The 144179-nt window shown below is 36.5% G+C and overlaps 7 protein-coding genes, 3 long non-coding RNA genes, 1 other non-coding gene and 2 pseudogenes across 16 annotated transcripts; 4 read left to right on the forward strand and 9 right to left on the reverse strand.

The window, feature by feature from the left end:
- Nucleotides 1-11260: 11260 nt before the first annotated feature.
- On the forward strand, nt 11261-11450 carry LOC147486355 (small nucleolar RNA U3; annotated as a pseudogene).
- Nucleotides 11451-12821: 1371 nt separating this feature from the next.
- LOC147486356 (Glycosyl hydrolase superfamily protein) lies at nt 12822-14239 on the reverse strand. Its single transcript, XM_086573338.1, has one exon. It carries the CDS (start codon nt 14083-14085, stop codon nt 12913-12915), a length of 1173 nt encoding a protein of 390 aa, XP_086429464.1. The 5' UTR covers nt 14086-14239; the 3' UTR covers nt 12822-12912.
- Nucleotides 14240-14384: 145 nt separating this feature from the next.
- On the reverse strand, nt 14385-19697 carry LOC147486357 (uncharacterized). Its single transcript, XM_086571674.1, has 4 exons — nt 19489-19697; nt 18860-18948; nt 18112-18225; nt 14385-14997 (listed from the first exon to the last, which is right to left on the reverse strand). Exons 1-4 carry the CDS (start codon nt 19652-19654, stop codon nt 14779-14781), a joined length of 588 nt encoding a protein of 195 aa, XP_086427800.1. The 5' UTR covers nt 19655-19697; the 3' UTR covers nt 14385-14778.
- A 92-nt stretch (nt 19698-19789) lies between these two features.
- LOC147486358 (Reticulon family protein) lies at nt 19790-24116 on the forward strand. Its single transcript, XM_086572291.1, has 4 exons — nt 19790-19937; nt 20008-20188; nt 23112-23323; nt 23597-24116. The coding sequence occupies exons 1-4, from the start codon at nt 19883-19885 to the stop codon at nt 23761-23763; spliced, it is 615 nt and encodes a 204-aa protein (XP_086428417.1). The 5' UTR covers nt 19790-19882; the 3' UTR covers nt 23764-24116.
- A 436-nt stretch (nt 24117-24552) lies between these two features.
- Nucleotides 24553-24766, reverse strand: LOC147486359 (small nucleolar RNA U3). Its single transcript, XR_015203326.1, has one exon. It is a non-coding gene; the product is annotated as a small nucleolar RNA U3 (small nucleolar RNA).
- Nucleotides 24767-26033: 1267 nt separating this feature from the next.
- LOC147486360 (ARM repeat superfamily protein) lies at nt 26034-31610 on the reverse strand. Its single transcript, XM_086571133.1, has 8 exons — nt 31097-31610; nt 30922-31008; nt 30644-30834; nt 29055-29250; nt 27803-27867; nt 26967-27068; nt 26739-26838; nt 26034-26401 (listed from the first exon to the last, which is right to left on the reverse strand). The coding sequence occupies exons 1-8, from the start codon at nt 31592-31594 to the stop codon at nt 26390-26392; spliced, it is 1251 nt and encodes a 416-aa protein (XP_086427259.1). The 5' UTR covers nt 31595-31610; the 3' UTR covers nt 26034-26389.
- Nucleotides 31611-32027: 417 nt separating this feature from the next.
- On the forward strand, nt 32028-34625 carry LOC147486361 (pentatricopeptide repeat-containing protein At2g33680-like). Its single transcript, XM_086573715.1, has one exon. The coding sequence runs from the start codon at nt 32028-32030 to the stop codon at nt 34623-34625; it is 2598 nt and encodes an 865-aa protein (XP_086429841.1).
- Nucleotides 34626-35648: 1023 nt separating this feature from the next.
- LOC147486362 (E3 ubiquitin-protein ligase HAKAI homolog) lies at nt 35649-41060 on the reverse strand. The gene is made up of 3 exons (XM_086572529.1): nt 40624-41060; nt 37689-37747; nt 35649-37131 (listed from the first exon to the last, which is right to left on the reverse strand). The coding sequence occupies exons 1-3, from the start codon at nt 40972-40974 to the stop codon at nt 35880-35882; spliced, it is 1662 nt and encodes a 553-aa protein (XP_086428655.1). The 5' UTR covers nt 40975-41060; the 3' UTR covers nt 35649-35879.
- An 11335-nt stretch (nt 41061-52395) lies between these two features.
- LOC147486363 (uncharacterized) lies at nt 52396-53028 on the reverse strand. Its single transcript, XR_015203212.1, has 3 exons — nt 52882-53028; nt 52587-52685; nt 52396-52505 (listed from the first exon to the last, which is right to left on the reverse strand). It is a non-coding gene; the product is annotated as an uncharacterized LOC147486363 (long non-coding RNA).
- Nucleotides 53029-64180: 11152 nt separating this feature from the next.
- On the forward strand, nt 64181-65853 carry LOC147486364 (cell division cycle 20.2, cofactor of APC complex-like; annotated as a pseudogene).
- Nucleotides 65854-69216: 3363 nt separating this feature from the next.
- On the reverse strand, nt 69217-72331 carry LOC147486365 (uncharacterized). The gene is made up of 6 exons (XR_015202067.1): nt 72274-72331; nt 71703-71800; nt 71461-71552; nt 69766-69846; nt 69555-69679; nt 69217-69465 (listed from the first exon to the last, which is right to left on the reverse strand). It is a non-coding gene; the product is annotated as an uncharacterized LOC147486365 (long non-coding RNA).
- A 1006-nt stretch (nt 72332-73337) lies between these two features.
- On the reverse strand, nt 73338-74855 carry LOC147486366 (uncharacterized). Its single transcript, XR_015203271.1, has 3 exons — nt 74708-74855; nt 73883-73986; nt 73338-73801 (listed from the first exon to the last, which is right to left on the reverse strand). It is a non-coding gene; the product is annotated as an uncharacterized LOC147486366 (long non-coding RNA).
- Nucleotides 74856-80072: 5217 nt separating this feature from the next.
- Nucleotides 80073-104150, reverse strand: LOC147486367 (uncharacterized). Of its 6 annotated transcripts, none has more exons than XM_086572260.1 (7): nt 103973-104111; nt 103808-103901; nt 103411-103524; nt 101433-101471; nt 101186-101349; nt 100989-101091; nt 80073-80205 (listed from the first exon to the last, which is right to left on the reverse strand). In XM_086572260.1, the coding sequence occupies exons 1-7, from the start codon at nt 104014-104016 to the stop codon at nt 80173-80175; spliced, it is 591 nt and encodes a 196-aa protein (XP_086428386.1). In that variant the 5' UTR covers nt 104017-104111; the 3' UTR covers nt 80073-80172. The 6 variants fall into 6 exon arrangements, with proteins under 6 accessions (XP_086428386.1, XP_086428389.1, XP_086428388.1 ...); XM_086572262.1 differs by lacking the exon at nt 80073-80205 and adding an exon at nt 98245-98550 and having other exon boundaries at nt 103973-104122; XM_086572261.1 differs by lacking the exon at nt 80073-80205 and adding an exon at nt 99721-99863.
- Nucleotides 104151-144179: the final 40029 nt, after the last annotated feature.

Below are 144179 nucleotides of genomic sequence, written 5' to 3' on the forward strand. Positions count from 1 at the left end.
CAGAAACTGGATGCAAATGCGTTGAACTGACCTTAAAGAACAATTAATAGGAAATTGGAAATTGGATGCAAATGTATTGAACTAATCGAAAAGAATAATTAACAAAAAATCAGAAACTGGTGCAACTGCATTGAACTGATCTCAAAAAATAAATAACGGAAATTGAAAATTCGATGCAATTGCATTGAACTAACCTCAAAATATAAATAACGGAAAATCAGAAATTGGATGCAAATGCATTGAACTAACCTCAAAACATAGTTGGGTTATATGTTGTGGGAATGTCTCGATAAGTATAGTTTTGCATTTAAAATGACGTTTATCTTATCTCTTTCCGTATGATTGGGAACTCCTTGTCATTTAAGTAGCTTTAATAAATATGAACTTCACTTTATTAGGCAATCTCATAAAACTTCAATCAAACTTCTATTATTAAACAACAAAATGAAGTTGAAGGGTTTTATCAAAAGTGATTTTTTTTTAATGGAGAGTGAGGTTTTCACGTTATAAGAAATTTGGTTGAGTGATCAATATAATATTAATATATAATAGTTCTGCATATTTGCAAATATTTTTCAGAATAATTAATATAACAACACCCATTCGTAGATAATATTTGAAGATTTCACATAGTGAGTTATGCATAATTTAAAGAATAATTAATAGGAAATCGGAAATCGGAAACTGGATAATCTTCGATGATCCCACATAGTAAATCAAACATAATTTACTTTTTATGTCATGTTTGCAATGGCACTACAGATAGATTAGTAGAAGTTGGTATTACACACTACATTGGATAATTAAAAGGAAATCGGAAACTGGATTCAAATACATAACTGAGCTCAAAGAGTAATTAACAGGAAATCAGAAACTTTATGCAAATGCAATAAACTAAGCTCAAAAAGTAATTAACTAGAATTCGGAAACTAGGTGCAATTGCATTAAACTATCGTCAGATAATAACTAACGGCAAATTAGAAATTAGATGCAAATCCTTGAAAAATATTTAACGGAAAATCGGAAACGGTATGCAAATACATCAAACAAATCTCAGATAATAATTAATGGGAAACTGGATGTAAATGCATTGAACTAAACTCAAAAAATAATTAACAGAAAATCAAAAACTGAATGCAACTGCATTGAACTAACCTCATAGAATAATTGGTAGGAAATCGGAAACTAAATGAAAATGCATTGAAATAATCTCAAAGAATAATTAACGGGAAATCAGAAACCAGATATAATTGCATCGAACTAACCTCAAAGCATAAATAATCAGAAACTATATGCAGATGTATTGAACTAACCTTAAAGAGTTATTAACGGGAAATCGAAAATTGGATCCAAATGCAATGAACTAATCTCAAAGACTAATTAACGAAACTTTGAAAAATGGATGAAACTGCATTGAACTAATCTAAATGAATAATTAACGGGAAATTATAAATTTGATGTAACTGTATTGAACTAACCTCAAAAAATAATTAACGGGAAATCGAAAACTTGATGTAAATGCATTGAACTAACCTCAAAGAACAATTAACATAAAATTGGAAATTGGATGCAACTGCATTGAACTAACCTCAAATAATAATTAACAGAAAATCAAAAACTGGATGCAACTGCATTAAACTAAAATCAAATATTGACTAACGGGAAATTAGAAATTGGATGCAAATGCATTGAAATAACCTAAAAAAATAGTTAACTGGAAATCGGTCGGATGGGATAACCGCATCATGACCTTGACCTCAAAGCATAAATGTCTGTTTTTTTAGCCTTCTCACATGAGTAATTACGAGTAATTAAGAACAAAAAATGAAAGTGAGTTTATAAAAATAGACTCTTACATGTATGCAAACTGTATAGAAATTGTAAACTATCGAACTAACCTAGAAAAACAATTAACGGGAAATCAGAAACTGGATGCAGATGTATTGAACTAACCTGAAAGAGTAATTAACGAGAGATTGGAACCTAGATGCAAATGCAATGAACTAATCTCAAAACTAATTAACGAAACATTGAAAATTAGATGCAACTGTATTGAATTAACCTTAATGAATAACTAACGGGAAATCATAAAATGGATGCAATTGCATAGAACTAACTTCAAATAATAATTAATTTGAAATCGGAAACTTGATGTAACTGCATTGAACTAACCTCAAAGAATAATTAATGAAAATTTGGAAACTGGATGTAACGTACTACATTAAACTAATCTCAAATAATAATTAATGGAAAATCAGAAACTTGATGCAAATGCATTGAACTAATAACCCTAAAATATATTTGTATTATATGTAGGGGGAATAAATGTCTTAAAAAATATAGTTTTGCATTTTAAGTATTGTTTATCATAATACTTTTATTGTGATTGAGAATGACTTGCTATTCAAGTAGCTTCAATATTATCTTCACCACATTGGGCATTCTTACAAATCTTCAATCAAACTTCTATTGTTAAACCTAACAATAAAAAGAAGTTGATGAGTTTTATCAAGGTTTGATGCTTCCTTTTTATAAAGAGTGGGCAAGAAATTTAAATGAGTAATTAATATAATTTTCATATCTTATAGCTATGCATAATTGATAATATTTTTTAGAATAATTTAATATAACGACACTCGTTCGTAGGACACGTTCATGTGATAAATCTTTTCAAGTGGGAGTAGTGTATATATTATTTGAGGATATGGAAACAATCGATCTGTTTTAGTAATTTGTACACATTAGTACGTAGGCTGAGCGGTGATGATTTACTGCTAAATCACCATAAATCTAATAAAACTATTATACAAGCTAGATCGAGTTTAAGATAATTCCATTTGAAAATTATTGATTAATATCCTAAACCACAAAGTGAAGAGGCTATCTCAATTTGATCCCTTACTTTTCAAGTACTTATGCACCATAATCGCTGAGCATTAACGTATTTCGGTTTATTTTCAATAAAAATATATTCTGATTCAAAAATTTGCAGCTAAATCACCATAAATCTAAAAAGACTATTATACAAGCTAGATTGAGTTTAAAATAATTCTATTTGAAAATTACAGATTAATATCCTAAACCACAAAGTGAAGAGGCTATCTCAATTTGATCCCTTAGTTTCTAAGTATTTATGCACCATAATCGCTGCTCATTAATGTATTTCGGTTTATTTTCAATAAAAATATATTCTGATTCGAAAATTTACCGCTAAATCACCATAAATCTAAGACAACTATTATACAAGTTATATCGAGTTTAAGATAATTCCATTTGAAAATTATGGATTAATATCCTAAACCACAAAGTGAAGAGACTATCTCAATTTGATCCCTTAGTTTCCAAGTACTTTTGCACCATAATCGCTGCTCATTAACGTATTTCGATTTATTTTCAATGAAAATATATTATGATTTGAAAATTTGTGTGAGATATTTTGTAAAGCCTTTTCAGCACATAAAATATTTAATAGATCCCGGGCGTATGCTCGGGTCCAAAATCTAGTATGAACTACATCTGACTTGATTCCAGTTCATCAGAGAACTGGATACGTAGGCAGCTCACAACAGATACCTGAGTTCAGTCAAATATCTTATACAAACCCAATTTTCCAAGATTGTAAGGTCGTGACTAAAATGCACCTTTACGGTGCCCATGTCAATCCTATTGCGAATCCCACAGTACTTCCTCATTGGGTGCACAGAGGTGTTCACATTCATTGGTCAAAATGAGTTCTTCTATCAGGAAGCACCTGATGCGGAGTTTCTGTTCTGCTCTCAATGGCTCAACCTCACAACTGTTGCCTTTGGGGAAATATCTCGGTAGCTTTACTTGTCACCATCGACACAAATATCGGCACTAAGAGCGGTCGGCTTGGATTCTTGGATGGATACGATAATTTGAGCAGAGGCCACATTGATTACTTCTACTTGGGTCTTTGGTGCGCTAAAGCGTTGTTAACTTTATAGGGTACCTCTTCATCTCCAAAACATACACTTACAAAAGGCAAGAGGCAATCATTAGCGATATTTTGTTACGTCTCCAACATCCGGGCGGTTCTTTGTGAAGAGACGACCGTGTGTGTGGGTGTTAATGCAGTTCTACGATGGTTTTTACTTCTCATTTTCAGATTAGTTGTTCAACTTGGATATTAGTTCCTTGTAAATTTGTTGTGGAGACGCAAATGTTAAGTCTTCTTTCGCAAAATTAGATTCTTTTTTATGCGGGCCAGTATGTGAGGTAGTGTTTATTTTCAAGTTTTTAACAATGTTTATTATGAAGAATTACATTATATCCAAATTTTACTAAGGAACACAAGCATGACAATGTTGCGACTTTGAGTAACTTAAATAATTAAATTCCTGCTCATTTCTAATCATGATCTCTACTGCAAAAGATTAATTCTTTTCCTTGTTCTGATTTGCAAGTAACGACATTGTGTCCTCCCTCCAAGTGGTGTTTGTTGGAATCTATTGAATGGGGACAATGTTTGACAGTCATACAACGGTACAAAGCTCGGCCAAGGCATCAATTATGCTGTCTCCTGATGGCTTGTATATGCTATCTTTGATGCTAACACACTAGCTGTCATAGAGCAATTGCGTTTTGCCCTGCTTCATTTGTTACTGATGGGCAACGTTGAACTCATTTTTTTTTTTTGCTAAAGGGTAATTGTATTAGATAGCAAAGAAAAAACAGTATACATTTGTGAGGGCCTTGGGTAGACCACTCCAACATACATTTCCTAAATTTTTAAGAAATAAATCTGAAATAGGTAGAGTGTTGGTTCTCTAACCTATAAACAAAATTAGGTCTATGCTCCCACCATTGCTTCTGGCCTTTTGCTAGGGTCGCTCCTTTCTTTGCACACAAGTCTGCTCCGAAATTTGCCTCCCTCCATGTGCTTGTTAGAACTATATTTGCCTTCCCTTTAGTCCTTTCCCAATCTGCTCTAACTTTCCCGATTGACCGAGTTGGTTTGGAATGCTTTGATTCTTGCCGTGGAGTCGACTCCACCCATATTTTCGTGAACCCCATCTCAATCGCCCGTAATACCTTCAACAATAGCTCTTGATTCAGCCACATAGTTTGTATCGAGCCTATTCCCCAATGTAAACTCCAACAACTTCGCTGTGTACTTCTGAATAGTGTTCCCCAACCTCTTTGGACCGGGATTGCCTCGAGCCTGACCATCTGCATTGATTTTTAAGTAGTCGGGTGATGGAGCAGTCCAATAACACTCAAGAATCCTTGGTGCTCGTCTCAGTTTATTCCTCAGTCCCAAGGCATGAAGTGCTTCCAATTCTAGGGGGTGTTGTCCATGGTGCCACCAGAGAGCTCATGTGCTCTTAGAATAGCCCCTTTTGATATGTATTCGACTGCCCTTCTTCAACATTCCCACCATCATAAAGAACTCGGTTTCTTGTCTTCCAAATATGTACAAGGCAAGCAATGGCTGCGGCAGACCATTGCTTGAATGATTCCTTTAGATAGTTCCATTGCTTGAAGGACAGAATTGAGAACATCTGTCCTCGAGTAGATGCCGGACTGCAACTTGAATGATTCCTTTAGATAGTTCCATTGTTCTTGTGCGAAAGTGCATCTGAAGAGAATGTGTTCCTGTGTCTCTTCATGCTGCAAGCACATGCAACACCTAGATGCAATTTTAAAATTCCTCTTCTTAAGCATGTCATCAGTGTGCATAATCCCCTGGAAAATTTTCTAGCCAATGGCTTGAGTACTTGGGTGCAACTTGGCCTTCCAAATGAATGTATGCCACTCACCTTTTTCGCCTTCTTTCGATTGCTTTCGTAATGCGGTAGAGACCGAGAATTTGCCATTGGTAGATGGCATCCAGATCCTAGCATCATCTTGTGTGGAATTTGGGGCTTGTAGGTCATTAACATTGACACCAGCGGCATCCAGAATCTGAATCATTTCAGCAGGGAAACTCCATTGTCCATTGCGTATGCATTCACTAAGTCTTGAGCTGCAATGCCCCCAAAAATCATCTGTCATCTGAAATATATAAGTGAAAGTTCCGGCTCCTGTCCAGTTTTCCTTCCATGTGTTTATGGCTTCTCCTCGATCTGCCGATGACCCAGTGTCGTATGCACTTTTGATTCCTTGAGAGCCCATTTGATGCCTGGCCATATAGTAGAAGTCTTGTATTTTGTCCACTCATCACTTCTTGCACCATATTTCCCCTTCATATACATTGCCCAGTCATTATTATCATTTTCTAAGCTCCAAGACAACTTCATCGGCATAGCTAGATTAATGTCTTTGAGTCTCCTCGACCAAGTCCACCCTCTTCCCGTGGCTTACATGTTTTTTCTCGGTTCGAGTCATGAATTTCTTTTCTGCGGGGATTTCGGACCAAATGAAGTTTCTAATAATTTTTCACACTCCTTAATGGTAGGCGGGCCATTTGTAAATAGCCAAGTTGTGGACGGGTATGCTATTGAGAACATGCCTTGCAAGAACAACTCTTCCTTGAAATGAAAGCATCTTGCCATTGACTAGTTGCTTTCTTCCTTATCTTGTCGACCGGAAGGGCTAGGTTTGCTTTAGTTAACCTTCCCGTGATGATTGGCACACCAAGATACTTATCTCCGGAAGGCCACCCTCTTTTATGCCCGAAAAGACCACAATAGATTCCATACGCATGTGGTCATGGGGCTTAGAAAGATTTTGCACTTGTCTTTGTTGATGTCTTGACCCGGTGAGCATTGATACCTGTCTAACAAATCTAGAAGAGACTTTAGACATCTTTTATCAAACATTCTGAGAACATAAAAATATCATCGGCAAACATGAGGTGAGAGGGGCTACAATAGTTTGTATGTGTTACCATTCTTTTGACTTTCTTTTGGGAGACTAGGTACTCTATTCCCCTGGCGGAGGCGGTCTTACGCAAAGGCAAAGAGGAGAGGTGATAGTGGATCTCCTTGTCGTAGTCCCCCGCTTCGTGAAATAGCCTCTTGGCCTCCATTGATCATGACCGATATGCAATTGTTTGTGATAGCTCCTTGAAGCCAATGAAGCCGGATGTCGGAGAAGCCAAATCTTTTCCACGGACCGGAGAAATTTCCAATCGAGAGTGTATCAAATGCTTGAGAGATGTCAAGTTTGATATTTGCATTGCCTCCATGTCTCTTGACTTTGAGTTCATTAATCATTTCTGAAAAGCAAGCCCAATGGAATGATGTGAGTTTCGATTGGAGATGAAACCATATTGAGCCTTTGAGATGATTTTTGAAGCTATTGGAGCCCGACCTAGAAGCCAAGATCTTTGTAATAATCTTGTAAGCAAAGTTTGAGAGGCATATTGGTGCGACCGATTAAGTTTGGTTTGCATTCCTCTCTTTTGGTATCATCACAATAAAATTTGCATTGTAGCTTTTTGGTAGTCTGCTTTTCAAAAAGAAGTATCTCACTGCTCTATAAACATCCCCACCAACTATGTTCCAGAAAACTTGATAGAAGTGTCCATTAAATCCGTCGCCCTGGTGCACTATCTGGACAAAGACCAAAGACAGCTCTTTTGATCTCACCGAATGTAGGTATAGACGAGAGCTCTTTATTTTCGTCTTTTGTGACTAGCTTTGGTATCAAGTTCAAAAGGTTCACATCTGATTCTAGCTCCACCTCTTTGAACTTTTCTGTATAGTGGCTGACTATGAATCTGCTGATATCTTCTTGATCTTTCAAAGTGACACCATGTGCATCTTGTATTTCTCTTATCATTGCTTTTGACTTCCTCATGTTTACTAAGCTGTGAAAATACTTGGTGCTTCTATCCACTTCTTTATCCCATCTAGTTCTGGATCTTTGTTTCCAGTAGTCAGCTTCTTGTTGTAGGAGATTTTCAACTTGTAGTTCCTGTTCTGCAATTTCCATAGCTAGCATCTCATTTTCATCTTGCTCAAACTGATGTTGAAGCGCCTCAAGATTGTGAGTTGCCTCTGTGATCTTTGTGCCCAGGTTACCAAAGACATATTTGTTCCAATGCTTCAGCTTTTGTTTAAGTCTTTTGAGTTTCCGTGATAGAATGAAGAGGAGTGTCCCTCAATAGGCACCTTCAATTTTCTTTAACCACTTCCAAAAATCAGGTGAGAAGTCCACATGTTAAAAAGAATCGAATAGAGCATTTGTAGGTTTTGGAATTACGTCATACCACCCTACCGTAGGAGGAGAGTGATCCGAGCAAAGCCTGAAAGTACTTTGTAGTTCCATCCGGGATACCTATCACACCGGTGAGAGTTGAAAAAACTCTATCAATCTTGCCCCCGACCTTACGTGAGCCTTCGATTATTAGTCCAAGTGAGCATATAACCAAGACTTGGAGCTTCAAAAGTTGATTCATATTCACTATGTCTCGGAAGTCCTCCATAGATGCAGAGGTGGGCCTCAAGCCACCTTTCTTCTCAGATGGGCTTAAATATGCATTAAAGTCTCCCATGATCAGCCAAGGAGTGTTTAAAGGGTTAAGATGCGCCAGTTCCTGTCATAAAGATCTTCGTTGCACATATAGAGTACTAGCGTGTACCATAGTAACAATAGAGCCATTACATTCAATAGTCAGCTGCTGATTAGAGCGATGAATGAGATTAGGAGCAGAAAACCCTTCCTTCCATAGCAGCCAGATGTTTGGCAGTTGCTAATTATTACTATTGCAAAAAAAAAGTAACACATAGCCCCAAGGACTGAATGTAGCTCTTAGAGATGGCATTGGAGTCTATTTTGGGTTCAGCAATGCCCAATAAGTCCGGATCCCACTCCTTAATAAGCTTGGAGAGCCTATTTTGTGTTTTGGCATTTGCAATGCCTCTTAGATTCCAAAAAAAGCACTTCATTTTGTAACAAAAGAAGTTTTTATTTGTGAAAGGGTGATAAGTCACCTTTTGCTCCTTTTCTTCTTAGACATGGCTGTCTTAGAAGAAGTTATGTTCTCAGATCGATGAGAGCTCGTAAGTAGAGCAAATTTTCCCGCATGTGAAGTTTCGTATCATCTTCTTGAATATCGCCCACCTCTCCTTGGCCTTGTCGGTGGTCTAGGTGGTGTTTGATCAACTTTGTCTTTGGGTGATCAATAGCACGAATGACCGGTTGCCTCATTGATAAGTTGTTGTAGTCGACTAGGAGTACACCTAACAACCGATGCCGAACTTGCACATGAAAGCGGTGTTTGTGGAGCATCATCTCTTTGTTTAGGGGATTCACTATTGACTTGTCTCTCCATGTTTTCCACGGTATTATTCAATCGGTTTGGACATTTAGAGCATCGAAAATTCTTCTTCAAACTCGGCTCGAGAGTAGTCCTCCTCGATTATCTGTTGAATCTATTGAATCGGATAACCGTCCCTCGATGTTGCCTCGTTTGTTTTGATCATCGAATCGGCTATTACCACTTTGCTTCCAAGTTAATTTCCTCATCCCCCGGGGAGCTAGTGAACCTCTTGTGGAGTGGTGATATGTTCGTCGGCGACCACAATCCTGACATTTTGTTCCCCATCTTTGTTTCCGCCCCTCGTCCTCTTGTAATTCCGCTAGTGCACTGAACTGATTTGTATTGTTAATATGATGGTTCACAGAGGGTGCTTTCTGGACCCAGGTTTGTGGTGGCCCTCCTTTCCTATTCCTTTTCTTTTTTCCATCTTTTGTCACATTTGAAGGACCTGCAGCTGGTGTAGTATCGACTACCACCTCTTTGTTTTTGTCTTGCTGCATCACTCCCTTTAGTCGCTTGCATTCTGTCACTAAGTGACCTACACACTTGCAGTGATTGCATAGTTTAGGTAGCTTGCTTACTTCCACAGTTTGCCAAAACTCAAAAGCTTTGGTCTTGACATAGATTTGATCAGGAATGGGCTTAGAGAGATCCACATCAACAAGCACCTTTGCGAAGTACCCATAATCCCTTTTCAGAGTCTTCTCATCAATTTGCATAGGGTTGCCCACACCTCTGGCAATGGACATGAGTGCCTCTGGATCCCAGTATTCTTGACTAAGGCGTGTGATTGTCTTTGAGCTTCTGGATTGAAATTTGGATTCCAAGTGTTTAGTCTCAGAGGGCAGCCATCAAAAACCCATGAGCCTTTAGACCAAACCCTGTTAAGATCTTCAACATTGTCAAATCTTATGAATAAGAATCCCTTGCCTATTGCCCTATTGGTGTAATAAGCAAGTCTCTTGTGGGTGACCATTTCTCCTTGGCTAGTTGCCTAACCTTGTCAATCGGTACTTTAACCAGATCAATCCTGCCAATTAAGCAGAACTTGCAATACCTTAAGCCACGCTCCACCGCTGCTTCAGGGATTGTTATTGCGGGGTACTCTCCCATCTTCTCAGGCTGAGGAAGATTTTGAAACTCAAATTGAGAAGGTGCGGTTTGTTTAGCCGCCTCTGCATAGGAAACTGCTGCTCTGTTTCCATTAGCCGCCGCTGGTTGAGCCTCAGTACGTGTTGTTACCTCATTGCTCACAAATGGCCTCTCAAACTCTGATAAATCCATTTTTCTGAAGGAAAGATGATCAAAACCTAAGTTTTCGATCAAAACCCCCCCATAAGGGGAAGTTTTCTATCGTATTTTCAATTCAAGTACAGTTTGAGTAGATGAGATTTTTCTATTCTGAGAAAGAAATGATGTTTGTTTACACTATTGCCCTTGATGGTGTGCGGATAAGTGAATCGCACTTACAATCGCAACCCCATGCCCTTTTGCTTCCCATAAGAATCAGAACTTAATAATAATAACCTGATCATTTGGGAATGCAATATCTTGTGCCATTGGGACAACCCAAAACAGTTTCAAGCAAACAAATCTCTGCAAGGAAGAAAAGGGTTCTGGTTTTGAAGATAAGTGTGGTGGAACTGATAACGTTGAACTCATGAACAATTGTAAATAAGAAACATTAGATTCAAACTGCCAATGTGAGAGGGTCTCCAGCAGCAAATCCAATATGAAAGTGTAGGATGGTTACTACTTTTCTTGATTATATCTGCATAAAAGATCGAAGATGATAAAAATATCTAGGTCCCAATATGGTTTGTTCTATCTCGTCTATAACGTATGAAATGGACTAAAGAGGTATGTATGTTCCCATTAATTTGGATATTTCAAGCCGTTGTCCACACAATTTCTTACTTACCAGTTACCATACTGGATAAAATTGATATCAGAAAGAAGTTAGGACAAGTTCAATCCTTAACATGTCAATTCAATAATTAAGATGTTCAAGATAAAAGGTCAAGAGCCAGTATTCAGTAACCTACAAGTTAAACCCGGCTTTATTGTATGATACATTAAGCTTGGTAGATGAAACAGGACCGGGCGACCAGAGCGTGATTAATGGCTGGTTATCCTGATGGGCTGAACTCTGCTATAGAGGATCGTTCTCAGCAGCCTTCTGGCTTCTGGGGTGGTCGTGCGGTTTGTCTGACAAGCCTCAAAATCCTTTTTGCTTTGTACATTTGAAAGCAGCGTCCACCTAATTTTTTTTTTTTTTTTTTTTCTGAACCAGCCGCATCTGTTGCATTATGAATCTCTTTCTACATGGTTTTTCTAACAAAATGGCACCATAACTCATGCCAGAGGATATTGTCAACTCCTGATATAAATCATCCTCCACAAATGATGTCAGGGATGCCAATTGTGAACAAATTTGCATAGTTGTTAGTTTACAGGTGAACAGTTTTCTTCTTTAGTTTCAAAAGGATCTAGAGCTCATTATACAGAGGCTGACTGCGGGCATTAAACATGTTTGAAACGTTGACACTCCAGTTAATGTTATTTGAATTACCACTGACCTTCAGTTTGTTTTTGCTGAGTAACCTAAGAACCATAAGATGCACCAACAAATTTTAATTACTCGGTTGATGGCAACAATTGTAAGAATCATTTATGCTGCAGTTCTTATGAAAGCAATCTGAGTAATAGTTTGTTGGGCAGATTAGAAGTTTCAATCAAGTTTGAGGGTTTTGACTCTGCTTTTTAGCTGGTTGCAGTGCCAAATTTGCTCAGAATGAGTGTGGCAATTCGATCAAAAGTTTGTTATAAATTGTATTTTGAGTTACTTTTGAGTTGAAACATTACAAGAACCTCCTATATTTAGTTTGCACAGAGATACCATTTAGTGGAAACCATATACCATACATGTAATTAAATTGTTTGAAAGCAGCAGTAATTGCGCTGCTACAGCTACATTTGAGTTTAACTTGGTCTGAAAGCAAGCAATACTTGCTACCAGCACAGTGTCATCAAAACTGCTTCTGACTTAAGTATATTAGATAGAGCTTCCTAGTTGTTAAAAATGTGTTCCAAGGGCTTCCTAGGAGTTCGAGTTTTCCAAATATACGCCTGAGAGCATCCATACTTGGTTGAGAGTAAGTACTATAAGAACCATTTAATGTTCTAGTTCTTATAAGAGCAAATTTAGTAAAGGTTTGATGGGGCAAACTTGAAGTTAAAATAGCACCTTCTTAATTAAGTGATTCCACTTCCACATCTACACTCAAAATCGCAACGACTTCAACCAAAACATCGCTGTAAACTTATCGAGTTAGTTCAAACATCATAAGAAACTCGAATAAGTATTCTACATACAGATGCAATTTAGTGGAAACCATAGAGTCATTTGAATTACAATGTATGGAACATTCAGACAAAAATTAACTTGGTCTCAAAGCAGCATCAATACTTCGTATCAAAAGATGCTGCAAATTCAATCAGAACTTCGTTATAACAACAATTTTCACGTTTTGAGTTTCTTCAAACATCATCACAGTCAGACTCATATATCTTTTACAAAATTTGCTATTCACTTAAGACCACAGACTACATGTGAGTTACCATACATCATACGTAACAACAAACCTAACAAAATTCAAAGACAATAGAATTCAATCTAATTACTGCACCATCAAAACCATCAGAACAACCCAGCACACAATCAACATCGACCACAATCCAGTAAACTCACCACGCCGAACAGCACTTGAGAAATTAATATGAAACTTCAGTGTGGTATTAGTGTACATAATCCCCCATTGCATCAACAGCTTTGAATCCGAAACCTCCTTCGGGTCTTCATCAAACAACTCAAAAATATAAGTCCCAACAATCCCATCCCTCTTCAATGGTGTTCCAAGACCAGACCTCAAATGCTTAACCAACCCCTTAACATACATCTCAGCATAAACCGGATTCGCGTCAACTTCTTTACTCTCATCAAAACTAGGCCACCCAGTTTCAGTAACAACTAATGGCACATCTTCATGACCAAGTAAAGCCATAGAAGTAATAACAGAATCAACCATCATATCGAAAAGATTACGATACCTCACCCCACTCAACAAATCATCTCTAAAATTAAACGGGCCTTGTTCAAATACCGCGTAACCAATCGGAATCTCGGAATCCATACGATACAAATTATACGGGTACAAATTAATCAAGAAAGGAGACTTACTCTCAGCCAAGAAATCCAACAATGGTTTCATCAAAGATTCAGCTACACTCTCTTGAAACTTAGCTGATGAAGGTGGGAAAGCAGTAGTAATGACATTAGCAAAAGAAAACGTGGTGGAAACTGATATTTTATCGATACCAAGTTCATGGAGAGCACGATTTACGTTGTTTATAGCTGGGAGAAGAAAATGTGAATGATTAGAAGGTGGAGTTGATGAATCAAGAACATCATTGTTACCAACAGAGATAGTAGTAATGTGTACTCTTGGGTAAAATGGTGTGACGTGATGGTTAAGCCAACGAAGAGCTTTGGATTGGTTTGAAGCGAGTTCAGGGATTAGTGTATTTGGTATGGAAAGGAGTAGAGAGATTCCTGAGAATGAAAAGCTACGGATTATGTCTGGGTCTGCTTGTGGAAGACGGACTGATGTTATTTTTAGTGATTGGAGTATGGGGATTAATAAGCTTTGGTGGGGAAGATGAGTGCCTCGAGATGTGTATGTTATACCAATGGATGGTTGAGATGGTGTTGGTGGTGGTGAAGAGAGTGTTGGAGAAATGAGGATGAAGATGAAGATGAAGATGAAGAGAGAGAGGGAGATCATTTTTGACATGGCTGGTTTTCTTGTTTTCTTGAATGCGTATGTTAAGGGGACTGAGAATCTGAGTTTGTTAGAGTTGTGGTGGCTTGGCGGTTACTTTTGGCGGGAGAGTGAATTGATAGAGTGCTCTTGGTGCTAGTAACTTTGTACAACACACCACCTATAGCACCTTGTGTCACTATGAATAAGAATTTAACTTTCAATGACAAACAAAACAACCTACACACTGTTTTCTTGTATCCCTCCCATTTTCTACTGCTATGCACTCCTATTTGAAATTTTGGTTCAAATTCTATATACCTGCAGTGGAATTCTGACGGATTGGACAATATCCAAAATCCAGTAACATTACTGTTCTTTTGATAACACATCATATAATAATAATGAGTTAATGACCAGAGAACATACTGAACAACAAATTACAAAATACATACCCAGTTACCAACAAATGATAACCTAATATTACGTCAGCGCTACAACCTTCTTTGTAGCAACTAGCAGCTACTGCTTGAATTGAAAGTTGAGCCCTTAAAAACGGTGACATAACTCAAAAGTCTTGATTGATGGTGTTAAAATTAAATACGAAAACTGCCTACAAAGTTATCATATCTCATTTCATATCACTCATAAAATAGTTGTAGCTAGGGTCCTAACTCACCTTACCTTAAATTTTGTAGAAACCAAAAATACTGACAGGCTTTCAACTTAACGCCTTTTACCTTTGTTTCTCCTGGATGAGACCACAGACCATTCATCATCAGTTTCAATTGTTCCCTGCTGCTTCCTGTCATCCACTACCATGGTTTCTCGTTTTGAATCTAACATTGATTTTGGTTCGTCAACTTTCATGAAAGTTTCCTCATCACTTGGGGCTTCATCTTCACCTGAACTTTCATCGTCATCTTCATTCATCACAGGCACCACCTGCCACATGAGCAATACAAGTTGAATTTTTTTTATAGGTAGCAAGATGTATTGTTATTGACTTGTGTATGTAGGGGCAATTTAAGTTATTTGGGAATCTGTAGAAACCACTGGAATCAATGAAGAAACATCATACTGCCATATGCGAGATGAACAATGTACCTCCTGAGGTTTTAAGTAAAGGACTTGATGATCAAATAGATAATAGGAAACATGAGATCATAGAACCTGCTCATCTGATGGAATGTGCGTTGTTCTTTTATGTTTGACAAGATTATTTTATTCAACAACGAAAGAGCTTTCTCCCGGACCTTATTCAACAACTTATTGATAGTCTGAACATTGGAATTAACTCGGTACAAAAATGCAGCTCTCAGTTTGAGGATTACCTTATATGGTCTCCAGATCTTAAGGGAGAGTTTTCTACTAAGTCGGCACATGAGGAGATCAGATTGAAGAAGCATGTTGTTGGGTGGAGTAAATTCATTTGGAATAGCCACATACACCCACGACCAGCAGCTCTAGCTTGGAAAATTATACAGAAAGGGATTGCCACTGATGACAGAGTACAGAAGGCTGGGATTCACCTGGTGTCTTGTTGTAGGATGTGTAACAAAAATGCAGAGACCCAGCAACATCTCATATGGGAATGCTCTTTCGCGCAAAAAGTCTGGCAATGGATTCTGCAGACTTTTAATATCAGTCAGCCTATCTTAACTCTCACTGATGCTTTGAAGGTTAATAACAGTTGGAGTGCACGAGTACAACATCTATGGAACTCATGCATTGTAGCTGGAATGGTTGCTATTTGGAAACAGAGGAACCGAGTACATTTCGACGACAAGAAGGCGAATGTTTGGGAATGTAAACTCTATGTCAGAACTCAAGTGAGGATCACTGGTAATCTTTCGAAGGGGCACAGTTACAACTCACCTCAAGAAAGCAGTATTCTGAAGTTTTGGAATGTGAATCCTAGACCCAAAAATGCACCTAAGATCAAAGAATGTTTTTGGATTCCTCCAGAACCTAATATTATCAAACTTAATACTGATGGTGCTTCCCTGGGCAATCCAGGTCCATCTGGTATTGGTGTGAGTTATAGGGGACCTATGGGGGACTTTAAGATGACCTTGGCTAAGAATATCGGCACTGGAACCAATTATCGAGCTGAATGTATGGCGATCCTTGAAGGCATTGAGCGAGCAGTGGCGAAGGGATGGGTAAACTTGTGGGTTGAAACTGACTTGGAAGCGGCAGCAACAACTTTCAGAAGTGGCAATCTCCCTTGGCAGCTACAAGCAAGATGGCAGAACTGTTTGAATAAGATTCATGATTGGAAGATAACCTCTATCTGGAGAGAGTGCAATATCACTGCAGATGTGCTGTCCAAAAAAGGAGCTGCTCTGCCAATCAATGAAGCAATCATTACTGATGGAAAACCTAGGCTACACAGATATGAAGTACCTTTTCAGAGGTTCTTTAGGTTTGTGTGATTGTCGCTACACCATGTTTATGAATGGTAGTAGTTAGGATTATCTAGCTTGAATCTTAGTGGGGCGCAGGCTGTTGCTCCTACTAATCTTTTTGTACTGTTCTTTTTTCTCTTTTTTAATCAAATTTTAATCTTACCGAGCAAAAAAAAAAGAGCTTTCTCCTAAAAGCCAGGAAAATATTAACCTATGTAAATGTTTTTCTCAAATAGCAATATAAAGAAGATTTGGTCAAATTTTTCTCTGTTTCTCGTTCGAACTAATAGTTTCAGGATCTTACTCTATGAACCTAAAACCAGAACACAAGACCTTTTTCTACTTCCAAAATTATATTTTTGAAAAGGCACAAGGGAATTTGTTGTATTAAACTTAAAATCTGAATACTCCTACACACAAGAACAATAAACAAACTCTGAAACTCTCTCTTACTTCACAATGACTAGATTACATGACTTACATAGCAACTCAGAAAACCTAGATACATGCATAGTATTTAGTACTTGACTCTTAGGATACCTACACGTTTATACTTTTAACTAGATACAAGAACTCTAGAAACATCTTGGTTTAATTTCCAACAATACTCATCTAAAGTTGTACATGGACCAACAATGAAAAAGTTGGGATTCAGTACAACACCTCAAACAATCAAGATGGGAAGTCAACGCTTCCCTACATAGGTTCTCGAGTGATTACCACATCAATTTGAGACCTTCCTAAGATTCAGTCGTTCAGATTAGAAAATACACAATCTAAGCCAATCATGTTGTTAGTTTGGTGAGACAACAGATGTGCATGGAATCATGGATGAAGCTGATTGCTAATGAGACCAGCTTCCAGGTGGGTAATTGTTCTAGGCTCCTCTTTCGGGGGGAGAAATGGTTCTTAGACAGATATCTAAACATGGCTTATAAAGAACTCTGCGACATCTCTTTAAAAAAGCCTAGCAATGTGCAGAAGCACGTTGTCTGAGGAGAATGGTAGGCAATCTTGTAATCTCCAGTTTTGAAGGGGTTCCTCTAAAAGAGAGATGTAACAGGTAAGCAAATTGCAGTGCCAGTGATGAGGAAGGCTGCAGAAGGCAGCTAGGCTTAACATCCTATCTGTTCCAAGGTCAATGTTCAAGCTACCAGAAACAAGAAGTTCAGCAACTTTGCAACCTCGGTGTTCCATATAAAAAGATATGGGATGCCAAGGTCCGTTCTAAGGTCGATTGTTTTCTTCATCTAAGCATCAATATGGGGCAGAACCTTGATTACGGATAATAGAAACTGGCAAATCATGGCAAACAAGTGCTACTAATTTTTCTCGAACACTTTGAGTTCTTTTTAGTTATTAATTTATCCTTTGCGTATGAAAAGATATCCTTTTCACATCAATTCAAAACACGCATTTCAACCCTGCTTACTTGTATTAGTAACTAATCGATGCAATACATTTTAGAAGTCTTCTGTTGTTTCACCAAATCCTTCAAATTAACCATGATTTCCAGACAAAACTATATTCTTTTCAGACGAATGCCATAAAAATTAAAACATAAGTTTGGGATAGGTGTAGCAGATAACTAATGTCATATATATGGAGTGAAAAACTTCTAAATCCCAACAGTTGTAACTACATTTACCTTTTGGCTTCTAGAGACAACTTCGGATGCAGAGGTAAATTTCCTTAGTCTTTCAATTGACTTCAAATCGCCACGTAACAATTCCTCGTGTATAATAATCAAGTGTTGTGCAACCTGATTGTAATCACAAAAGAATGAGTATTAAGCATAAAAAGGCACCCAACAACAGATACATTGTACAGCTGTGAAAAAAACTAGAGTAAATTCAACTCTGTTGTGTCCTCGTAACAATTATCATGATTCATCTCATAGTCATATATCCATATGGTAGTTAGTCAAGTGAGCGGAGCGAACATTTTTGGGAGAAGTGGGGGTACGTGGGACAAAAGGTAGTTCGGTAGGTTTCTGTCTGTCTGTGCTCACCTATCGCTCTTCCTCTCTCTCCTTTCTTCCCTCTCCCTCTCAACCAAACCCTAACTCTCTCTCTCTCCCTACCCACAAACCCATCTCTCCCTCTCTCTTCTCTACCCTCTGCTCACGCCCCCACTGCTTAGCAGTTATCTAGTATATATTAGCCTATTATAGCAAGACTTTCTTGTGATCCCAAACTAGCTACATTTTGATGCATACCAGCTTAAGTTGTCTAAGGGGCACAGCCAAGCTCTAGGGTACCAATTGGGCCTACGTGCGTCTTTGACAATGACTTGAAACAATTTTCACTATATATTGGGGTAAAAAGCTCCTAAGCGAGAATGGTGCCTTTGACACATACATAGCAAGTACACATATAATAAAGATTCAGGAATACCTGTTTAGGGCTTTTATCTTTAAAAGCCATACCGTGGTCTTTTATAAAATTTTTAAGTAGAACTTTCAAATCATCAGCATAGAAGGGCCCTAGAAAAAAAAAAAACATAAAAGATGTGATATGAGAAGAACAAAACAAATTTCAACTATGCATCAGTTTGTGACTTATCAGACTCTATCAGACTCAAGAAGTGGTTCAGGAGGGGTCATTAGAGACCATAATGGTGATGTGGTACTTGCCTATTCTGGGTCAGGTGGCATGAGATCCGTTTTGTTCCAGGAACTCAAGGCTATTCTTCAAGGATTAAATGGTTGTTTGAGCTGTCAGATCACAAGAATAAGTGTGGCTTCAGATTCTCTACGGGCTATAATGATTCTCATTGGGAGGGAGGAAGCACCATGGTACTGCTCCAACCTAGTGGAAGAGATTAAATGCACATCTTTAAGCTTTACTTATATTAATTTTAACCATGTGTATAGGGAAAGCCAAAAACTTATTTGAAAAGTGAACGATGTATCCCTTGAACTTGGCTTGCTAATGCTATTGTTAGGTAAGGGTCTGCCTAACCCAAAAACTTATTCAAAAAAAAAGTAAATAAAAAAATAAGAAGTTTACTCGAGCAATTGTACCTTTGGATTGAGTGAAGAATGAAAGAATATGAAAAGCTAGTTTAGGACGAAACAATTCTCCGGCCACTTCGTTTTGCGTTGCCAGTACCAGAGCAGTCCATCTAACATTCAAAATAATATATATTGCTTCTGACAATAGTGGTACGTACTCTGCTTTCAGTTCCATCTAAAAAATATAGGCAGAAACTGTAGAAGAAACTTGAAAAGTTTTATAACTAACTGTGGGCTCCACTTATAAACCCACAATGGCCCACTTCTGAGCCCAGGTGAAAGACGAAAATACCCTTACCAGCGAAGCAAAGCAAACAGTGCAAATAAATTAAGCTGGACTAGTCTAAAAAGTAGTAAAAACTATATATTTAAAACCAGCAGCGAGCTAATATTCATTTATTACATGGATCATCAGCGTTTGTTTAATAGACTTGATCAAATCCTTGGTGAATCTTTAAGTAAGTAAAAAGAAGTTGTTTTGTTTTCATTTACAGTTTAGATGATCAAATTTGTGTTTGGTTGAAACAGTTGCTGATGTGATGTTGTGGAGGAGAAGAGAAGTAACAGTTGGAATACTGTTGGTAACGGTTTCTACGTGGCTGGTTTTTGAGAAATCTGGATATACTTTGCTGTCCTTAGTTTCTAATGTTTTTCTGCTGTTATTTACCATTCTTTTTCTTTGGGCCAAATCTGCACAGATTCTCAACAGGTAATCCTCTGTCCTATCATTTATAGTGTGAATTTTTTATTTGTTGTGTTAGTGAGTTTTCTTTGTTTGTATTTAGGCCTTAAACAAACTTAGACAGAATTTGTAGATAGCTAAACTTTAGTAATTGAATCCAAAATCTTATAAATGCATTAGGAACAAGCACTTGTTTAGTTAAGAATGCCTTGGGAACAAGCTTAATGTACTTCAAGTATCATGTGGGCTGGCTAACTCTACATGAGTCATCCAAAGCAAATGGAAATTTTATTAGCTCCTTTGCATATGATAGATGTGCTGACCGTTCAAAATGATGAATAAGGAATAATGTAGGTTGCACTCATAAAGCAGAAAAATGCACAGCAAAGTTTGACAAATTATGTAATAAGATTAGGCTCTGATGGGTAAGGGGTGTTGTCATGTCCTTTTATAATCTCACTTCTAATGGCAATGAAGACAAATAGGACCAAAGTGAAGTTTAGAAAGTGAGAGTTAGTTCATGAGCAGAAGTCCAGAAGTATCCGTGCTTGAAGTAAAATTCTGATGTGGTATTGTGGTCACCAGTTGTAACCGTTTCCACTGTGGAGAAAGTAATAATACCAAGTTTGTTGTGTCCCATTTTCTCTTGTTTACGGTATAATTCCTCATATTTTGTATTCTAAGTTTCAGGAAAATTAAGGAGTGACTTAATTTGTTTTTTATGCTTGTGGAAAGAACTGACAATTGAAGTAGTAGAGAAACATATCCTCCTAATCACATGTCTATGACTATCAACCATGTTGTTTATTTGGACTATAAGCACCTAATCTCCTACTAAGAGGTATGTAGTAAGGAACCTAACAATTAATAGGTAGGTTGGTCTTTCACATTCACTGTGCAGACTTCATATATGACTTTACATTTTAGAACAATATAACTTTTTCTTGTCATTAAGTTTCTCCTATTGCATCGTTTGAATTTACAGCATTAGGAGAATTTCCTGTGCATGGAATATGATAGGGCCTGGCACACAGCCTGACCTTGGGCCTTCATGTCCATGGGATAACTAGTGCCGATATTGTCCCCCACTTAACCACCCATTGGGCTTGGGCCTCATCTAGGCCATAGGTGTGGGGTTTTATCCGAAAAGGCCTCGGTACTAGTTAGTGAGCTTCCCACTTTATCAACCCATGATGAACTCATTTCTTCTCCCATGTGGGACTATAAGATTTCAGGTTCACAATACCCAACAATCTCCACCTTGAACCGAAATCCAAGGATTTTCATTTGTTTATCACCATTGCACGATATCATGCCAGACTTTGTAGGTATTAAGAGGACAAGCTCCACCTCGAAGATCACTCCATGTCGTTGGATTCCACTCGGGGTACACTCTCTCGAGCATCCACGACTTCCAAGAAGCACCATAGTGTACGGAGAAGCAACTCTATCTGAGTTGTCCCAACCGAACAATCTCCACCTTGAACCGAAATCCAAGGATCTTCATTTGTTCATCACCATTGCACGATATCATGCCAGACTTTGTAGGTGTTGAGAGGACAAGCTCCACCTCGAAGATCACTTCATGTCGTTGGATTCCACTCGGGGTACACCCTCTCGAGCATCCACGACTTCCAAGAGCGCCATAGTGTACGGAGAAGCAACTCCATCTGAGTTGTCGCTGAGCCGAACCTGGCTCTGATACCATTTGATAGGGCCTAGCACACAGTCTGACCTTGGGCCTTCATGCTCATGGGATAATTAGTACCGATATTGTCCCCCACTTAACTACCCATTAGGCTTGGGCCTCATCTAGGCCATAGGTGTGGGGTTTTATCCAAAAAGGCCTCGGTACTAGTTAGTGAGCTTCCCACTTTATCAACCCATGATGAATTCATTTCTTCTCCCATATGGGACTATAAGATTTCAGGTTCACAATACCCAACAGAATACCTTTTATTACAATCCTCAGTTCTCTCACAGTATGCAGATGGCTTGGGGGTGTATTTGAAGTGAGAGTTATACTGAGAAATTGAAAATACGTGTTGAGAGATCTAACAAAGATAAGAATTTTGGAGCTCTTTCCACTTCGTGCTTGTGTTTTGTTTGCATATCAGTCAACTCCAAAGGCTTGTAGCTATACCATTCTAATTATGACATATAGTTAACGAAAGTGAAATGAATGCTTCCAAGTTTTCCCCTTGCCAATGATATATTGTCCTGTTTTAATTGGTGTAGTCAGCATGCTTAGCTGAGAATATGTGTAGGCAGTGGTATATCTTTGTAGCTATTCATGCTTGTAGAGTAGAAGTCCTCTGTTCAGTAGAGATGGCATGACATCCATATACATATCTTTAATCTTCCAGTCCTTCCATGTAAAGCTTTTACATACTTGTGTCTGGGTGTTTACACCAAGTAATCTCTTCTTTCACTAAATATCAAGCAGTTGAGACTTTGGACAATTTGAGTTTACACTTTACAGTGGTAGTCTGTATACAAGGATCTGGTGAAAATAAATTGTAGGATTCGATATAGAATAGACATAAGGCTCGAAACTCAGAATAACAATGGAAAGTCATGAAAAATACCTTTAACCGTGTTTTAGTATGTTGTAAATGATTTAGTTGTTTGTTGTTTTTTTGGTACCCTACTGGGACTTTCTGCATCTTGGTATCCATAATTATTGTGAGCTTGTCAATTAAGAAAGATGTAAAGCACATTTTTGTACAATGTCCAAACCTGTTTTTTTAAATGACAAACTAATCTATTAGACCATAAATTTCTGATTCACTACTAAATACACATGGGAATCATCCATATTCACTTAATGTAGTGGTTTGGAATATTATTATGCTGATTTGTGGAAACAAGTACCATGCCATTACAGGTGTCTGTGTCTTTAGTGATATGTAAACCAATATCTTACAAGATAAATTGATCTTGAATACAGACCAGCCCCTCCTCTACCAGATTTACAGCTGTCAGAAGACGTGATAAATGAAGCCGCAGCTTTCATTCGTGCTCAGGTGAATACATTGCTTGCAGTTTCCAGGGATGTTACCCTAGGCAAGGACTCAAAATTGTTTTTCAAAGTAGCTGCGTGCATGTGGCTTATCTCAGTTGTTGGCGGTTGGACTGATTTGCTTACTTTGGGTTACACAAGTAAGTTTTCAAAACCTCACTTCATTTAAAGCTTGCTTGTTCCATAACAACTGGGTACGAAAAATACTAATAATAATAATAAAAAAGAGTTGAGGCAGTATGCAGAAAGTATTCAAGGATGAAATTCTTGAGATTTACATGGGGTCCATAACGACATATCAGAGATATTAGTGGATGCTACCAGATTGATTTGTTTTCCTTGAGACTCTGATGCTTCTGAGTTTATTATACTGTATTCTATTATCTGGATTTTAAGCCGTTGCTTATTAGCAGGTGTGGTTGTTCTTCTTACTGTTCCTGCACTGTACCAGAAGTATGAAGATCAGATCGACAAATATGTGATAATGGCATATAAAGAGTTGCAGAGATTCTATGTAAAGTTAGATGCAGGTCTCAGTAAAATCAGAACTTTGATATTGGAGAAGAGGAAACTATGCTAATTCCTTCCTTTCCTTTAGTTTGTTTTTACTTGAAAGAGAGCTTTTTCTAAACGCTTTTGCGACTGTGCGGTGGTGGGGGAGTGCATTTTTTCTGTTCTCTCACCTTTTCCTTTTTTTCCGTCGTTTTTACTTCAATTTGTCATGCCTCAGCTGGAAGGTTGTCTGTTGGGCTTGTGGCAAAAGAGTGTGTTTTCTACCAATGAACCTTTGGATTTAAGGGTATGTGTTGGTTGGTGTTGGTATGTAGATAATTTGGGAAACTTTTGTTGTTAGAACTGTCACAAAAGTAGTACTATAAACGCTATCGATGAAGGATGAATTAGTACTATAATACACTTAATCAGTTGGCTTTATCACCATGACACCATTACTTCTTTTTTGTATATGAGTGGAAACATGTGTATCTGAAGAATACTTCAAACAGTTCAAAGTATACCCAGTTCAAAAATATGCATTGGGATAATTTTTTTTTCATAACATATATCAGTGTACTTTTTATTCACTAACCTTTACAGAAGGTTGTTCAAATTTGAATCTGATGATTGCTCATGGTCAGCACTACTGTGCCTGATAACACACACACACATAATACTGACTCTTTGAGCCTGTCGCACAATTAGAAAACCACCTCAATAACCTGAAGTAAATAGTCTCCTCTCATCTGTACGTGCTGGTATTTTGTGTAAAACCTACAGTGTATTTCAGCAACACTGAAACTCAGCTAAAACACGTCGTATTTTAGTGACGGGTAGAAGAATATTTATGGAATAAAAAGCAAAAAGATTTTGAAGCTTGTCAGACAACCGCACGACCACCCCAGTAGCCCAAAGGCTGCTGAGAACGATCCTCTATAGCAAAGTGAGCCCATCTGGATCACCAGCCATTAATCACGCTCTGGTCGCCCGGTCCTGTTTCATCTACCAAGCTTTGGTTACCGTCTCTTGATTACTCAAGGAAACAGAGGTACTTCCCTATAGAACAGATCCTGTTCAAGTAAGGTCGTGACTATCACTTCCACAGAAGACTTTAAATACTTAACTATACAACATTATCTTAACGATATGGGACTAAAAGCTAACATTTTGGCTGTTACTAAAATTTAGGAACTAAGAGATATTTTTAAAAGTATACCTCTGACTCAAGGTAAGCTCGGTTAAATTTGTTGCTTACTAGACAAAAGCATGGACTTGCTATACCAAATCAGACATTAGGAAGCAATGAAATGGAGACGTTGAACACTTCAACTGAAACTATTGACTCACTTTCAACCACAAGATCACATTGAAAAAGACAATATGAAAATGCATTAAGAGAATGTTGGCACGAATTATGACGTGATTTCTAGCCAGTGAGAAGCATTAACAACCTGAAAATCGTGCCGTCTTTCTTTATTTTAGAGCTTCATATACATACTCAATCATGTGGGTTGATAATCATAGCTGAAAAGGTTGTCCTGGACGCCTGTGTGATTTCTTATTTTAACACGACACAAACACGACTAAACATCTTTTTTTTTTGGATAAGTTGATTTTATTGGAAAGGAGTGCAAAAACGCACAAGTACAGGAGTGAGTGAGTACCTCACTTGTGATGGCGTGAATTACAGAGAAGAAAAACAAGAAAAAGTGATTAACTCCCTATTACAAGAGTTCCCCCTCGGGTCCCCTAAGCACATTTGTCCAGTCTAACACCAGTTCTCTGAAGTGGAAGTTACATACTTACGTCCATCCTCCATATCCTCCATGTTAGATAGCCAAAACCAACATAAACCCATAAGCTCCAGCACAGTGAGTTATGAATCGAAAGCTCCGTGCTCCGAAAGATATGATGGTTCCTTGCCTTCCATATTGCCCATATTCCTGCACGGTAGAATGCTCCATAGGCACTACACGGCTAAACATCTTTAGACCCTATACACCAGTTAACAAATAGACACTGGCTTTCTTCGTTTCATTGTAGAAAATAAGCATTCTCTTTACAGCAATGATCCTTTAACATTTCACACCAAAAGGATATTGAGCTGTTCCATACCGTCTAATCGTAACTGGTGATTTCACTATATTTACAAGAAAGTGTTTTCACATTTTCTCAAGAAACAAAAAAGACAGCGTCAATTTTCTTTTAACAGGAGATCTCATCCCATTTGCTACAGTGGATTGTGGTTTTCCCATTGCAAGTGTATATTTCAAATTGTTAACCATTTGCAACAAATGAAATTGGAGCACTTTAGCTTCTCTCAACCCAGTAGAATAGAGATGGTCTTCACAGAGATTAACAGGAAAATGATACTCAAATTTACAAGATATTTGCTTTTAAAAGATCAGTATGTACATTGTGGTACTGAGTACTGACTGCCTCAGAATATCCAATTTCAACTAATTTACAAATGACCTTTGATCCGAGGTCCAAGAAAAGAAAATGCTTAAGAGATGAGATTACAGGAAGAGCAAAAAATGAGAACATCAATCCGAAAACATCAACAGCTGTATTGGTACAAAGATTGGCATTTTGCATTTATAAACCAACAGCCCGGCCTTTTGGTTGTAGATATTTACATCAACCCTGATTCTTGTGGAGCTCTGGCTCATGCTTGAGTATAGATCCTCTGATTTCCCCAAATATTCATATCACTCAGCAACCTGCATTGGAAATGAGTAACAATTATTATGAAGAAAAAGGTGAATTTTCTTTCACAAGGTTAAACGATCAATCTATCTGAGTTACTAACAGTAACAAACATTCTGAACACATACAAAGGGTTGGATCCACCATTCAGTGCCATTAAATATAACCGAATGTGGTCATTGGCACAAGCCCACTAACGAAGCAAAGTATGGGTTTGGAAACTTATTAGGTGACAACCATTGAATAGTAAATCATGGATACATGAGTCTGTACACGTGGCACTCTGCCATTTGCGAACACTCAGTATGTAGTAGCTTGGTCTTATAATAAAAGAGATACAAAAGCCTTTACCATAGCCATTTTCTCACTACATAGGGATGGAGCAATTGCAGACAAATTTGGATCATCCTTGTACTTGTTCCAAGTTGCTTCAAACTGCAGTCCCTTGCATCTGTGAAACAAAAAAAGAAAAATAAGATAAAAAGACCAGTCTGTCAAATAATTCCCATCTACAGATCAACTTCACATTCTAGTATGTGTCTAGCTTTGTGTGTGTGCAAGCTATGTAAGAAAACTTACTTATGGAGCAAGATCAGTATCTGAAGGACATCTTTACGGATTTCCTCGCGAGCCCTTCTCATTGCAGCTTCCTTGTACGTAATGATAAGCTCATCTACCAATCTGAAGGTGCAAGTAAAAAGTCCAGCATTGATAAAAATGATACTAGCAAAAGGGACTCAAGTTTTGGGAACTTCCAACTCAACCAAAATATGATTGAAATGTCAAACAAACTTGATTATCCTTTCACCAAAAAGATTGCAATTACAACGTGATTGAGAATTGTCTGCAAACGAACTACAGAGGATAATCAGCATTCCGAGGGGAATATGAGGCCTCCAAACAACCCAATTTTCTAGTGCCAATTTAACATAACTAACTTTCTTTGTTTCCAAATGAGAAGGTAAGGAGATGACCGGGAACAAAAATTCGATGATGACAGTCGACTATCACTCCATACATACTCTCTTTTCTAACTCCTGCTTGTTAGCCCCATACAACCACATTCATCAATCCAACCGTAGATTACACCATGTTGAGAAGATAACCCTCACAAAAACTTTAATCAATCAGAAACTCGTACCTCTATTACAAACATCTAATCAAGATAACAGCTAATTTCAGCGCTCCTGAATATTCATTTTTGCGCAAAATTTTCTATATGAGTACCTGATTGGACTAATTTTTTGTGAGGATGTTCCGTCATCACATGGACAGCTTATTGTACAGCCAGATTGTATGGTGCGTACTTTATATGGATCCCACAATAAGGATTAAGAATACGGAGTAAATTTAGACAAATCCATATTTGAAGCTTTTGAACATTCAATGTAAAAGAAAATGATTGTGAAGTTGACCTTTCAATGTAAGGTGAATTCCTGATCCATGTCAACTTTGTGATCGTAAGGATTCTCTGAAGAACCTGAAAAGCCATAGAAATTCATTCAATTCGTCACACTTAATATTTTGTATGCTCCACCAAGCGTGAACCTGCATTTTCTTTTATAAAAAAGCGTTTTGGGATTCTCAATACGGTAAATTTAAGGCACTCAAATGAGAACCATAATCTAGCAAAGGCGTACAGGCGATACAGCCATCATAAAATAAACGCTTCATTATATAATCATGCATCACTAAATATATCAGTAGGCCACAAAGTTGGCTCTCTTCACAAACATGCATGCCAGAAGGTTATAGAATTAGCATTCTGCAAACAAAAGTGTCCGCATGTACGCAAAGGCTAACCAACAATGTGCAAACTGCAAAATGCTACCAGCTGTTACTATTATGGTTTTCCTATATGTCACCACTGACCCTGCCCATGTAAGAAAGGAAAAACAATAGCAGATGCTTCCAGACTCATGCATGATGTTCAATATCTTCCCAATGCATCAAGATCAAAATGAAGGCATTCTTGCATAAGGGAGGAAAAGAAAATTAGAAGCACAACCAGGCATTATTGCTTAATTCGTTAGTATTTTCTCTTTTCTTCTTTTTAGGTCGACGGGAGGACCCTGGGCCACAGTTTCCATTGTAGCAGACATACTGGTACGGCGAAGATCTCCTCAGTTAGCAAATATGTAAATCATTCTTTTCTTAGATCTCCTCAGTTAGCAAATATGTAAATCATTCTTTTCTTAGATCTCCTCAGTTAGCAAATATGTAAATCATTCTTTTCTTACCATTAGCTTTACCTACTTTATGATTTACATCGGAAACAAATGGTATGACATTACAACTAAATATAATAATGTTACATCTACTTCATAAGTATTTACTTATCAGCATCAGAAGCTCATGCAGTAAACTTTAAAGGCAAATATAAAGAAGGTACAAGTGTAACAACAGCCAACATATTACAAAGGTTACAGCATACAATATATTAATCTAGTCAAGAAGGTCGATAACCACTATAAAGACATTTTATGCTAAGTCTCAACTTCTAAAGTTGCTAAGAACCATGTGATTATATATTTATAGGAACATTTTGCATGGAATTATTGTGGCATGACCGTATGTGGCCTTCCAAAAAACAGAATTCACTCTACAACCTGTAACTTAAAAAATTGTTTATCATTTCATATACCTGAAACTATAAGGAATTCTTACCAGCAGAATAGTTTTATCATCATCTTTGTGCATCCATTGAAAGAGAAGCGGGAAAATACGCCTGAAATGAGCTAGCAAGACAAGACCCATTGCACTAAAAACTGGCTCAATGAGTTCAAGCCATATTATATAGCGTTCTTTGTCCCTTGGTTGGCGCTCCAAGTGACTTAACATCTCATTCATTATTTTCTCAAACCTAAACCAAAAGCAAAGATGCATAAGAAATTTTTGAAGACATGAGACCAACAGAATTACAAATATTAAGAATAACATAACAAATATGTTGGATGCTATGTTACATGGACACACCATATTTTGAAAATAATCCATGTCGGATACGTATCCATGTGACCGTGCCAAACACATATTGCACATGATATACATATTGCCATGTCAAACACTTTGTATCCGTGTCGATGTAACTTAGGCTGGATTTATTCGTTTTAGAAAGAAGACCGAGTTTCACACAAACAAACAAATGCTGACAAAAGTAACATAGATTGGTTGTATTTAATATGCTAAAAGTAGATCAAACTGGCCACTTAAGCCCATGGTTACTTTAATGGTCTCGCTTTGAACTAAAGAGCGATATCCGAATCAAATATACTAGTTAGACTTACAAAATCTCATGACCCTCTTTCAAGAGAAGGCAGATGTCAAAGGGAGAATGAGTCGCTTGAATGGATGGATAAAGAAGAGTAGAACTTTCTATCAGAGCGTATAGAGAGACTTAATATAAGCACTTATCTGCTTGACAGCAATAGCAATGGAACACATTCCGTTTGCAGATGACATACACTGAATACTTAACGACCCAAGGGTACCTTCCAGACTTTTAAGTTTTAACAATAGCATGTACAGTTTGACTTATCACCCATACTTCTTTAGTTCTTTTCATCCCTTCCTCCATTAGAAACAGCAGAAGTTAAAGGAACCTATAGAATCTTTAACATCTTCTAGGCCAAAGCTTCAGCCAACTGGATAATAACCTTGTAATTTTTTTTTTTTTTTTTGGGATAATGATAACCTTGTAATTCTCAAAGAGCAACTAGCTTGACAAAATACCACTTCAGGTAGAAGCCAATGTAAAGATGATGTTAAAACCAACTTAGAACTCATTACAGGTTGCAAGCTGAAAATTATACTTGTTCTGGATGGTATTTGGAAAATCTTGGTAAACCGGAACACAAAATATCATAAATAAATAGGAAAATTACACTAAAACAAAATATATCAAGTTAAGAAACACTATATCCTAACGTCTTGTTTCCATCTCGCCAGCTCCGTGAAATATTTCAATTCTAACTCAAGGGCTAAAACGACTCTCAAACTTCTAAGCATACTGTGTTAATGTGCTTGTTTTTCGTTTCCTGTACTGTAAGCGAACCCATTCAGTATCCCCGATTCCCCATCATTTTTACATCTACATCATTTATATAGTAATTGTTTCAATTTCCACTCTGATCAATATATTTATAGAAATATATTCATTTCTACGCTAACTGACACTGATTACAAAACCAAATGTTAACTCCTACAATATCTTAATCTAAAATACACTGACATCTCTGGACATGAATGATACATACCACGAGCTCCTAGGATTCTTTTGCTGGGTAGAAGTCAATACAAGTACAGACATCTCAACCACATGGTGCCATAACATATCATCACAAGCAATATTCCGACAGCATATATCAAGAATTACATCTTCATACCACCCGAGTTCAGCAGCATTCACATTCTTCGCGAGATGTATGAAACTAATCATACCTTGACCCTGAAACAAAACAATGTACATCACTAACATTCTATTACAAACTACTGAAACTAAGCCCAAAAATGTGGTGTTGTCATGTTGACTTACTTTAACTGCAGGAGACCAGTGATCAAGAGTAGTCAATGCACAAGGAATCACCAATGAGCACAACTTCCCCAACTCAGGAAAACCAACCTAGAAAAAACAAACAAAACATCAAAACATACTAAAACCTTCCAAAACTCAATAACCCCATCAACATATACACTTCACTTCACCAAACCTGAGTAACAAACCATCTGAACTGATGAGCAGCTACAATAGCATAACCAACTGGAGTCCTAGCAGAAGCAGCTGATATCTCATTATCCTCATCTTTACTATCAATTGAACTCTCTTTAATCCTCTCCTTGAACAGTTTCACAACTTGAGGCAATAACTCCACCACCAATGACTCCTTTTCTTCTTCTAAAACTCTAGACAAGTCTTCAAAAGCATGTTTTCCAACAACTGAAAGCTGTTTTGGTACCCATGATAGTAAAGTTTCATTCTTTTCATCTAAAACTGATGCCAATGCAGCACAACATAAACTAAAATCTACTATTTCAGTCTTAATCTCTTTTTCTACATTCTCATTTGGTAATAATGATTCTACCATTGTTTTAACTGAAACATTCGTTCCTTCCGGTATTTTATATTTCGTTTTCGATATTAGTTCTCGTACCGGTTCCGATATTCTTACCAGTTCGCCACGTAGACTAGTAGAAATAAATTTCACCATTATTTTATGTTTTTTTTTTCTTCTTCTTCTTCTTCTTCCTCAAACTTAAGAGGTATCAAATGGGCCAGGCCTTAAAACAAGGCCACAATCATTATTATAACAAAAGTTAAATTTACAATATTGCCCTTATCACTCTTGGGTAATGTTTTCATTTTTCATTTTGAGGTCACTGCTACGTAGAAGTTATTGTACATTATTATCAGAAAATTATATAAAAAGAGAGCTTTCATTGCTTTCGATAAACGGCCGACTCGACGAAGCAGTACGTCTGCTTCGTCGAGTCGAGTTTAATAAGTTAAATGCTGAATCATACTTACCCTTAATACGTGCTTGTATTAAACATAAAACATTTGGGAAAGGTAGAGAGATACATAAGCATTTAGTTGAAAGTGGGGTGGAAGGAAATGTAGTTTTATGGAATAATATAATGATCATGTATTCAAAGTGTGGTGATGTGGAGCTAACTAGGAAAGTGTTTGATGAAATGAGTGTGAGGAATTTGTTTTCTTGGACTGCTGTTATTGGGGCCTATTCTAATAGTAATAGTGAGGATTATGTTAAGGGGTTTAGGTTTTATAGGAAAATGGTTTTGAGTGGGATTAAAGCGGATAATTTTCTTTATCCTTTAGTTTTCAAGGCTTGTGGTGGGATGAAAGGTTTAAGAAGAGGGAGAAGAGTTCATGGTGATGTTATATGTAGTGGATTTGAATGGGATTTGGTTCTGATGAATTCAGTTATAGATATGTATGCTAAGTGTGAGAGTTTGGAGGATGCTGAGAGAGTTTTTAATGAAGTTTGTGTTAGAGATATTTTTACGTGGACAACGATGCTTACAGGGTATGTGCAAATGGGTTATGGACGAGACGCATTGGAATTTTTCAAAGTAATGATGTGTTCTGATGTTAGACCTCAATCTGCTACTTTTGTAGGTATAATTCCTGTATTTTCTGATATAGGTTGTTTTGAAATGGCGAAACAGATTCATGGATTGGCTATTGTAAACGGGTGTAATTGTGATAAGTTTTTTGGTACTGTACTTATTGATATGTATGCGAATTGTGGGGGATTGGGCTATGGTAGGCTCATCTTTGAGAGAGTGAAAGGAAAGGATGTTGTGTGTTGGAATACAATGATCAAGGGGTATGTTCAGGGTGAGCTTTTTAATGAGGCTGTTGAATTGTTCAGAAGAATGGTATTAGGTGGCATAAAGCCTAACAAAACAACTTTCGATTGCATTATGCCACTATATCTTCAGGGCGGAAAAGGTGTTCTTGAACTGATTCACCTGTTGGAACGCATGAATTTAAAACTGAGTGCAGTATCTAATACACTACTAAATCAGATCTATGAACATATTGACGATGTCAAACAGGTGAAGGAACTCCACCGGTACTTATGTAGAGATGGATGTATATCTGACAATTCTGTGGCAGCTTCCCTTATACAGTTGTATTCAAAATTTGCTGTTATTGAAGCTGCAGAAGAAATTTTTAGCTCCATCACTGTGAAAGAATTGGATTGTTGGAATGCTTTAATTGCATGCTATGCTTATAACAAATATACCAGCAAAGCATTGGACCTGTTTAATTCGATGAGGAAGGCTGGGATTCAACCCAACTTACTCAGCTGGAACATAGTGATTGCTGGATTTGTTAATGGTGGTGACTATGACTCTGCTCTGCAGCTGTTTACTGATATGATATGGACAAACCAGAATCCAGATCTTAGGAGTTTTGATATCATCCTTCCACTAATTCGATCCAATACCTGTTCAATGATAGGGAAGGAGCTGCATTGTATGTATCTCAGGAATGAATTTGAGATGTGCAAATTTGTCAGCACAGCCTTCATAAATATGTATGGCAACTGTGGTGATGTAGCTTATGCTGTTAATCTCTTTGAATCAATGGAAAGTAAGGACTTGGTCTCATGGAACGCAATCATTTCAGGTCTTGCAAAGAATAGATGTCTTGATGAGGCTTCAAAAACATTCCATGAAATGAGAAGGGCAGGGGTAACAGGCAACATAATTACGTGGACTACTATGATTTCAGGCTATGCACAGAATGGACTTGTGGACGAATGTCTAAAGCATTTCCGCGAACTTCAACTGGAAGGATTGAAACCCAACTCTATCACTATTGTCAGCATCCTACCAGCCTGTGCACAGTCAGCTACCTTATCCCATGGGAGATCCATCCATGGTTACATCATCAGAAGTGCGCTTGATGATGAAGACCTAATCGTCTCCAATGCCCTCATGGACATGTTTGCTAAATGTGGATGCTTGCAGTATGCTGAGCGGGTGTTTAGGAGACTGTCTCAACGAGATGTTGTCTCATGGAACACAATGATTCATGGCTTTGCTATTTATGGAAATGCCGAAGCTGCACTTGCCTTGTTTGATCAGATGGTAGCTGAAGGAGCGGTACCTAATAGCATTACTTTCATAGGTGTTCTCAATGCTTGCAGTCATGCTGGATTGGTCAATGAAGGATGGAAACAATTTAATAGCATGGGGTCAAAGTATGGGATTACTCCTAGTGGAAAACACTATGCTTGCATAGTTGATATCCTTGGCCGTAGAGGCCATTTCGAGGATGTCAGGGATTTCATAGTTCAGATGCCACTGCAACCAACAGCAAGTCTCTGGGGCGCTCTTCTTTCTGCCTGCAAGACTCATGGGAATGCGGAGATGGCGGAGTATGCAGCAAACAATCTCATAGAACTACAGCCTGAAAACCCAGGAAATTATGTGGTGCTATCGAATATATATGCCAAGGCAGGGAGATGGAATGACGTTGATAGAGTGAGGAAAATGATGTTTGATCGCAGACTGAAGAAATCTCCTGGTGGAAGTTGGGTAGAAATTGGGAACAAAGTTCATGGATTTGCAGTTGAGAATAATCTGGCAAAACAGGACATGGAGGAAATATATAAAACTGTACTAGATTTGGTTGCTGTAATGATTGAAGAAGGTTATGTCCCTGACGTTAACACTGTCTGTTTTGAAGACATGGCAGAAACCTAATAATCTACATAAAACCAAAGGCTTTGCAGATAAACAGTTGCAAAAAGTGGGACTAAACACAAGCCGGAGTGATCCTACACTGGGAGTCGCTAACAGTTTTAGAGATAGAATTACTAAAATACATTGTATTCAACAAAATCGTGTATTATCACACTTCTCTTTTGAAATAATTATAAAGAAAAATTCATCCAGCTTTCAGTTGGCATATATGCTATAATGATGCAAATGATGCAATCCCATATGTAGCATTTATCACAAAGATAAATGGCAAAACCTATACCAAAAGCAAACACGGGGCAATTTTCTAGGACGCATGTCGGTATTGAAACGAGGCCTGCCTACATATTGTTACCCTAGAACGACTCTAAAAAGATAGGGACATAATAATATTAACAATAAAAACCTGTGTCCCTATCCAATATGAATTTGTGAGCAAAAGGTTTCTATTATGTCCCTATTTACTATTGTCAGTGCTCTGTGAAAACTATGAATCATAGGTATTGAAACAGTATGAATTGACACTCAATCAATCGAAAGTTCGAAACAGAGTATTATCCAAAAAAAAAATCGAAACAGAGTAACCAACGAAGAATATTTAGGTAGAGTTACAACAACAAATTAGAAACTGAGGGGTTTTCTGACCTAGTGTTGTTGTTTTGTTGTTGTTAAGTGGCCTGGATATTCTGGTCTGCTAAATCTATATGTATTTGGCATCCAAACGGGCACTTTCACGATTTTCCAAAGTGGCACTTTAACGGGCAAACTTCTACTCCCTGCCATAGTAGCAATGTTTAGCGTTCAGGTCAAGGTATGTGGCCTTTAAGATGGCCAAACGTCATTACCATCACTACAATGTGATTTGAATTGTGAATCAGCCTTTTGTTGTCTGGGTTTGCGAAGGCAAATGCTAATTGTTCTGGGGCATCCGGCAAAGATTTCCTTGGGAGGCCAAATAGTTATTCCGTTCCATCCAAATGCAATGAAAAACAAAAGACAACAAAACAACAGGCAAAAACAACAAAATAATGGGCAAAACTTGTACACTAACATTGCAATCTCAGTGCCCAATATCCCAACCATGAACGACCAGATAAATTAGGAAAGTAATACAGACCAAGTCCATGGTATTTTTCAACATTAGAATATTCACTTGCCATTTTTCAACTACACAAGCTCAGCACAAAGCTTAAAAGAGAGACGAAGAATGCAGAAGCAAGAAAACCAGTCCAAGTAACAAAGAGTCTTGCAGTCTCTCTAGTCCTGGCTACCCCCATACCTGTCATGCTTTTCATGTTGCCACCCATAGCTCAGTCCTTCCTGACTGGCAGCATCTCCAGGATGTGGGAAGTTGCCTCGTGTGAACTGTGAAAGGTGACGAGGTGGTGGTGGAGGTGGTGGTGGCCTTGGTTGTGGTGCTAACACTCCCTTGCCGTCCCTGTTATCTGAAGAACTGCTGCCTTGCAAAGGTTCTGATCCCATATTACCCATTGGAGGAGTTGGAGGAATAACTCCTGGCACTTGTCCATAATCACCTTGGAAAAGAGTAGCTCTACCTTGAGCATCTAATTGGTTTGCATAACTTTCTGACATTCCTTGACCAGCTGGCATTTGTTCAAAAGGCATAACTGCACCCATATTCCAAGGTCGAGGATAACTGTCCGAGGAAGTAACGTCCCCAGCTGGAGCTGGTGAGAAACCCAACAATGAACCCTGTTCACGGCCACTCTCCGATGGCATATCTGGTCGCATAGCCTCATAACGAGTATTGTAGAACATGTGAGCTCCCTCAGCAGGAAAAGGTGAAAAATTATATGCAGGAGCGAGACGTTGATTTGTATTAACAGGCACCACAAAATTAGGCTGTTGAAGGGGATGTTGAAGGTACTCTGAGGATGGCAATTCAGATATAATCCCTTGTTGCTTGTCTGGATTTTGGTCAGAATCTCTGCGCTGGTGTGGTCCGGCTTGCATGTCCAAATTTTGTTGGTTATGGAAGCGATTATAAGGCCCTGCCCTATCAAAAACAGGGGATGGTTTGTTTTCTGACTGTAAGTCCGGTGGATAATTTGGGGGTCGAGCATAAAAAGGGGGTTGCTTTGGTTGTATAATTGGTGACTTCTGAGGTGGCTGATCTCTGGGTTGGCTGCGGCGAGTTCTATCATCAAGATCATGGGGTTGAGAATTTGAATTTGGTGAGAAAGCAGTCCTTGCTGGAGTGCGGGCAGTGGAAGAATCTGCAGCAATAGACTGTTTAGCATGTGCATCGATAGATGAGGCCCTTGACATAGTAAAATCCATGGATGAAGGCCTTGGCATGTTAAAAGTGTCCAACTCGTTGCCATCTTCTTTCTCTATATTACTTTGAAGAAGGTCAGCGTGTGTCTCATGAATATGAGTTTCAAATTCTGACTTCTTCAGAAAGGACTTGAGACAATGTGGGGCTGCACAGATGAATATCCCTTCCATCATTTTGATAGTCTGAATCTTTTGAATGCGCTCATCACATCTGTATCATGATATAACAGAAGAAAAGCTCCAGCTAATTAACCAGTCTAATGCACACACTAGCAGATATAAATAACTAGGCAAAAGTTCCCCAATACTACAATCCACGAAAGTGGATTGAATGAAACCCAGACATCTTGAGAGTCAGGAAAAACTTATTCTGTTTTAATATAATATGAAAAAGACAATTTGATTCAAGTTTTAACAGCAATAAATTCAGAAACAACAAGCTTACGTACAATATGTTCATTGTCCAAAACATTTTCCAATATTCACAAGGCGTTGAAGAATACCATGTAACAAAAAAAAGTACACGTATATTTTTACTCTCTGTCTAACATATAATCCATAGATAACCAACGCAGATTGCAACCAATTTCCCTAGAAATACCACAAACTACATGCAACACCTAAGTTTTAAATTATCTCTGCCTAACATAAAAGGCATATATAACCACTACAATTATAACTAAAACCATATAGATACTCCAATCCAAAGGCACATTGTTTTTATGTTAGAACAAAAATAGTTACGAGTGAGTAAGTTAAAACACTTACAGATAGCAGCTAGAATCACTCCTAGCACAGTCTAGACAAAATGCATGCTCGCAAGGGCTCTGCAAGTGCATTAAACTGTCAAATTACGAATTAACTAGTGATAATAATAAATTCAAGTATATGTATTAAAGTGAGAATGGATCTTGTGAATTCTGATTATAAAATTTGGAGCTTCTGACCTACTAGGATGAACGATATAGTATGTAAAAAGATATCACCAATCGCAGATAAAGAAACTAGTATTTTATATGAACTTCAGACTAAAGTTTCATGTATATTATGTATAGAAATACTTGATTGGTAAGCATGTACAGTGAGATATCTGAGGATGTTTTTTCTTCTTTTTTCTTTCATTTGTTGTACTCACAGGATTTCTCAACCTACTATTTTTTGATAAATAATTCACTTTACAGATAAGGAAAAAAAATTAAGTTTAAGTAAACTATCACCAGATCTATACATACAAGATATGCAGAAAAACCAAAATGATATAATGACTGGCCAGAGTACCACATAAAAGGAGAAAGATCAGATATTCTATGTAATTTTTTTAGTTCGGGTCTGGGTGTCATAACCTCATTCTTAGAGGATTCACGATGACTTGTTGGAGATGTATTACCTTGCGATCTTGATAATTTATTGTCCTCTATGAATCTGTAATATTCCACTTGGAAAGAAACGCACACGCACACGCACACGCACAATATTTTCCCTCCCCAACAATAGCTCCGCGTGCTTAACCAAGACTTTAGACAGAACTCCTCACACCTCTGCAGTCCACTTAAACAACAGCCTAAACTAAAGAACGAGCCAACGGCCACTGACTAGAGAGAATAGTTTTGGCCGACCAAAGATGAGCTCCACTAACTTCTTCACATCACCAGTTAAATAACTACACAGGAACAAGAGCAACATAATTGATCATTTCCATCGGTACCGGAAACAATAGCATCCCAAAATTCATGATTATGGATTCTTTGTCCCTGAAAATCCTTGCATTCCATTACCTCAAGTTGCATCAACCTATCAACTGTGTTTAAACTCCACATGAAAAAACGACTGCGGAACAATATCAAAGCAGTGAAAAAATGGAAGAATCGTCTCTGTTTTTTTCTGGTTAAATGGAATAATGAGAACCAAACTTTTTTACAAATGTAATAGTGGACGAAGAAGATGATACACCACATCTACAACCAAATTACAAAAGAAAACATCAATCGTGAACTAGTGACTATTACATCAATCGTGAACTAGTGACTAGAATAAAGGAGGTTGACGTAAGTAATTTATCAACAACTGAATTTCACACGACAAGAAGATTTGGTATGGACCAGGCGTGATAGAAGGAAAAGCTCAAGCTAACCCGTCAATATGGGACCCCACTCGGAATTTTCCTTGGGATAAAGAAACACTTGCTTAGAACATCCAAAGTGGTAATTTCAAAAGAGGTAAACTTGAAAACAAATATATTTTGGGTTTACTGTGACTGATCCCAAAGTGTTTGTCATTTATTCATGGACTTTTTTTACTTAACCCCCTAAAGTTTGTACTCCCTTTTGTGAAAACCCCCCATTTTCAAAATTATTAGTGATTGCCCCCACTCCGTCAATTTTTTGTTACCCAAACGTCGATATTTTTTATATTACCAATTTTACCCCTATAAATTTAACAAGGGTATTTATCTTTTACTTTTAATTTATTCAATTAATAAGGGGCTACAAATGGTGTTATCTTAGCCACCCACTTACACCCAATCTAGCGACTACTGCTCTTCCAAGAGCCATACCCGGCAAGTGAAATATCAGGAAAATCAAGCTGACTAGCAAGTTCAAACATCCAAATTAATACAAGTTTTGGGTAGGTAATGGACAATGCCTTAAAATCTTTACGCCATTGGAAGTTTTTTTGTCTCAGTTGTCCTCATCAAGAGTCCTTACGTGAGAAGACACCATTAACAAAATGATGGAAACGACTTGTATCTCTGAGAACTATTTCCCTCCCAACAAACTTGGAGACATGTCCATTTGGCATGATCGAAGGAATCAATAAGCTTAATTCCAAAGACCTGCTGCAGCATATATACTAGATAAGATTATATAATTTGCGACATTCTTGGATTCTAATTCAACAAACTTGCTGAAGACTGTTTTAGCTAGCTTGGCTTCAGAATAAACATGACAAGCACCAAACAGAGCTCTCCAGACAGATGCATCTGGTTCAATTGGCATTGAATCAATAAACTTTGCAGCTTTATCTAAAAGTCCCCTACGTCCAAGTAAATCAACCATACAAGCATAGTGAACAACTTCTGGGGTTGTATCATAATTGTGTATCATAGAATCGAAATGCTTCCAGCCGTCTTCTATTAGACAAGCATGGTGCAAGCAGATAACACGGTATTGATTGATATCGGCACTGGTGGCTTCTAATGTGCCGTTTGACGTCGCAATATCTGCGATTGCACTCGCGTAACTTCCAGCAGCTATTGTGACAATTGTTGCGCCTAATGCGCCACCTCCACGTCCGCGGCATTAGCAGGTTTTGGCATATCTCTCAAATAATCTTACCAAAATTAAGCTGGAACAATTTTGACTAACTGTATCACAGATGATGTCACAATCATATTGGTTTTCCCAAAAACAACGGTGTACAATTCCGTGGTGACTTCAAATTATTCTCTGTAAGGTTTTTATTAATGGTAAGGGTCTCGTTTAGTCTTGATAATAGATATACACAATTCCGCATTCACAATCAGAAGGATTTAAGTGAACTAATATAGGGTCTAGGAGGTGTGCCAACAAATAGGGCATGTCTCATACATTTTCATTAGACTAATTATGAACCTAAACATTCGACATTACAAAAATAATAACAAAACAAGTATCAATTCATATACACAGAATGTAAAAGTAATAAATAAGTAACAATTACTTACCAAGCGGCCATAAATAGCTATAGGAAAATCACAACGAACGCAGAAATGAACACGTTCACCAAGATGTCTACGAGATCTTCTCCCCACAATTTTAACAGTAGAAGCAACAGTAGTAGTAGTAATACTAGTACTTAAATTAATATTGCCAATAGATTTAGCAACAGGTAAATCAGCAAGAATAAGATGGTCTGGACATGCTACTGTTACTATTTCACCACCACCACCTCCTCCTCCTCCACCACCACCTTGTAATAATATTTTCCCACTTCCTCCTCCACTAATACTTCCACCTATTGTTGTTCCTCCTTCTGTTGATGCCCCTTTGTTATTGCTTAATCGGATTTGAAGCATTTTCAATTTTGATTGATGCCCAGAATTCAAAAAACGATCTTTAAGGATTAGGAATTTTCTTCTGTGATGGTTTCAACTTTGAAGAAGAACTAGTTTTCGAACCCGTTCTATGAACGGGTGCCGTTTATACAATTATTATGAAAATTATAATACCTATGTGGAGCTATGAGGTATAAATATTATATTGGTTTTTACTTTATTTTTTATGTGTGTTGTTTTTTCTTTTTTCCAGGTTCGGTTTGTGAACTGTTATCCACATATTCTATGTAAAAGCTATGAGATATGCATATTATATTTTCTTTTACTTAATTTTTTATGTGGGCCGGTTTTATCTTCTCAAGTTCGGGTTTTATAAAATATTACGTGATATTTTATAAAATTATCAATAATATCGCTTCAATCTAGTTATTAGATAATGATACTTGGCTATATTATGAATAAATTATGATTGAACATTTAGTAATGGTTTCTTGCTTTCATAGGAAAAAAGTGTTAATCTTTTCAAGTTTACATCCATTATCAGCTATATTTTGTGTGTTTATGTAAATCAATTGGGAAATAATTGATTATGGACAGAGTAGAAGTGTCAATTAAAGGTGGCCGAAAACTGTAGGATTTGAGAAGAAAGGTTATTCTGGGTTGCATTATCCCACAACTCTTTCGTTGTACATAGAACTTGTTGTTGATTGGAAATGATGTTATTTTTCAGTTTTTTAATGTAAATGGTGTAAATTTATAAAATTTTATAATGGCCGAAAAGTAAGAGCAACTAACAACATGTATTTAAGAAAAGAAATGTTATTAATGCATCTCATTTGCTATTTCGATTATGTATGATCGACTCTATGGTAGAGTATTTCATTTATAACAAATGATATTGGACCACGCCCATGCAATACACGCATGTCTGGATTAACACCAAGACTTGTAAAAGCATTACACGCATTGTATGACCGAATGTGCTGATGAAATGACCTCGAATTGGCATTAGATCCTTCATACAATGATTTAAAAAGTGGGGATTCGAAAGCAAAGGCAATTTGATCTTTCCTTGTAACAAAAGTACAGAAGAAGTGGATGATTAAAAAAAAAGATACCTCAATATTCTCAGCATTTTGAACGCAGAATTGCTCCCAAAGTCTTGCTCTATGAATTTCTACTTCCGTTTGGTGTACTAATCCTTATGAGATGGAATGTTGAGAAAGAGCTGAAGAAGTTGAATTCTGAGAAACATTGTAATCGTTTCTGTTGTTATTTCTTTCCCTTCTTGAATGCTAATAATAATACATTCATCCAAAAAGTGACAAAAATTGATTTAAACAAACAATATAAGGAATAAGATAAATAATATAAAAATAACTACTCATAATAAGTTTGTTCTGAGGTTTAGTAGTGGACTGCATCGGTAGTAATATTCAGATTATGGATTTGGAATGAGAAATACTAACTTCTTTTTTTCTTAGTTTTAAAAGTTGTTGTTAGTTTTATGTTTTTTGAGGGTATTTTTTTTATGTTTTGAAATGTAATATGTCTTGATACTTTGCAAGTTTGAAAAAACTTACACCATAGCATATGTTTATATTATTGGATATAGCTTGCTCTTGGTAAAGTATATGGGAAATGGTTTGCTCCACGATCTTTGAAGCTAAAACGGATAAAAGAGCACTATTCTTGATCTTTAGGCATTCTTTTAGGCTCATATATATTTCTAAATATGTTTTTATTTTTATTGGGAGATGATGTTGAATCCTCAAGATTTAATTTTTCATTGCTTCCTCCAATAAATTTGGATTAATGTCCAATCTATTTTTAGGTTTATTCGTTTTAGGGCATGAACTTGATTGAAATCGAGAAGACTTCTTTTTGTAATGGTGTAGTTCGAATAGCACATTAACTACTTAATATATTTCAAAACAACATTATTTTGCTACAAATGAAGTAAATAAATGAAATTAATGCATATCTAAAGTTTAAAATAAGCGTTTAACAGAAAAAAAAATACTATGTGACCAACATAATAAAATTTTGGTATTCAAGTACTAATCTTCATGGTTTTCTTTTCTTTATTATGGAACTTTCCATGCCCTTCATTCCTTTAATTTTTTCTTTGAGATAATATATTTTATCTTTGTTGTGTTTATCATCAACCAAACAATCTAGCATAATATTTTTGAGGATGTCAAGTTGATTATGTTTCTCTTCAACTTCTATTCTTTTTCTTCATAAGTTCTTTGAAATTGAAGTCTTCAATTTCCATATCACGTTCATCCTTTATAAACTGTATTGCATGAAAAGCTGCTGAATCTTCTGCTTTTGCAACAGAATATGTGGTGCTTCCATCAATTTCTTTAACTATGATGTCTTCATTGTTAAAGAATAAGTCTTTCGGTACCTTTAATGTTACAGTGGTTTTGAATCGTCCGCTCTCTAATTTTGTGTTGTAGACCGGATCTTGTTGAATGTTAAGTCCTGTTTCTAGAATTTCCTTTAACATTTTTTTTTTACATAAGCTGTAATTTTCATACGCCATTATCTGCAATAGACATAATAAAATGAAGTCAATAAATAATTATAAATAATGGAGAAAATGAAGAAAATAGGCTACTTGGTTTTTCGATATGTGTAGTTCAATTGTTTTTTTTAGGTTAATAGATTATGTTTTACTAAGTGATTGAAAGTTCACTTTTAGTAGGGTTCTAGTTTTGTATATATCTTATATTTTGATATTTTGGAACAGCGAGCTTCTCTTTTTTTCCAGCTTCCACTCTATTAGGACCCAAGATTATGACACGTGTTGGGTAATTTGAAATGTGGATTTTGAGTTTTATGGTGTGGGCACGTGTAAAACGTGAGTGGTAGTTGTGGCATTTTGAAAGGGCACAACACCATACACACCACAATAGACGGTCAAACTTGGTAAATGATGGTTAACTAACGATAGGGTTACCTAAAGCTAAAAAATGTAAAAATGTGGGTCTAACGTAAATACCCATATTATTGGGACGACCTAAAACTAAATCACCTTATTTTAAATTAGATTTTTTTTTTTTAATTAGGTAGAAATTTTTGGGTTTTAGAAACCTCTATGTTTTTACTTTCTTTGTTGGGCCTAGGCCCATCAAATTCGTAACATATGTTTTAAGCGGGATTGTATTTCCAATTTTATTCAAATTTGACTGCTACACTACACACGACCCACTCGATTATTTGAAATTGATAAAAACTTGAGACCAAAGAAATCCTATCCATGAAAATTCATTTCGTATTTTTTGAAACGTTATGACTCTTTAAGTTTCAACATTCATGGCGTTTCAAGCTTAAGCTAATGTATCGTTTCGTCTCCATTCGTTCGACATTCTAGATTCTCAGCTTCTCCATTGAAATTCAATTTTGAGAGGAAAAAGCCCACATGAATTCTAAAGCGAAAAAAAGAAGACAAAGAGGTATTAGTTTTTTCACTCATTTTCATTATTTGTTGAAACCTGAAATTGCTATTGATTTTTTCCGGGATTATTTGATTGATGCACCTGTTTCTATTGGTGATGACTTTTCTTTCGGTGGATGTATTGCTTATCTTCATGAGGATTTGTAAGCATCGTTTTCTGATTTATAAGTTTTAATTAGTTAACCTAGAAACTTGTGGTGGTTTATACTTTATAATCCATAGGTGGAAGCCTTTACGACTGATCCTTGGACATTGTTATTTGAACACATTTTCTGTTGAGTTCATTATATCCATACACATCATTGACACAAATTAAAAGATGGAGCATAAGAGTTATACATATGACCCAATCCTCGAATGTGCAGTATTTCTTACATATGTTGAGTATAGTAAATTATATAATGGACGATTTGATCTTTGAAGTTTTTAAGAAAAATTAATTGTGGTGTTGGATTGATTGACTCGGTAGCTTCAACTTGAGACTTGTCTTTAATATTTTAATTTTGTTTTTATCATCAGTTGAATCATAAAAGAGAAATCAACAAAATTATTAAATAAGATATTGTAAAAAAAAATAGTTTACCTTATCCATATTTGTTAACTCTTTCTGAAGCCTTTATTGAATATCTTCTATTGTATGCAATGAAGAAAAGAAAAAGAACTTAGTTATATATGTAAAACTAATGTATCGAATTCAACATGTAAATCGAGAATAAAAGAAAAACCGGATAGTTTACTGTGTTTTTTGTTTTGTGTTAGGAGGATCGTTGGTTTTTTATATATATAGGTTTGTTTAGGTTAATTGATTAGGTTTTCTTATGTCATTAGAAGTTTAGTATTAATAGGATTATTATTTTTTATATATCCCTAATTAGTGTTTTTGTTTTGTGTTTATATAGATAGGTTTGTTTAGGAAGTTAAGTATTAATAGGATTCTTTTTGGTAGAGTTAGATTATTTTGTGGGAACGGACCAACTTTCGGTAGGCAAGGGTTTTATTATACATTATTAAATACCGCTTTGTTGTCACAGGAACCCTTGCGATCAAAAAAACGTGCTAGTTTCCCTTTGCCCAACCTCTTCTATTGTTCATAGACTATTTGCTACATAGTTATTATAGTATATTAACCGATAGGAATTGGAGTACTAAAAGCGTTAAGAACTCTCTACTTGGGCACACCCAAGGGGAGTCCTCTACTTTCTCGAAGCTTTGAGTTAGTCCTTGTGCATCCCATTCAGCGATTGTTAATTATAACAGATCACTATACTTATTGATTGAGCTATATCAAAGTATGAAGTATCCCCATTTGAAGTCTGAACGAAGGCGACATGAATCGTTCAGATTGAGTATCCCGCTTCAACCAACCAAATGGTAGTTGTTTGCATTGTTATGTGCTCTATTCTTTGGTCTCGAACTCAAGGAAGTGTTAGCTCTATCTGCGTGTGGAAAAAGGTGGATCAATAATCCGGCAAGAGCTCACGCCTCACGCTATGTCACTTTGATAAAATTGGTATTGATAGTTACACTTTAAGCAATCGAAGTCTTGGTCAATAGAATATTTAATACGTTGCCAACATTCCTCCAAAACAAAGACTAAAAAAGAAATGAAAGACAAAAAAAGGGGGAAATGTACTAATGTATGCTCGGACTTTAGAGTCGAATATTTTTAGCCCATTTTGAAGTTGTGAAAGTGTGAAACCGTTGTTTCCACTTTCCAGTTTTAAGTCTTTGTTTTATTTTTCTTTGATGAAATTTACTTTGGCTTCATTGCTTGCAACATTTTCAGCAGCTTGTATCTGTCTATTTGCCTTTGAAGGATCTTATAGGATTGCCAAGTTTTATGTTTTCTTTTATGCATCCAGCTCCTGTCCAGTTGTCCGTCCATCTGTGTAAAAATTGTTCTGTTTTGAGGCACTTCCTGCTTCACGCTCGAACATGCCTGAAGAAACGGAAAAAGGGGCTGAGATTAAGGCATGTTTTGTCGCAGGCTCGTTAATTGGATCTCTTTGGAAGGAGTAGGCACGGAGTTGACTATTTAAGATAAGGTGCTTGTACCTTTTTTACTTTGTTTGTGTTCCCCACCCCCTGCAAATGCCAGTTTTATAAATTTCATGGCCTCCACTAAATTTATTAGGAGCACCAACAAACAAAAAAGAAGAAGAGGAAAGTAGTATCTTTGAAATAAACTGTACAAAGGGGGAGCACCAGTGGAAAAATTAAAATGAGGAAACTAATATTTTATTTCTAGCTCATCCCAAAAGAACACATATATCAAATTACGTCCAGAGTTACTGGTAATTCCAACTTGCGGGGGTCACAATGGCGTTACTTTTGTTGAAAGATGATTCCATTGGAACAGGCAACTATAGTGTACGGCTCGATACTTGGTCATTGGGTGTAAGGATCACCTTTGTGGGTTATTTTCATCAAGACCGAATGTATGCCCCCTGTAAGCTTTTTATCTTAACCCACCTCAAACCTGAATGTGATTGACTTAAAGACTTCAATTTCAATAGTGAAGTAGTTCGACTCATCATCTCATATTTGGTAAGTAACTTCCACCTTCGCGATCTAGTGGAGTCCCCGCTTTTGTCGGGACATGAAATAGGCCAATCTTCTATGTCCACCATAGATTGCCCCCAGTATAGTCTGAAAAAGAATTCTTTGTTGTGTGTGTATTTTTGTGTTCCTCCATTAGAAAGTATAGTAGAGATGTGCTTCTTTGACATTGAGGTGGATTAACTTGTCATCTTAGTATTTACGATGATGATGTGCACTTATAATGAGGCTTTCCTTTCGAATCTTGAAAGTGAAAAGATTCCATCTATTGATTACGAGCCGATTTTTTTATATGCAAATGTATATTTAGGTTAAGGAGTGTCTAGGGTTCATTTAGAATTTTAGGAGTTGTGATTGGTAGCTCTTGGAGCTGTTTCTGATCTAATTTTCACTTAACTACATAATGTACGCAAGCAAATGTTGGCCTAGATTTTCTCTTTGATTCGGTTCGACTGAGTCATAAGTAATCAATATCCTTCGGTGAGCACCAGGGAATGTGAAAGAGTTATCGAGAAAGTATATGTGAATCTTTGGTCTATAATCATTTTGTTCCCCATTTTTGTATGTGGCGAACTTTTATCCTACCTAACTGCCTTATAAAGATAAAGCTCATTGATTATTTCGGTGATTGCCGACTACACAATGATAGCCACAAAGAATCATTTGTAAGTTGAAGTTGGCTCAAGAATTTTTGAAATTACTTAGAATTGTTAATTTTAGTATTATTCTTATTCTTATTAATATTTGTATTTGTATTGTTATTGTTGTTGTCGTCATTTGAATAGGCTGTCTTGTGTTCCATTCCACCAATGTGCTATTTGCTGGTTAGACTTCCCTCGAGTTTTCTAGACTGACACAGATATCAGATGTTCTCTATTTTCATTGCTTTGCTTTGATTGAAAAAAAAGAAAAGAAAAGAAATATTTTTCACAGCATCGAGTTTGTTGTTGGAGAGTAGAAAAGGTATGAATTGATGGAAACCGGGAAATAGATTTGAGGTAAAATTTAACATTAGAAACATCCTTTTCGAAGATGAGGCTCCTTGTTAGACATTATACTTCAAGGGTTTAGCCTACTCTATGCTTACGGTCCTATGGCAGCGGTTGTGATCTTGTTCAGGGTGATAAGGTTTGATTGTTTCATATTCATGCGGTTGGGATAATGGTTTGGTGGTAGTATAAGCGCAAATTTTTTTAGTGGTATTAGCTAGTGTGGTTGTAAGTGCGACCTTTTTTTTTTTCTATTAGCAATGAGTTCGATTGTGCCATTTGTAAAAAGGGAACAAAAATCTAAAGCTTGAGAATACAATATTTGAAAAAGGCAATTGAATAAAAAAAGGCGGGGTTTAAACAATGATTAGGTAAAGTAGGTCGACACGACTTGAATGATTGCTAATGAAAGGGTGCAGTAGTTTATTCATTGATGCTACTTAGAGTCAATATTGTGTTTTTGTTTATTTTTTTGATCCTTAATAGTTACTAAATTAATATTGTCACACAAATATTACAACAATTCTTGGTAAGTTAGCTAGAAGCTAACAACCTAATACCAAGTATCCCAGTCCCAACTCTCAAGGTACCAAATCCGGAACCAAAAAGAGCGAAAAAATGCAATGACAAAGGGAATGAATAAGGGCTAAATACAACATGGTATGTAATGAAGGGGGCTTCAGTGGCTGCAACATCATCGCGATGACCCACGTGAACCGGGTCTTTCCGGCTTTTGCCCTGGGGGGACGGTGATTCCCAGATCTCGAAGTGGGCCTTGTTGCCATTTCGAAGGCTGTAAGAAGTTGTGTTCAATTCTCCATTTTGCAATAAAATGACCAATGCATTTGTTGTGGCCATGTCAAAGAACTGTCCCGATCTTGTGGTGTTTCGATCTTTGTATAATGGGGCTGACACCTACCGGACCATCGACAGGTGAACCCATGGATATGGGCTTTGGTGCTATTGTAATGAAGCTGTAAGAAGCTCTCGAAGGTTAGCATTATCTGGTTTGCTCACCGATAAGGCCTTCTATTACATTGGACAAGTATGGGAAGTTAGTTCGTACACTATCGGTTGCTTTTTGAAGGAGACGGCGACGCGGGTAATCGACTTATGTGCTTCGGGGATGCCCGAATTGCGAAGCTTGAGATTAGAGATTGCCCTTTTGGGTATGCAGGTCTGGTCTCCGGTTTGCACCATTTTCATAACATGAGGTTCCTGTGGATGTCTTTTTGTAGATTGATTGTTTGAGGTTGCAAGGAGGTTGCTTTCGAAAGACGACAACAAAACACGTGAATTACCGAAAATTGAAGAGGATTTTGGCCAAACGGTTGAGAAGTTATACATGTATCGATCTCTTGATAGATGGTGGAGTGATGCACCAAACTTTGTGACAATCTTGTAGACTTGCGTTTTAACGAAGGAGAGCACATTGCTTGTTTGTTTATATCCGCGGTCGCGGGAGCAAATTCGGAGGATTTGAGCGTGGGTATTTTTAAAATCCACATGGGATCTTTGGTTCTCGCAGACATAATAGCCTTCGATTTTTCTTGGCTTGGGCAGTTGGAATGGCATTAGGGGCGAACCATGTTGAGAATGTTGCATGTTTTACCATCGGCCTTCCAAAAGTTTGTTAAAGAAAAAAATTGATGTGGCTTATGGTTGTTTGAGCGAAATTGGTTGGTGACCCCACTATAATCATCTTGTTTGGATATTTCTCTTGTAGAGTTTCTTGTAGTCTAATGTGCGTGCAAAGGAATAATCATATTTGTGCTCTTTGGTTTGTTGAACTACATTTCTGTTTCATTTGCTTCTCTAGGAGCAAGTGCTGTTTTGGGATTGTTCGCCGCTTCTGATCTTCCCTTTGATTACGTTAAAAGTCAAATACAAAAGATGCACGACCAAATGCATTTGGAAAGACTCTTCTACAAATGCTCTTTGGATCGCGGTCCTTAAAACTTGGAAAGCGAGGAGGAGCCTTAAAATTTTACCTTTGAATTTCCTGTTTATTGTGTTAAGATTGCTCATTATGTGAAGGTAAGCTCTTCCTCATAGTATTTAAAGGTCATATAGGATTCTTTGTTGCGAAAAGGATTTCTTTATGATATTCTCCTTTCTCAAAAATTCATTCGACTTAACATCGTCCCCTATATCGCCAAAAAGTGCTTTTTATTTTTCTGTTCACATATGTTAAATTTGTTTTTCATTTATAGTTGTGGAAATTAAGATTACTGAGGACTTCATATTCAATTGTGGTGGACTATCAGTAGCATTTGTTTTTGTGACGTACTGGGATTCTTACTGCATGTCCTCCATCTTTAGCAGGTAATATGTTGATTTCTTTTATTCTAACCCTTTTTCCTTGAGCTCGGTCTGAAATCATGATGTTACTCGAGGTACGGTTTGAAAGGGCAATTCGAAATCTCTATGTGATTATTTGGCAGCGCACGACCACAGAGCAAAATGATTCCTTTGTTCGTTCTTATTTCAAGTGAGTTGCCAATCACCTGTGATCAAACTGGTTTTTACATGACAAAATTCTGTTTTGAGGAACTTGGATATGTTGGTTTGGTAAGGTATGGCATGGAGATTGGCAGGCCAACATTTGTTCGATCCAAGACTTATCGATTCTGACTATTGTGCTGCCAAAAACATGGGAAAAACAAACAATGCTCCCAATAGTTCATGCAAATGCTCTAATGATTTCAATGCTTTTTTGTAATTTCCTTCAAAGACACCCCCGAATAACATCTTAATGGTTTTAAGCTCTTGAAACATAACCGACGTTTGAATACCTCCACCAAAGCAACAATGTCTAACATTTTTAAAATGGTGTCTAATTGCTCAACGATATCCGTATTCTCTTGCAGTTCTTGCCCCATCAAGATTAAGATTTAGACACCCATCACCGGTGCTTACCTTTTCGCTTTATTGAGCTTTACCATTAGTTGGTTTGATAGAACACCTAGTTGATGAAAAATTGTCGGGTTTTTCTGACCTTTGGTTTGTTATCTAGAGCCTTAAAAAAAGCTTAAACTTTGTCAAATCCTAGTTAGCCGAGAGAGAGTTATTATTTTTGATATCTGACCACTGGGTGCAGATTTTTGTTTTACTTTTAGATAAGTTCAGTTGGTTACAGATTGACTTTTGTTACCACTTTAGTTAGAGTATGTATTCAAGTATGTTATATTGCTTATAGATTTTCATTCATGTGCTACCTTATTTGAGTTTGGATTTGGCTTTCTTGTTAGTTTCTATAAATGCAGAATCGGCATGGAAATTTGGCTCGGGAATGTTTCTTCTTGTTCAAGTTGTTCTCTTGTTGGATTTTGTTCATGGATGGAGCGACTCATGGGTTAAAAAGATGAGCAATTCTGGTTAGTGGAGTTTCTTTATCCTTCCGACTATGTTGGTTATCTTGAAAAGGGCAAATTCCACCCAAGGTATTAATTATATCATGAGTACCTTTAGATGAGTTAAAGCAATCCTCACATTTTGTCATTTATATTAGTCTTTGAATGAACTCTTTTTTAAGTGCAAAGCACATATCACTTGTCCATTCTCAAGTTTCTTTGAACATCGAAGGAAGCAAGTACGCGGTACTTTTCTTATATAGGTTTTAAATGAATTGTTATTTCGGGGATTGATTGAAACTATTTTCTTTACGGTTTATTTTGGTACTTCACCGAAGTTTCTAAAATTTTGTCTTTTAGATTGACATCGTAAAGGGAGGACCAAGAAGCTTTAAATTAAGGATGAATGGGTCCGAGGTTGAGGCAGTAAATACAAACATTATGCGTGATGGGGGTCTCTTGGCGACTTGGGTAGGATTTTCTGAATAATAAATTTCGTCATGAGTATAAGCCGTTTTAAAAAGCGACTTTTGAATTCATTAATTTTCCAGCTGGATGGAAACAGCCATGTGATCTATGGGAGATGTGATTCTAAGGTATAGCATACACCTAACCGCATCAATGGCTTGTGAGATCTGTGGAATATTGCTTTCCGAAGCTTGGCGACTCTGCTGCGACCCTAGCAAAACAAAACTTGCCCTTTCTTCGCCAGACTTCGGCACCGCCTGCCTATATGCTCTATGTACTTTGTGCTAGTGATACATATCTCATTTGTGACAATATAGAAAAGATCGCTTGCAAAATATGTAGTATAGCACTTAGCGTAATCACATACTCTAATATTAGATTAACCATAATACAACAATTTAACTTGACAAAGCAGTCATAAACCAAAGAAATATAACTACATGCAAATTTGAAACAAAGTCTTACTTATGAGACACAATCGGTGTCAAACAATTGCTTGACTTCAAGTCGATATTCATGCATAACCCAATTTGTCCTATCTCCTCGGATTGCCCTTCCTAAATAGAAAATCAGTCTTCTTCATCCCCACGATTAATGCGGGCCATTCTGAGATGGGTCTATCTCTACCAGTCGTCTTCCAATATCCAATTTCAGTGGCACGATTAGTCATGTCTCTTGGACAAAAGAAGTACCATTCCAGATCCCCGCAAGATTTGTCTGCATAAACAAAACAAAAAATGAGTTCAACACAAAGTCGAGACTACTAACTAAAATAAAAGTACGAAGTTTCATAATTACCAGGAAGGTCCCAAGGATTCCAGTTCTGCCTATTTGGAGATAAATAATTCTCATTCTGGAAAGATGGACGCTGAAATTCTCTACCATCAGTTGCACCTCCTGGAAAAGAGACAAAACACCCGATGGAAGGTTTTAATTAGTTGAACATGAAAATTATCAACAACTGTATTAAGGTCTACTTGAGTACATCTGATATTAGGTGACAAAATTTAACGCCTAACAGCTGTATGCACTACCGGATTCTATGCGGTGAGGAAATCTACATTCTAATCTGCAAGTGTAAAATCCGTTTTACCTTTGAATTACCGAAGATTGAAGAGGATTTTGGCCAAACAGTTGAGAAGTTATACATGTATCGATCTCTTGATAGATGGTGGAGTGATGCACCAAACGTTGTGACAATCTTGTTGCATCAATGGCTTGTGAGATCCTGTGGAATATTGCTTTAGCGGAAGCAAGCTACGGATGAAAGAAACTCAAGATCGAAGCTGCGACACAATCCACTATTCAACTTTAGTGGAAAAAAGGAAGTATTTTCACTTGAAAGGATTTGTTCGTTTCTGCGAGAGAATGAGACCAAAACTTCGAACTATTAATCTCTTTAAACCGGGTTCTATTTTGTGGAAGCAAGTAAGTCCGTTTTCTCTCTCTTTGTACTTAGATTAGCTCCCACGAAGCAACATCCCTACTCGAAGGAACATCATTCGCGGTCGGATGCTAGATTACTAAGTCGAGGCGGTTGGCAAAACCCTTAACGTCGATTGATAAGAAGAGTGGCTTACCTGTTCTAACCCTTTTCGGGACAACCTTTGTGGGTCAAATTCTGATTCTGCCATATATGCTTAAATCTAGGGAAGCCCAATCTTATGTGTGCAGAAAGAAAGACATGGATGGTTTAGGTTCTCGGGTCCCATCTAAAGACCACCTCAAAAAGTACTAATTCCACTCCTTTGCAACATGAAAACCACAATTATCTCAACTACTCTTCATATTTGTTACGTAATAAGGAAATGAATGACAATCTCGGCTCCCGGAATTCGGAAAGCTAGAATCGGTCTGCGAGGAAGAGTGGGACTCCACAACTAAATGATTTCTCACCAAGCAATTTACGTTTCCCTGTTTCTATTGGTAAAACAGTTAAACATGAATTTAACATTGGGGACTTCACAACGTCTTCATGGTATCCCTGGAAAATTAAGAAGACTGGATGGATTGAATAATGGATGTCACTCATCATCGATGTTCCTCGCCTATTCATCATAGTGATAAACTGAGATTGTCAAAGCAGCGTGGCCTATATGGATGTAGCATCCGGAGGTCCAAAAGCTTTTAGATAACCAACCATTTGTCACCCAAAAACATGTCTAAGGAAAGCAAATCTTGAGAGAGTCAAGTATTTCCTCCAACTTGAAGGAAAGTGCATCTGCAAAGCTATTTACACTACTACCTGATTTTGATTACCATGATGAGTGCGGTGAAAAACTTCCACCTTCAGGAATCTCCCGAAATAGCGAACGCAAGAGAGATGAACAAATTAATTTTCTAGCTTTGAGGGATGAATCATCAGGCGAAACTGAAACAATGGATATCAATGCTTGTCAGACATGGAATTCTCTTCCAAGTATGGGAGAGCACATTGCTTGGTTTTGGAAAAAGGTGCGATGGGTTTTAAATAGTGTATGTGAATTCTTTTGTAGGTTTTGTTTCCATTTTTTTTCTGTCCTGATTTATTGGTTTCCTACGTGAAGAAGAAAGTCGGGTTTTGTGGAGTTGAGTTAAACTTCCCTTTTTTTTCTCCAAATTTTTAGTAATCTCCCCTGTTCCGTGGACACTATAAATATAGCATTTATATAATAATGAAAGGCTGCATAAAAGCAGGCGGATGAACTAAATGTTTGCTAAATAAATTAACCAACTAATGTACCAAGCATAAACTTCCTTACCTTTATGTTGTTCAACATGATAAGCAAAGATTGATGATCGAGAAAAGTTCAGTTACTAAACGTTCTAAAGCAACACAGATTGGTCATTACTATCAAACCAATAACTTGTTCATCGAAGCTTTCGTCTTAGAACTTAATCTGAAATTCCATGCAAGTAGAACAAATAAAATAGTCTTTTGCAGCAATGTCAATCTAGGTGTAAACTTCTTTGCAGGTTCACATGTCATCTTAGCAACTTGTCCAAGTTCAGTTCAACAATAAACCCAAATTCAGCCTCATCTTTGTTTCTAACGTGTGTATTATATTTCCAACTGGAAACCGGGACCGGGTTGTCTAGTGAAAGTGCTAGTAACTGCCCACGTGTTCTCACACACATACCACTACCTCTAATTGTACCACAACACACATTTGATCTGGGTTGACATAAAATTGATTTTCCACTTGCCAAGTTTTCCAGAACCTTGTTGTGGCCTAGATTCGTGGATCGGTGGAAACTCAAGCTTTGAAGTAGCCATGTTTAATTCTTGGCATTATGGAGTTATAAATCTAGGGTTTTCCAGTATAGTAGAGTAGATATATATGTTGTATACCACTTATTTTTTAAAAAAAAATTCTTGATCATTGCATGTTTTCGGATAGGCGGGTGCTGGTTTATCCAAAGTAATATTCTGAGTAGTCTGATCTAGATGCCCCAAGGTAATTTGTCACTACTGACATTAATTTGTCACTACTGACATTAACCTATATTGTTCATCACTCGCATGCTTGTAGCAGATCATGATAATCAAGTCAAATAAAAACCAAACCTGGAAAGATGAAAATTTAACATTCACTGTTCTCTATCGACAATTATTGAGAATGATTTCAGAACTTATTTACTCTATTTATATACAGATTTGGCTGGTATTCCCTCAAGTGGTCTGATAACGCTGAAAACAAATCCCATTTTTGTCAATGGTCCACATATGAAAATTACCGCCGATACAATCACAATTGGAGAAGTCTAAAACATAAATATTAATATGAATCATCTCCGATCATGTATTCCTGGAGCAATCAGCAAAGTAACAACTACCAACTTAACATCAAGACTGAAAACAAATAAATAAATGGCTACAATAGACACATATATGATTTGTAATCTGGTGAGATATCTTGAGGTTTTGGTGATCCTTAGTTCCTTACTATGATAAAACTCTTGACCGTATACTTTTCAACTCCTTTTCTCCTTCTCTTGCACTTTTTGCTCTAGTCTCTACAAAGAACCCAAATTTTCATTTTTCAGAGATTTCCTGCTAAGGTTCCTCAACGAAAAGAAGTTTACAACCAATTTATCGGTCAAATTCCAGCTAATAATCACTTCAATCTTTTTATCACATCTTCCCTTGCTTCACCCCTCGGTTCCTCCGGTGATCTTTATTCATACAAAGCATCCCTTGCCCATCCGCATCGGTTAAAACCAAACTGTTAAGCGTCGATGCTCAATTAATTATAGGCAGTAGCAAATAATGCCTAGCGAAACAAGCAATCAAAGAGCTAATAGTCCAAACCACTCGCAATTTCAAACCCCCATTTGTATAAAAGCGATTCAGGGAATACTCCCATTATTATTTGAACTATTACCAACAGCCCCGGTAACATTATTCTCCTTAGGAATAACCGACAACAGCGCCTAAAATGAAACAATGGATGAACCAAAATCATTTCGCAATTTCAATAAAACAAAGCATCACCTATCCCCAATTCCCAATTCAAGACTACTGAATCTCGTTAAAATTCTTCAACACCTGTGTGGGTGTATGATGAGTCACACCACTTGATGAGTTGATGATGATCCAATCTCATCATCGGCGTGGAAGCGATGAGTCGAATTTATAGACCCACCACTCGATCTTTTTAAACGAACCAAGAAACGTCCAATAGATTGTAGTGGCTTAACAATCCCATCGTAAAAGAATCTAACAAAACTCGAGAACACCCCTCGAACTGAAGTTGAGGTTGAAGAAGTACTTACTCTTAAAGTTTTTTCTTCTTTAGAGAAGTAAATTGGTAATCTTCCATTTTTGTATCAAGATATGAAACCATCTCAACATAAACTCCATGGATCCCGGATAAAGAAGAAGGATTCTCCGTGGAGCATACAAACATGTGTACGGTTGGTGAAGTTTTTCTTTTTTTTTTTAAAATTCTTTGTATCCTGATTTTTCGTTGGTAAGAGAGAAGTTTTTTTCAAAGGCGGTTTCTTTTTCTCTCGATTTTGCGTGAGTAAAGTGGGTACTTAAAATGTGCCTACGTGGACACTCTCGAGACCGGGAAAAAGGACTGCTATTATATATATATATAAACAGACAATATAACTTCTAACTTCTATATTTAAGTGTCATTTACTTTGTTAACAATTCTTCTTGTGAAAAAATGTGTCTTAGAAAGTACTTGAAGTTAAAAGCAATGTCGGCAAAGATCATGGGATATTATGTCGTCTCTACACAAAAGTTAAGGGGTTGATAGCCAAGTTAGCCTATTGTTTGACCTATTTTGACTATATTTAATAATGTATAAAAGATTAAGAAATTACTTTGACATATCTATGTTAGACACCATTGTCGAGACAAGAATCACTTGAGTTGATTACTTGGTGGAAGAGCTTTATGCTATCGGCTTATCAAAAAGTCTCTCATATTTCATCATCTAACTCCCATATTTCATGTGGGGAGTAGTTGTCAATATCGTATTAAGATGCACATATGTATTCTGGTCATCTTCATGTCAATATCGTCAACCAAATGAAAGAAAACCAAAAACTTTCATTACATTCACAGCTAAAGACAACCAATTATATTCAAATACAACAATAAGCTGAGAATTCAACAAATCATACATAAAACCAATGTTAACAAAACCCCATTAATGAAAACCAAGTTTTGACAAAATTAAAATACCCATGTCAACAAAAACCCATAAAATCCTACCAAATCACCAAAAGAATAAGAAAAAAGGCGTCAGTAAATTGATTCCAAGAGTTATCGAACTCCAAAAGATATAACGATCAACAACTACGAAATTTCCAGAAATAGTATACCTTCATAGAGAAAGCACTTCCTGCTTGTATGGAGTTTTGGCGAACCTAATTCGATGTGCCGCGTGAGAACTTGAAGAGAGAAGGAGATCAATAGGCGTTGATTTGAGAAGAAACAATATAACTAAAAAGCCAATTTAAATAAGGCTTAATGAAACATTTTATTACCTTCTTTTAAACACTCAAAGTCTCAAACATTGCTGATGAATACGTCTTCAATAGTTGTTCGTAGGAAAGAAGAGAAAAGGAGGATTTAGAATACGCGAGGTTTATTTGTTATTTCCACAACATTCGGTGTTTTAAAAAGCGAAAACTTCTAATATTTCTTTTTCGATATTTGCCCTTGAACGGGGCGACATATGACGATTCGGGCTTCGGCGATTTGTGGGAGGAAGATACGGGAAGATAGGGTTCCACACGCCTCGATTTAGTTTGGTTCGATGCGGGTAGAGAATCTCAAGAGTTGTTTTTAATTTTAGTCGTGTGGGTTTTATTTTATTTTTTGGGAACAAATGTGGGTTTTGAGGTTGGGTTTCCATTTTAAAGTGGGAGACATCTATCGTTTTTTTTCTCCACTTTACTTTTTAAGTGGTTCGCCACTTTTTTTTCTCCACTTTTTCTGAATCCATCCCGATTTCTGTGAGTAAAAAAGGGTACTTAAAATTAGCCTACGTGGACACCCCTCGAGGCGAAGGAAAAGGGACTGCTATTATATATATATAAAGATTTGAGGTTATTGGGCCTTTTTTTACTTGGATCTGGGCTTTGGCCTCCGTGGCCAATTAAAGGCCTGTCATTCCTACATGATGGGTTGGGCATCCCTAATTGGGGGTGTAAAATTACACCTCCACGTAGACTCCACATAGGTGCCATTAGAATTTTACAATTCTAATTGCATACTATTGTATAACTTATAAATATCTACACTCTATACTCTCCAATGGAGAAGTGTAAAAAAATTTGGATTTTAAATTCGGACAAAATGACGTTTCTCTTTAATTTAAAGTGGGACGTCACATTGAGAATGTGACGTCCGAGTTAAAAAATTACAAATTATAACTTCAGAACTAAAAAGGGACGTGACTTAAAGTGACGTCCGAAATTTTTTTTGTTCGGACGTTGGTTAAAGTGTCGCCCGAGCTATTTATCAACTGATAGCAAGATGGGGAATTTTCCACCTCTTAATATCAACTAATAATCTATTACCTACAGTATACCACCCCCCATTGGAAAAAGTTTTTTGACATTTGGAGTGTAAACATTACACTCTATACGGTTTATACCCTCCATTAGAGATGCCCTTACAATTTGATAATTCACTCATTTATTGAAGCCTATAAATTTGTCTAATTTACTCACGTGTATAAGACAACAAATAACTTTATTTATGACCATAGTTCATGATTCTGAAATCATTGGGATTTCAACGGGTTGAAAATCGAAATTCTGGTTGGTATCTTGAGATCATAGTCGAAATTTGCAAGATTATCATAACAATCCAGAACCATTGATTTTCAAATCTAAAGATTCAATGGTCAAAATTTGTTATAAATATTTGGATAGATCAATGGTGGAATAACATGAAGATTAAAGAACACGGTGATAACAATGGAGGTGAAAATGAAAAAGAGAGAAGATGACACTATGAGATCGAAATTGAAGTGGGAGGTTACTAGATGCCATCAATGGTGGTTGATCAAGGATCTCCCATTCCAAATCTCTTCAATTTTAACCTTTTTATTCATTTTTGTTTTTCATTAAAATTTTTAGATCTTTGCCTATATTACAACATTGGACTCGCCTATGGAATACAAAGAGCTTATATGTATATATATATTTTTATAAACCATATTAAATCCCGAAATCGTCTAAATTTTTTTTTGATTGTTGTACTGTGTGTCATCATAACTCATCAAATTACCGCTTGCGGCTATGCTTTTCTATCTCAAAAATCGAGTACAACATGTATGCTACCTAACTGAAGTGTATCTCTCTCCCGATTCGTTTCTTGCAAAAATCAACCAAGGTTAGCTACACCATTAATAATTTGAGGTTTGAGGAGAAGGATTTCATGGATTATTGTAACTGCAATTGGGCCTTTTTTACTTGGATATGGGCTAATAAAGGCCTCCGTGGGCCAATTAAAGGCATGTCATTCCCACATGATGGGTTGGGCACTTATTACAATTTGATAATTCACTCATTTATCGAAGCCTAGAAATTTGTCTAATTTACTCACGTGTATAAGATAACAAGTAACTTTATTTATGACCATAGTTCATGATTCCGAAATCACTGGGATTTCAACTGGTTGAAAATTGAAATTCTGGTTGGTATCTTGAGATCATAGTTGAAATTTGTAAGATTGTCATAACAATCCAGAACCATTGATTTTCAGATCTAAAGATTCAATGGTCAAAATTTGTTATAAACCTTTGGATAGATCAATGGTGGAATAACATGAAGATTAAAGAACACGATGATAACAATGGAGGTGAAAATGAAAAAGAGAGGAAATGACATTATGAGATCGAAATTGAAGTGGGAGATTACTAGATGCCATCAATGGTGGTTGATCAAGGATCTCTCATTCCAAATCTCTTCAATTTTATCCTTCTTATTCATTTTTGTTTTTCATTAAAATTTTAGATCTTTGTCTATATTACAACATTGGACTAGCCTATGGAACACAAAGTGCTTATATATATATATATATATATATATATATAAATCCCGAAATCGTTTAAATTTTTTTTGATTGTTGTGTGTCATCATAACTCATCAGATTACCGCTTGCGGCTATGCTTTTCCATCTCAAAAGTCGAGTACAACATGTATGCTACCTAATTGAAGTGTATCTCTCTCCCGATTCTTTTCTTGCAAAAATCAACCGAGGTTAGCTACACCATTAAGAATTTGAGGTTTGAGGAGAAGGATTTCATGGATTATTGTAACTGCAATTATGCCTTTTTATTTGAATCTGGGCTAATAAAGGCCTCCGTGGGCCAATTAAAGGCCCGTCATTCCCACATGATGGGTTGGACACTTATTACAATTTGATAATTCACTCATTTATCTTATTGATGCCTAGAAATTTGTCTAATTTACTCACGTGTATAAGACAACAAGTAATTTTATTTATGACCATAGTTCATGATTCCGAAATCACCGGGATTTCAACTGGTTGAAAATCAAAATTCTGGTTGGTACCTTGAGATCATAGTCGAAATTTGTAAGATTGTCATAACAATCCAGAACCATTGATTTTCAGATCTAAAGATTCAATGGTCAAAATTTGTTATAAACCTTTAGATAGATCAATGGTGGAATAACATGAAGATTAAATAACATGATGATATAACAATGGAGGTGAAATTGAAGAAGAGAGGAAATGACATTATGAGATCGAAATTGAAGTGGGAGATTACTAGATTCCATCTATGGTGGTTGATCAAGGATCTCCCATTCCAAATCTCTTCAATTTTTATCCTTCTTATTCATTTTTGTTTTTCATTAAAAATTTTAGATCTTTGGCTATATTACAACATTGGACTCGCCTATGGAACACAGAGAGCTATATATATATAAAACCCATATTAAATCTCGGAATTGTCTAAAAAAAATTTGATTGTTGTGTGTCATCATAACTCATCAGATTACCGCTTGCGGCTATGCTTTTCCATCTCAAAAGTCGAGTACAACATGTATGCTACCTAACTGAAGTGCATCTCTCTCCCGATTCGTTTCTTGCAAAAATCAATCGAGGTTAGCTACATCATTAAGCATTTCATAGCAGAAGGAAAAAAAACAAAAATAAAAGAAAATTTTCCATAGGTGAGTCCAATGTTGCAGCACAGCTTGTTGCACGCCTGTCGTAATCATTATTTGTACAACTCGTTATCATTATCAATAAAATTTCCACTTGAAAAAAGAAAAAAAAAAAATAAAAATTGAATTGCCTCCGTGTTTATCTCTTGTAAGACTAGAACTATTTATGTGGTCATGGTTATCTTGAAGTTAGTGTCGTGAGTCGCAAATCTTTTCTTATTTTTCTTTTTTTGGATATGATCATACTTTAAGCTTAGCGGTGAGTCATTTTTGGTTTCCAGATCATGGGACCGATCTTTTAATTATCTTGATACAGTATGGTATTACTTCATGCTCCATGATATGGAATCACTTCATATGGCGCTTGATCAGCTTCGAAAAACTCGGGTGTGGTTAGCATAGGTATTAGGAGAACTGCTCACTGTCCCAACATAAGCCTTATGTTGCATTGTGAGTATGAACCTAAATGCAACGTACTTATGTTATGTTTTCATCCTTCTTTAGGTTATTTCATGTTTATCTAAAAAAATTCCCAATAGTTATCTATTGTATTTACTCTTCTGAAGCAATATCCTCCATAAATGAACTTCTACAAATACTTCCTAATATACGATGCTGATTTAGCAAAATATTTGATGTTGAGATTGAAAAAATATATAAATTAATTAATTATAAGTGTTTTACTTAAATTGAAGAATACTAGTTGTGCAACTTGCTACGCGCTTGTCCTCTACTATAGCTGTGAATACTTGATTACTGCTTGTGTATATTTATAGGCGCTTAAGACTACTGATCAGTCCCCAAATGTGCGTTTAACTACCTTTACAATGCTTCAAATATGCCATTCTTATGCTTAATTAACAGACAACTCATAGCTTTTGCTACATTTTCCATGATACAGACCATTTAGGACTTATACTCCTAATACATGCATTTTAGCACAAAAAGGAGTGCTATCGACGCTGCTTTGGAAGATTCCAGCTTAGGAGAAAAAGTGCCAAAAAGTCAATGTCAAAGTCAACAGTCAATCGTTAGGGACTCAAAACCAAAAGACGAAAGATCATGTCCTTAACCCAAAAGACCAAAGATTATGTCCTCAACTCAAAAGTGGGTATCCTTAGCAAGCTTGCTCAAGAAGATACCTAAACCCTAATGAGGTGTCTTATTTCTAAAGGAAGAGGGCAATGTTGTAAAATATAAAGGGTGTAGTATATAAGCCAAAGTGAGAGGAGAGAGAACTTACCTTAGAATTAATCTTTGGTCATTAGGAGTAGTTTTAATATGTTTTAATTAATAGTTTAATTGTTATTTACATTGTTTTCCATTTTTATGTTCTTCAAGCTTTAGTTAATGAATCAAGTTCTTATTTGTCTTCAATACAAAGTTTTCAATCTTGTTTCCACTACTCTTATTTCATTACATCTTTCCAATTTTGCATTCACAACCCCAACACAAGTTCACTTATTTGACAAGTTCAAATAAGTGTTACTTGATAACTAAGCAATCTTACATAAACTTTTTCCATGCATGTTTTCATCATTAAACAACCTTCAAATTCTAGTTTTTCAACTTCCTTTTAAACAACAATAGTTTTCACTTTGATAAAAAGCAACCCATAGTTGATTAGAAAAGCTTAAAGAGTGAGAGTTTCCATCATCAAAACCATCCCCTTCTGCATAGATTTAAGATGAACAATACAACCCCTTACTCTACCACTACACAACAATCAACTACTGCTTTTAAAAGGAATCTTGGTGTATTACAGTGGAAACTCAGAGTGCATGAACTTACTACTCTCAGCAAAACCTTTGTTTGGTCAGGTATGTTAGACGCTTCACTTTAAAGTATGCCTCGTGTATATGTAATTTTCAGGAAATCCAAATGAATATTTGACTAGAATGTTGAAGAACGGATATGCTCATATGCCTCCTAATATCGGATGCTGATTTAGTCATATATTTGATGTAGAGATTAAAAATATTTAACTACTTAATTAGATGTGTTTCACTTGGATTGAAGAATACTAGTTGTGTAACTTGTCACACGTTTGTCCTCTAAGCTACTACTGTTACATGATTTTTCTTTTGATATTCAATAATATAATTTTTTTTAAACAATTAATATATATTTGTTGTACGCTTGCCATATTTATTTTAAAACTTGTTATCAATAAAATTTCCACTTATAACTAGATTATTGATAAGCAATGAGAATGAGCGAAGCAAGAGAGAAAGCATAAGGGAGAGAGAAATCAAAGTGAGAGAGAAAGGGCAAAAAAAAAAAAATTGGAGAGAAATGGGTGAAAGAAGAAGAATAAGAAGAAGGGGTCTTGGAAAGGGGTTAGACACACTTCTCTAAGGTTGCCACGTGTTTTTTTTTGTCCCCCCATAATCGCTTCGCCTCAAATTATTAAAAATAATAAAAAAAAAAATATGATGCTTGGTAGTCAAGTAATAGTTACCATAAAAAAAAAAAAAAAAAAAAAAAAAAGGTAGTCAAGTAATAGTCAGGGGTAAACTGTAATGTTGGGTCGGGTCAGTGAATCAGTCAACACTCAATAGTCGAATCCATCTTAGATTTAAATTTCAACCCCTCCTTTTCATCGCTCTCTCTCTCTCTCTCTCTCTCTCTCTCTCTCTCTCAGTTCGATACCACCGTCATCATCATAAAATCACTCTTAACCTCCTTGATTGAATTCTTTACGCTAACATTTCTTTATTTCTCAAATTATTTTTACATACATACATATGGATGATGCAAGAGAAACTTCTTCTTCCGTTTCTTTACACAATACCAAAACTCCACTTCACAAAACCATTCCCCGCAGAAAACCTTCCATGGAAAATGTAAGTTCCAACCACTTTCAAGTTTCTTGATTTTAACAATTATGTTTTTTAGGCTTTTTAATGTCCATACTAAATTGGGTTTTGTGTTGGGAATCTAAATTCAATACAATGTTAATTAGGTTTTTTATTTTAATGTTTATAGTTGGATAGATTTATACCCAACCGGTCTGCAATGGATTTTGACTACGCGGACTACGTGCTTACAACGGCTAGGAAAGGGAATAAAATTAAGGGTGAGGGTTCTCCGCGGAAAGAGGCTTATAGGAAGGGCTTGGCCGAACTATTCAACATGAACAGACCTAGGATTCTGGCATGTAAGAACAAGCCACCTGTTTTCAAGACTCTCTTTCCCGAACCAACTTCTTCGGTTAATCAAGGGGCTTTAGTTAAGCCACAACGATACATTCCTCAAGTGAGTTATCTCTTTCATTCGTTTAGTTATCGCTTTGATAATGTGTACTGGTCTGATTTGATGGTTTACAGACTTCCGAGAGGACTCTTGATGCACCTGATATAGGCGACAATTATTACTTGAACTTGTTGGATTGGGGAAGCAATAACGTGTTCGCTATTGGTCTTGGTAACACACTTTATTTGTGGGATGCTTCTGATTCATCCACGACTGAGCTCTTTACCATTGACGATGAAAATGGTCCCATTACAAGTCTGCGCTGGGCTTCTGATGGACGTAACCTTGCGGTTGGCTTGAACAATTTGGAAGTCCAGATTTGGGATGTTGTATCTAATAGACGAATGAGGACACTGCGAGGTGGACATAGTTCACGAGTTGGGTCTCTAGATTGGAATGAACATATTTTATCCACTGGGGGAATGGACGGTGTGATCACTAACAATGATGCGCGAATCAGCAACCACATTGTTGAAAAATATGAAGGGCACCAACTGGAGGTCTGTGGACTGAATTGGTCATCCTCTGGTCAGCAACTAGCTAGCGGTGGGAATGATAACCTTCTGCATATATGGGACCACTCAATGGCCACTTCAAATTCTCGTACTCAGTGGCTACATAGGCTAGATGACCACACCGCTGCAGTTAAGGCCCTTGCTTGGTGTCCATTTCACAGTAGTGTGCTTGCTTCTGGTGGAGGTGTTGGTGACCATCACATTACGTTTTGGAATACTCACACTGGTGCTTGCTTGAACTCAGTCGACACTGGTTCACAAGTATGTGCATTGTTATGGAATAGAAATGAGAGAGAACGGCTGAGCTCTAATGGATTCCTATGTAACCAGTTAACTCTTTGGAAGTACCCATCAATGGTTCAGGATGGCTGAGCTTACTAGTCACACTTCCAGGGTTTTATTCATGACTCAGGTACTAATTAATGTTTTTGCAATTAACTATGGATAGAATTATGAGCTATAGTTGTTAATTTTTTCATATGTTGAATTTATAATCATATTTTCAGAGTCCAAATGGGTGCACCGTAGCATCTGCAACTGGGGATGAAACACTAAGATTTTGGAACGTCTTTGGGATTCCTGAAGTGGTGGCGAATCCTGCACCTAAAACAAATCTGGAGCCATTTGCTAGTTTCAGTCGAATTAGATGAAAGTATGAAGTACATCAGCCTTGTTTTAACTTCCTTAGACTTTACACAGGTACATATCTATCTACGTGTGAAGATAACTTCAACTCAAGTTCAGTTATTGTTCTTATAGACAATAGCTGAATGGTTTGCGGGTGCGCAGAGTAACCTGGATATTAATCTCTATATTTATGATCACCACCATGGCACAAATTCCTCTGGACTGCCCAAATACACCCAAGAACAGCCGCACTGGGGTGGAAGATTCTACAGAAAGGCATCTACTATGATGGGAGCCTAATAGATCGAGGGTTCAAACTGGCATCCAGGTGCTGCATGTGTAAAAACAGTGCTGAAAATTTTAACCATCTATTCTTCACTTGCCCACTCTCTAGCAGGTTGTGGGAACTGATTATCAGCTGGTTTTGTGAAAGAAAAAGCATCGATCAAGTGTCCGATATGATGGGAGCATTTCATGATAGAAGCCCATTAATCAAAGATATATGGAAAGCATGCGCAGTCACTGCGATGGTCAGCATCTGGAAATTCCGCAACAGAATGGTGTACGATGAAGTCAAGAGTGGGAGGTTTCATAGCATGGTGCCTTGTATCTCAAAGGCAGCAAAATATGCATACGAACAATCCAAAGGGAATATGGATAACACGACCGAGGACCTCTCTACTTTGCACAACTTTCAGCTACAAACAAGAACAAGGAATGCCCCTCGAATGTTGGAGTGCTACTGGTATCTTCCCCCTGCAGGGTACATAAAAGTGAACACTGATGGTGCGTCAAGGGGGAACCCGGGCAACGCCGGATGGGCAGCGAGTGTATCGAGATCATTATGGTACTGTCATTGGTAGATATGTTGGGGGATTGGGAGTGGCAATGAACTATGAGGTTGAATCTACTGCGATAGTGGAGGGAATAACAAAGGCTATCGAGCAAGGTTGGCTACACATCTGGGTGGACACGGATTCTGCGGCAGCGGCTAAGGCTTTCCAAACTGACAATGTTTTGTGGAAAGTATGGGCCACATGGGATAGAATTAAACTCAGTAACATTGAGTTGAGAATCACAAGCTCTTAGCCCGAAGTTAACTTTGCTGCTAATCAATGCGCAAACAAAGGCATAGGCCTTAACAGAGGATGTAAACAATGGTGGAATGGCAAACCACCATTTCTGACCCAGATCAAGAATCCTGAGTTAACCTACTTCAGGTTTCTCAATTAGTTAGGATATGAGGGTTGACCCACATAGCCCAGGCGACATTGTATTTCTTTTTCTTTTTGCTTCTTTTGTATCTTTTTCTTATTAATACAAAATCACCCTTTAGCAAAAAAAAAAATATTTATGATCACTAAGCATGGCATTTGTCCTAGAAAAGTTAAACAGGAAAGCCATTAAACTCTTAATAAGGTTCTGCTTGGTGTCTTTGGAAATCCTGTTGTTCCTTTTCTTCCATGTAAGAATTTTTAATGTCAGAAAATAAGTTCCACTTTTTAGTGAAAGAGACTTAAAAAGTTAAAAGTGCTAATATGGTTGCTATTCTTGTTTTTTTATTCTGATAGCTCTTTAGGCAATTTGAATAGATCTTTGAACACCAAGATTTTTCAAAGGCCATTGTGCTAATTGCAAATTATCTTACTGGGCATATGCTCTGACATATCTGGTCATACTGACTCCTCGTATGCTGTGTGTTTTAGACAAGTCCACCTTGCAAAGTTCACTGGCATGTTTTATGGGAATCAAGAACAGTGTCTTACTTGTGGTACATCGGCTTCTCCACTAGGGAAGGTAGAGCTTTGCACTTATTTTTCTTCTTAGATAGTCAGATGCTTTATTTTGCTTTGTTGCTGGTTTTTTCACTATGTTTGTCAGTCTAATTTGGTGGCAAATGAACCATTTGGAATATGGTTTGGTAGTTTGGCTTATCATGAAAATTGGACTTAGGGATTCTAATGTAATTAGACCGTCCATTATATTTTAGGAGGGTTAGTTGCATTGTTAAGAATCGGCATTGGATCAGCTGGGGGATTAAAAAGTGTTGTAGATGAATAGATTGTATATTTCCCTTTTTCTTATATACATTTATCAATTGCAGGCAATTGAGTTATCCATTAAAAAAAAGAAAAAAATAATCGAGTTGATTTTTTAAGTTTGGAATTAATTTGATATAAACTAGTATATTCTCCAGTTCTCCCTATTTAAACCAGCTAGTCAACTGATTGTATCTGTAACGTGTATTTTTCTAGTTAGCTAAGTTGTGGATTTCTGAGGTTGTTCAAGTTCAAGGGGTCTCCCAGGATAATCACATTCTTTCTTGGATCCTTGCTTCAAGACGACCCATTAACATTGTGAGTTTGATATTTTGGACAGCATCCTTCATAGAGAGCATATAGGACTAATTCCTAGATTTGGGCCCACAACCTCAAAATTGTCTTAGCTGTTACACTGTGATATGCATAATTGCTACATTCCCAAACTGGCATTATCCACTTCTCTAAATTGGAAAGTGTTGGTAGGAACATCGATGTTTTTTCTAGTTTTTTTTTTACTTAGGAGTTCTATATTGGTAATCCTACTATTGGAAACCTGTATTGAGAAACTAGTTCTTTTTTCTTTTTTTCCCTGTGTGTTATAATCTTGGAGTGTTTATGAGTTTATCGATCATGTGTTGGTACATTTTGTACTTATTTAGCTGTTCTTGTTGAGTTCTCTCAACTCGGCTCACAGACTCATTGTTATTATTGTGGTGCATTGAAGTGCAACCTTGAGAATGTAAATTTGGACCCAGGTCACCTCATTGCAAACTGCTTTACTTGAATGTGTTTTTGTCTCATTAACACCAGTGGCGAAGCTAGGAATCACTGGCACATGGGGCACTTGGATACCTTACCGGGGAAAAAAACGCCTTGATTTGGTTAACCATATATTAGCAATAAAAGTTTATTATTAAGCCACTAAACAGCTAAGGGGGTTTTATTGAAAAATGTGGTAAAATTAGATTGCAAATATGGTGTGGGTAAAGTGTTGGAAATATTTGCAACGGTTAATAAGCATTGCAAACAGAAATTTCCAACGGTTATTAACCGTTGGAAACAGAAATTTCCAACGCTTATTATAACTATTTCGTGCACAAATTTAAAACCTTTGCAACGGTTTTTTATTTCACAAACGCTTTTTAAGCGTTAGTAATTTGTTAAAAATATTACCAACGGTTTTTAACCGTTGCAAAGTTGTTAGTTAATTTTTAAAAAAATAATTTAAAATTCGTTTGCAACGGTTATAAAACGTTGCTGATGGGTTGCTAATAAAAAAAATAATTTAAAATTCGTTTGCAACGGTTATAAACCGTTGCTGATGGGTTGCTAATAAAAAAATAATTTCTCATATTTTGTAGCAAGACCAGCTAAACCTACAATAAACAATGAATACAAGAATACAATAAACAATGTATCATCGTTGCCAATTGAAATAACTGAGTTTACAACCATAGATGCGAAAAATTCTTTTTCACCACCAATCAGCTTTGAAGAGAGTGTGGTAGCAGCACACTTTGCCAACAAACTCTTCTTTTCTTCCATACTTTTCCCCTCAATACTCACAGCAAGTTCCTTAATTTTGCTAATTGTCTGAAATACAAGTAGCAAACTCATGGCTTCTAGAACAATTTGTCATAAACATATCCATCCAATCAAACCAAAAGATCCAAATTCCTTACCAAATTGGAAGCAGCTCGAAAACTACGTATAAGACTCTGTGAGTGGACACCATCCTCAATGAAAGACTTGGCCTCCTTTAAAAACTCTCCCGCAAAAAAACTACTGTAGTAGTTCCATAACCCACCTGTAGACAATAAATCAAGTCATTAAAATTACAAGTGATTTCCAAATTTATCCCTAAGACCTAACAAATACAATTATTAATGATACCCTCTCAACTTTCTCCGAGACAATGTCCTTGTTAATGTCATTATCTTCTGACATCTTGATGATGGCTAACAAACTCACATCCTGCATAAATACCACGTATACAACAAAGTAATGAGTTTGATACCTACGTAGTTCTACAACTGCAAGCTCTAGTGAGGTATATTAGTTTCTATTATGAGATTAAATAAAAGACGGAGAACTGAACAATGTGAGTGCAATTGCATACTCATATAAGCAGTGAATATGAGCTTAAATAAAATACAAACGTTTTTGTGTCTATTTACCCCTTGTCAGACTCTTAAATCTGCATGCCTGTTGATATGATTTTTGTGGGTCAAGTGCTAGGGCTGAAGGAAGTGTTGGCATGTGTATGTCGTCCATGGCTAAACCGACTGTGACTTTGATAAAAATCAATTATCATTGTGACTCATCAGCTTGGGCTATGGGAATACAGTGCTTTTAAAATAAAGCATCTAAGCAAGAAACCACTTCAGTTAATATTAGTGCTAGTCGTCAATACTTACAACTATATCTCAACGTTTATCCTTTGTATATGAGTGAAATTCTGGCATGCACTTTCTATTGGTCACCCTCCCCCTGTGTTGCATGGGCCGGTACGCCTATTATTCCGGCGTGTCCCGTGTTATGTCGTACCGACACCGACACGACACAGATTCGCCATTCGAATCTATACTCAGTTTCAAAGAAAAAAATAAAAAAGATTAAGAAAGAAAGGAAGAGAGCGAGAAAGAGGGTATACTAACCTGATGTTGTCGGCTGTGCACCATCTTCTACCATGGCGGCAGCTGCAACCCAGATCTAGGGTTTGTTTAACACAATTAAGAAGAAAGAAGAAGTGGGCTTTTAATAAGTGATGTGGGCTTTAATAAGTGACGTGGGCTTGAGCTATTTTCTTTCTTTCTTCCATAAATAAGATTAACTGGGGCTTTTAATAAGCAATGTGGGCTTGGTCTTTTTTGGAATGGTTTTATTCAAGATCTAAACTTGTTTTAAATGGCAAATGGGTTTTTATCTTTATATAAAATATATATATATATATATATATATATATATATATATATATATATATATTTTTTTTTTTTTCTATTTAAAATAATTTATCTTTTAATAAAATATAATTTTAAATTAAAATATTAGCCGTGTCCCCGTGTGTCCGATTTTCAGACCTCATTTGTGTCCAAATCGCCCGCATTGCTGTGTCCAAACCGGACACTTTCGTGCCGATACCCATGCGGCCTGACCCTCCCCTACCTAAACAGCGATTACGCAATTAGAATTTTCATTAGTTAAAAGGTCTACCTTACATGAAAGAATTCAGTAAATGTTTCTCCATGTTGGTTTGAGGTTTAGCAAACTTAATCATTGAGAGTATTCTTCACATCCACAATATTGAGAATGAAACCATACACAAAGTGTTGAAATAACTGTTCTGGACATGGAATGCAATGAAGATAGTTTTTATCATGTTTTTACTGAGATATTGGCCAGAAATGACACCTTAGTGTAAATCCACGACATGATAAGGAACCAATAAGATGAATAAAGAGAAAATATATACATTCCAAAAGGTCATAATTGATAACTTATCCCTTAGTAGGTAGTTGGGAAGGAATGCCCCTACGCATAAAGATGATTCACAGAAAAAAGAAAAGAAAAGTTTGTTGGGCTTCATACCTCCAAGTTACATGCGTTGCAGATCACACTCCAATCAATGAGATGCTACATTGATAGTCCCGGCCAATGTAGTAGTACCTCACAAAGTTTAACTAACATAAAACCAATATTGTTGACATCAGAAAACTATAGCCAAGTGCGGACAATAATGTTAACAAGGATCTAGGAGCACAAATGGTTGAAAAACAAAGAGCGAAAAAAGAAGTAGCACTAAATATGAACGGCAGTCAAAACATTCCTACCTCTCCCGAGATTGTATCCCAGCAAATAGTCCTATTGTCTTTTGCACAGGTTAGCAAGAAAGAACTGTCGATCGGACACCATGACATTGCGATTACACCTGGTGTAGAAAATAATTGGATAAATATGGTCAAGATGTTTTTATTTGAAAACAAACACATCCAATTATATGAAGAGAACTCGACATTGCCACAGAAATAGCTATTCCAGATTTCAATTAAAACAAAGCACCCAAGTTTACCAAGCAAGGAAAACACACATAATAAAAACTTAACTGACTTAAAAATATAAATGAAGAAAGAGAGAAAGAAAACAAGAGAAATTTTGTATACATATATAGCCATCCAAGGTTAACTCGCATATCAATATGACGACAATATTTTCAAGACTTATTTTTTTATAGTATAACTTTATTCCTAATCCCTTAAATTCTCTTTTTTCTTGCATGAAAGGCGGGAATTGAACCTTAGACCTTGGGCCTAACCTCCCAAGTCCCGACCCGAAGAGGCCACTTTGGAATTAAATTAATTGGAAAAAAATAAATAATAAAAATGAAAGAGTGATGTCTCATACCTTTCGTGTGGCCCACAAACTCCTTCACTTTGGTGATATTGTATTCCTCACATCCCAAAAGCTGTGGGTAAGATCAGAGAAACATACCAAGCTTACCACGGAATCTTGAAAACCAGGTCATATATAAGATATGTCAAGAGAAGTGTACTCTAAGAGAAGGTGAGCTATCATCATCGGATGCAACAATGAGTTGTGTGGCAACATCCGGAGTCCACCGCAAAACCGAGCACCGTCTTCAATTTGAATCCATAAAGTTGTTAATGACACAAAGATCACAACCAATCATGCAATGGAACATAAGATGAAAATTTGCCAAAGATATTTTCCAGTCCACAAGTTTGTATCTTGCACGATCACGGCTTTTGCGCTTTAAGTCCCAAACAACTGAAATACCAGCGGTATAGCCATATTCAAAAATAAATGATATGCATTGAAACTAAAGCCTGACACACAATTATCAATATACTGAGAAAAAGATAATGTCTTCCCTTCCTCACCTTTGTTGTGCCATTATTAGAAGTGGATGCTAATATATGGTGGACCTTATGATTCCATGACAAAAATGAAACCTCTCCTTTGCACTAGATCCAACACTCTGCTGACAATATTTCCTTTGTCAAATCACAAGTGTTTCATCTCGACAAGTAATCATTTCGAAAAGGAGGTCAGAACTCAGTTGGAACAACAGCATGTTCAACTTGAAGATACTGATTCCATTAAAATTTACTAGAAGTAGCACGCTCATAATAAGCTAAGTTCGCTGACCTGCTGAAGTGGTAACCCTTTGAACAACTAATAATAGTTAAAACGCACTGTGTGCAACAATAGCATACTAAACCACCACTCTCTCAGTCTCCTATTCTATTTCTCAGTACTTGCTATCCTTGGAGGTGAGTTTCTTGTAAACGTATCGAGAAAGGTCAGAAGAATAATATACTTACAAGGTAAGAAAGCTAGTACCAAGGCTATTGCCACCAGTCCCAACGCTAACTTCTCACTTGCTTGCAAGTCATACAATGTAATCTGGATGAATCCGGAAGCACACACACGAGTAACAAAGGTAACTAATTAAATGTTTCAAGCTGACAGTCTATTTAATTGATGCTAACATGCACATAAGATGTTACATCTAATAAATAAATCTAAGCCTCTAGTGATTCATGCATCTTGATGGCTTGATTGAAAAGGTCACCAGGGAGATGTGACGCTCTCAATCGGACATACAACATTGTAATGTGCAAAAACTACCAACCCCTTATGGTGAGTAGTTTCATACATAACTTTTAATAAACAAACATCATATTGTCACAGGGAGGAACCGGAATAGGACCGGTTCCTTCCCTCCCAAAGTTTGAAACAAGGTGGAACACAGCAGTGGTAAACAAGTTGCAACAACCAATGATTGATGGCAAGGATAACATAAAGTAGGAAACTACATATGCTAGATATGTAAAAGAAAAGAAGGCAAGACCTTAGGGAAAACTGACAAGGATAAGGCTCGGAGCTTAAGGAGCACCACATTCCCATCCTGCACAAGCTCTTCAAGTTGTGAAATCGATTCGAAGTTTCAAAAGGCGTTCCATCGTGTTCATTCTTTGGGCGCCATTACCTTGAGCTCATATATAGGTCTTCCTTTGTTAAACCATCGATTAAGCAGCATAAAAATATGCAATAAACAGAATCAGTAGGGCAAATGAGAGACCCATCCATCCCCTGCGCAAAACCATTAGTAAAGCAGAGACTATCAGATATAACACGAAAAGTGTATCCACGCGCGCACAACTCCCACTTCTTCAAGCCGGATTCTAATACGAAAAACACAGGACTTCCACTACTAGCTTCTATAAATAGATTTGAGTGCTTCCAATGGAATTCCAAATTTCTATTCTCAGTTAATATATAAAAACACCAAAGGAAGGTTGGTAAAATAATTTACTTTGGGAAAAAACCAGAGCTTAGCGTAACATCTTAACGTGCCAAATAGGCCAACTGAACAAACATAATAAAATCCAATAAAGGGGTTTTCAAGCATAGGCACTGACTGCAGAACTTCAATTGATTTAAAAACGTTAACTTACACGATATAAAAATCAGTCATCACTTAAATTTGCCAAGTTGCTATTGAAACTTAAATGAAAGGACAAAATGACTCGCTTATTAGGATTGGATGAATTATCATCTGCGGCAATCCAATGAAGAGACCCATTAGAGAATAGGAAGCAAGCAAGTAGCTGACGATATGGAAAACTCAAGTTTGGGACATTACAAATCTTTCTTCTCCTAATGTATAAACATGAACTTCTCTCTTATAATTTATAGGTTCCGTGTCACTTTTATAGAACAGCACTACCAATTTAAATTCTTGCATACAGACATCGTACCCGAACCCAGAGATGTATTCAAAAATTGACGTGCACTTGTTAGAAAATTTTACCTTGAAGCCGTTGGTTTTAGTAGATCGATCAATACAAGCACGCCTTCAAGCCATTGGTTTCAGTAGATCGATAACAGCACCTTGATGCAATCGTTATCGTCTCCTGAGGCAATAGTGGTCTCAGTCAAGTTGACCAAGCGATTTACAGCTGCCCTGCAAGACAACAGAGTAGAAGAATGAAATAAAATTCCTCACAAGAATAAAGTAAAAGAAAAACTTACTCATGGGCGGTGATGAATTAGTTTTGAGGGGATGATGATTTTAGGGATGCGGCGCAGTGAGAGAGAGAGAGAGCGAGGAGAGAGAAATTTTCGTTTTTAACTCAAGGATATTTTGATTTTTTTTCGTTTCCATTTTTGGCGAAATTCAACCAAATAAAGTAAGCTTTGGCAATTTACTAACGGTAAATAATCGTTGCAAATCAAAAAAGGTGCGTGTTGCAAATATCCTATTATGGTGTAGTGACTGTTTGTTGTTCCTGCATACAATATGAAAATTTGGCTTTCTCCATAGTTCCTCACGTTATGATAAGAAACTCATTTTGTGAATATAGCCATTTATGAGGAGGCCTAAAATAACTTTATTTCTCTCTCCTTTCCTGTTTCTTGGCAATTGTTGGTTGCAAGTAGCAATTCTTTTACGAGGGAAAACTTGCAAGTATATCAACAAATAGGAATCTCGTTGTAAACGTCTGAAAGTGTCGAGACTGCCATCTTTTGTGTTGTCTCAAACGAAGATGACCAATTTTGTGGTAATACTGTAATAGCCACCTTCCGAAAACAGGATGTCAGACATATAGGAATCTGGTTGAAAGTTGAAACATCATCACGTATCCGACCATTAATAAGCATCTAAACTTCCTTCTCACTCTAAACAAATTTTGAGAAAAAAGTGTTCCAACTTGGAACCCGTCCTTTATATACAGATGGTCTCAAGTCTGAACCGCAAGTCAGTAATTTAAGTCAATTGTAATTATGCTTAATGGCATGTTGTTATTTTTCCTTTGCAATTCCATAAGGATTCCCATTTTGAATTGAAAGGGTGTTACTCAACCTCCAGTTCTTATGATTGTGAAACAAGAAAAAGGAAAAGATTACAAGTGCCTTGTGAAGTTGCATTGCACTCCCTCCTCGGAGCGTGCCAGTGACATTCCCTCATTTCAGAAAAACCGTGTTTGTGAACTGCCCCCTCCCCCAGTCTTCATAATAGTTTTCTCCAGGTTGTTGCTCCACATTTGACTTTAGAATACTTTGCAACGTGAATTACTTGAGTTCTCACATACCTCTGGCATTCTATGAGACTGAATTCTTCATTCTGAAATAGTGAAACCATACTTTACTCCTCAAACACTGCAAATAACCACCATTCCTAACTTAGCAGCACCCAGCCCACGTGACACTCTTGCAAAGCGGTCCTCCGGCATACGGTTTCTAGTTAATTATATTGTTCTTGCGGTTTCTCCGATTACTTTGCTGCATATTTGAACTTCGTTTTCGGTTCGAGAAGTTTGATGCGAGTCCCTCTCACGCAGTTATCTTGCATATGGGCAGTACCAAATTAAAGTAAATGGTTCAGGTCTTCCATTACTTTCCTACATAGGTAGCAATCTGCTAGCTAATTCACTTGATTCCCATTCTTGATCATCTTGCTAGAGTTGCAGCACAATTATTGGTAAGTTTCCAAGCTTTCCCTGCTGTCCTAGGATGAATGTGAGATCTCCTTAGGACTTTGCTAATTGCTTCAACGGACTATAGTTTTTTCAGCCCCAACCCTCATCGAATGATGATTTCACTGAAATTCACCCTTAGTGTGTGTCCTATAATCATCTTCAATTGGCATTGGAGCAACTAAACATTTTAAATTCACTCCTTCTTTTCGATTCGATTTATTTAGTTTGAGAGCAATTTAAAGTACAAACTTTAAACTAAACAAAATAGTATTGTTAAAAAATAAAAGTTTTTTTTTTTTGGCCACGAGGGTAATTGAGCGGGTGACCACTGGGGAGCAAACCACGGCCGGACCGGCTATGTTGCGCCTCATGGCTGTTAGTATTCCAATTAATATTCCTAATAAATCTGATCTTCACCGTGAGCACCTTGTGAATTGCGAATCACCGAATTGCGCGCTTCATCATATTTCGATGAATTGAAGTCGAGTGGATAGAAATTTGATGTGCCAAAGTCCAAACTGCCAACCATTGATGAAGACATTACAACTTTTTACCATAAGTAAAGAAAAATCGAGTAGAATGAGGACACGTGTACTTTTGCCATTATATATTAATGGAGGACCGAAAATAATTGAGTGAAGAAAGAAGAAGAACACATGTCAAATTTGTTTGTTACAAGTTTCAAATAAAAGGTTTCATTGACTTTTCCTCCATTTATAATTTCACAAAGGCTTCATATCCAATGATTCTGATTAGGGGATCATCTATGAGGTCATCATTAGATTCGACTGCAAATTACAGTTTGATATATTTCGAAACGTCCTTTTGCTTATCCATGTTAGCGAAAATGATACCAATCGATCCCCCACTAAAATAGTTTGCACTTGGATAATCTACTGCTCCAATCTAAAAATTTAAACTTTCACCATAACCAACAACCACAACCTAAGCTATGGAATTAACTATCACAAACAAGTAATAGCAATGTAAAGTAACTTACCACAATAAGACACAAGATGTAACGTGGTTCAGCTAATGATGATGTCTACTTCCACAAGAGCAAATCATTTTATAAGTGTAGGAAGAAAGATTACAATCACTCTCAAGTCTCTCCAAACTTATTTGATCTCTCTTCACTAATCTCTAATTTAAAAGTTTTATCTCTTTGTAAGGGTTTTATCTCTATTTTAGTTGCTCTCAAAATTAGGTTTCTTTCTAAGACTTGTGTTACTAAAAACCTAACTTTTTTTCCCCAAATAAGCTAGGGTTAGGCAGACCCCCACCTGTATTAGATCAAATTTTCCTTACATAGATTTTTCCACTTGCATCCTCAATTATAATGTTATGTAAAACAAAATCTAAAGGATTAGCAAAGTGTACAATATTCAGCTCATGATTATGGACTAGTCCAGCAAGATAATCAACTACCTTATTCACTTCCCTAAAGACATGTGAAAAGGTTATGTACCCAAAATTAATCTTTTTCCTTTCAATTGCAGCCATCACATCTCTATAATACCAGGGAGGTTTCTCTATCTTGTTGATTGCATTAATAGTTCTCATGGAATCTGATTCCACTTCAACCTCCGTAAAGCCCTCGAGCACACATCTCTCCAAGCAAGCATCTATCGCCTTTAGTTCTTGGAATATCACTGATCTATGTCCTCCACCCCCCGTAAAAGTTGCAACAACTAAACCATCTTTGTCTCTCATCACCCCCCCCAATGGCTTGGCCCATTTTTGTTCAAGGCCCCATCAGCATTCACTTTGATTCTATTGCCCCTATGAGGGGCCCAAGAGCAATTAGATTCCACTTGTTGCTTAAACTTAGTGGTTATGTTAAGCCTGAGGAAAAGGTTTCTAACCATATCGGTGTCTCTGACATTCGGTCTTAGTACTTGGAGATAGTTCCTTAAGTCACAAGCCAACTTGTGAAACACTGCCTCCGCTGGCTTAGTAGTTTGGCGAAACTTCCTCTCATTTCTCTCCTTCCATATGAAGTTGACCGAAGCACAAAAGAATACCTTATATATCTCCCCCACTTCTGGTACTTTACACAATCTCAACAAAGATTCCCATTCCCTATTTGCATTACTATTATCTGTATAGATTTTAGCCAGTTGGGCTTGGGCTGTTTTTTTTTTACTCTTGAGAAGAAATCTTTAGATTATTGGTCAAAGAATAGGTGAGAGAATTCCATTGAATCGAGGAACAAAGATAGCGCGGCCGCGTGTGAGAATTTTCTTTGCGGACTAACTTTCTTGGGCTTCGGGTTGTGGGCATCTTGTTGAAAATAGCTGCCAAGTGGTGAAGGAATGTCGTGGCATCACCCATCTTTACTTTGGCCCCCACACCATTTTACACCATCTTTTCTTCTCTCGCCGAGAGACATAGCCGCAAATTTATTAAGCATACGGAGGTAAAATTTCCACTCGATGAGGTGTCGGACTATGATCTAATTTAATAAAATGGAGGATTAAGGTGCTGATTTATCTCCACCGCCCATTGCTTCCCCGCCGGTCGCGGAGATTATATCCCTTGTAATTCATCATTCCAAATTTCCATCAATCATGAGAACACTCACTTTAAAGTTCGGGGAAAGTTCCCGCAGACCATAGCTTCGGACGTCTTGGATCATTCGAGATCGAGAACACCATATGTCATGCCATAGGATAGTGTTTTCCCCATTTGCTATCGAATACTTGATAAACTTCTTTGCCACTACTCTAGTGTTCAACACATTCCCCACGAAAGATGTATTTCTTTTGGTATACTCATGGACGGTAAAAATTTTGTCCTTAATATATTTTTGCTTCCAAGTCCAATCAACCCAAATGGTATCCTCTCTTGTCACCAGTTTGAAAATTAATCCACAATATGCTCCTAGATTCCACCTTTGTAGATTCATAACTCCCAAGCCACCCTTATCCTTGGGGAGACAGACTGTAATCCAACATGCTTGGTGATGGCTTTTCTTCATGGTCGTACCAGTCTATAGGAATTGTGCACATATCTTTTCCACTTGTTCAAGAACAGTTACTAGGAGAATAAAGGTTCTCGACCAATAAATGTGGAAAGAAATAAGAACTGAGTTGATCAACTGCAATCTACCTGCATGAGAGAGTAACTTTGATTTCCATTTTGTAATCTTCTTCGTGATCTTCTCGACAAGAGGTTGGCACTCCCTTATTCCCAATCTGGCTGAAATGAGTGGTAGGCCTAAGTATCTCACCAGAGGTTTCACAAGTGCCACCCCCAAGATATTCGCCAAAGCTAGAGCATCTTGATAATATAACCCTCTGGCTAATAAAGATGTTTTGTGCTTGTTGATATTCAACCCCGTCGCTTCTCTGAAAGTTTTTAAGCACTCTTTAACAGCATTCATAAAGGCACAATCTCCCTTACAAAACAAGAGGACATCATCCACAAATGCTAGATGTAACAGTCTCACTATGTAATATTTTGAATGAAGATAGATGGCCTTGTTGTTGATGTTCTGCATTATAACCGAGCTGAGAATTTCCATCACTAGAAAAATAGATAGGGTGATAAAGGATCTCCTTGCCGTATACCTCTCTTGCCTGCAAAATAACCTTATGGGGCACCATTGATCATGACGGAGAAAGAAGGGGTTGCAATGCACATCTCTATCCATTTAGCCATTGAAGGAGGAAAGTGAAAAACCTTGATCATAGCTAAGATAGCATCCCAACTCACTGTATCATACGCTTTCCTGATATCCAATTTGATTGAGCATCTAGGAGTACCATGCTTCCTATCATACCCCCGGAGAAGTTCATATGAAAGCAAAATGTTGTCCTGTATAAATCTGCAAGAAATAAAAGTTGATTGATTAGCCTGCACAATGTCATTAATGACTAGCTTTATTCTGTTCGCTACAACCTTAGAGATGCATTTATATATGGTATTACACAAGGCTATAGGTCTAAAGTCTTCAACCTTTGAGGGGTTGTTAACTTTGGGAATGAGACATATAAAGGTAGCATTGACACCTCTAGGAAATCTACAAAATTTAAATGCATTAAGGATAGCACATGTAAAATCGCCACCAACTGTTTCCCAACAACTCTAGAAAAAGAACGGAGTGTAACCATCTGGCTCAGGAGCTGCATTCTCTTTCATCCCAGAAAGAGCTTCTTTAATTTCTGTAGGAGTAATATCAGAGTCTAGAAGAAGATTCATGGTAGGTGAGATGATAGCTTTAACCTGAAGATTGTTGAAGAACTCCATACCACAGATTTCCCCTGCCTCATACCCCAGAATCTCAGTGTAGTAGCCAACAAACGATTGTATAACCTCAGCCTGCCCAGTTACAGTATTCCCATCTGCATTCTGTATGCACCATATGTCATTCTTAGCTTTTTTTTTTCCCCTCTAATGATTAAAAGAAATACGCCGTGCATTTGTCTCCATCTCTAGCCCATAAATAATCTTGTTTACTCTTGATTTCAGCCGCTTCTATTCTTGCCAAGTCACTATATTTCTAAAGAGCTTCCTTTTCCTTTTGTCCCACCACCAAATCCCAAGGTGTGGCTTGCAATTGCCTTTGCACATCATACAACACTTCCCTAGCTTGCTCAACTCTACCATGAATATCTGAGAACTGAGCTCTAGCCCAAGGTTTAACTCTGGCCTTCAAAAGTTTTAGTTTCTGCATGAGGACGTACATTGGATTTGAAAACAATTGTACCTCCCAAACCTCTTGCAACATGCCTTAGAATTCCTCTTGAAATTTCAGCACGTCTGTGAAATTTTGGTTCACTGGAGAAAAATCGGAACTCGGTATGTAGAGGCAAGGGCGCGTGCGTGCCTCTTTCTTTACCAAATTTCAGTAACTTGTTTCGCGAAAAGGAAGAAAAAAACTAACTTCTTTTCTCAGGCAAGGGCGCGTACGCCCCTTGGGCAAGGCATATGAGAGAGAACGCGCGCGTTGTTCGGTATTTTCATGTGTACACAAAGTTTAAATCATACACAGCTCAAACACGAATCAATAAATTACCTAACTCATGTGCACGTTGAAATACACTTCGAGTAAGGGAATCATTCCACACCTAAAGTCTAGAACAATTGTTGTACTTTACTTCATTAGAATTACTATCTAGGGAACTTGTGAGAAGGATTGTTTGTTTGTAATAATTAATTGTATCTTTTCAATTGATGTGTTTGTTTGTGATAAAATCTTGCAAAATTGAAACTGTAGAAATTAGTGAGTGCTTGTTCCGACTTCTTTGATTGTAGGTGTATGATTGATGTTTACATTATTAATGTTCTTCAATTGATCAAAAGTTAAGAAATGGTTTTGAGAATCATATCAAGTTAATTGATAGTTACCAAATATCCTTGAGGATAATTATGGCCTATTAATGCAAAGATAGAATCTGACTAGCTTTTAAAGTCACCTATTACATTATTTCATCTGACAATGAATTAAATCTGCGGAATGGTTTTTTGCTTTTTCCTTTCTGACTTTTAACTTTTTTTTGTCTAAATACTTATTTCCCTGACCTATTTACAAACATATATTTTAGTATATTTCAGCTAATGAAGACAGAGAGACTTCCGTGTGTAAGAAACCATACAAGATACTTTTAGGCTCTGTGCACACACAATACAAAAACAGAAGCCTGAATTTCATGTCTAGTTGCTTAATGATTTTGTATTGATAAAACCACGCCCTGAATACAAGTTTTAGTATGACCAAACAAACTTATCCCTCATTTGGGTTGACAAAGACCGAGTTTGTTCAGCCTCGAGGTACATTAGCATCACTATAGTTTAGGCGAATAACGGTATGGCCTCGAGGCCATAACATTGACACCCTTATGCATGTATGGCATTGGGAGAACGCTTTATTGGTTACGCGAGTTATGGCTATGTTTTGAGCATAAATAAGGGAGTCTATATATATGCCTTCTTTTAAATATTGTTGATTTTTGTAAGATAAATTGCTCAAGCACAATATCTTGATCACTGTCTTCCATAGGGTCGGCATACTTGCCAAACCATGTATACTGTTTTCTTTGTGAATTCTTATTTTTTGCTTTTAGTAATTTGCTTCCATATTTAATTCTCATATTTGTTTGTGGTATTTTAGTTCTTTTGTAGCACGACACCATAACTCATTGGTGCCAATTTTCTGAAACATTCTTAGGTTCCATTTTATCAGGTAACTTCCCATTTGTTTCTTTTTTTTCCGGAGCTCGATCAATTCCAATGGGCTACTCCTTTTGCAAAGGGATCCTAAGGTCGGTGGACACTTGTAACAAGAAAAGAAGACAGTGGAGCTTGTGAAATTACACTAACACCTGATTGCCATTTGGTACTGTCCCAAAATCTATTCACATGCATGTTTGTCATATCTGTCAATCAGTCTCTCTATATCTCTATTCAAAGGAGTGGCATGTGAAAATATTACTGCCCTATTTGGCAACATGGATTGGGGAACCTGTATAATGAATAAGACCCTTGATAAGGTGATTAGTTGTTTGGTCCGGTCCATTTTCAGAATACAGGCCACAACTTATAAATAACGATAACACAATTGGTCTAATAACAAGTATAACGGTATCACTGGGGAAAGGTGAGATAACGATATTCATTGCCCATTTTAGAAAGTAAAATAAGGGTTTTTAAATAAAATAAGACCGAGAGCTCTTTTTCAACATCACCACCTACAACTCTCCTTCTTTCTACCCCTACCATCTTCTCCTCACACCCTTCCGATGAAAACAAAAAGAATATAACCACTACCCACAAACAAATCACACCATTTTATTTTACAAATCTTTGATTTCTAAATCCTTTTGCACTATAATGAATTTTTCAAGAAAAAAAATCCAATCCCTTGGATTTTGGGTGGGGTTACTTATTGGCAATTTTGGTTCTAAATCTTAAATCTTGATGTAGTTCTTGATTTATATGGCATATTATTGTTTTTTTTCCCCCTTAATGGTTAAATGTTGGGTATTTGTGTGGATTTTAAGATGGGGTTGGATAAATACGAAAATTGTATGAATAATTTCTAATGTTGTATCAAATGATATATCAAAGTTTTCTCTTCATTAATTCAAGGATGTTCACAAGATTTTAATGGTATTCTACAGTTTTTTTTTTTTTTTTTCCTTATTTTTAGTGATTGTCATGAATATACTACAAACGTGGGAGAGCATATGAGAACTGAGAACCAAACAACTGACAAACTAGCAACTTTTTGGATATTCACTGCAAGAATTGGATACTTCAAACATGGTCAAGTACTACAGAATTTCATATGGCCAAACAGAGCCGTAGCAAAATTAGCAGCAAGTTGTATGCAGGAAAATCTAATTGAGTTTGACATCTAAAATGTTACTTATCTTGTTTTGTTATTGAAGGTTTATTTATAGGTAGAGGAAAGTAATTTCGAAATGAATATCTTATTTCCTTCTAAATTAAACACTACACCATAAGGCCGATTTGGCAACAAATAAGATTTTCCATTCCTAACACTTATTCAGTCGTGACAAATCCCCTGACACTTATTTTCCGTTGGAAATAGCAGTAACCGTTACTTAATATCTTTGTGCAAAAGTGATTTTGTTTCTAACGTATCTTTAGATTTTAAGTGTATGAAACAACAAGTATGTATAGTATATGAAGCAGAAAGCTGAAAAATGTTAAATGCCTTTAATGAGTTAATGGACACTTTGACAATGTTAGGGGCCAAAGATAGATATTCGATGCCTGTTGTCCCACCTCAGAGGTATACTTTGATATCACCTGTTTCTTAGTTGAAATCCTAGGGTAGTACTGGGTATTTATTTGGTGGGTGGTGCTGACCTTAGCAACATAAAATGTCGGGTGTAGGTAGTGCTCTCACGCACTGAAATCACGCTTTCCCGCTTTTACTACTATGTCGCACAGAAAATGCGCTTTTAAACGTGTTAGGTCGTGCATTTAAAAACTGTCAATACGTTCTCTAGTTGTCCCACTCTCAGAGTATCAGCCACATGCATGACTTTGTTGTACAAGTCATCTAATTAATCATTGAGAATGTCAGAGAACAAAATTTAATGGCAATGAAGTTAATAATGAGTATACAAGAAGCATACCTTATTCTTACTACTCCTGAGGTGAATTGACATAACTTTGATTTCTCTTAAATATCACTCATTTGGAACACTTCACTGACCATTTATGTTGAATTAATTTGTTGTTGCTACAGAAGTTTGATGTCGTTACCAAGTACCGCATTAGAGTTGGTGGCTTGAGCTTCTTTAGTGATATAGGGCTTCTGTTAATTGATGAAGTCACATACTGAATGATCCATGTGGAGCTTCTTTGGAGGCTATAGTTAGTAGAATTAAAATGCTATCTCGCAACCCTGAAATGAGTTCAAATTCTTTGGCTCGTGCTTGCTTCATTTCTATTTCTGCTACCATTCCAAGGACTTAGATTCAACCTTCTAGACTTGGGTTTGTGTTCTAATATGATAAGTGAACGTCTCACTAATAATAGTGTGGAATTCTTCCCTTGATGTAAAGTTATTCCCGAAGGTGTGCTATCTTGGCCTTGAGAAGATTCTAAAGGATCTTGTTTTTCCTTGTAACAATGTAATTCAGGCCAAATCATGAATATTGTGATAGAAATAACATGTATACAATGCCTCCCCTAGATGAAAGACGGTTTTATAGTAACAGAGGATGCAAGTGGTGTAATGTATTCAAGATTTTAAGTAATGTAGATCTTGTAACTACGATATCTATCTAATAAAAAGGCTTGGTGTGGGGCCCGTAGAGCCCCATTCGGCGGCTACAAATGTTTCTCACAAGTTATGACATGGCAGATCTAAAGTCTTATAGGATATGTGCAGTTTAAAATGTTAATTTGAAAGAGTACTTGATCATTGTTGATTTGGTCAACAATGGCTGCTTTGTGGGCTGGGCTTTTATCATTCGGTTGGTTAGGGTTCTTTTGGGCCTAATTTGAAACAGTGTCATGGGCACGGGCTATATACTAGTTCCAATATATATTTACTGTCGTGCTGTTTTCAAGAACATGATTTTAATAATTATTAGACCATGGTGTAGCCGGTTTAGGATCATACGTGCATGCAACGCTACTCAATGTGGTATTCTTTTGGTGTTGAATGAAACATCCTAAAAAAGTGCAAGTCAGGATCTAGAAGCCATTCATGAAGCATTGAAGCTGTCCCACTTCCCTCAAAATATATAGGTCATGCTCAAAAGACATTACTAACAGAATATTGAGACTGCTGTGAACAGTCTAGAAGAAAATATCCACAACGAGTTGCGAACACCTCTTATAACGTTGTACCTACATACTCGACGAGAAAGTGACCAATTCACTACCAAACGATTGAATTGATACACCAGTTGGTCCGTTGAAATTACAGATGAAATTTTCAATTGCAGACACACAACTCCACACTACTCCAACTTTTATCATCATCTTATAAAAGATATTTACGACATTACATCCACAACACATGACAACAGAATTTCCAAAACTTATAGAAAGGAGGGAAAAATGCAAACTCAAACAATTATGAAGAACATTATTATTTTCTTCTACACAAATTTAAAGTGAATTCAAACAATTGCATTAAAGTTGAGAAAGAATATTGGCTACGTCATTCCATGGTCTTAAAGTCTACTCAACCATAATAGTGTGAAAGCTTCAACAAATGTGAAATCCTCTCCTCTTATAGGCCTCCTACCAAGTCAGTCTGATTCATCTAGAATCACATGGTTGCCCAAATTATTATCTCTCCAAGAGAAAAGTGAAATGGATCAAAGTGAGATATGAAATGTGATTTCCACTCATCTGCGATTTCATGATGATGTTTTTCCCAAAACGCCGCTATTTTCAGCATTGGAAAATTTGCTTCCAAATTCAACTTTAAAAAGTGGTTTGGAACAACCCCAATACCAATGACTTTATGGTCATTCTCATTGAATGCTGACCTTAACGGCAGAAAAGTTAAACAACTTGCCATTGTGAAATACACAATCACAACGCTATACTTTGATGCTGCAAGATAACCATGTTCAGGTAGCAACATCCATTTCTCCTTAGGAACGTCACCCTTAAAGTGTAATAGACTTCCCTCACAACGAGTCACGTCTTCATGATCAAACATCCATATATACTCTTCCTTATTTTCGTGCAACTCTGAAATCAGATCAGCTCGTACTCGGACCAGCCTTCCTGGCCGTACCCCAATGCCCACAATCTTGGAATACACTTTGCACCCACAATCTTTGAATACCCCTTGCACTTTTGTTGGATTTCAGTAGAAATTTTAGCCTGATGTGGCCACGAGAACAAGGGTCTACATTACTTTATTGATACAACTTATGTAAACACCCTTTTAAACCTAAGGTTAGAATGATATCATAGCAAAACTCACAAGAGTTCATCATGAGACAATCAAGTTTGTATAAATCCTCAAATAAAATCGTATTAAATTCATTTGGGCACCAAAATTACACTGCTGTAAGCTTTTTTTTTTGGATAAAGAATATTTTATTAATAAAATAACTTACAAAAGTTGCAGAGTGTTGAAACACGTCTGCTGAACCAAGCAACCATGTCCACTTTGCTACCTCATGTGCAAGCCCATTACAACTCCTAGGAATGAATTTAAATAGGGTAATTTCCCAATTAGTAACCCATAATGTCAATCTGTTCCCAAGTAGTAACCACTCTTCAATTTTGACTTTTCAACCTCACTTTTGACACTTTTGCCCTTCTCCTTATTTTCAAACAATGCCCACGTGGACCTGCAACACTCTCTCTCCCTTTTACCCCATGCAAGATAACTCGTCATATTGTACGATGAGTTTGACTTTGCGTTGATGGACAACCTGTTGGATCTTGATCAAGAAAACATGTTAATCAAAACATGTTGTAGTATCTCGTGGTTGCTATAATGAAGAAGCAACCGACTAATAAACTATCGAACTCTCGGTGATTTTGGTTGTCAAGACCTTTACAACTTTTACCTCAGATTTTGAACCAACCTAAAAAATAAGGACAAAAGCTCAAAGTTTCTATTTTTTTCTTGGTTGTTTTTCTTCTTCTTCCTTGTCATTGTGTCCTCCGCTTTTTGTATTTTTAAGGTTTGACATGGAAAACATAACACATTCACATGATAAAGGTATAGTTTGTTGTTTTTAAGCTATCTAGGGCCTTGGGTCACGGTTTTGTTCCACGAGTTTAGTGTTTTGTTTGTTTGATGTTTCATCTTTCAAGGAAAGGGTTTTGAAGACAAATTTATGACGTCTCCATGCATAAATGCACGTTGATTATATAGTTGTGGTAGAATGTTGGTGGTTTCCATGTTGATTATATATTTAATGTTGGGTTTAATATTAAGGCATTTAAGATAGATTCTATCATAAATGTCCTAAAAGTGTTAGTTTAACTAGTTTAACTAGTTTGTGCTTAAATGTTTGAATTTACTTTTCAGTTTTTATGGTTTATGGTTAGGTACTTCTTTGTAACCATCGCTTTTTGGTTGTTTTTTTTATACTTACTGGTTAGGTACTTCTTTGGATGTTCTTATTCACTACAATGGGGAGATGAAAGCGGACAAGTATGGCCGGATGAAGTATGTTGGTGGCGAGGTGAAATTGAGAGTTTGTGATGGGGGTATTTCATTTGAAGGATTCATGAGTACCGTGGAAGGTGTGTTGTCGAGAAAGAGATCTACTTTTTCTATAAGATACTTGACGAAGAAGTCCCCGCGGTCGAATTGATGAAGAAACAGATTATTTGAACATGATTATGAAACAAAGAAAGTCTCCAAGAAAAACAATGATGGTTTGGGTTATCAACGAAGTAGAAGTGGTAAACAATGGACAACCTAATGTTTAAGAAAGAAGTTGCTATCGAAGTTGTTTAAGAAAGACGCGACTCCAAGCATTATTTCTCCCGCGGAAACACTCTTTTCAAAACGAGGGAGCTAGCTCGCCGAAGCGCCCTATTAACCAATTTAAACTTGTCGATGAAGCAATTGGTAAGTAATGCAGTTCCATTTGGTTAGGTCATTATTAGTGAGGGTGGGTACATGCTTTATTTCCTAATAGTTATGAATCTTTGGTTTTCCAGAAAGTCCCCTTGACCAACCTTGGAGTGGGAGAGTGGGGACTCATCAATGGGAAGATGTGGAGATTCACGACGTCGAAGAACACATTCAACCTCACAGCTTGTCAACGTTCGAAAAGGTGATGGCAAGTAAGTCTTCGATATCAATGGGATATGTTGATAGATGATAGCTTTACCCGTCACGATAGTGGTGTGGAACTTACGAAGTGTTCATTGAAATATAGATATTTGGCCGAGGGTGTTTCCTCCGGGTTACACTGAACCTTTAGTACGTAAAAGAGAAACGGTCACTAATCGCCTTCTCGTTTTGTGGAAGGTACACACTATAGCCTTGCAATGTAACATATAGTTCCAGTTGCTGATAGTGGGGAGCTAATTACTGATATAATACAGGGACGGTCAATGATGGTGATGATCAAGATGGTGTACCAAATCTTGATCAACCTGATTATGATGACTTTGATTCCCAAAATCCATATGGTGATACAGAGGACGTCCCTGAGGAATATAGAATTTCCATGAATCAAAATATTGGCAATAATGAGGTTGATGATGATGAAGTTGAAATACTACATGAAGTTAATTTTGAAGAAGAAGAAGTAGTACAAGTAAAGGATGGAGCTGATGATGATGAAGTTAGAGTAGTAAATGGTGGTAATCAAGATGATGATGATGAAGTTCAATTATTGGATGATGATCAGGATGTATGGTCTACTCCTAACCGTAGTTAAGAGTTTTTTTGGGGAGGCACGCTATATAACCGTTAATGATGAGGAAGGCCAAAGTGAACCCGATATGACCATTAATGATGAGGAAGGCCAAAGTGAACCCGATATTGAAACAAATGGAATGGTTGATGCTACGCTTATTCGGTGCCAAAGATCTCAATTCGTAAGACTTACATCAAGGATATGATCCTCTTCGCTCTCCCATAGTCCGTAAACACCGGCTAAAGTGGATGTAACTCCTCCTCATGTGAACACGAAGTTTGTTCCTCCTAAAGTAGACAACACTATCCTACTCGGGATGATCTTATAAAAGACATGAAGTCATACGCAATAGCAAACATGTTTGATTTATACAGGCGCAGCACTTCTCCGGAGGATTTATATGAAGTGTAAGTCTCCCGGTTGCACATTTCATTTGTTTGCAAAGCCAACCACCGGGTTCTCGATATATGGGTTATTATAACCTTCGTGAGAAGCACATACATGTTCACAAGATAAAGCAATTGCAACTAATAAACAAGCCGATGCAAAATGGGTTTGAAGTTGTTGTGGAAATCAAACTTAGGGACAATATTGATATGGTTCAAACAGTTTGCAAATTGAGGTTAAGGGCGCACACCGCATAAATGTGTCGATAAAGTTGCTTGGAAAGCAAAAGAAATTGCAATGCAAAAGGTAACCGCCTTGGTTATATCATCAACTAATGAACGCAATAGTAGCAACAACTAACTTATGTTTGTTTGGCTTTTTGCTTGCGAGATAAGGGGAAGTTTTAGTCACCGCGTACCAAATGTTGCCAAATTATTGTAAAGAACTTAAAAGAGTGGATTCAGATTGTTTCACCGAGCCGCAAACGCCATCGGCCCCCGAAAGCACAAGTTTGAACGCTTGTTTGTGAGCTACGGCGTCACCGTCCGAAGCTTACAAAAGATGTCTTCGGCCCATTGATTATGATTGATGGCACTTTCATGACGTAGGTACAAGTCAATCATACTAACCGCTATCACGGTGATGGCGATAGCCACGTGTTTCCAATTGCATTTGCCATAGTCCCAAAGGAAAATAATGACCACCGGATTGGTTTTCGAAAAGTTAAGAGACCTTGTTGTTGGACGAGCAAAACTTTGTTCTTTCTCTCGATAGGCATGTAAGCATTTTTCAAGCCGCGGCCTAAAATACTTCCTAACGCGGTCCATTGCTTTTGTGCACAACACATTTCAAATTGTATGACTAAGCAAGAGACAAAAGGGAAGGTGAAGAGAGTCTGCTTTGAAACTTATGAACAGCAGAATTTGTAAGACATATGAGCCAAATTTATCAGGCCGCAAAGCAAAGGTTATGCAAAGATTGTAAAGATTCCGAAAAGAGTCGTGGTGTTGTGCTTTTGCTCCAATGAGAAGGTATGGCATTTGCTACACAAATCACATAGAGAGCTGGAACAAGAACAATACTTCCAGAGAGAGCTATGCCGCTGACATCTCTTTGTCAATGGTATCGGGTTGAACATAATGAAACATTTTATGACTACCGGGTGATGGCGCCAAAGCTGAAGACAAACCGACCAAATCACCGAGGAAGTGCTCATCTCATCGAGATATTCGAGTAGACGTTTCACAAAGAACAAAGGCAAGTGAGCACATTTACTGCGGCAATCACTAGACCGCATCTAACACCATAGACCTTTTGGAGAGGACTTGCACACGCGGTTTCTTTCAACGGGTTGATCTTCCTTGTAGCCATGCTATGAAGGCAATCGATCACCGTAAGTTATGTGCATATGACTTTTGCTTGCATTGGTACACAAAAGAAACGATGATGGATACATATAGAGAACTGGACACCATTAAGAGGAAAAGAACATTGGGTTTGGGTTTTTATGATGGCATCATCGTCCGTCCACCCGTTGATGAGGTGATGCGGGAAGACCACGTAAAAGAGAAAAACGCTTTAAAGAGAGGGAGTCCCAAAGAAGAAGGTGTACGCGTTGTGGTGGTCTTGGACCACAATAAGGCAACTTGCATGGGTTGCGATGATGATCCGAGTGGATTGATTTTTCACCGATTCCACCAGATTTTGAATATGAAGAGTACATATGATCTTTCTTTTAACCAATCACCAATAGTGGCAGCTTTGGTTTCTTTGTTTGAAATTGGCACTTGCGGTTGCATATATGTTAGTGGTAAATTGTTACCATGTGGCTTTACTTCGGGGTTGATATTTTGGATAGTTTTGGTTGGCAATTTTGGTTTCATAATTAATTTGGTTTGAATGGACATCTTCTTGTACTATTAATATCAAGAACTATAACAATGACATGGTCGGGCCTCTAATGGATAGTTTCTTTTACAAGTAGGTTAACATCATCAACACGCCTCTATTTTCATTTTAATAGGACCATCAATGGTGATTTGCAACCGGTTTTCCTTTGTCACCTTTGCTTCACTAGCAGGTGTGCTTTAGCCTTATGTGTCCCTTCACCTTCTAGATCTATCCATTTTAAAACCCTTGCATGGATTGGCCCCGCATGAGAGAAACCTTCTTCCCGCACTATGTGGCTTTGTACTTACACCATACCTCATATTCAGATTTGAGCATAGCGGGATGCGCGAAGTTGCCCATGGACAGTTGATCTTCCAGTGCCCAGTTTCCCCACACTCAAAACATTTGCTATAGTTGGTTGATGATGAACCAACATTTGTATTATTCTTGGTAGAATCCTCACCCCCACCCATTTTGAACGAGAAAAAAAAGAGAAAGAGAAATGGGATGGACCAAGAAAGGCAACCCAGTTTGTACTTATAAAGGAAACACACTATTTTCCCGCCCAAGTGGTGTGGCGCCAAACTATTCCCGCCCAAAACATTTCCCGCCTAAACTATACACAAATGTTTGATGAAACATAATATTCCAATAACCATATTGCATTACAGACCTATCAAAGAACTAATTCCATAAAAATGCTTCACTAAAAACTTAACTCATCACTCCATGAAAGCATGAAGCAATGAATGACAAATTCCATCATCACAAATTCGTAGCTGATGATATTAACGGCACCACAAAATGATATTACTATACTAAAATTAGACAACTAAACACAAAATAGAAGAAGCTATTTGTTTCACTAAACACAAAATAGAAGAAGTAGCATCCACTAAGCTGTTTCATAGTGATTCCCCCGCCACGCATCGACTTCTTTAGCATCCTCCAAACTCTTCTCCAATTGCTTTTTGTCCGCTTTTTGAAACAAAAGATCGGATTCAACCCACAATTAATTATATCCATTCCAATCCGCTTCCTCATTCGATGGGGTTGCATATCTATTTTGTTTACTTCCTCGTACACACCCCCTAAGAAGATCTAGATAGGCTAGGCAAAATAGGCCACAACTATTTGTATCCGGTTGTTGAGTAACAGCATTAAACTCACGAGCCGAGGGGCTCCCAAATCATGAGGTGACGATGGATCAAAGACACCTCATGACATAAGTAAGACAAGTCTCTATAGCAAGTTGCTCATCGTAAACTTTCTTCGGACTAAGAGAATCATAGTTGTAGATTTTTTCTTTCCAAAATTGTAGACTTCAAGAACCGGTGGTTTCCTTCAACTTGAAGAGGAATGATAAGACCCATTGCCTGGATGGGTGTGCTTGATCTTTAATTCTTCCTTCATAAGTGGTCTAAGTACTCTTTTAACAACTTCATGTGGATGATACGCACCACTATCTACTCTGTCATCGAGTTGCACCACTAAAGGTTTGGTCTTCCATCTTCTTCTTAAAGTTTGTATACTCTATTCATGAATTTCTACATAAACAAAAATCATAAAGTACTTCATCAATAAAGGTGAACTATACAAAACAAATTCCATCAACCAATGAGATATAACTTACTTAGTAAAAGTATACATCCTCACCGATAGTATATGTTTCTTCTTCCGAATGTCATTTTCCTTACAATGTTGGATGTACCACCGATCAACAAATTTTCACATATATGGTGATCACCGAGTCATAGAATTTTAAACATTATTATGCGAAGTTTGCCGATGGTTAATATGTTAGTTGTTGATGGTTAATATGTTAGTTCTTCAGCTTTGGTTAATATGTAAGATAATATGTTAGTTGTAATCGACCTCCCATCTACCCACTCTCTTCCATGCAATGAATGGAAATCGTAGACCGAAATAGACGGGTTGTATCCAAACACTCTAGCATCTAAACAGGGTTTGTGGATCTGCATAACCTTGTGAACATCTTCCAATAGTAATCAGAAGATAAGGAGGTCACCTTTGGTGGTGGTTTTCTTGATAAATGTTTTGGCAGAGCGGACTTGATCATTTCATCACATTTCGTCCAATGTTTTCTTCCCATGACCGACCTTGCATCCCTTTGCCTTATCTTCTTTTCTTCTTTGGTGTGTTTTTCTTTTCTTTTTCCATTTCACTTGCCATTTGACTCAGATCGCGCACCACATCGGGGACCACCATTTCCCTACAATATCATCATCATCTACATCATTATCACGCTCTCCCAACATCACATTATCATTTTTAGATTTCATAACAACAATAGATTTGAGTCGACTATCTACCTCAAAGGTTTGAAAGCGGTTGTGGGTGACAATACAGCAAGTCGGCTTATGTCAAGATCGCAAGAAAGTAAAGCGTAAAATGTGACCTTCTCCATTTTCGAAGTTCGGGACTTCTTCCCCATCAATATCAACACCATCATTGGAGGGAACATCAACATTAGGTGTAGGCAAGGGACCATCACTGGGAGCAATGTCCAAGGGACTAATAAATGACACATGCTCAACAACATCCATATTATAGACTTCCATAGGGGACTTTGGCCAACCACATTCTCTCATCAATGTGCTCTTTCACACCCTCTTTCCTCAGACTTCATTGTTCAAAGAGACTCCGAACCACATTCTCTTGACATTTGTAGGTATTTACAACCCTCTCTTCAACCTCCTCAACAAAAACTCGAGCACCCCTCATCATTATCATAAGTGGCCTTCATGTTCATGTTTAGGTTCTTGAAAAACCATGTACATGGTCTTCCCCATCACCGGGTCATCATGAGGAGTCTTGGGTAACTCTTCACTAATATCTCTCAAAACATCACCGCCGCAACAAGATCGGTTTCACTACCTTCTCCCTCTCCATCTTCTTCTTCCTCACATAAACCAATCAAATTTCTTCTTCTTTTTGGTTTGTTAGCTTCCTTGCTCTTAGCCTCCATGTCTTTTCTTTTTCAATCGACTTGACTTCTTTTCAAAATTGTTTGCCTTTTGCTAGCCTTTGAATTCTACTTTACTTAACCTTGGTGGTCGGACTCTCACTTCTTGTCGATACTATGTTTCTCTTCACCCTCCTCCTTACCATTTTAAACCCCGCATTCACTTCTCTTTTTTCTATTTTCTTCAACCTCATGTGAAAGATCAAATGTAACTTTCTTAGAGGATGATGACTTCCTCTTAGAAGGTGGGGATGATGACTTCCTCTTAGGAGACTTCCTCTTAGAATGTGGGGATGACGACTTCCTCTTAGGAGGTGGGGATGATGACTTCCTCTTAGAAGGTGGGGTAGACACAACTTCTTCCACAACAACTTTAACCTTATTTTTAACAAACTGTGTAGTAGGTTTTTTGACAACATCATCAGCATTGGTGTAGACACAGCTTCTTCCCCTTGTTTTCTTTGTTCTTGGTCCCTTCACAACCCCCTGGGATGATGATGGTTCACCCAATCCACTTTTCTTCCCACCTCAGAAAACCCCCTTGCAAGATTGTCTCCATACCGCCCTAATTTCAGACTTGATGTCATTCCGAGCCACCCTAACCTCAGATTCAAAAGTTAGTTGAAGTAAGCATTGCCGGTATCATGTATCATATGAGTCCTATCTACCTTATGAGCACTAAACATAAAGTTCATTTAACCTATCGATATATCCAGCCATTTAACAAGTTATCCTTATCCCGTGAGTCAACACAAATATAATATATACTTCCCGATATTTTCGGTTTAAGAACCTTTCTTATAAATGCAAATGGATGTCAAATAATTAAAATGCAATGCCGATGTATCCAAATTCGCGAATATAATTAACAATGCAGAGTTTATAATCAACAATGCAATGCAGAGTTTATAATCAACAATGCAGAGTTTCAATAATATGCTTACAAGGCCTTTCAGTAGGTGTGCCTGTCTCTAAAGCATCTCCTCTGAAACCGAAGCAGCGCTTTGTGTGGCATGTTGGTTGAAAGCCACCTTCATTACATCTTCATTCATTTCTTCTTCTTCAATATCCAAAGTGTCAAAGGCAACAACCTTACCCTTAAGAGGCTCGAGCTTCTTCTTCCAGGTCTGGAGATGTAAGTTCTTGGGAGGCAACTGAACCCAATCTAATATTCTTAGGAATTTACCATTCAATGCCCTACGAGCCCCAAGAGAGGGGATGTGAAGGTATGCCCAAATATCAAAACAAATAACACAACCATAAACCGCAAAGGAGTCCTTCCGCCTAACACATTTTTGTAAATATCATCCAAACAAGATTCCAACATCTCAAAGCAAGGTGTGCCCCATGGAAACCGATCAAAAGCAGCCTAGGTCCTCTCAGAAGATCAACATACCTTCCATCTACGGTCCTAGAAGATCCAGAAGCACAACTTGGAGCAAAGACATACAACATATTGAGCCTAAATATATCACTTTTATCTTCACTACCTTTGGATTTTGCCACCACTAAAACATCTAATATTTCGTCTCACTAACAATGCTTCCTTTTAAAACCTAGCACTTAAATTCGATGTGTTGTTCTTCACGCGTCGATGGTGTAGAATGAGTTAGCAACAGAGTTTACACTAAGACCCATAATCAATGCAACATCACTCTTCTTGAATACCAAATCTTTGTTACCAATCCGATAGCAGAGTCTACCAACTTTATGGCTAACTATGGCACAAACTAGTGTAGTTGTTGCGTGCATATTTTTTTGGATTTGCAAAAAGCTTCGAAAACAAGAATTTTCAAAATCCTCCCTTTCTTCCTTACTAAATCCACCAAATAATTTCTGCATTTTATCTAATGACATTCTACATGTCAGGTTAAGCTTCCTCATTTCTCCACCAATAATTCGAACCGTAAAGATAAAATGAGGGTTATAATATGGAGATTGAAGTGAAACTAAAAATTAGGGTTTCCAAATTTAATTGAGGTTCACTAGGACAGTTTTTTCCCCTAATTCCCAATTGATTTCTTTAAGTTTCGGTTACTGTGACACGTACGTTCCAAGGTCATTTCTCTCCACGTGTCAGACTTCATTGGGTACCAAACTTCATTTCCCGCCAAAATACTGATGTCCATGTTGATTCCTCTATCAAATGAATAAACATATTCCTACCCTAGAACTATCAGCAACTTTACTATACATTGTCTAAATAATTAATTCTAATAAGGTTAAAAAAAAATTCAATAAATTAAGTATAAATATTAACATTCTACATGAAGCTTTTTAACATGCCGAAGCATGCTTGCCACTAGATATCATGAAATAAACATGGGTATTTGAAAAAAGAAAAAAAAGGTTTGATTGCCTTTAAATAAATAAAAGGTCTTCTACAAATTGGGGACACATGTCAATCCTCAAATTTTCCGCCAAAATAATGATATTCATATTCGTCTATCCAATTAATAACTATATTGTGGCCTTAAGACTATCAGTAACTTTCTTGTACATTGATAATTATTTATGGGTACCCAAAATTATTCATTCAATCCATTTAGGGTCCATTTATGGGTTAATTTCGGAGTAATTTAGTCGAGTTGCATACTTGCATGTCCTCTAATATGGCAACAAACAAATTACATTGGGTTTGACAAAGGGTCAAAATTCACTTCATTTTCTAAATTAATTTGGTCTTGCCTGTCCCTTCATTGTTTGTGTGTCATGATGACCATTTACGGTACATTAAGAAGGGTGAAAAGAAAACTAACCACCCCACATAATTACAACGCCTTGTTTCCCGCAAACATTTATCTTTGAAATCACTTCGAAATAACAGTGGAAATAGTCATCTAAAATTTGATCTCTCTCACATTCTAATATTTTTTCTGTTAGCAACAATCTACCAAAGTTAAAACTTTTCTCTCCATCGTTTTTTATCAACATGCCTCTTCCTAGATGTTCAAGGGGTGAAACCACGGATTACTCAAGTGACGAGTACGAGAAAATGTGGGATAGTTATTCTACTGATGAAGAAGAAGACGATGAAGAGATGTATGATCCTTATTTTGTTGAAGACCCTACTGATTACATGTGGGAAGACCAACATGATGATGATAGTTCCAGTTCTGGGGATGATGGCGATGATGAAGACGAGGAAGATGAAGACGAGAATGAAGATAAAGACGATGAAGATTAAGGGTTGTTATGTTATGTATTTATGTTGGGGTTTATGTTTTGTCTTAGTTTTTGGTGCTTTTGCAATTTTTGTTGATGATAGTTGTAGAACCAAAACATGTCCTGTGAATACTGTGTAGATTTTGCTTAGTTTTAATCCTTTGTTGATGGTTTAAGGGTTTAATACATGGGTTGGTTTAATTCATGATTTTTATCTTGTTATTTTTACAAGAATCTTATTATTTTTTACCATTATTCATGTTTTTGTTGGTTCTTGTAATATCTCTATATTTTTCTTATTAAAAATAATTTTTTTATAATAAAAATAGTATATGAACAGTGTTAATGTAAATAACCGTCCATCTTAATGTTTACAAATCTCGAGGCTTTTAAACCACAGATGCGTTCGTGACCATTCATTTGCATATCTTCATCTCTAAGATAATCTGTGGTATCTATCAACACACCCATCAAATCACTTCAAATCACTTCAAATAAGAGAGAGTGTTGCAGGTCCACGTGGGCATTGTTTGAAAATAGAGAGAATGGCAAAAGTGTCAAAAGTGAGATTGAAAAGTCAAAATTGGAGAGTGGTTACTATTTGGGAACACATTGACATTATGGGTTACTAATTGGGAAATTACCCATTTAAATAAGCAATAAGAAAATAAATGCAGTATGAGAAAAATATTGTCTAAAACAGAATTCCAACTCAAGTCGTTTGAGTTCTCTTCTACAAAGCACTTATTACTTCAGCTACATCCCCCTCTATTATTACAGTATATGCCACCCAATTTCTAAAGCGTTGCAAACTGCCAATTCAGCTACAAGCAATTCTGCTTCACCTGCAGACTGAGCTTTGTCTTTCTTCGTAAAACCTGCTTAACATCTTCCATCTTCATCCCTACCCGCCACAGATATAGCACAAGAATTAGCATGTTTATGATAAGCGGCATCAAAATTTAAATTGGGGTGGTGCTGCAAGCCAAACTTCATCAAGTACAATAGGTTCATACTCATCTTTGTACATTCCTATATCTCCTCTAAACTAATAGAAGATACTCCTTGTTTCTTAGAGTGGACACTTTTACACTTCTATGTCTATATTAACGAACTCAAACAAGTATTCCCTGTCAGTTTCAGCCGTGCCTCAGTTGGTCAGGTATATAAAGCATGCCTTCTTTTCGCATGATCTCGCCGATTTTTCACTTATTAACTTATTAACTCGTAATTATTAACTTAGTTGTTTGAGATTCATACACTGGCAATTTTAATATTTTATGCCCAAACCGATTTCTCTTTGCTCATGGAAAAGTAAAAAGTTCCAATACATAATAAACCTATGGAATCAATCATCAAGTGAAATAGCGGAGTCCAGTTGTCAGCACCACGTCCAATAATCATAAGTAAATCGTTTAGCTCTTACACCTGAAGAGACTAGATTGAACCGGAAACCCAAAAAATAAAACTAGATTGAATAGAATAGAATCAACTCTTCTGCAAAAGGTAAATTTTCCTATCTAATTATATATATATAATAGAACCCAAAAATCCAACGAGTTTTCCAATTTTGCAAGTAAAAGTGGCAAAAAAATAAAACTAGATTTCAGCTTTTGAAAGCTAATAGAATATACAACCTTTTTAAAGTGGCCACTTCAGCTGAAAGCATATACAACCAGTTTTTCCTAAAAACACAACATAACGAGTGTAACCTGTACACCTATATTGGCTGGAAGCCACATACAACAGTATTTGCTGGAAACCATATATAACAAATCTTGCAAAAGTACATCAACCTCGCTACTCCCTATTTACCAAATCTAGAAACTCTTTTAAAACCTGCCCTTCTCTTTCTTCAGTAACTTCAATATCAAAATATTCAGGGCCACTGGTCCGCAACATATATTCAATGCCATGTTCCAGGTCACCTGACTGACCCATTTCATCTTCAACATCGACTAGACATTGTACATCTTCAATATAAAATCAAACTGCTTTGAGATGAGTTTAAATGACAAGCATATACTCAAGAACTTCAACATCTTTCAGCCGTCTGTAAACTGCTTTGAGATGAGTTTAAATGACAAGCATATACTCAAGAACTTCAACATCTTTCAGCCGTCTGTTTTGCATTGGCCTGTCTGCCAAAGGAATGTACCACTGATATAGAGTCTGAATCTATATATATGTTCTTCCAGCCTTATCCTATCGCCCACTCTAATTTAATGAAGAGTGAAAATAAGTTACATTCACACACTAGTTGACGAGAACAGGAGAAAAGCTAGTGGATGCGCAGGCAATATGCAGTTATTAGGTTGGGGGGGGGGGATGGGGAGAGCAATAAGTGGGGTGGCATAAATGGATCTGGCAAAGAATGTTCATCCTAGCGCAGCTAGATTAGCATGAAAGATTACTCAAACAGCAGTACTCACTGATGGGAAGGCAACCAGAAGAGGTATTCAAATGGCTTCATCATCCAGATTGTGCAAGCAAGCAGAAGAACTGACACTCAAATCATGTACTTTGATTTACTAAGGGATTGTGGAAACCCTGACCTTTTCAGGCTCAAAATCAGAATCAATAACCTCAAAGATGCGATGAGTGTAAGTAAAACAAGGAGTCCACGAGTAAGCGATCTGTGGTATGCAGATGTAATCAATATTTTAGTGCAGGTTTGGAAGCATAAGAATAAATTGACTTCGAGGACAGCACATTGCAGCTTTTCAGAGTAAAGAAGAATGTTTTTGAGGGAGTCAGAAAGCTTAAGGTGAGGTGTAGACAAAGACCAGCTGACAGATTAGAGACGTGATATGAATTCTACCAGACAGAAACGAAGTAAACCTTAATGTTGGTTGGCTTCTCAATAGACAACCCACGCGAAGCTGGTTTGGGGCTGATTAGCAGGAACAGTGACCCTGAGCTGCTTGGAGCCAAAAGACTGGAAGTAGTGACGAGCATTGAAGCAGAAAGTAAGCAATTGTCAATGAAGTGGAGATTTCTGTCCCAGAGGCAGATTTGGCTGGACACAGATTCTATGGCTGATTATTTAGCTTCAAAAACAATTTCTCCACCACTTTACCCCCTATACCCACCATATACAAGTATTAACTAGGGTCAATAATAATTATATTTTTATCGTCTTTAATCCTGATTTCCCTAGTATGTCGGACCTGAAAATATAACACGAATGCAGTATGGCACGAGGGAATGACATAAGTTATTCAATTCTAGTATTCTTTAGTTTAAGTAAAGCCAATTCTAGTATTGTTCAATCTAAATTACACGCATCTAATTAAGTAGTTAAATATTTTTAATATCTACATCAAATATGACTAAACATACCCGACCATACAAAGGCTTTGCTGAAAGTAGAAACTTCTTGCACTCTGAACTTCTTCTAAGGTAAAACGCAGTAATTCCTTTAAAAAGCAGCAGTCTGAAGCACCTGGAAAAACATACAAGCATGAATCAACTCTCCTACTTTGAAGAGGGGTGGGAAAGAAAAAATTACAACGGCAAGCAATTGGGATCATACTCACAGTGCCAGAAAAGGCTGGTAAGACAGGTCGTAGCTCTTCCAGTACTTCTGATCCAACCCCAGCTGAGCTTTTCCAAGCCGATCCCGAGCCCGAGGGAGGAACTCCATATCATGGAGCCTAAAGTAACACCAAACTGTGTCTAGGTGAAGAACCGGTCCCATGATCTGGAAACCAAAAATGAGGCATCGTTAAGCCTAAAATAGAATCATATCCAAAAAAGAAAAATAAAAAAAGATTTTTGACTCACCGCACTAACTTCATGCTCACCACACAAACAGTTTTGGTCCTACAAGAGAGAAACACAGAGACGAATTAGTTTTGTTTTGTTTTTCTTTTATTTATTTATTTATTTTTATTTTTAGTTGCACTAGACAGCACCCAATGAAATGTAGGCTATCTCTAACACCAACATTCCTGAAAAATAAGTTATAATAACTCACTTGAAGAGAAAATAAAATAATGAAATTCGTTGCTACGTGATATGACAGGGATTCTCAACAACCAATTTGGCTGTAGATCTTTCCATATTAGATATAACTACTGATAGAGAGAATGACAAAAACATGGTTAAATGATATAAATCATCAAACATAAAAATATGGGATGCTTAATCTAAAAAACCCTAGACACCAACTAATTGGTATATTCCCATATCTCGACAAGTTAAGCACCAATGCTCCCTCCAACATTATTGTGAAGATCACACATGCTCTGCAGAAAAAACATATACTCAACACATAATGAATCTAATGGGAAAGTTGTTATTGAAGGACATCTTTGATTTCCTAATGCAGATTATCGGTCCCTTTATTTATCTCTCACCTTATTCGTAAGAGAAGCGAAAGAGTTCAAAAATTGAAACATTGGTTTGAGTTCAGAAAGCGAAACATGTTAATAGTAAACAAATGTCCCCTCTTTCAAGCTCTATGAAATTCATATTTGCGTTTGTTTAAATCACCCTACCTGTCCACTACTGTTGTGCACTTAGTGGTGGTGGTGAGTGGTAATTCCACAGCTGCAAGAGTAATTTACTCTTGAGCTCAAGTTTTTGCCTCATTCAAACCTGAACCTTACCTACAGTTGACGTTCCCTTTTACAAGCTGATCACCATGTAAAATGAGGGTCGGGGGTGGTCTAACCCACTTATGTTGGACTGCATATGAAGTGTACTTTACTTTTTCCAAGAGTTCAAATTTTTTAAACAGTTCTTGAGGTTTTAATAATGGAAAACAAAAACAAAACCCTCTTATGCAGAATCTAGGGAATATGGTGCAGGGAAGCTTTCTCAAGGAAGGTATGTGTAGTGAGGAGTCAAAATCAAGCATATCAGCTTTACTAAGACTATTGATAGTGGTACGGTCATGACTCATGGATATAAAAAGGAACAGGAGAAGAAAATATATCCTTGGTGAAAATATAAAATCCCTGGATTCATACCAATCATGAAATTTACATAAAAAGATAGCAATCAGTTTATTGTAGATTTCATTAATGATGCCTTGACCTCCAAATTATCATAATTTCTATAGAAACGAAAAAGAAGTCTGCACAATATAACAAATTCAGGAGAAACAAGTAACAAGCTTATAGTTGCAGAATAGCACACGCTACACTGCAAAACCAGTCGCATTTAAGACTTGAGATTCCTTAAGGCACGGATCATTAACCATCTCAAATTGTATAGACAGAAAAGGTCAGAAAAAGAAGATTCTAAAAGGATGTATGTGTTAAATTCAACTTTTTTCTGTGTCTTTATGAAAGCTACTGAACTTTTGCTCCCCTTTTCATATTTCAGGGTCATATAATAAGAAATAAGATACAAATATTAGAATCTCAGGGGCATGGTTTGTAATTGTCGGAGAATGGTTTTACAGCAAAGAAGTTACAAGTACAACATGACAACAACGTAACGCCAAATTATACAGACATACTGAATAAATCCAAGTAGTATCTCACAAGAAATATCTCACAAGAACTAAATGTATTTCTTTAACTGAACAAAAATGTAGAACAATCCATGCTCAGCCAGGGGCTTTAGGACTAGATTCATAAGTAGTAGAACTAGAAGTGTAATTGCTTAGTCAATCATGGTGAATTCTTAGGACTATACATCCTTATAAATCAAAGCAATATATTATCTGCTAGCATCTCATGAGTCAAGCAGGGAAGCACAACAAACATTTTTTTTCAGTGAATAATATATTTATTCATTTCAAAACGCTCACCAATGGTGACTCCTGCAATCTTTGATCAAGTTTCACTCTCAGCGTACTTTCAGCTTTTAAAGTTAATACCAATAGATTCGAGGCGGGACTTGTGACTTCTATGCGTACACAACTCTACATCTTGAAAATTGTCAATCAATATGAAAAACAATGACACCTGGCATCCCAATTTCAAAGACACCCTTAACATTTCCTAAACGAAGTGTCTCAATTTCCTTGTCGTTAAATAAAATGTGGAATCAGTAAATGTTATTTTTTCTGGTCAATAGATTTAGTAGAGAAAAAAAAAGAGTGCAGTTCTGTTTAGGAAACATCGTGAAATTGCTATCAGATCTATGCTATAATTTCCAACAAGATTAGTAAACTAAAATTATCAATAATGAGTGAAACAACTAACCTCCGCCATGGCAAGCATGAAAATAGCGTCCTTATACATCTCTTTTTTCATTAGATGCTTAGCGGTTGCATAAGACACTTGGACCATCTTTAACCTATCAAGGAGGAGAGTAATTATAAAAAACAAAAAAAATTCACACAACTAACTTTTAAATAAGAATCTTACTCTTCTGGTATTCCGTTCGCATGCTCTGATTTGGTGCATCTCATGGCAACATCCCTGTGTCATGCAAAGGCAATCATGAATCCTTTGGGGTAAATGCTATCCAATGCTAACTTGCACGCTTAAGAGAATGGCCATAACAGAATGCTTACTCCAAGTAAAAAGACTTAAAAATAGCTATAATTTAACTAAAAATTCATAAGGGATATATTACAACAATGCAGTACGTATGTTGACAAAGGTGGTTCCCACAACATGTTCAGGCATTACCCTCGACTTGTTACACATTTAGTGAGTGTGAGTGTGAGTGTGAGTGTGTGAAGGTGCACTTGATCGAGTTGCAACTATGGGGTTGGTGGCGATGGTTAATTGTGATGGGAGTCGGCAACAAGAGGTCCGGCCGTCCAGGGTGTTGAATCACTCGCCAAGGAGGACATTGTCGATGTGTAAGCGTATGGCAACAATCATGTTTCCTAATTGGAAAAGGAAACGAATTAACAGCTTTGCCTGCCAAATTCAATGTGGTAAGCAATTTGATTTCCCCTCCCCATGTCGGTATTAGTAAGCACGTCACACACAGCGCAAAGGAATAATCCAAGAATCTTTAAATGCAGGGGCGGCTCAAGATAATCGGGGCCCTAAGCAAAGTTCGAATAGGAAATCTTCTATGATTAATATATACTAATAAAAATTGTTACATTTTTTTTATTTTTTTTCTCACAACATCTTATTGATTTGTTTACGTTATTTCATATGATCCCAACTTTTTCTTTTTGTCTTTCTTGAATAGTCTTCACACAAACTTGAAACTTCAATTGATTTATTTAACAACAAATTGCAAATAGAGAGAGAATGTAGAATAATTATACACCAAATAAAACAAATATAGAAAGAAAAGAGATTAGGAAAAACCATAAAAGGCAAAAATATGATATAAGTAAGATTGAATTGTTGGCGTTATATATACTTGATTATTTGTTATAGGGTGATGAAGAACTTTAATAAATTATGGAAGCGTGCTACTTTTTGTTGGAGGAGGCGAGGGAACCGAAAGATTTTAAGTGTTTAACACTATTTTAACAAATCAAAATTGTTACATCTTTTTTAATTTTTTTCTCACAACATCTTATTGATTTGCATACATTATTTCATATGATCCCAATTTTTTTTTTTTTCTTTTTTGAATAGTCTTCGCACAAAGTTGAAACTTTAATAGATTTATTTAACAAAGAATTGCAAATAGAGAGAGAGAATGTAGAATAATTTTACACCAAATAAAACAAATATAGAAAGAAAAAGAGATTATAGGAATAAATCATAGAAAACAAAAAAATGATATATGTAAGATTGAATTGTTAGTGTTATACTTAATTATTTGTTATGGGGTGATGAAGAACTTTAATTAGTTATGAAAGTGTGCTATTTTCTGTTGGAGAAGACGAGGGAACCAAAGTAGTTTAAGTGTTTAACACTACTTTAACAAATAAAAATTGTTACATCTTTTTTATTTTTTTTCTCACAACATATTATTGATTTGTTTACGTTATTTCATATGATCCAAACTTTATATTTTTTTCTTTCTTGAATAGTCTTCGCACAAATTTGAAACTTCAATAGATTTATTTAACAAAGAATTGCAAATAGAGAGAGGATGCAGAATAATTTTACACCAAATAAAACAAATATAGAAAAAAAAATTATAGAGAAAAATCATAGAAGACAAAAAAAATGATATAGATAAGATTGAATTGTTAGTGTTATACTTAATTATTTGTTATGGGGTGATGAAGAACTTTAATTAGTTATGGAGGTGTGCTATTTTCTGTTGGAGAAGGCGAGAGAACCAAAGTAGTTTAAGTGTTTAACACTACTTTAACAAATAAAAATTGTTACATCTTTTTTATTTTTTTTCTCACAACATATTATTGATTTGTTTACGTTATTTTATATGATCCAAACTTTATCTTTTTTCTTTCTTGAATAGTCTTCGCACAAATTTGAAACTTCAATAGATTTATTTAACAAAGAATTGCGAATATAGAGAGAGAATGCAAAATAATTCTACACCAAATAAAACAAACATTGAGAGAGAGAGAGCGAGATTATAGAGAAAAATCATATAGAAGGCAAAAAAATGATATAGGTAAGATTGAATTGTTGGCGTATATATACTTGATCATTTGTCATGGGGTGATGTTTGTTAGAGAAGGCGAGAGAATTGAAGGAGTTTAAGTGTTTAACACTACTTTAACATGATTTTATGGTTTCCAATTTACCAATATAAAAACGTTCATCCAACAGTTAAAAATAAATGAAAAACAATAGTGGCAATAGTGGGCAATGGTTGGATTATATTATAGGGGGGCCCTAAGCGGAGGCCTACTTTGCTATATGGTTGAGCCGGCCCTGTTTAAATGCCAAAGTTTTAATTAAATAACAGTTAACCTAAAAGAAGAAAAAATGAATTACTTGATTGCGGCCAGTCTCCTGAGTTGTTTATTTTCAGGAGCTTTATCTCTGCATGCGAATGAATTTTTATGGCATGTAATTTCGAACCATTTTTAATACTGTATTCCCGCAAGGTTTTGTTGTCATCGTTCATTACCCTTCCTTGAAAAACTACATTTATTTCGCTGGGATTGCACCCTCGTCTCTTGGAAATCTTTGATTTCAGTAAACCGAGTGTGCCCTCCAACTCTACATACATTTTAATATACTTTTCTCCTTGAACGCCTCTGACTTTGAGAGATGCCATTGGCGAAGAGAGCGAGTTGGCAGGGGTTTAGCTAGGGGTTTTCACTCTTTTCTTTCCCCTATACTTGCGGACGTTGTCTTTTTCCCCAAGTGTCCATTTGTCAGTTGTAATACCAAATAATATTATCTAGTCATCATGTACCATTACTTTTCTTTGGCATGGTATTTCGTTTGAGAATTCAGAATTCCGATCGCAGACAATGGTTTAAACTTTTAACTAGTGTTCCTGTATTCGGAAAATATATTGTCATTCTAGGTGTTCCTGAACCATTTTTCCTCGTCGCTGGTACATTTGCTACTCCTCGTTCCCGTTAAACGTCTCACTTATCATGCGGGAGATAAAAATGGTCAATGGCTTGCTTGCTATTAAGTATTATCAAAGTATTTAAAGAACACAGATTGCTTCATGTCACTAATTCCGCTGTTAAAGACGTGACGCATCCTAATAATGGTTGGAATCTCTAGGAGTATTTCTAAATACTAAACCGGTTTAGAGTTTGAGGATGAGAATGAGTCTCTATCTCTTTAGAGTTTGAGGATGAGTCTTTATCTTATCTGGAACCGACCACCTTACCTCTATAAATACAGGGGTTGTGCGTCCATAACAGATACTTGATTAGAAATACATTTCAGAGAAATAGAAACCATTACTTGTCCTATTCTTCTTCTCTTCTTCCTGTCAGCCGCCAGAGAGAGTTATATTGTTGTTCTAGAAGGTAGTCTGTTATAGTGCAAAGTCAGGCTGCTGTTAACCATTGAATCCTGTGAGGAAGACGCCACTGTTGCCTTTCTGCACCATTGGAAGGGGCGAAATCTTTCCTTAAGGACAGCCTAATCCGCGCCTTGGTTATTACCTGTTATTCTGTCCTTGTCTCTTTATTATTTTCTTTATCCGCATACAACAATCATGGTGAATTCTTAGAAGTGTAATTTATGCTTGGCTCAATGGGAATAAGGTATGTCGTCATGCTATTTTGAGTACCTTGTCCAATGAAATTTTTGATATTTATTGTTCAAATAAGAATGCACATGATATATGGGAGAGTTTGAACAAAAAATACATAATAGAGGATTTGGTATTTTAAATATGCTATTGGGAATTTTCTAAAGTTCCATATGAGAGAGGATAGAGATGTAACGTCTCAAATCCATGATTTTCATGTGCTGATTAATGATTTGAAAACTGAGAGTATTAATTTACTCGAAACCTTTATTGCTGGATGTTTGATTGAGAAACTCCCTGAGTTTTGGAAACACTATAAAAATAGTATTAAGCATAAGCACAAGCAGATGACTCTTGAGGATGTGATCATTCACATTCACATAGAGGAAAATAACAAGACTCGGGATGAGGTGTTGTCTAAGGAATTCCATTCTAAAGCCAATATCATTGAAGGTAATCCCAGCAAATCTAACAAAACCTCTAAAAAGCAGAAGTACAACAAAAATAAGAATTTCAAGGTCAAAGGCACTTCTTTTAAAAGGAGTGGTACTGGCAATGGAAATTGTTATGTTTGTGGTAAACCTTGACATAGGGCTTTTCAGTGCAGGCATAAGAAAGACACTGATGATCCTCCCAATGCTAATATAGTTGAGGGAGATGATATTATTCTTCTTTGTAGTGTCACAAGTGTTCATGGCCTTTGGGGAAGAAGAACTGGGTACTAGATTCTCGGTGCCACCGCCACGTCTGTGGTGGTGATGTTGAAGCCTTCTCGGACTACATACTAGTGAAAGATGAAAAGGTCTATATGGGTGACTCTAGGTCCGTTCTGTTGAAGGAACATGCAAGATTCTTCCTCGGTTAACTTCGGGAAAACCCTTTCACTTAGTAATGTTCTTCATGTTCCTGAGATTCGTCAGAATCTGATTTCTGTGTCCTTACTGGGAAAAGCTGGTGTCAAGGTGACTTTTGAGAGTGACAAGTTCGTTCTGACGAAAAATGAGGGTTTTGTTGGGAAAGGTTATTGCAATAACAGTGGTCTTTTCATGTTGAATGTACTTGACAACATTATTATTAATAAGAATGAATCTGCGCTTACTTGCTTGACTCTTTTAATATATGGCATGGTAGACTAAGACATGTGAATGTTCAGTATATGTAAAGAATGAAAGCATGTGGTTTATTGTCTGATATTTCGGATTTTTCTAATGATAAATGCGAGATATGTGCTGAGACTAAAGCCACAAAGAAACCCTGCAGAACTGTTTCTAGAGATAAAACTGGATTACTAACTCTTATTCATACGGATTTGGGTGAATTCAGAAGTACCATGTCTAGAGGAGGGAAGTTTTATTATATTACATTCATAGATGACTTTTCTAGGTACACCATGGTATATTTACTTAGAAACAAGCATGAGGCAGGTGAGATGTTTCTCAAGTACAAAGCTGAAGTTGAAAACCAGCTTAACTGTAAGATGAAAAGACTTCGGTCTGATAGGTGTGGAGAATATGAGTCTAACCCCTTCCAGGACTTTTGTGACAAGAATGGCATTATTCATGAGACTACTCCACCATACTCTCCTGAGTCTAATGGAGTAGCCGAACGGAAAAACAAAACACTAAAAGAGATGATGAATGTTATGCTTGTAAGTTCTGGAGCTTCCCTGAACTTGTGGGGGGAAGCAATCCTATCTGCTTGCCATATACAGAATAGGATACCCAACAAGAAAACAGAGAATAAGACACCATATGAGTTATGGAAAGGTCATGTACCTAACCTAAAATATTTCAAAATGTGGGAGTGTCTTGCAAAGGTTCTAGTGAACGAATGTCACACCCCGAATTTCGACAGAATTCGGAAAAACATTATTTGTCCCCGACTCGTCGATTTCCGAGGTGTGACACACTCTCCACTTCCAAAAACCCATAAACAGTTTAAAATATGCGGATAATTAAAAACCAATAAAAATTTTAACTTAAACAACAGTCATCTTCATTACCAAAAACAATTTACAAATGAAAATGCAAATAATCTTATCTCAACTGAAAATCTATATCACCTCAAGGGAAAACAAAACTTATCCTGAGATGCAACGCTAACGCAAACCACAAGCAGCAACCGATCTTCTTCAACACTAAACCTGTCAAAACTTATCAACTATGTTCATTGAATGAACACACCCGATAAGCAAACATGCAAATCGGGTCAGCATTATAAAATGCTGGTGTGAGTAGCCCTAAAATACAACATATAATTATACATATATATACACAACCCATACGGCAGTTAGTTCCTCCACCGAGGCGCCTTAACTTTCAACGACTAATATAACATCCTTATGTACAATAATTAAGGCAGGTAGTTCCTCCACTGAGGCGCCTTAACTTCCCACTAACCACACAACAAACTATACGCATCATAAATAAGGCATGTAGTTCCTCCATCGAGGCGCCTTAGGTTCTAACTAAACACATAACCAACCAAACATATTACCATAATTAGATTATTTCAGGCTTTCTTTTATGGTCCCTAAAATTCACGTCGTATCTATGTCTTACCTAGTTTCCCTGGCTACCACAATCGCAACCCAAAATCCAACATGTACATCCACATGCCTCCCTTACATAATGAGCCACTCCGCGTGCGTAACCACCACCCGCGGGATGCCGCGACACCGTAAATCCTCACACGGAAGCCAAATCTATGACCGCCACTATTCGGCATAAAATATTTGCGATCATCGTTCTATTTTGCGAACGGAATAATCAAGCCACTATTCGCTACGATTGCCCAACACATGGGTCAATCACATCTTATATATACACCCAACACATGGGTCAATCATATCACATAAGCCCACACAAGGCAAATCTCATGAGTTGTGGTAGTCGGGTTCTAGGATTTTTCGTTACGTAATTTATTCGGTGTCATAATGTTAATGACTCATAAACATTCCACTATATACGTTTTGGTCAATTACCTCTTATTGCACTAAGCCATAATATTTAGAAACATCTCAATTATATCTCATAACCACTTTCATTCTTTTCACGTGCCAATATATTAGAAGACTACGCCACAATCCCGGTGGGCAAATATTCACCGATACTATATTAGCATCTCACATATAAAATAATGGAGTGTATATACATTTCTCCAAGATATTGCATTAATATAACTATCCCAAAGATATTATATCATGTCACAATGCTTCAACGTGATCGCGATACATCTTTATTATAACGTCTTAGGAATATAATGTCTCCTAACATCTCAATATCGTCACGTGTCAAAATACACAACATCAAGGTCAAATCTTTCTTAGATAATGACCACCAAATATATACTAGCTTCCACAAGATTTTATTACTATATGTGTCCATATAATATACACATAAAACGTAGACAAATAAAAAAGTCCAGTCCACAATCAAAGCCCAATATATATATTTTACACACTACTCACGTCAAAGCTAAATTAGATAATGACCAACCAAGTTATACAATATCCGACAATACATTATTACTATATTTGTCCATATAAACAAATATGTGAAAAACTGGAAAAAGTCAACATTCACAGTTAACGGTCAAAGTCAAAGGTCAAAGGTCAAAGGTCAACACATCATGGTGAAGGTCAAACTCAACATGTCATGGTCAAAGTCAAAGTCAACATGCCATGGTCAAAGGTCAAAGTCAACCGTCAAAGTCAACGGTCGATGGTCAAAGTCAAACCTGTTATAGTCAAAGTCAAATCATCCAAAGTCAAACGGCTGCGTTTTAGGTGTTAATGGGTTCATGGTCATAGCCATGGTTCATGGCTAAGGTCAAAGGTGCATGGCTCATGGGCTCATGACCACGGTCCTGGTTTGGACCCAACTGGCCAAGCCCAAACCTTATTACCCGGAAGTCTAAAAGTCCACTTATTTATTTTACCTGACCCAATTAGATCTATTTTAAGTCCAATGGACTGGTCCATGCAATATTAGAAAACTGGCCCAAAACAGTTAAGTGGTTCAGTCCAAAAATTTCAAAACAAAAAGAAAAGGGCCCAACCACTTAAATTAGATTTCGGCCCACATAAACTTTGAAATTTCGCCAACCACCATGAAATTTCGCCAAGCCACTAATAGAATTTGGGCCCAAACCAAACATCTAAGGCTTTGACCCAGGCAAACAAAACAAGGTCGGGCCAAGGAACTTAACCCACACCCGGGCCCAACCTAAACACCTAAGGCCCAAGCCCAAACCGTCATCTTCCTCCTCCAGCAGCAGCCCAAATCCGGCCACCACCATCCTCCACACAACCACCCAATCAAACCAACCGAAAGTGAAGAGGGTGTAAACCCCCACCACTTTAACAAACACAAAAACTCTAATTCAATCAATCCAAACATCACCAAAACCGGATCTAGAAATCATTTCAGCCACCATTAATGGTTCTTCCCAAGCTCCCCGACCCGAATATAAAACCAACCAATCGATCCCCTCCCACCTAGTACACTACTCCATCACCAACAACTTAGAAAACCCCACAACAACGAAGTTCAATAAAAAAAGCAGCACTGGCGCCATTGATGCCGGATTTCCAACTTCAATGACCCTCGACAACACAAGCTTTAAACCAATATCGACCACATCAACCAACCACATAAAAAAACCATCCACACAACAACAAGATAGCAAGAAAACACCACCCCGGAAGAGTTCCCCAAAATGTAGGGACGATCTCTTGAGGTTGGACTCGCTGATGCCATCGGGCGACTTCTTCCGAAGTCCCAACAAATTTTAATCCGAGTTTCGTGATTTAGTAAATACTACTACTATCTAACCTAACGGTCCAATAAAATTGACCGTATGAGTAGAATAACAACGTAGGAAAAAAAAAAGCTAAACCGAAGCGAGAACTAAAAACTCGACGAAGAAAGCTTTTGGTGAAATCGATAAAAAAAAAAAATAATAATATAATTACTCACAAAACGGTTTATAAAATTCGTAAATTCTAAACCGATGAAAATCATAGTTCTAGTAGTGGTGAGAGTTAACTCTACTCACTTGTATTAAAACCCGACGAATCCCTCGTCGTCCGAATCGTCGCGCTCCCACGCTCTAGCAAACCAGCTTTCAAGCTCTGCCTCCATTTTTAATATATTATTTTTCTCTAAACCCTATTTTCTAGAAAAATGTGTTTATATACTTGGTCCGAAACCCAAGCCTAACAACTTCGGGCCCAAAACCGGGCCCAACGATATCCCCGAGTCCAATCCGATTTAATTTTGAAAATAAATAATTAAATTTAATTAATTAATATATAAAAAAAAATGATTTTAAAAAAATCGTGGGAATTCATGCCTATACACATCTCGAAAAGAATCTCGTCCCGAGATCGAAGTAAAGCTATCCTAAACAAAAGCGTTGGTTATTAACTTATAACTTATACAAGAATGCACGTTGATTAAACTTAAACAAGATAACATTGATATTAATCAACCATACACATACGGTAATAGTTCACCTATATACAATAATATATCAACGTATACGCAAGTATACACATCTCAAAGAATACACGTGTATACATCAAGTATACACGCCTCAAAGAATACACGCGTATATCTTTGGTATACACATCTCAAAAAGAATACACGATATTTTATTATTATATTCAATCTATTTCTAACTAATCACCTCTAAGATTAATCTCTTATATTTTAAAATACTATTCATCCATTAAGGTGTAAATGAGATAGTTCCTCCAACACCGAGGCAATTAGTTCCTTACTCAGTACGTCACAACGCCATCAGATACTACAACTCATTCAATATAGATTAAAAATATCTCATTATTTCTTGAATAATAACATGACACTCAAATACAAAGTTCACAAACAGGTTGTCATACTTAATCCATACTCCACGTGAAAATGAACACCAACAATAAAACAATATTATAACAGCACACATCATTTTGATCAAATCCGTTAATAATTAACATATTACACATATAACCACTCCTCATATGATAAGGAAAAATAAAAGCATCTCATATGCACTCCACCAGAGTAACTAATATAAATATACACATTACACATACAATCAAATCACGAAAAATATTGACTATCTTTATTTTTATATCTCTTTCATTTTCTTTGTAAAAATAAAACAACTAGCGGAAATAGTTTTGAAAAATATTACTTCTTAAACACTACCCATAAGCTACGATCCGAGAATCACCTAGACTCACCCTAGTCTAAGCTAACCAAATGCTCGATATTAAATCTGAATTTCGACCGAATCGGGAAAAACATTATTTGTCCCCGACTCGTCGATTTCCGAGGTGTGACACACTCTCCACTTCCAAAAACCCATAAACAGTTTAAAATATGCGGATAATTAAAACCAATAAAAATTTTAACTTAAAACAATCATCTTCATTACCAAAAACAATTTACAAATGAAAATGCAAATAATCTTATCTGTTTGAAAATCTATATCACCTCAAGGAAAACAAAACTTATCCGAGATCTGCAACGCTTAACGAAACCACAAGCAAAGAACCGATCTTCTTCAACACTAAACCTGTCAAAACTTATCAACTATGTTCATTGAATGAACACACCCGATAAGCAAACATGCAAATCGGGTCAAGATTATAAAATCTTTGGTGTGAGTAGCCCTAAAATACAACATATAATTATACATATATAACAAAATGGCAGTTAGTTCCTCCAGAGGCCTTTAACTTTCAACGACTAATATAACATCCTTATGTACAATAATTAAGGCGGGTAGTTCCTCCACCGAGAAATTTTAACTTCCCACTAACCACACAACAAACTATACGCATCATAAATAAGGCATGTAGTTCCTCCATCGAGTTTTAGGTTCTAACTAAACACATAACCAACCAAACATATTACCATAATTAGATTATTTCAGGGCTTTCTTTGCGTGTCCCTAAAATTCACGTCGTATCTATGTCTTACCTAGTTTCCCGGCTACCACAATCGCAAGAACCCGAACATGTACATCCACATGCCTCCCCTTTACATAATGAGCCACTCCGATGCGTAACCACCCCGAAATGGGATGCCGCACACCGTAAATCCTCACACGGAAGCCAAATCTATGTAAACCGCCACTATTCGGCATAAAATATTGCATCATCGTTCTATTTTGCGAACGGAATAATCAAGCCACTATTCGGCTACGATTGCCCAACACATGGGTCAATCACATCTTATATATACACCCAACACATGGGTCAATCATATCATATAAGCCCACACAAGGCAAATCTCATGAGTTGTGGTAGTCAGGTTCTAGGATTTTCGTTACGTAATTTATTCAGGTGTCATACGTTAATGACTCATAAACATTCCACTATATCACGTGCAGGTCAATTACCTTATTGCACTAAGCCATAATATTTAGAAACATCTCAATTATATCTCATAACCACTTTCATTCTTTCACGTGCCAATATATTATTGCACTACGCCACAATCCCGTGGGCAAATATTCACCGATACTATATTAGCATCTCACATATAAAATAATGGAGTGTATATACATTTCTCCAAGATATTGCATTAATATAACTATCCCAGCATATTATATCATGTCACAATGCTTCAACGTATCGCATACATCTTTATTATAACGTCTTAGGAATATAATGTCTCCTAACATCTCAATATCGTCACGTGTCAAAATACACAACATCAAGGTCAAATCTTTCTTAGATAATGACCACCAAATATATACTAGCTTCCACAGCATTTTATTACTATATGTGTCCATATAATATACACATAAAACGAAGCACAAATAAAGCAAATCCACGGTCACAATCAAAGCCCAATATATATATTTTACACACTACTCACGTCAAAGCTAAATTAGATAATGACCAACCAAGTTATACAATATCCGACAATACATTATTACTATATTTGTCCATATAAACAAATATGTGAAAAACTGGAAAAAGTCAACATTCACAGTTAACGGTCAAAGTCAAAGGTCAAAGGTCAAAGGTCAACACATCATGGTGAAGGTCAAACTCAACATGTCATGGTCAAAGTCAAAGTCAACATGCCATGGTCAAAGGTCAAAGTCAACCGTCAAAGTCAACGGTCAATGGTCAAAGTCAAACTGTTATAGTCAAAGTCAAACTGTCGTTTTCGTGTTCGACAGGTTCATGGTCATAGCCATGGTTCATGGCTAAGGTCAAAGGTGCATGGCTCATGGGCTCATGACCACGGTCCTGGTTTGGACCCAACTGGCCAAGCCCAAACCTTATTACCCGGAAGTCTAAAAGTCCACGTATTTATTTTACCTGACCCAATTAGATCTATTTTAAGTCCAATGGACTGGTCCATGCAATATTAGAAAACCGCCCAAAAAGCGGTTAAGTGGTTGATCAAAAATTTCAAAACAAAGAAAAGGGCCCAACCACTTAAATTAGATTTCGCCCATAAACTAAAACGAAATTTCGCCAACCACCATCGAAATTTCTCGCCAAGCCACTAATAGAATTTGGGCCCAAAACCAAACATCTAAGGCTTTGACCTGTGCCAAACAAAACAAAGGTCGGCCAAGGAACTTAACCCACACCCGGCCCAACCTAAACACCTAAGGCCCAAGCCCGTCATCTTCCTCCTCCCAGAAGTTTGAATCCGCCACCACCATCCTCCACACAACCACCCAATCAAACCAACCGAAGTGAAGAGGGTGTAAACCCCCACCACTTTAACAAACCACAAAACTCTAATTCAATCAATCCAAACATCACCAAAACCGGATCTAGAAATCATTTCACCACCATTAATGGTTCTTCCCAAGCTCCCCAATGACCCCAAGAAACCAACCAATCGATCCCCCTCCCACCTAGTACACTACTCCATCACCAACAACTTAGAAAACCCCACAACAACGAAGTTCAATAAAAAAGACACTGCGGGCGCCATTGATGCGGATTTCCAACTTCAATGATCGACAACACAAGCTTAAACCAATATCCGACCACATCAACCAACCACATAAAAAAAAACCATCCACACAACAACAAGATTATAGCAAAATCAACACCACCCCGGAAGAGTTCCCCAAAATGTAGATCGATCTCTTGAGGTTGGACTCATGATGCCGGGCGACTCTTCCGAGTCCCAAGCGGCTTAATCCGAGTTTCGGGATTTAGTAAATACTACTACTATCTAACCTAACCGGTCAATAAAATTGACCGTATGAGTAGAATAACAACGAGGAAAAAAAAAAAAAAACTAAAGGCGGCGAGCGGTAAAGCTTTTGGTGAAATCGATAAAAAAAATAATAATATAATTACTCACAAAGCGGTTTATATGGGCAGAAAATTAAGTAAATTCTAAACCGATGAAAATCATAGTTCTAGTAGTGGTGAGAGTTAACTCTACTCACTTGTATTAAAACCCTTTTAATCCCTCGTCGTCAGAATCGTCAGCTCCCCACGCTCTACAGCAAAACCACTTTCAAGCTGCCTCCATTTTAATATATTATTTTTCTTTAAACCCTATTTTCTAGAAAAATGTGTTTATATAAAACCCAAGCCTAACACTCTCGGGCCCAAAAACCAGGCCCACGTATCCCGAGTCCAATCCGACGAATTTTGAAAATAAATAATTAAATTTAATTAATTAATATATATAAAAATACGTATTTAAAAATACGGACGTTACAACGAACCTAAAAAGAGAAAATTGGGACCTAGAACTGTTGATTGTATGTTCATTGGTTATGCTCATAATAGTGATGCATATAGATTTTTAGTAGTAAAATCTGATAATAACCTTGTTGATGCTAACACTATTATAGAGAGTAAAAATGCTGATTTCTTTGAGAATTTGTTTCTTTTGAAAATTGGCATTGAGAGGTTGGTTGCTCCTAGTGAACAACAATCAATCAGATCCACGAAATTTCGAACAAGAAATTCGGAAGAGTAAAAGAGACAGAAAATCCACCAATTTTGGTGATGACTTTTACACGTTTCTTCTTGATGATGATTCTGTGACGTATAATGAGGCAATCAGTTCTCGAGATGCACCTTTCTGGAAGGATGCTATACACTCAGAACTCGATTCGATTATAGCTAATCACACATGGGAGATAGTAGATCTACCTCCTGGGGCAAAACCTATACGTTACAAGTGGATCTTCAAAAAGAAACTGAAGCTAGATGGTTCCATTGAGAAATACAAGGCTAGACTCAGTGGCGGAGCCAGGGGGGTCCCAGGGTACACCCTGGCGCACCCTCAAATTTCCTTAACAAAATATATATACTTCACTACAAACTTTTGCTTGGTCAGTGACAAAAAAGAAAGACCAACATCTCTTTTAGTAATGTAAGAGGAAAACATGTTTAAAATAAGAAAAACTAGAGCTAGTGAATGAGGGAGAGTTGAGTTGGCGGCACTGAACCCGATCGTGCCTCATTTTCTCAATGAGGAAGATGATGACATCATCTTTCTTTTAAATCAAGTCTTAAGTTGGGTAGCCCGCCCATATCTTACGCCCATATATATCAAGTCTTAAGCCTATACAACTGTTAAAAGTTCATGGACCCTACTAGAATGTAATTTCTTTCGGCCCACATAGCATTAAATCATATTCGGGCCTTATTTCATTTTGACCGATCACACTCAAGCATACTAACTATCCAACCCATTTACTAGAATAATAATAATAAAAAAAATAAAAGCCAACAAGAAAAAAAAATAGAAGGAAAAGATCTTCTTTACAATTATTAATTACTCTACTTAAAGATATCTCGTGGACTCATTTTACTATGGAGGAGCATGAAGAGCGTATACGTATTGTATTGTGGTATTGCTAGACTAGAAGTTGTACGCTAAGTTCAGCTCACGCTTTAAGATTTGTAGGAATGACGCAGAAATAAAGTAGAATCTATTTGTTGTCGATTTGGATTCTATAAAAAAAAATCAGAGCGTGATAGTTACTCCTAGGAAGTACAGTAGATGCGAGTTTTGATCTAATACTTCCAAATTTAAAATTTTGTTACCTAAGCTATAATATGATTTTGTAATTGATAACATACACTACAAAAAATTTGTTGTTTGTATAACAGTATTAAAAAAACAAAATAAAACGATAGACTCACAAATGTTAAACTTAAGAGAAAAACAAGAAAAACGCGTATATGTTTTAATTGAATTTGCGCTGAAAAATTTGTAGTGATAATCGGCTCACCCTGGAATCAATTCCTGGCTCCGCCACTGGCTAGACTTGTAGTCAAGGGGTTCTCCCAGAAAAAAGGCATTGACTATTTTGATACTTATGCTCTTGTAACTAGGATTTCTTCTATAAGAGTTCTAATGGCTCTAGCTGCTATTCATAATTTATTTATTCATCAAATGGATGTAAAAACTGCATTTTTGAATGGTGATCTTGATGAAGAAATATATATGATGTAGCCTGAGGGTACTATAGTACCAGGGAATGAGCAAAAAGTATGCAAATTGGTTAAGTCTTTATATGGGTTGAAACAAGCACCAAAACAATGGCATGAAAAGTTTGACAGTGTCATGATGTCTAATGGATATCACATAAAGGATGCTGATAAATGTATTTACTTTAAATCTTTTGATGTGAATACATATGTGATTCTCTGTCTATATGTGGATGAAATGTTAATCATGAGTCCTAGCCTTGATGTTGTGAGAAACACCAAGATGTTCTTATTCTCCCACTTTGAAATGAAGGATTTGGGAGAAGCTGATGTGATTCTTGGAATCAAAATCATCAGAAATAGTGATGGCTATACGCTTTCACAAGAGCATTATGTTGAGAAGTTTTTGAAGAAGTTTAACTTTTATGATAGTAAGCCTGTGTCGACACCTTATAAGGCAACTAGTGAACTTCAGAAAAATGCTCAACATAGTGTCCTTCAGTCTAGATATGCCCAAATTATTGGTAGTCTCATGTACTTGATGAATTGCACTAGACCTGACATTGCTTATGCAATCAGCAGGTTAAGCAGATACACTCATTGTCCTAGCCAGGAACATTGGAGTGCGTTAGAGAGACTAGCCAAGTACTTGAGAGGAACAATGAATTACAGCATACGGTTTAGACAAACTCCACCTGTGATAGAGGGTTATTGTAATGCAAACTGGATATCTGATTCTCATGATATCAAGTCCACTAGTGGTTATATTTTCACCCTAGGTGGAGGTGCAGTCGCTTGGAAATCTTCTAAGCAGACCTTGATAGCTCGTTCAACCATGGAGTCCGAGCTTATTGTTTTAGATAAAGCAAGTGTTGAGGCTGAGTGGCTTAGAAACCTCTTGGCAGATCTTCCTATTGGTACAAAACCGCATCCAGTTATACCTATGCATTGTGACTGCCAGGCCGCAATAGCAAAGGCAAAGAGCAAATTGTATAATGGGAAAAGCAGACATATTCGCCGAGACTCTGATCTATAAAGCATTCTTTGGAATCTGGAGTTGTGGCTCTAGATTATGTGAGGTCAGAGTTAAATTTGGCCGATCCTCTGACAAAACCGCTTAACAGGAGACAAGTGGTTAAAACGTCGAGGGGGATGGGACTTTTGCCTTAGATAGAGGGCGACACTGACGGCAACCCCACCTATGTGATTGGAGATCCCATGAAGTAGGTTCAAATGGAAAAACAAGTCACCTCGTCGCTCTGGTATGCTATTGTCTTTCTTTGAAACGTCTCACCCTATGACTAGATAGCATTTTTGTATACTTTGTATAACTTGAATTGCAATGAGAAAGGATGAGTTATTTTACTCTTAATGGAATCCATAGTCCATTTTTTTGAGATAGTGTATTCTAACTGCTATGTACACTTGATGGATATCCACCTACGTGAATGTAGAACTGGGTCGGTTCTTATGAGTATTCAGGCAAGTACTCTAGAGCATTCATGGAACACAGTAGCCAAAGGGCCAAAAAAAGCTAACACCCTTGAAACGGGCATATAATGAAAGAACAATGTGGGTGCATGTGCTCTATTTTACTACAAGGGAATGTTGGTTCAAAGATTTTTTAATCTACCACTTTCACGTATTATATATCATGTTACCCTATAACTGGTTCAAGCCCGTAAAGCACTAGTATCTTATGCATTGGTTTTTCGATTCTCTCTGGCATTTCGTTAACCCATTTCTTTTGTAATATTCTATTCCAAAATAGTGGGGGATTGTTGGAATCTCTAGGAGTATTTCTAAATACTAAACCGGTTTAGAGTTTGAGGATGAGGATGAGTCTTTATCTCTTTAGAGTTTGAGGATGAGTCTTTATCTCTTTAGAGTTAGAGGATGAGGATGAGTCTTTATCTCTTTAGAGTTTGAGGATGAGGATGAGTCTCTATCTCTTTAGAGTTTGAGGATGAGTCTTTATCTTATCTGGAACCGACCACCTTACCTCTATAAATACAGGGGATGTGCGTCCATAACAGATACAGTTGATTAGAAACATATTTCAGAGAAACAGAAACCATTACTTGTCCTATTCTTCTTCTCTTCTTCCTGTCAGCCGCCAGAGAAAGTTATATTGCTGTTCTAGAGGGTAGTCTGTTCTAGTGCAAAGTCAGGCTACTGTTAACCATTGAATCCTGTGGAGGAAGGCTTTGTTGTTGCTTTCTACACCATTGGAAGGGGCGAAATCTTTCCTTAAGGACAGACTAATCCGCACCTTGGTTATTACCTATTATTCTGTCTTTGTCTCTTTATTGTTTTCTTTATCCGCATACAACATAATGTCCTTCAGACCTTCACATTGCCCGCGTAGTTCTAAGCTCTCAGTTCCCTTCCGTAAAATCCGTTTAATAAAGTATGTGAAGTAGTATTTTACAAATGTTTTCCGATCAATTTGGTTATAGTATGAGTCTATGAGATATATTCGTATTCAGTGGAGACGGATGTCAGGACCCTATGAAGCTGCACATTAAAGACCTTTTGACGTGAACTTGGCTTTTCGAGATTCAATTGTGGTGAGTGGTGTGATTCTGTATTAATTGAAACGTTTACTCGGATGAGTATATATTTTCTATGTACGTCTGTCAGTCAAAAGGACTTCAAATCGTATCTTCTGATGAGTAGCTGAAGCCTGAAGGCAGATACAAGTAGGCAGTGTTCCAAAGGACTGGTTGTTTATCATCTCTGTTCTACATTTCGGATACTGAACTCAGTTTTTGGATTTTAAAGGATTAATACCAAGGTATGGGAAGGGATCGGTTTACTCACTTTTCTACTCATGATATAAGTCGTTGGCCTGTTATGGGGGTGTAGGATTTTTTTTTAATCGATGTGGTCAGACAAAACTACAAAACTACCCAAATATCTATTTGAGTTCATAATTAACTAACATCAAATACTATCAAAAACCATTAATACTGAGTAGTTGAGAATGCTCGCCCCCTTTTTACTCTAATGTGGACACGTCATTGTTCGACATAGAAAATTGAAATCCACGCCCTTTTCTTTTCAATTGTTCGCCCGGAAAAAAAAAAAAAAAAAAAACCTCTCTCTCATCTCTCATTGCCATCTAAAAAACAAAATTGAAGAATTCTCATTGACGGACGAAGAAGGAAGCAATATAATCAACAAAATTTATTTTCACAATTTGCCAGTCCAATGATTTGTAAGTTTTTTTTTTCTTTTTTCATTTTGTGTTTTTGGGGTTTTGAAATCGATTCAATCAAAACTTTCCTTCTTCTGAACAGAAAAAGGAGACCCCCAACAACAATGACAGAATCATCGTTCTAGGAAGTTCAATCAAGTCAGCATTTTTTTTTCCCATAACCTTCAATTTCGACATTGTAAATCACTGAAAATTTTCATGAATGCATGATTTCATGTTGCCATGGCATTAAAGTGGCTAAATGGATTATACGTTGTCGAGGAAAATTTTTGCATCCTTCACAAATCCAATCACCTTGAATCTCGATTGGGCAAAACACAGGTTAGTCAGATTGTTTTATTTTTATTTTTGTTTATTTATTTATTTGAATGTTGAGTGTGCTTGATTGTTAATTTGATGGTATGACTTAATTGAATGTGTTTGTTACAAGATGACTGTTGTGTAATTGAATGGAATTGAACAAGTTAAACTTCTAAGTCAGTTGCGGGTTCTTAGAAAGATTTTAGAAGACTAGAATTAGAACACCTATATAGAAGTGATTTATAACAGTTTGGACTGAGTTCACATTTACCAATTGTTGGAAACTAATGTGGATAAGCATTTCAATGATGCATATGTCGAGATTGATTTTTTTTAATAGTACAAAAGGAGGGAAAGTCAAGATGGGAATATCTCTGTCTCCCCTCTTTCTCTCTCTGCTGAAGGCTTCGGTCTCTATCTCTATCAAATTAATATATTCTAATTTCCAATATTTTCAAATAAACTATCAAAGTTATTGTCTCATTCTCTTATGACCAATTTATCAAACAAGGTGTGCTGGAATTTGGGTGGGAAACTAAGTTTGATGGGTTACTAAGCTTCGGTCTCTATCTCTATCAAATTAATATATTCTAATTTCCAATATTTTCAAATAAACTATCAAAGTTATTGTCTCATTCTCTTATGACCAATTTATCAAACAAGGTGTGCTGGAATTTGGGTGGGAAACTAAGTTTGATGGGTTACTAAACAAATTGTCGGTGTCAACAGTTTGTTAACTTGGTTATATGGAAAGGCTAATTGGCAAATTTGATTGTAGAAGCTTGGTGGATTTGATTGCGGAAAGAAACTCTCAATGTCAATTTATTTTTTTCAGTTTAACAGGCAAGGTTATCACCCAATTCACTAACAAACGGTGTAAATTGAGTCCGACCGTGTGTCTGTGTTTAATTAGAAGATGGTACCTTTCAACTGCTCCTTTGTTCATTTCCAAAACCCGATAGATGTTACGGGTTACCTGTTCCCAACTCTATGAGTTACGTATACAAGAATATTATATCAAATGGTTCAGGCGTTATCAATATTACTAATCATTTGGAATAGAGTGCTAGATGACTATGACTAAAATCTGATCAATTGATATTAGGAATGTTGTAGACTGGAATCCTGCAGTTTAATTTCCAAAATAGGCATGCATTTGATCTTCCTCTTGGTTTGTATGTTTATAAAAGTTTAACGTTATGCCCACAGTTGCTACTCAATCAATGCCTTAGCTTTATTATAGTGCACGATAGACGTTTACGCCACATTACCACATGGGGCAACGGATAGTGATGGAGCCTTTCATTTCAAATCTGTGTTAGTGCATCTGTGCAACCTACCCCAAGTGAAATATCTCTCTTTGGATTGGTCTGTTTTTACTGAATTCATCATACATAATACTTCTTACTGATGCAACAAAATCTGCAATACTGTGACAGACTATTATGTATGGAAACATTGTCTGTTGCTATACTTACATTGATGAATTTTGTTCAGTATGTCCAGTTTTAAAATTTATTTATGCGCTCTTCTCAGTGTTTCTATGTTTATGATTCTTGCACCCGTAGTTGGCATGAGCAGCAAGAACACTATTCAACTCCATTATTTTACTTATTTCTTTGATAATTTGTTTGATTGTAATTTTAGCATTGTTTATATTTACTGTTTTGGGTTAGACGCATTCTCTTGCCACGATATAATTCCAGGGTGTCCAACATGGACAACTCTTCCCAGCAAGACTCCATCGTGGTGGAGAATGTGAGCGACAATGCATTCTGTGTTCATCAAGATCGACAACGAAACTGGAACCAAAACATTACTGAGGAAGAACTTTCCATAGTCAGAGAGCAAGACCATCTTCATCAACGAGAGAGAAGACGGCGAATAACTGACGAAAAACTATCCCTAGCTTGAATGCGAATCCTTGGCTCCTGAGGAAATATGATTGCCACAGAAATGTCGAAGTATGCTCAACCATCAAGTGTGTTAAGTATTTGTACAAAGGCTCCAATCGAGTATCTATGGAGGTAAGTTCCACCTCACATAATGATCAGGATGAGATCAAGCAGTTTGTCGATGCCCGCTGGATTACACCTCAATGACCTCATGCAATGCATGCTATGATCGAACCTTTGTCCATGAGGTATGCATATTTTAGCTTGCTGCCCCCTACCTCAGTGATCTGTATAAAGTTGTTCATACTCCGTCAACTGTTCTCGACTTCTCAATGTTCAATTTCATCTTTTTTAGTTTTATCTGTACTTACGCATCTAATTTGATGCAATCTCTTGATTTTCATGGACAACACTTAGTATAATTTGTATTTTTGAATTGGAACTTTGTATATAATTTAAAGTAATTATACTTGGGCGATGGTATTGCATTTATTTCACTGACGCCACTAACTCTAGCGATATTAGTTATTCATCCATCTGTTTAAGTGTGTAGTTGATTACTTGAATGTTTAATTACTTAATTAGTTGTTTGATTTTATATTTTATTTTTATTGGGATGCATTCTCTTTCTGACCAATTAATTTAAGGAAATGATGAACGACTCTTCCCTACAAGAATCTACTACAGTTAATGACAGCAACAACACAACGCGCATTCAATTGGAGAATCAACGGCGGAAGAAAAAACAACGCGAATACATGTCTAAAGAACAACTTTCCTTGCTCAGAGAGCGTGATCGTCTCAGTCATCAAAATAAAAGACAGCAAATGACAGATGAACAACAAGCTCTCGAACGCAAAAAGAGTCAATGATGTCTCTTAGAGGTTACTATCTATGTTCACAACTCTTACATATGGACAGTGTTGTTATCGATTTATGTTCTGAATAGATAATACGGCCTTTTTGCTGTTTTTAGATATATGATCACATTCTCCTTTCATGTGTTACAAACTTCTGACAAGCAATAACAACAAGAAGATGAAGCTCATAATGTACATGTGTTCAGTCATCCAGACTTTTACATTTAACTCCAACTTGCATTGACGTTTCTCATCTATTATACTCTCTTATGTTGTAAGTAATAACTCTAAATCTTCTCTGTATATTGCATAGACTGTATACATTCACACGTACAACTGTCTTACACATGTTCTATCAGAACACCTCACACTTTCTATTGTTATCTATTCAGTACCTCAGCAAGCACTCACTTCTATTACTGAAATGCTTAGCACAGATATCATTTTTTGTTTATAGAGGAGTTATGCTCCTAAGTAACCCCCAAAACCTATTTATATAGTACAACCCCCTTTTTTTTGGGCATGAATTGTTAACATAAATACTCTCTTATTAACTGGGTGTTTAACTACAGGTGTGGTTATTTGAGCAATTCCAGGTGAATGCGGTACATACTGCATGGGTGTCACTACATTTGTCCCAGGATGGAAGAGTCCTGATGTAGGTCGTATAGACGATGGTTATATTAGGTTCTACCCTGTTGATATAACCAGGTGGTAGACCTGGCTGTGTGACTCACAAGTTCAATGTTCAATGACGATGTACTTGGGCATATGTACACTTTGTAGGTTGGCTACTGGTCCATAATCTGTAACCATTTTTTCTATCATTTCTAGGTTGCTAAGGATTTTGATGAGAAACTCCTGATTAATCAAACTTCCTTGCTTATTACTTCTCATGAATGCAGTTGAGACAGCAGAGGCAGCTGCTATTACATCTGATTGAACAAGCCCATCACTAGATTTGTCATATTGACACTAGGAGGCTTTGGAGCAGTGAGTACATTCCTCTGAGGTTTCTGAGTAAATCCCTGAACCAGACTTTGGGGTAATGTCTGCAGCTATGAATTTATGGGACTATTATGAATTTAAGGAACCAGATGGTAAGCATAGAGATGTATGTTTGTCGGGTTTTGGGTTTGAAGACTCTAAGATGGAGTATAAGATGGTGATTGTTATGTTTGTGGAGCGCGGTTCTCAGTCTGGATTGTATGAGAATAGAGTTCAAGTACATACACTAGGTAGTACTGTTTGGCGAAGAAAGAATGGTATCATTCCAGATGTGCTTCGTCATGCCTATGAAAATATTTCAGTATTTGTTCACAAGTGTCTTCATTGGATGGCTATTGATTAGAGTTCAGAAAATGGTGTGCCTATTATTGTGTCATTCAGCTTGGGTGTAGAAGAATTTGGATTTGTTTCGATTCTTAGCTCACATTTGCGTAAACCTACAGAAGACCGCTATAGCCTTTGGATGCTTGAAGGGGATCTATCTGTGGTGCAATGTACATCTCAATGCAATGTTGGTATATGGGTTATGAAGAAGTACAATATCAAGGAGTCTTGGGTAAAGCAATTTTCTGAAGAACTTGATTCATTGTGTCATCGAGGTTTCAGACGTGTGATTGTTGAGATTATAAAACTTTGTGAGAGTGGTGATATTGCACTTCTTTGTGATTCTAAATATATGGTTTCTTAACACATTATAAGCTGAAAGTGTAGATTTATTGAAATGAAAGGGGTCCATAAACGAGATGGGCTTTACCTAATCGCATACCCACTAGCGGGAAACCTACTTTCACTAAAATCAGCTTATGGATTGGATTGCAACAAAGAAAAACTATTTCAGTCAGGGAGAAGATGAAAAGGACAATCGATGACAATATGCATCTCCTTTTATCATTGGATATATAGGTATGCATTTCTCCCTCTTTTTATCATAAGTTCGATTGCATGATTAAGTTTAACAAGACTGTGATTTCTAAAGTGTGTTCATACATTCCGTTGGTGGTGATTATAGAAAAACTTAACTTTCTTATGATGTATGACTTGGGAATCTAAAGAAATTACATTTTTGTTGTGATAACTATTATTTGTCTCAATACTTCAATATTGCAAATGGTGCAATATGGTATACAAACAAACATTCATTGTCACCTATATCATGATATTCATCTAGATTTGAAATTGACACCGATTTGTCTTTCGCTACTGCTGATGCATCAGCCAGAAAAAATGTATGCATTACACTTACTAGATCAAGGTTTGAGAGTTTGCAATCTCTTTAAAAAAAAATAGAAAAACATAAACCCTTCAAAGAAAGTATGCAATGAATCATTAGCTATCAATATACATATATTATTTATTCAAGTGAACTTTAGGCTTTTGAGTCATTAGCTATCTATGTAGCAAGTCCGGCCATAGGCCAGGCCAAATGGCTAGTTAATACTGAACAGTTGAGAATGCTCCTAAGAAGCCACCTCAACCCCCTTTTTTCTCTAAGGTGGACACCTCAGCTTTTATAATAATTCGCAAAAAAAAAAAAACAAAGTCACGCCCAGTTTTGGGAACAATTCGCATAAGAACCTTAATTATCCAGGAAATAAAAAAAACCTTTCGTCAAAACTCAAAACCCCACCCTGACCTTTTCAAAAAAAAAAAAAAAAAAAAAAAAAACTAGCTAAAGGATGAGTCATCCAATCAGTGCTGCACTAGAACCCAAGAGGCGATTCATTCCTTCCAAGTATCTCTCTCTCTCGCTCCCACTAGCCCCATTTCATTCTCTAATCGAATCAGAAGACGAACTCTGAAGATCTGGAGAAAAAGAACGAACTTTGAAGAAATTCTGTTCCTAAATCAGGTACTCTCTCTCTTCAAATAAAATTATCTCCCTCAAATTCTTTGTTATCAGTTCTAGGTGTTCAAATTTTTAATCATCTCTCTTTGTCTCTCTAATGTTATCAATGGCCGAAACAATCTTCAATTTCATGCTTCCATTTTCTTCAGTAGCTAGAGGTTGTTATTGGCCGGAACAAGCTTCAATTTCACAAGTTTGTATCTTCTGTCAGAAAAAGATGCTTCTTTCATTTAATTAGTATATTGGTTAATGCATTTTTCGTATGAAATTTATTGGCGATGCTAAGTGTTTGTTTATGATATGCGTGTATTAAAAAAAAGTTTTGTGAATATTTCATTAACAGAATACCAAATTAAAAAAATTCTCAACTCTGTGTAAAGTGAGGGACTTCCCATCGTTCACCCTCACACAATGCTGCTTGATTGTGCCTAATGAAACTGCTAGGTTTGCCAAAGAAACAAATAGAAGGGGAAGACCTGAAGAACATGTTCAAAAGTTTGAATTGGTTGGCGACGAAGAATCAAGTAAAAATATTTAGGAGCTGATGGGAGTCAAAAACCAGAATGGTGATATTGTTGCTTATCCCTTTCAGTAAACTGAACCTTATCATCAACATCGATGGAACTCGAACACTTTGTTTATGATTGTCTAGTAAAAAGTTGAGTCATAAGACAGTTCCTTTCTTCCAAGTAATCGTGGACATGGAACTGTGGAAGTAGTAAAAAAAGATGCATGCAGGTCTCAGATGCATAAGATAGCGTCATAGTGGAACTGTGGAAGTAGTAAAAAAATGTAGTACAAGTGGGAAACGACAAAGAAGAGAAGAAACACAACCATTGTTGTAGGCGGGGATTGTTTTATTCAACTTCGCCAACTGCAAATCTATAATTAACAAACTAAAACTATATATAGTTTAATTTTCGTGAGCCTTTGAGTCCCTTATATCCTGATTATGAGGGACTTTCTGACTTTGAAATTTGTCGTCAAGTTCTTTCGGTTAAAGGTTACACATGGGTGGACAGACAAGAGTTTTACAGGACTTCTCGAATTACTTCGTGTGGCTTTTCCACGTGACAACAAGACTCCGAAGAATAGTTATGAGGAGTTTTAGTTGGTTCAGTTGATTGGATTTATAAGGGATGAATGATTCATTTTTTTTTTATCAATATGTGTTACTATGATTGTTAAAGGGCTTTTGTTATAAACCGTTGAAACATCTCATAAACGAGTGGAAGGGAAGAATTTGGATGTAGTGGTGATGGGGACTAAATAATTTGATGTCAAACCAAGGATTTCTACTTCTCCACAGCTCAAAATTGTGAGTATACGCATACTTTATATGTCTATATGTATGAATTTGCTATTTGTTTTACTGCTTAATTCTCAACTTGGATTGGATAGAATTGCATGACTTTGTGATTTTAAGCCCTGTTTTTTTGTTTGTCGTATTTGTCACAAGCTGAATTGTAATTGTGAATATGTGATAGATCTCTGACAATATAATAACAGATATAGAGGTCATTCCAATAGACTATGTGAACACTGCTATGGAACGACTTGCCAAAGGCGATGTTAGATATCGATTTGTCATTGATGTGGCGAACACACTCAAATCTTCTTAGACAAATGGATGGCTACTTTAATACTACTTGACATAAGGTAAGAACTGTTCCAACTACGCTGATTTATTTATGTTTGGAAAACATAATTTAGGAAAAAGCAATTTTGGGAAAGGAAGGAGAAATAGTGAAACAATTTTACCAAACCGATGCACGTACTTTTTTTAACCCACGTCAAAACCCCAAAAACGCTTCTCCAACAGAAACCACTTTCATCCCCACTTCATCAATTTTTCAAGAGCAGAACGAAGATCAAAGGGTAAGATTGTTGAATCACTTTTTTTTCCCCTCAATTCCCATCAACAAACTTGCTGATTATGTCAAACTGGAGCACGAAAAATCAGAAATACCTTATCAGCGGTTCCAAGAATGTAGTTGTTGAGGGATCTATTCATTGGTTTGCAAGTGGTCGACCTTTTGTCAAGTTTCCGAAATTACTGGTTTCTTTTCATATCGAGGAGGAGGTTTTCCAAGAGATACCACTGCCCAAGGGTTTTAACTATAATGGCGATGATTCTAGCGCACAAGTTGGGGAGTTCGGTGGATTGCTTTGTATTTTTCATAGAGTTTTTAGAAAGGAAGTTGAGGTATGGGTCATGAAAGAATATGGTGCGGTAGATTCTTGGACAAAATTATTTAATGTTAGAACACCCATAAGTTGGGACTTTGATTACTTGGAAATGCATGGTATATGGTTGACCTGATAATTGAATCTATATGATAGGTAACATAGTACAAAATATCAGGATATGAGTATTTATCGATATTCAATTTCTGGATATGTATCGTGGATATATCTAAAATATCGACAAATATCGTGGATATTGTGGATATTTCTTGATATATCATGATACATTATTTATATTTATTTGAAATATAATGGTAAATATTAAATTAAATTGTTATATACACATAATATCGCTAAATATCTCCAAATATCGCAAATATTGCAAATATCGTCAAAATATCACCGATATTTGCAGTCGTATATATCTCTGAACATATCATGATATTTATATATCTTTTTCTGAAATATGGATAGATATCCCCAAATATTGGGATATTTTGTACTATGGTAGGTAAAGCAATTCCATCCTGAAGTTCGAAAAGATGCTGGTGATTTAGATGTTATGATTCATCGAGTGATTAAGGCATACGAGGTAATTCTCTGTACTAGGAAAAAAAAAAATTTAAAAACATTATCTAATGTATGGCTCCTTTTTACTGATATCTGCCTTTTTGTTTTGTGAATCTGGCATTGGGTAAAATTTAGACTTTCAATTTAATCGTCCAATTTCCAATTCATTGTCGTATAAAGTTCACCTGATATTCTCATGTTCAAATTCTGCCAGCATTATTTGTGGACAAAAAATATCATGTGATTTCAGTATGGGGAAACTATACTTAAAGAATACAAGTGGTAAAAGTAATGACTCCGACTCCCATATCCACAACTGGCATGGATTGATTTCCTTTCTCTGTGAGCAACACAACATCCGACAAATTAAGTAAACTCCCCAGCATTTGTTTATATTCTTCCCATCTATTTTTCTTCTCATTTTTCCTACACACGAAGAACAAAACTATTTGTCTTATTTCCTATTCATTCCAGGTACTCTTTTAAATTTTCTCCATAAACCAGCTAGACATTGATCAAACAAAAAAAAACTCTATGCATAATCTTTCTCCTCTCTCTTTGTTTCTCATGCTTTTTCCTACTCACAAACAAGAAAAAAAAATGAACAAAATTTCTAAATCATAGAATTGATCAAACAATTCTTAACAAGCTCAGACAATGAAGGTATCATATTTTCTTTTGCTTTAGTGATTCCCAACTTTATTATTTAATCAATTTTCTTCTTATTTTTTGTATTGTCAGGTTTTACAATATGGGGTTGTATATTTTTTCTTACTTAATTAGTCCAACTTGAGTTCTTATATATTAACCACATGATTAGATGGGTTAGATCAGCTTAAAAACCTCCATTTCTAAGTTTCTCTAGTGACGATAAACAATCCTGACTAACCTAAAATACTAAAAGTTAGTGTTTGATACTAAGTTTCTCAAGTGACGATAAAAAATCTTGACTAACCTAAAATACTAAAAAGTTGTGTTTGATACTATCTTTAGAAGATAATATCCTCTTATCGGCGTTACCGATATGTGGTAGGTGAATATGGGGTAATATATCTATTTTGGAAACAAATAAGAAGTAGTAATACCTTTTGACTCTTGGGTATAGCTTCCTTGCACTGAGGCTCTCAAACATCTTTGAATTATCTGGTTAAGGATGTAGTTCCTTGGATGAAGACATATAGTAAAGTTAACATTCACAAGCACATAATATGTGTGGTCTTCTTTTAGTATGGTTATATTAAATCAGTGTAAAGAATAGATGAGGAGGGTTGTGTTTGGATACCTTTTAGTTACAGGTGATATTCACCTTTTGCGTACTTTAGAGATTTGATCTCTTATTGAACAAAGTGCGAATTCAAGAACTTTCCTTACTCACGATCTTCGTGTTCGTATAGTTGGAGTAAAGATTCGAACTAACCTAAAGTTTAGGACAAACTACAATTTGGTTTTTACTCTTAGGGAACTAGTGAGTAAGTTTAATATGATTATATTAATTCTAAATAATTGGTTTAGATTTTTACTACACAAAAATTAAAATAAACATTAAGTTTCAAAATCATGCAACTAAGACAAAATACAATTTACTAAAAGAAAATGTGGAGAGTTAATCCTCCTCATGTGAAGATAACTTTTATTGTTGATTTTAATAAGTTCATTTTATTCTTCCTAGAACTCATAGACAAGTCTAATAGAAGAAAACTTGATCCCTAATATGTATGGCTCATCTCTAAGCTCATACATGCTAGCAAGAACCAAAGCAATGACTTATCTCTAAGCTCATCACTTTGATCCCTAACTAGACACTACACCATCTATCATTTTGGGATAGGATGTAGGTCTAGTTGTTCTTCCTAAACAACTTACCAAACCAACAACAAAGATTTTCCCTCACATGAGTTTTATTAACTCCCCAAAAGGGAAATTAGCTCATGATCCTTGGGAGAAAACTAAAACAAGTGTGGAATGTAAAAAGAGATAGAGAGAACAAAGAGAAGAAAAACTATCTATAAAACTCACTTGCATTTAGATTTTTTTTCCACTAGAAGAAAACCAAAGTTTCCTCCATTAAAACTATTACAAGCTTTTTTACAAAACTAAAAACTAAAAATCCACCCATGCTAAGGAACTAAAATAATACATTGTAAGGAAAAGAAGTCAAGGGAGTAAATGGAGTGTCCCCCACCTTTGTTTTGTTTTCTTCTCCATTTGAGAGAAATCTCATTTCCTCCCACGTGAAACATCAAACCACATTTACTTCATTTTTATCCACCACATTAAAACAAAGTGACACCTTGCCTTTTTTTCACTATTAACACCTAATCTAATTAATTGCATGCAAGGTGTCAACTTTGCACCAATAATTTGTCATTTTTGTCTTGACATGCTCCATGATTGATGACTCATCCAATTTTGCGAGCCCGCATAGTGGGTCCATGTGCAGTCCAGTGGAAGTCCGGTCTTTGGGCAATTTTACAACTTCCCGCCTATGCGTAGAGTTCATCGCCCTGATTGTCTGAGCAACTCACTTGTCGTATTCGGAGTCCTGGTTCAAGAGGTAGGAGCTTCAGAAGTTTGATGCTTCTATGCAGAATTGGAAGAATTCATATATACGTCATTCCTCGTGCTTTATCGCAGGTTTAACCAATATTTCCATGTTTACTACGAATACCTGCAAAAGTATGAAAACATATTTATTTCATGATTATTAAACACATCATTAACCAAATTTATATGTCCCAATGGGGTTTCATAATACACTTTTGGGTGCTTATCAACAGGTTTATAAGAATTTTCAGGTATTATTTCAAATATTTTGTCTACAACTATTTAAAAAAAAGTAGTAGCTATGGAGAAACGAAAAACAGAGTTGTTATGTAAACGTTGAATTTTATTTTATCTCCTTCAACTTTATCCTGGTCCTATGTGATTTGCTATGAGAAAGGGAGCAAAGAAAGTGTGGTTACTGAACAGTCGAGAATGCTCCCATTGAAACACGTCAGCCCCCTTTTTTCTCTTAGGTGGACACCTTAGCTTTTCCAATAATTTGGCGGAAAAAAAAAAGAAAATTCACGCCCAGTTTTGAGAACTGTTCACGTAACAATATGAAATAAAAGAAAAAAATCAAAAAACCTTTCGTCAAAACTCAAAACCCCACCCCGACCATTAAAAAAAAAAAAAAAAAAAAAAAATAAAAAAATAAAAATAAAAATAAAAAACCTAGCTTGATAAACAATACATCAAAAGGTTCGTTTTACTTGATGTCATTGTTGCTCCAAATAGATCGAACAGTTGTTGCTCCACTACTCTACAGTTGTTGCTCCACTACTCTCAGGTAATCTTTCATAATCGTTAATTTAGTTGTTCTTCTTTTTGTTCAGATCAAAGAGAAAGCTACCCATCTTTAATCAAATCCTTATGACCAAGCAAGAACTCCCTTGCTGAGTACCCATCCCTCTTTAGACTAAAATCAGGAAAAAAAAATGTTTCGTGTTCATTACATTTAGTATATGTTTGGACTTGGTATCCTTATTATTAGTTAGAACTTACAAGATTGACTTTTCTGTTTTTAACAATAAACCAGATAGCCTAACATCAAATTGTAGCATAGTGCTTTATTTGATGTTAGAAAGGACTTTGGTTCTCATGTTCCATCTTTATGCGCCAGCATAGTTGACATGATTTTTCATTGTAAACAATTCAAAAGCTTTTAGTAGTTACTTTTCAATGTAAATGCTTTTATTTGAATTGGGATTCTACTTCGTGCCCAAAGTAAGTTTTATTTATCTGTGAATGTTTATTTGGCCAATTTACAAGCGAGCGATCGTTGCATACAGTCTTAATGTTGGGTAAATTTGAAATTATTGTTCAGGGGTTAGCATGGCTTCTACCGGAACGCTTCTCGGAAACAGAAATAAGAGCAGAAACAGGTTTTGTGAACCTTTGGTAACTTTTACTTTTTGTTTGAGCTGAGAAACTATTCACTTGCATTTAGAATCCAATAGGTGTTGAGAACTATATACGTGTTTGTTTTGGTTTATGTTCTTTCACTATATTGGCCTTTTGAAATTTTGCATTTTGTTAAATTGGGTTGTGTTGTTTCTGTGAGTTCCAGATTTTCATGCTTAACTGTTTAGTTTTATTTCGATATATAGTATTCATGTGCCTACTTGTGTAATCCCTTGATAGTGTACTTGCAGAGTTTCTACTCCCAATAAGCACTAATATTGATCATGGATTCCACATATTCAAATTTAAAATTATACCAATTTTGGTTATCATAAAACATATTCTAAAATTTTAAAATGCGTGCCATAATTTTATCATCTAAATAGACCCTTAATCAATTCCAGTATCCAAGTTTGCTTTTTGATCCATTTTTCTAATCTATGCAGGTCAAATAACTGATAGCAGTGAATATTCTAAAGGTGAGTTCTTAAAGATTTTGAATGAAAATATTCCAGGTGAGTGGTCAATTGCATTTTGTTTTCCTTAATCTTCGTTTTCATTTGATGTGAACAAGGGAAATGAATTGATTTAGGCTGTGTTTCATGTGATTAAATGCAACAGAGCAACAATCCATATTTGCCAAAGAGATTAAGGATACGACAAGTGAGGGGCCACTTCTTCCAAGAATTGTGAGTGAATCAAGGGCATCCCTTTGACAAACTATTTGAGGCTTTCAATGATTCTATTATGGCATGGCTATGCTAATACCCGATACCCATTAACCAATGCCGAAAGGTTTAGATACAATATACTCAAACTTCTGTATGAACTTTTGTGGTTTTGTCTCTCTATATTATTTTTTGAATCCAAATTTAATTAGAGTTTCCCGCCATCTCCAAGGAACTAACTCGAAGCATATTGGATTCGTTTGGCAGAATGGGCAAGAAGACGAGTGTTTCTTCACATTAAAAATCGGATCACCTCTGTTCAAGGTGTGTTCTTCTCTATTTCAAAATTCCAATACCCTTAGTAGCATGTGTGTGTACGAGAAAGGTACTTTCATTTCCAGTTTATATATATAGTAGTCTTCAATATTGTGTATCGTATTTTATTTAGGGGCCGGGAAAAATGGGTAATTTTCCTTTTTTTTCCTTCAAATGAATTGAAAACTCTAGAGTATCTTTTTAACGGATCGGACAAAAAAAAACCACTTTTAATATTTTATTATTTATATGAATAAAAGATTTCATTTTTAATAGGTTTATTGTTTTGGCTTAGTTAGTTATTCTTCTTTTATTGCTTTTCTCTTATTGTAGTTTTATATGAATTAAATCTATTTTAATGTAGAAGAATTGGATCTTTTTCAATTTAGAATGATGCATACATTTGATTGTTATTCATCAGTCTTCTCCACTCAGATAGATTGCTTTGTTTGTTGTTGTTGTTGTTGTTTTTTTTAGCACGTGTTAAAGAGATCAAGTTGTGAAAATGTGATAGATGTGTGGTGGATAGACGCTTAGAACACATACTTTGGTCCTAAACGGTATTGACCGAGGTTTTTCTCATCATGTGTGATTAAAATATAGAATTATGGTAATCGTGACCCATGAGAATAAATCGTACTACTTTATTTTAATCCCAAATATTCAACATTTTGGTTGCCTAAATCCAATCGTATAATGTTAGTTAACCTGTAATCCGATTAGTATAAATAGCCCGTTTAAAGTTTTACGTCATGTTGGTTCGGTTTTGAGTTTTGACAATTAATGTTCATAAAATAATGACAATTTTGTAAGACATTAATTAACTATGAGAATGTGTTTGATTGCTTAACAATATATTATAGATAATATAAATTCGATGTACGATAAGTAAGCTTATTTTTAGTTATTTTATAGGATCGCGACCGTTTCCTCAAAAGTGTTTAGCTCCTGTTTAGCTCCAAAGGTTTTCAAGTCCGTTATTACTTTTTTTTATTTCAAAACCCAACAAAAATTCTCCAGTTTGCAATGGATTGTACGTCTAAAGCTAAATCAACCTAGATCATCTTTGAGCAAAATTTTCAAAAATTGGGGTTTTGATTTCCATTCTTCTATTTCTTAGGGTTTTAATTTTGAATTTTGTTTTTATTTATATTTTCTTACTTTGTTTTTTTGGGTTTTAGTGTTATGATTGTCTTCTATGCATTGTAGTACCAAAGTCTTCTTTTATTATCTTATCATTTATCATCATCGCGCTATCGATAATCATGAGAGTGGGTGATCATTGTTTGTTTTATTTACTGTCAGCATAGTGTTATTTGACTTCCAGCTACATTGTCTTCCCCCCTTCATATTGTATGCTACCTATAGGTTGTATGCCAGTAATTAGTAGTTGGGTTATCATTGTGAAAAGTAACTTATTTAAGTGGTATATTGTTGATAATCTTAAGATTTGTTACTCTTTATGGGGTTCAAGTGAGAAAGGGGCGCTAGAATCTGTACAAATATGAGGAACTTGATTGATTTAGCAATATGAAGTAGTCTAACTTTTTACACAAATATCCTATGCATTTTTATTAAACTCTTCTCAATGAGCTGAAAATATATTACATATAGTTTCTGAAATATATTACAACTAACTTATGAAAAATCAGTGTTGTTTTGATATGTACGTACCCTGTCCATCAGTTGATTATGGATCTATTCTCTCAAGAGTCGCAATTCTATCGTACCGGTTAGGAAATAAGTGCAGTTCTCACTTTCCTTGAATGAGATCCGTATTTAACGTTCCTCTCAAAGTGGGAAGTCTCCACTCTACTCAGCTTTTTACATGTCAAACCAGTATTGATTTTTTCTAAATTGCATTATACCTAGGATAAGCTAGATTGATTATCCTTTCAAGATTTATCAGGCGCCTATCACAACTGATAAACGTTGGATCTCTCATGTTATTGGACTATAGAGAATTGCATATGCTAGTTTAATTCTAGGTGTGAAAGCACATAAATGTAGTTGTTCCGAGTCACCATCATTAGTTGTTCCGATCCTAGCATGTTGTCGACTGAAGACCGGAAGCCTAAGGCATTGGCCCTGACAATATATATTCTGCTTGCAATCTTGCATTGTTGCAGTCTCTTTTTAATAGGTGTCGATGGATAACTTTGGGGTTAGGAACATTATAATCATGGAAAAAACCATTGAACACACTGAGTATTAAAATATATAAAATGGTAAATACCGGGTAGTGGACATTGTCAATGGTTGCTTCTATCGTTTTAAGTTATGATTGAAGTGTTACAATGTAAGGATTAACCACTTAGAATGCTAATACCCGATGCCCATTAACCAATGACATCGACTGTACCCACTGGATGCATATTAGCATTAGAATAATTACAATGATGAGGTAGTTTGGAGATGGTTAAAACTATATATACGTTGTTGGCATTAATCATGTGAGCTTTGAGTTCACTATTTGATTTAGTATGCCGAGTCCCTGTTGAGAATTATATAACCGAGAGGTAACATGCTTTAATTTTGATAAGAGGAACTTGGTGGTGGAAGCTCTCGATGAACTTTGTTCTGGAAAAGTTGTCTAGAACAATTACATTCCTCGCACACACGCTACTGATCCCATTCATACAATTTCATTTGAATGTAGCTAGAGTTTCATATTTAATCCCTTTGCTAATTAACAAGTTTTTAGCCATTAGATTATTCACCTACTGAGAAAGTGTACATTTGTTTTCTTCATTATAGAGTACCGGCCTAGCTTAATTAAAGCATAATGATTTTTGGAATTTAGAAGAAGTTCAAAGTGCTGCACTTAAGGTGAGAGCATCTCACATGTCTCATAGTAGCATATATGAGAAGGAAGTCTACACGATGCACTTAATGATGCACTTAAGACGATTTGATAGTTTGTTGTAATGGATGTTTAGTTAAATTTTGGTCTACTAATTATGTTGATGTGAAAAATGCATGCTGGCTGAGAAAAAGCAGTTAGAAGGACTAAAGAAGAGTTAACGGATGAGCAAAGAAAAAACAAAAAAAGTGTTGAAGCCAAGATGGAGCCGCTAGCCAAAACTGATCAACTCAACGCTAAGCACACAAGAAAACGGACATCACAATTCCAGACATGGTCATCAAACAAACGGACATGGCCTTACGGGCTCTCAACTACAATTGCAACTGCTAATTTGACCGCAAGATATACCCCTGAGTGGAAATGTATGTAGAGTGCGACATATTGGAAATAACTGTGTGGATATACTTGGGTGTACTAAATGATATCTAATGATGTAGTCTTATGTGTAATTTAAATTTCAAAATTTTCCTTCTACATTTGTATGTGATGTAACAGACCTGGTTTCACTCATACAGTCACACTGAAATAAACTTTGTAATTTTCTTGGGATTAAGGCCAAAACTTTTTTTAATTTGATTTTTGTGATTCTAAAGCTATTTGTATATGCAATATTGTAATGTTTTGATTATTTTGATATCAGTATCACAAATTTTAAAAACCATTCATTGAATGCTTCAATTACCCGGCCTAGATTAAAATCAATTGCGGCTTTTCATTTGTGAAAATATCATTTTAATGTCGAGTCCAAATATTTTAAGTGGGTGTTGAAGTAGCTGTTTTGTTAGCTTTGAAATTTGGTCTTTTTGTTGTTTTTGAAGCCTTAAAGTAATACCATATATTATGCAATGTACTTAATCATAAGATCATCCACTATTAATGTAGCAAGCCCGGCAATGGCCGGGCCAATTAGCTAGTTGTAAACAAAAGAGTCATCAATTTCATTATATTCTATTACTCAAAATGGATAAAATAGTGAGTGTAGTCACTACAAACCTAGAAAACCATAATCACATTATATTCAATATTCTAATAGAATATATATAGTTATAGCTCACACAATACAAGTATACACCAATTTCAATTTTAGAACAAATTAACATTCAAAATAAATTATACAAAAAAAAAGAGAATTTTATTTTAAATTAGGTTTAATTTTTTTTTTAATGCTTAAACAAAAAACAATGAGATTAATAATTTAATAATAATAATCTATATAACAAAGAAGGGAAGTGTGGAGCCTGCAAGGCCTCCATCCTATGGCTCTAAGCCTTTAACCCTGTTTTCTGGGCTTATGACGTGGACGAATGGGGAGTTATATGGTGGTATGTTGTTTCTCTCTTTTGTTTTATTCTCTAAACAAACTAACGAGATGCTCCATCACTCTCTTGCTTTATCCCTACCGCCGTCATCACTCCTTGCCTTCGCGCCGAAGGCGCGCGTATCTGTGTTGTACGACACGGGCAAATACTAGTCTATATAACAAAGAAGGGTGGTGTTGGACCAACCACCCCAATCCCTAACCTTTGGATCCTTTGGCTTTTGTTTATGATGTGGAGCATCCAAGAGTGTTAATGGTCCTAATGGGGTGTGCTGATAGTGGTCAACAAGTGCGGCTGAGCTTTTTTGGGACTGGGTTTCAATTGTAATTTTTTTTTAATTCATAGCCGTATGGACTGGACTTTTGTAAAGGGGGGGCATGGGTAAAATCTAGTAACTTAATAAGAGAGGATACTGTCAATTGTGGTATGTGGAAGCTTGTGAATGTGAGTCGAGGAATAAAAAAACAAATGAAACCTTGAAGACTTTTTTTTTGTACCAACTACCAAGCCTTGAAGACTTGAAGTCAGTAAGATAGAGAAGAGAGTGTCCAGACTAAACTAATTTCTCTCAACCTTTAATATGGTACTAGACTACCAGCTTTATGCCTTTTTTTCTTTTGTTTATTCCTTTTTTGACTTTTTTTTAGTATAGTATAATATATATATATATATATATATATATTCTCTAAAAAGTAGCTACTTAAGTTAACTTAAATTAAGTACGTATGTAAAACTTCACCTACAGAATGAATTCAAACCTAATTTTTTTGTGGTTATGAAACACTCACCATAATGATTATCTTTCCAAAATTTCAGCTCATTTGGAAACCTCTAACATAGATAAAAATTGTTGTCATCTTTAAAAAGAAATCTAACGGTCCATAAATGTTGAATTTTTGTAATTGTTTTTTGCCAATGTTAGAGGTTTCCAAATGAGCTGAAATTTTGCAGAGATGATTTTAATATTGAGTATATCATATGCACAAAAGAATAGGTTTAAATTCATTTTGTAGGTGAAGTTTTACGTACGTACTTATTTTAAGTTAACTTAAGATATATATATATTTTTAAAATAAGTACGTACGTAAAACTTCACCTACAAAATGAATTCAAACCTATTTTTTTGTGGTTATGAAGCACTCACCATAATGATTATCTTTCCAAAATTTCAGCTCATTTGGAAACCTCTAACATAGATAAAAATTATTGTCATCTTTAAAAATAAATCTAACAGTCCAGAAATGTTAAATTTTTGTTTTTGTAGAGATGATTTTAATATTGAGTATATCATATCCATAAAAAAAATATGTTTAAATTCATTTTGTAGGTGAAGTTTTACTTATGTACTTATTTTAAAGTTAACTTAAGTAGCTACTTTTAAGAGAAGAACTGATATATATATCGGGCTCGCTACGTCGACATACTAAATTGACATACGCATTCCAAAAGCAGATTTTCACATTGAACTAAGGGCTGATTTTTGGTAGAGATTACTTACCTACTATGGATAGTATCTCTACAAAAAATCAGCTCAATTGGATATCTCTAGTCTTGTCAAAAAGGTGTTTAAATTATGGAATTATATATATATATATAGTAGCAAGCCCGATATATATATATATATTAAATAATTTTTTGACAAGACTAGAGACATCCAATTGAGCTGATTTTTTTGTAGAGATACTATCCATAGTAGGTAAGTCATCTCTACCAAAAAATCAGCCCTTAGTTCAATGTGAAAATCTGCTTTTGAATGCATGTGATGTCAATTTTAGTATGTCGACGAATGAGCCTCAGATATATATATATATATATATATATATATATATATATATATATATATATATATATATCTTTAAAAGGACCTAAAATAAGTACCAAATCTAAAACAACCACAACTTCACCTACAAAATGATTTAAAACCTAATCTTTTGTGCATATGATCTACTAACCATAAAGAACATCTCTACAAATATTTAACTCGTTTGACAATTTTTAACATTGGCAAAAGATGATTGCAAAAAATAGACATTTCTAGACCGTTAGATATTTTTCAAAAGTGGACAACAGTTTTTATCTAAGTTAGAGGATGTCAAACGAGTTGAATTTTTGTAGAGATGTTCTTTATGGTTAGTAGATCATATACACAAAATATTAGGTTTTAAATCATTTTGTAGGTGAAGTTGTGGTTGTTTTAGATTTTTATTTAAGGTCCTTTAGGAGTCTATATATATATATATATATATATATATATATATATATATATATATATATATATATATATATATATATATATATATATATATATATATATATATTATGGAAATTTAGGGGGTTATAGCCCCTGTTAGCCCTCTCGTTGGTCCGCCCCTGCTTATAGCCATAACACCCTGAAAAGTTAGAAATTACTGGCTTGCAAATTGGCTCCACACAGGCAAGCCCTGCTGCACCATGTACTACACTAGACAAGAGAACAGTGACACCTAGCCATCCTAAAATAAAACAACCCCTTTGTTTCTCTCTATATATCGCTCTCTTTTCTTATCTTCTTCTTCTCATCTCTCTCCATGGCCATTAAAAACACAATTTTTCTCTGGGTGATTTAGCTTTAAGTCCTTCCAATAATATGGGTATTTGCGTTGGATCCAAAGTTTTTTGTTTCTTAGCTTTAGGTCCCCCTACCGTTAGTTGATCGCGTTGACCGTCATTCACCAAGTTTGACCGTCTGTTGTGATATGTCTGGTGTTGTGCACTTTCAAAATGCCTAAACTACCTCTCACACATTTTGCACGTGCCCACACCATAAAACTCGAAATCCAAATTTCAATTTACCCGACACGTATCGTAATCGTGGCTCTTAATCCAACGGCTGCTTTGGATCCAACTAACGGTAGGGGGACCTAAAGCTAATAAATGAAAAACTTTGGATCCAACGCAAATACCCCTATTATTGGGAATACCTAAAGCTAAATAACCAATTTAAAATCGGAATAAGGGAAAAACTAGAACAAGTGTATTAGATTCCAAAACAAAAAACAAAAAACTGGAACAATTTCATAATTGAGTCAACTCATGACTCGACACCTTCTCCAATTAAAGAAATTCAAGAACACATAAACAACACGCCATTAAGTGGGTTATCTAAACACTCATAATCCGAAATCACCTTTATATCTAAACCCACAACTCTAATTAATCACATCTTAGCACCAAATCAATATAATTAGAGAGGCTACAAATAGGGAGAAGCTCGTTGTTGAAGAATCTCTTCGGAAGTGGAGATCTAATCATGGCCAGAATATCCAAATTTAAGAATGCTTGCTCATCGTAGAATTGGAGGGATTCTATGCTGGTTAATGTCAATGGAAGGAATTTGATTAATGATGAATTAATTCATTGGATAGTTACTTTCACAGTTTCACTTGATTGGTGTAATTGTATACTTGCTAACAATGTTTTTCTTTGATTAATTTGTCGTTACATAATGGGAATTTCATAAACCCCTATGAATTTGGAAAGTGGACGACCAAGGTATAAGCATACAACTCAAATCATTAATTCATAATGCATGGTTGCTGTATTTTTCATTCTCAAAACAACTCGTTATAGTTGTATATATATACCAAGTGTTGTTTCTTTCAAGTTGTTTTTTGTATTATTTAGCTTTAGGTCCTCCCAATAATAGGGGTATTTGCGTTGGATCCAAAATAGCCGTTGGATTAAAAGCCACGATTACGACACGTCGGGTAAATTGAAATTTGGATTTTGAGTTTTATGGTGTGGGCACGAGCAAAACGTGAGGGGTAGTTTTGGCATTTTGAAAGTGCACGACACTAGACACACCACAACAGACGGTCAAACTTGGTTAATGCGGTCAACTAACGGTAGGAGCTAAAGCTAAGAAACAAAAAACTTTGGATCCAACGCAAATACCCATATTATTGGGAGGGCCTAAAGCTAAATCACCCTTTTTCTCTCCATGTCAAATTAAGAAAAAAGAAAACATCCACAACAAATCAAAATCAAGAAGACTTACAACTAATGTTGACAAGGTGAAAGGGAATCAAA

The sequence above is a fragment of the Coptis chinensis genome, chromosome 7, assembly GCF_015680905.1.
Source record: "Coptis chinensis isolate HL-2020 chromosome 7, ASM1568090v1, whole genome shotgun sequence".
NCBI classification, from domain to species: domain Eukaryota; kingdom Viridiplantae; phylum Streptophyta; class Magnoliopsida; order Ranunculales; family Ranunculaceae; genus Coptis; species Coptis chinensis.

Bases quoted from the DNA above. Each gene is read 5' to 3' on its own strand.
- LOC147486361 (XM_086573715.1), top strand. From the start codon at position 32,028: ATGTATTCAAAGTGTGGTGATGTGGAGCTAACTAGGAAAGTGTTTGAT.
- LOC147486362 (XM_086572529.1), bottom strand. From the start codon at position 40,974: ATGCTTCAAATCCGATTAAGCAATAACAAAGGGGCATCAACAGAAGGA. The intron at 37,748-40,623 runs GTAAGTAATTGT...ATGCACTTGCAG, and splicing joins TAGCTATTTATGGCCGCTTG to AGCCCTTGCGAGCATGCATT. The intron at 37,132-37,688 runs GTAAGTGTTTTA...ATCATGATACAG, and splicing joins AGTGATTCTAGCTGCTATCT to ATGTGATGAGCGCATTCAAA.
- LOC147486356 (XM_086573338.1), bottom strand. From the start codon at position 14,085: ATGTCAAAAATGATCTCCCTCTCTCTCTTCATCTTCATCTTCATCTTC.
- LOC147486367 (XM_086572260.1), bottom strand. From the start codon at position 104,016: ATGAGATGCACCAAATCAGAGCATGCGAACGGAATACCAGAAGA. The intron at 101,350-101,432 runs GTGAGTCAAAAA...TTTGGTTTCCAG, and splicing joins GTGAGCATGAAGTTAGTGCG to ATCATGGGACCGGTTCTTCA. The intron at 80,206-100,988 runs GTATGTTTAGTC...TATTTCTTGCAG, and splicing joins CAAAGCCTTTGTATGGTCGG to ATTTATACAGGACAACATTT.
- LOC147486358 (XM_086572291.1), top strand. From the start codon at position 19,883: ATGGATCATCAGCGTTTGTTTAATAGACTTGATCAAATCCTTGGTGAA. The intron at 20,189-23,111 runs GTAATCCTCTGT...TCTTGAATACAG, and splicing joins TCTGCACAGATTCTCAACAG to ACCAGCCCCTCCTCTACCAG. The intron at 23,324-23,596 runs GTAAGTTTTCAA...GCTTATTAGCAG, and splicing joins GCTTACTTTGGGTTACACAA to GTGTGGTTGTTCTTCTTACT.
- LOC147486360 (XM_086571133.1), bottom strand. From the start codon at position 31,594: ATGGTGAAATTTATTTCTACTAGTCTACGTGGCGAACTGGTAAGAATA. The intron at 30,835-30,921 runs GTAAGTCAACAT...GTTTTGTTTCAG, and splicing joins ACTGGTCTCCTGCAGTTAAA to GGTCAAGGTATGATTAGTTT. The intron at 29,251-30,643 runs GTATGTATCATT...CTTTTGGTTTAG, and splicing joins AAGAATCCTAGGAGCTCGTG to GTTTGAGAAAATAATGAATG.
- LOC147486357 (XM_086571674.1), bottom strand. From the start codon at position 19,654: ATGGAACTGAAAGCAGAGTACGTACCACTATTGTCAGAAGCAATATAT. The intron at 18,949-19,488 runs GTACAATTGCTC...TTTTTTTTCTAG, and splicing joins ATTCTTCACTCAATCCAAAG to GGCCCTTCTATGCTGATGAT. The intron at 18,226-18,859 runs GTATTCCTGAAT...GATTACAATCAG, and splicing joins AAGATAAAAGCCCTAAACAG to GTTGCACAACACTTGATTAT.